Genomic DNA, 144,179 nt, shown 5'->3' on the forward strand with positions numbered 1-144,179 from the left:
TATAAACCTCCGCGCTTCTTTATTTTTTGAAAAGTTACAAAATTATACTCATAAATGTTACTAGGATAGAAATGTTTTTTTATTGATGCTATGATTTTTTTCACTGACGGTCAAAAAAGCACAAACACCATTACAAATCTAAGTATAGGCCCATGGCTATGAACTGTCAGTGGAGATTAAGTTTCCTTGACGGTTATCGTAAGATTACCACAAGTAAAAATATTCACATTTATACTGGTTGTTAACTTAATCTACTACCGTTATAAATGTTATTTTTATTTTTACAGGCGCATGTTAAAGTGAACCACCGATAGAAAAGTTTTCTGAACCCTATTTGCATGGCAAAACAAGAAGGTGGGACACAGCACGATGGATTTTTCCAAGCGTGAGAACCACTCTTCTCTATCTCGTTGCTCTCTCTCTCGCTCTATCTTCTCTCTCTGGAGGAGGCGTGGGCCACACGTGGGCCTATCGGCATAGGCCTGATACACTACAATACACGGGCCACATGCGGGCACAACGACGCAGGCTTCATCGCGGCCACGATATGTGTGGATCGCTTCGGTGCGGGCCGCGCGGCCACAGCATGCTCGGGCCATGGAGGCAGGCCTAGGTGAGTTTGTGTTCATGGTTATGTTATGTTTCTTTGAACATGTATTTGGCAGTCTGTCTCGGCTATTGATTTCCTCCCTGCAATGCAGTTGCACCGTAGGAGAGAGAGGCACGACAGGTGCTCGCCGTTCTATACTAGTGTTTTGTGTATAACATTCTGCGAGACAAAAAAAAACTTATGATCACAACTTCTTCCCATAACATTATTAATATATTTTATTTAATTCTATAGATAACTCACTACCGGAATCCTCAAATTTGCCGAGTGTTTTTATATTTGTCGAGTGTATTCTCTCAGGCACTCGGCGAACAGGTTCTTTGCCGAGTGTCAAAAAAAAAAAACACTCGGCAAAGATAGGGTTTGCCGAGTGTCAAAAGTAAAACGCTCGGCAAAGATAAAGTTTGCCGAGTGTAAAAAAAAATACTCGGCAAAGAAATAAAATATTTTTTCTAAAAAAGAAGGAGAAGAAAAAAAAACTTTACCGAGTGCTCAGATCTAAAACACTCGGCAAAGAAATAAAAAAAATTCTAGAAAAGAATGAGAAAAAAAAAACTTTGCCGAGTGTCCAGATATGGGACACTCGGCAAAAAAAAAATATCTTCTTTAACCCACCCAGCGCCCCACCCTCCCCCAGCGCCCCCTCACCTTCTTCCTCGGGTCGCATGCACCCGGCCCCAGCGCCCCTCCGTTTTCTTCCCCGGCCCCCAGCGCCCCGTCCCCTCTCCGTCGGCGCCCCTCCTCCTCCTTTCCCTCTCTTCCCTGGCGGCGGCCGCCCCCTCTCTCTCCCTCTCTTCCCCGGATCCAGCGAGACTGCCCCCTCCTCTCCCTCTCTTCCCCAGATCTGGCAGCCTCCCCCTCCTCTCCCTCTCTTCACCGGCGCGAACCAGGGGGCGCGTGCGGAGCGGCGCGGCCCCTCTCCACTCCAGCGTGACGCGGGGGGCACGGCCCCTCTCCACTCCGGCATGCTCCAGCAGCAGGCAGCGGCGGGCGGCCGTCCCCTCCCTCACCCCGGAGCACCTCCATCACCACCCCCCGGGCTGGTTTTAGTGGAGGGCGGCTGGATCCATGGTGGGACCGCCCTCCGGCAGCGGATCTTGGGCCGGCGAGGCCGGATCCAACAGCGGGGAGGCGGATCCGATGGGCGAGGCGGCGCTCCTCCTCCGACGAGCGAGGCGGCGCAGGCGGGCTGTGGCGACGCTCCTCCTTCACCTCTTCGTCAGCTCCAGCGCTGGGGGCCGGATCCGGTGGCGGGGAGGCCGGATCCGGCGGCGGCGAGGCCGGATCTGGCGAGCTACGGCCGAATCTGGCGAGCTACGGCCGCGGCGAGCTACGGAGACCGACGGCGGCCGACGGTGGTGGCTTTTTTTATTTTTTTTTGGCCGGTGGTGGTGGCTTTTTTTTAATTTTTTTGACCGGTGGTGGCTTTTTTTTTTAATTTTTCGAAAAAATGTTTGCCGAGTGTATTTTGGGCACTTGGCAAAGTCTTTGCCGAGTGTCCGACAAAAAACACTCGGCAAACTAGCATTTATCGTTAAAGGGTTTGCCGAGTGTCGTTTGCCGAGTGTAACACTCGGCAAACCCTTTGCCAAGTGTTTTTGGGGCTTCGCCGAGTGCCCCTGGCACTCGGCAAATCTCCTGTATCCGGTAGTGACTTGTCACAATAATTATTTGTACATGACCTCCGCAACCAAATTTTTGTTTATAACTGTTAGCGAACAAATTTATGCCAACAATTTCTCGACATAATCTTTCTAGCAATACTTTTTATATAATAAATTTTACAAACAATGTAACTTATGCACATAACTTTTCTAGCAACACTCATACACATAACTTTTCTAGCAACACTCGTATCGACTGCACGCTTAAACACAGATAAAACTAACAGACTCAGAGCATGCCTACCAAGCACAACTCACGCACACCATACAACTACACATGCTTGATCCCCTCTGGGAAAAAAACCTTTGTGACATCCTAGTTTATCCAAGACAGAATGGAACCAGGGCGGGCTGGCTGCACGACGGCAGGCGCAACCACCGTTTCAATGAAAGGACCAAAGTAGAGTATCACATTACCAATTAGGAGATAGATATTGTATTTCTATGCTTCTAGCCTCCAAATTGGTTGAGCAAAAATATAGCTGGCATATATCCCTGACTCAGAAGAAAGCTTAAATGGAAGGCATGGAGAGCTTAGTGTTAACATGAAAACGGGCATGTAGCTATCTAAGATGATAGAACACTAATAATTACATCTATAAACATTATAAAGGGAGTACAAAGTGACCCAAGTTAACGTGGGAAATCCATGGACATCAAGATCTCCCTTTCCATACTAAACCGCCTGCTGATGTTATTCCCATCAGTACTGTAACTCAGTTGCCCAGCTAAAGGAATGTCCACTACGTGCTCCTCAGCTCTTGGAGTGTTTTTAATGCTGGTTGCTGCGCTTTGCAGCACCTCAAGTCTCATCTCGACTTGCTTCATCGTGGGCCTATCTTTCCCGCTTGAGCTTACACACATTGCTGCGATCTCTGCCACTACTCTGGCTTCTTCCTCCCCTTCCTTGGCCACTTGTGGGTCTAGTATCTCAGAGAGCTTGTCTTGCCTATGTAGTATCAGAAACTGCTCCACAAGACTGTAACCTGCCGCTGTCATGTAAATATGGGGTTTCTCCCTTGTTAAAAGCTCCACAAGCATGACACCAAAGCTGTACACATCACTCTTCTCAGTGAGCCGTCTCGTGTTATAGCATTCTGGATCCAGATATCCAAAAGTTCCTTGAATGGCTGTGGTCATTCTAGTCTCATCAATAGGGATGCCTCGAGAAGCTCCAAAGTCTGACACCTTCGCTGTTAGATTATCATCAAGCAGAATATTGGTAGCCTTGATATCTCTGTGAACTATTGATATCGAAGCAGCAGAGTGTAGATAGGCAAGAGATCGTGCAACTTCAAGGGCAATTCTCAGTCGTTCCCTCCATGGCAATGATTGTGGAGAATTGACATGAAGGTGCTCATAAAGGGTTCCATTTGAAATGAACTCATACACTAACAATGGAACCTCTGTCTCCAGGCAGCATCCGAAGAGTTTTACCACATTTCTGTGGTTTACTTGAGAAAGAATGGCGACCTCATTTATGAAATTGTCAGTTTCACTCTGTATTGCTCGTCTTGACATTTTAATGGCTACAACACGTTGGTCAGACAAAATGCTTTTGTAGACAGTACTATGACCTCCTTTGCCGATCTTCCGATCCACGTCGAATGTATTTGTTGCCTTTTCTAGCTCATCCAAGCTGAAGATCATCTTTTCAGCAATGTCCTTGTCTACTAATTGTTGCAATAACAACCCACGGTTTTTCCTGAAATAAAAATTTCTCAACTTCTTGGCTTTTCGGGCTCTTAGCTTTTGCCTCAAGAGAATAACAGCGAAAATGAGAAGAACAAGGCATCCGCCACAGCCAATTCCTGTAGCAACAGATAATCCTGGAAAATATATGGATTCAATCATTCAAATATGTTTCAAGTAGTGCTTCTGTCAAAAGATAACACTAGCAATTGAAGCTACAGGTTATTGGAAGATCTTGTTACCTGAAAATTTTTCTGTATCTTTGATGCATCCATGAGGTTTCTTGGGGTTCCCAGATGTGCCATGTGGACAGACGCAATTATAGGATCCATCCATGTTAATGCAATCGCCAAAGCATGGGTACTTATCTCCGATTGTGCACTCATGAGTATCAGCTGCAATGCAAACCACAAATGTGAAGCATGATGCTGTGAGAAGAATTGGCACAGCAAAACTGGAACACTTTTTATTTTCTTCTCTTATGTTTCAGCAATGAAGTGAAACTAGAACTTGACCTGTGAATGACAAGTTGCATACCGTGGCATCCATTTGTTATGTAAGGGTTGCCCTCGTAGCCATGTTTGCAGCGGCATATGTACCCTGATGATTCACCATTCCAGTGATCATGGCAGTAACTATTGGAGCTAAGGCACCCATAATCACTTGATCTCCGAGCATCTGCACAAGACAGGTTTCTAAAATTCCACTTGCCACCAGCCTTGATCTGCAGCGGAGGAGCGGAGCCAGGTATGCCCCATGGTGTGACTAGGCCATCTGAGACTGCCTTCTGCAACAACATACCATGGTTGTTTGTGTTCCACCATTCCTTTTCTGCAATGACAAAGGCAGCGTTGAATGACTGCTCCGTCGTGCCATTTTCTGCACCCAAAGGGTCAAGCTTGATCGAATACATGTTGCTTGATCCCGGCAAGGATGCCTCGCAGCAGCCAACACCAGAGCACATGCCATCGGTGGCTACCGCAGGCTGCCCATTCAGGCACGACGAATTACACATAACGATCATGTTTTCTGAATCTGGCAGCATGACTTGAAACTTGAACCCACACCCCATGACGAAGAAGTTGTTCCAGAAAGAGGACAGTGCGAAGATGCTGTCGTCAAGGGGGACCCCCCAGTTCATACTGTATGGATTTCTCCCTGTGAGACTGGCGATACCATTATCAATGTCCAGCCTCCCATGATGCAGAGAAATGTTGAGCACCACAGCGCTAGTATTGCCCAAGAAGAGCTTAGGGGGGCTGTGGGTCTCGTCGCAGGTGAGCATAAACCCCTCGTTGTAACAACCGGCACCAACACCAAATGGGTAAGGTACACTGACCTCGCCGCACTTGCTAAGGCAACCAGGCAGTGCTAAGTTGGTGGCTGCGTGGAGCACTGGTGTGACTGCCAGGAGATGTAGCAGGTGCAGCGCTGCTATGGCTGCCACAGGCATCATATGATTTTGAGGGGTGAAGCAGAGAGCCATGGTTGAACTTGTAAAACTGGAAACATCTCCAGATCCTAAATATGAAGACATGCTCTGTGACCTTTAAAAAAAAAAAGACATGCTCTGTGCAATCCTGTGGATGCAGTAAAATAAGGTAGTACTTTGACCCCAGAACTTAGGTAATTCTGGATTATGCTGAAAGGATGAAGAATCTAGTCAAATGGTGAGTGCAAACTTTCAACCTCGTTCTGCCATTGTCAAATGACCGCACCTCGTAACACACGACGGTATGTCTATGTCAGAGAAGTCACCTTCGGACTGAAAATTGATGAAATGTAAGGCGGCAAGGTTGAAGAGTAAACAATAGCAACTTAGTTGACCACCACGAAATACCCTGTTAAAGACAAAATCGGAGTTATTAGAGAACCCTGGGAGACAAAACGACAAACGGGTAACAGGCAACATCATCAATCAAATATTTGAAAGAGAGTAACCCCAGGACAACAGCGAGATGCAGTGCGGCGGACAAGTCGCTGAACTTCACTTCTGAGGTGTGGCGGCTCCGCGCGCACGCCTTCCACACCTGGACGTGGTGGGGCCTCGCCGGCGGCATCGAGCATTTCGGGACCTCGGACAGGACGCCCATCAAGGAAGTTCTTGGTCAGCCTAACAGCCGGCAAACCCAGGGCATTTCTGTCCTCCCCTCCACGGGGGGTGGGGGGGCATGGCATCGCCGGTGCCCGGTACGCAGAGCCATGCAGGCGCCTCCGGCCGCCGCTAGCCCGCTACGGCGCCACGAGCAAAAGGAATCCTCTGCGCCGCCTCTTTCAGGCCCGTGGAGCGCACACGGTGGGTGGACTGGGCCGTTTTCTTTTTTTGAACGCACTGGGCCGTTTTCTTTCTTCTGCTAATTCCTTTTTTCTTCTTCTTCTTCTATATACAAGAAAAGGTCCATATATACCATATTCGTCAGCACCGAGCAAGGTGCCAACAATTTTTTTCGTCCGCGTGATGCAGTGAGTTTGCATGGGAAGATCAGTGAGTTTGCACCCACATTACATACCATATACAAATATTTTTTTTGCTGCTGATGGATGCTATGTTTGCAATTTGATTTGAGACAACGAACGCAAAGGTATGTGTTGGGAAGAGGCAAACCGTGCCAATCTATCTGATCCAAGGCCATTCCAAAGCGCTTAGGAATTACTAACTAATTAACCAACCTGGGTGGCAGGGGATCAAGAGTGATAGACCTAGCTAGTCCACTTGTGCTTTGACTCTCCATTGGTTTCTGCTCTTACTGTTGCCAAACGAGGCCTAAATGAGTTTGTTGCTCGTGAAATTATCTTTGGAAGCTTTCAAAAATTGGATGTAGCTCTAGGAAAATGGAAAAATATGAAAAAATAAAAAAAATATTTCATGTCATTCTTATTGATGTATTAACATATTTTGAAATCTTTTAACAACAAAACACATGAGATGCAATCATCATAAATGCAACAAAAAGTAATTCTAGTTGTATTTGTGTTGGTTACATCATGCAAGACGCATCTCATTTTTTTTGTTGGGAAAAGTTTCCAAAATGTGTTTAGACATCGATTATAGTGTTTAGAGGATTTTCTACATCTTTTTGGATATTTTCTTATTTTACTAGAGCTCAATCCAATTTTTGGAAGCTTCCATAGATAATTTCACGAGCTCCAATATTTTATTTGGATGTCTCTTGTCCTCATATATCTATTAGAATTCCTTGGATGTTGATATTTTCTATGGTTTAGATTCTTATGTAGTATTTACCTGATTTGTTTTTAATCTAATAAAAACAATGTGTGCCTGAAAACCGCTTTTGGATTCTCAACTGAATATTTCTTATTTTTAAGTTGAGATGGGGGGAGGGAGGAGGAGGAGGTTTAGTCATTCGTTTAAGAGGATCAAATGGACTTCACTCAAAAGAAATTATCTAAGGAGGGATGTCGGGACAAGATTTAGGGTGCATTTAGATGCTAGAAACGTTTTGGATTCTCAAGTGAATCTCCAAAACCCCTACCAAATAGTCTATTTAATGAAGCAATTCTCCATGGAACACACAAAAACGTTTCTCTGTTTTGAACTAGGAATAAGAATCACTCAAATACGAGTTTTACAGTGATTTTAGTTCATTTCAAGGAGAATCTGAATCAATAGCCTAATGGTTTCACAGATTCTTGCCAAGTGATTTTATTTCAGCAGAGAAACTTCTCTAGAGAGAATCTAGATCTAGAAATTTTCTAGGAGAATCTGTATCTCTTCAAAGACACCCAATTCGATTCGGACACCTCTTGAAAGTTCAAAACTTGCTAGTTAACTCCAAATGGACTATCTCAGCGTATTCAAATACCAGCGCAATTTCAAAAATTGCCAGTTAAAATTTCTCATCCCTCTCATACTTACCCCAAGCAGCAGTGCCAGTAGATCAGGAAACTAAAACACATTTTTGTATAACACTTATACAGCAACCAGTTACCAGTCCAAGGAAAGACGTGACTGAGTTGAGGTAAAGGCTCACTAGAAGTATTATTGCATACGGAGTAAATTTCAAATGAGTCATTTGATCCCAGTAAGAAAACGGATATATATGTTACTAATGGACAAGCTCAAAGGAAGCTCTAACATTCCGCTTCTGGCCTCTAAAATCAAAATTAGTTGAGCAAAAATATAGCTTACATACAGCTCAAAGGAAGCTCTACTGAAGACATGTAAAGCGTGGTATGAAGCGTAGACTAAAAATGGCATCCATATATATGTTACTAATGGACAAGTTACCGTGGGAGATCCGTGGACAGCAACATCTCACTTTCCATACTAAACCTCCTGCTGATGTTGTTCCCGTCATTACTGCAACTTCTTTGCCCAGATGAAGGAATGTTAACTACGTGCAGTGACGGACCTAGGTTTTTACCTCTGGGTATGCGCAGCAAAAAAATTTCTTATGCAATTCGGTGAAAATTTCCTTTTTATATTTTTTTTACATTGAAAATTTCTACCTATCTCTATGACTGGCGGACCCCAGGGTATGCGGTGGCCCACCTTGCATACCCTGTGGGTCCGTCCCTGACTACGTGTCCCACAATTCTTGGAGTGCTTTCAATGTTGGTCGCCACGCTTTGCAGTACCTCAAGTCTCATCTCGACTTGCTTCGTTGTGGGCCTATCTTCTCCGCTTGAGCTTAAGCACATAGCTGCGACCTCTGCCACGTCTCTGGCTTCTTCCTCTCCTTCCTTGGCAACTCGTGGATCTAGTATCTCAGAGAGCTTGTCTTGCTTCTTTTTTTTCACGATCGGGCCATTCACCCGTATTTCATTAAGAGGTACAACTTTCAAGGAACAATTTAATCGAATCTCGATGGCGAGTAGCCATCAAGGTTGACTAGAACCCGCACTCCTATCTACTAGATACATCGTTAGGGATTACATAGCAGCTAAGTTTTGTGACCAAAGCGGGCAAACCACCGAAAGTGTCTTAAATCCTGCCTGCACCCAATCATCCGCCTCGCGAACCACCTTCAGGTATAGCTCCTGCCCCCCGGATGCCGTCCTTGAGAACGTCATGTTGTTCCTCTCCTTCTAGAGGATCCAAGAGGTGAGCAACACTAGGGAGTCGAAGGCCGGTCGCAACGCAACCTCCAGCTGTAGCCGCTGACGAAGCCACCACGATGCTAGTTCCTCCGTGGTCATCGGAACAAGCGTCATCAGCCCAACAGGTGCCAACAGGGAGAACCAAAGCTGACTAGCAAGAACGCACCCAACGAACAGATGATCACCAGTCTCTGGTTCTTGGTCGCAAAGGATGCAAGCATCATCATCCTGCAGCCCATGTCTTTTGCGTCGTTCCGCGGTCCATAGGCAGTGATGCAGCGCCAACTAGAAGAAGAACTTCACACGCGGCGGTGCTTTGGTCTTCCATAGTTCGTTGGCTCCCAACAACGACGATGAGTCAGCGAAGAAGGCTTGGTACGCGGACGATGCGGAGTACCTTCCATCCGCAGTCCAACGCCAAACAAAACGATCCTCCTGCAATGGATCAAGAATGAAAGTGCAATCAAGCCCTAATTGTGGGTTTTAGTGATAATGACCACGCAATTAGAGAACTAATAAGATTTATCGAGATGACAAGCAGGGAATTTATATTCGAGGATGCTACACGAAACGGAGGAGCCCCCAATTACAAATGTAGATGATTTCGAACTCAAAGGAGATTTAAATTCTTTTATATTTTGAATTTGAGTATAGAAAAGGTCGTACTATAAAGGGGGACACAATGCTTAAGCTAATATGTGCTACCAAGTGCTCAAACAACCACATGCATCCTCAGATTCACAGCCAAGACAGTCTACACTTCACTATTACTCTTGCTGTCTTGTGTGGTGCGGCACTGCCGCACTTGAAGAGAGGCACTGCCACACTTGAGTAGCGGCACAAGGAAGTTAGCACCCACGCTGACTCCCCCGGATGGATCGAGACGTATTAAAAGGTCTCGCCCGACCCTAAGGTCATGGGCTCTGTCTCGCCCGACCTCGAGGTCGCGGGCTCCATCTCGCTCGACCTCGAGGCCACGGGCTCCGTCTCGCTTGACCCCTTGGGTACAGGCTCCGTCTCGCCTGACCCAAAGGACACGGGCTTCGTCTTGCCCAACTTAGAAGCCTCGGGCTCTGTCTCGCCCGACCCCTTGGGTTCGGTGACCGTTGGGGGCTGGGGGTATATATACCTTTCCTCTTCCTCCCCAATGGCTCTCTGTATCTTCTTCCTCACTTCAGCACGTCCAAAACAGAGCAGGTTCTCTTTCTCTCTCCCTCCATTGTTGACCTCAGGCCCCCAAGCAAATCCAATGATTTCCTCATCAATCCTTGAGGGAAAAGGGTCCAAAACTCGATTAGAAAGCAGCTCCATTGATTCCCCCACTCTAAAGAGCACTTGGTTCATGTTTTGGCCAGTGGCTGTGTTTGTTACTCTTGGAGCTTGGCTCCTAGCCGGCTAGAGCGTCGCCCGAGGAGCTTACCAACTTGTGTGGCAGCCCTGGGACGTTTGTAATCATCTCTTGAAGTTAGTAAATTTACCCCTCATCTCAAGAGTTAAGTCTCTTGATTTAAGAACAAGGAAGGGTTGGAAAGCCCTAAGCCTTAGTGGCTAACCTCAACAACATGGAGGTAGGCAAGCCTTGGTGGCGAGCTGAACCACAGGATAACTCATTGTGTCACTTGTGCTTGATTTACATTACTTGCATGACATATTGTGGTTGAGGTGATTACTAGGGTTTCTAGTAGATCTACTTGTGTGTGGTGTTCCTACCACTTCTAGCTCTTGTTCTGTGATTGTCATACTTGGAGTAAGCTAGAAAATTTCTCCAATCTAAGTTTTTGTTCATGGATTTTGAACTGTGATTCGAAGTTTTCTATAGGTGCGGCAGTGTCGTTGTTCTAGCCCGGCAGTGCCACTGGGTGAATTTGATAAAAGTTTAAGTGTTTGTTTTGACAGTCCTATTCACCCCCTCTAGGCCAACTAGAGATCCTACAAGTGGTATCGGAGCAGGTTACCTCATATACGCTTCACCGCGTGAGGTATGGAGCCCGGAGGAGGAACTAGTGGCGTGAAGCGGGTGGATGTCGACACGGATAGCAGCGAGCTGAGCGTGTCGACAGCAAGCAACACCACGCTACCACATCTTGAGGCTACCAATGTCTACGGAGCTCTCAATGAGAATGAGAGAAGAAGGAAAGAAGAAAGAAAGCTAAAAAGAGAAGCAAGAGAGAAGAAGAAGGAGCAGTTAGAGGAGAAGACACAAAGGAAAGAAGAAAGAAGGCTCAAGAGAGAAGCAAGAAGAAAAAGAAGAGAAGCTAGGAAGAAGAAGGAAGAAGAAGAGAAGGCAACAAGTGCATCATCAAGCATATCAAGTAGTTTCGATGATGGAGATGATGATGAGTCATACCAATTGTCGAAGGGGGACAAGAAGGAGAAGAAAGAAAAGGGCAAGACCGACAACAACAAATATGCCACCGTATCCTTTAACTATTCTTCTATTCCTATGACTAACTATGATCGGAGGTCTTTCATCAATGTGCCCACATGCAAGTTACCTCATTTCAATGGGACTAACTTTGCCAAGTGGAAGTACTTAATGAGAGCCTATCTTATAGGTCTTCACCCCGGCAATTGAGAGATTGTTTGCAATGGATTTGAGCCACCGGTTGATCCCAAGAACCCAACACTAGAAGAGATGAGAATCATTCACCTAAATGGTCAAGCCACAAGTGTGTTGCTTAGTGCCTTGGATGGTGATGAGTACAATAGAGTGATTGGAGTTGATCTTGCCAAGCAAATATGGGACACTTTGCACCTAGCACATGAAGGGGTTGACAAAGTGAGAAAGGCAAGAATTGACTTGTCGATGTCAAAGCTCAACCGGTTTGTAATCTTGGATGGAGAGGGGCCACAAGAGATGTTTGATAGGTTGATGATAATGGTGGGCAAGATTAGAGGCTATGGTTGTGATGAGCTAGATGATCATAAAGTTGTCAAGATTATATTGGAGGCTTATTCACCTAGAAATGAGACCGTAGTGACTCTAATTAGAGACAAGAAGAAGTTTGAGTACTTCACACCAAATGATGTACGTGGGAGGATCTTGACCTTTGACATGCAAAGAGAAGAAGCAAATGAGAGGAAGAAACTTGGAGAATTGCAAGCAAACCTAGAGGGCATCAACATCAAATATGTAGCTCTCAAGGCCAACAAATCAAGCAAGCAAGGCTCTACAAGCAAGTCCAAGATCAACCAACAAGCTTCAACTAGCAAGCCCAAAGCAAGCAAACAAGTTCAAGAAATAGTAGAGACCACATCATCTTCAAGTGAAAGTGAAAATGATGATGATCAATATGAGAAAGTTGATGATGTTGCTCTCTTTATGAAGAGGTATCACAAGGGGCTAAAGAAGCAAGGCTACAAGGTAGTGAAGAGAAGCTTCCCAAACAAGAAAAGAGAACATGCTCCAATTGTGGAAGCACCGATCACTTCATTGCCAAGTGTCCATATGAGAACAAGGACAACAAATATAAGAAGGACAAGATAGAGGACAAGGCCGAACATAGGAAGAGCAAGAAAAACATGGGAGATGATCATATTGGGCACGAATGGGACTCAACTAGAGAGAGCACAAGTGAGGAAGATGAGAAGGTTGCAACCATTGCTATTCACAAGTCATCCCCTACACCAAGGCTCTTCAATAACATGTCCGATGATGACTACTACTCCCCTCACACTTGTCTCATGGCAATGGGTGAGAAGGTAAAATCCAAATCGAATGCCAAATCTCCTCCACCTCCTAGTGATATCTCTAGTAGTGATATTAGTGATAGCTCTAGTGATGATGAATCTAATGATGAAGAAATAAACATGATAACTAAAAATTTGGATGGAAAGACCAAATTATTCATCGCTAAGCTAATGGAGAATTTAGAGAGTGTCCAAGCCGAGCTAGAATCTAGAGAAGAGACTCTTATCGAATAAGAGGATCTCTACATTGCTAGCAAAGAAGCTCTTGCATTAGAGAGAAGTGAGGTGGAATCCTTGTGCAAGGCTTTGGCCAAAGAGCAAGAGGACCATGCTATTACAAAGAAAGCAAATAAAGCTCTCAAGAAAAAAATATTATGACTTGGATGAAAAGCACAAAGAACTTGAGATGAAATATGGCATTCTTTGGGATAGCAACTCACATCTCCCTAAGGCAAAGGAAACCTCTACTCCCTCCATTAGTCAAGGTTGTGGAAAATGTTTTAATCTTGATTTGAATGCCTATTCCACTAACCTTGCAAACTTGGAGGCTATGAGAAAGGAGATTGCTAGGCTCAATAAAATCATTGGAAAAGGGTGGATGGGTGAGACCCAATGCAATGACAAGAAGAATGATGAATCCAAAGGGCCACAATTCAAGCAAGGAAGGCATCCCTCAATCAAGCATGGGCTTGGACACACAAAAGGAGCCAAGACAAATGGAAGAAGGATAGTGAATGGCTATGAGTGTGTGTAGTTTGAGAGGAAGGGCAAAATCGGTATAGATCAGCCTGCACAGACCATGGTAGTATAGCGTCCTCGAGCGGCAGTGCCATAGTGAAGAGCGGCAGTGCCACGCCCCACAAAAATGGGAAGGCTACCAATTCTTCTCCTGATCAAACTAAGCCCAAGAAGAAGGTGTACAAGGAGAAACATGCTTTCCAGAAGCCTAAGGAATCAGTGTGGGCCACCAAAAATAAGTATGCCTATCAACCGAAGACTTATGCACCTCGACAAAGCTTGACATCATGTTTTGTTTTGAGGAACAACAATAGTAGGAAAGTGGTTGCAAAATATGTTGGAAAGGAAACCAACATATATAGGAATACTTCTATTTGGGTTCCTAAGATTCTTGTGACTAACATGTGAAAGGACCGTGACGCCTAAGAGGGGGGGGGGGTGAATTAGGCAACTTAAAAATCTTACTCTTAACTATGGCCTCTTTTGCTAACCCTAGCAAAACCTATGCAATAGATAAACTATCTAGATGTGCAACTATGGTTTTGCTAGTGTGTTGCTATCTCTACCGCAAATGTAGTAAAGTAATCAATGTAAATGCGGAAGCTAAAGAGTAAGGTAGAGATATGCAAACTCTCGTCGACGACTCTGGTATTTTTACCGAGGTATCGAGAAGCGCGCAAGCTTCCCCCTAGTCCTTGTTGGAGCCCCTCGCAAGGAATCCCTCGCAAGGGCCAAGCTTCCGGTCGGGTAACTCCGTGGATAGCCCCGGGCCTTCCCCACGCACAAGTGGGTCTCCGATGTGCCTCTCGGCAAGCCTCTCTCGGATGCTCCCCGTCGTCTTCACTATCAAGCTTCCGGCCGAAACGCCACGGGCCTTGTTCCCTCCGGTACACGGTGGCGGCCACACCACAAACGCGGTTGGTGTGATCTTGCAAGACTTCAAGCCCCTCTGATGTACAACACTTGTGCTCGCAAGCACGGGGTGGCAAGAGGTATGCAAACTTCACTAAACACTAGGCAAACACCTAGAGCAAGCGCATAAGCGGTGGTCTAATCAACCTAAGCACTTCGCAAAGCACTTATGCTAATCACCTAATAAAACACTAAGCACTATGCATGTGGAGATCACTAAAATGATGTATCAACACCCTTGGTATGTTTCCTCAGCTCCACACTTCTCAAATGGCCGGTTGGGGGTTGTATTTATAAGCCCCACTGAGAAAGTAGCCGTTGGGGTCGAACTCCCGCAATTCTGCTACTGACCAAACGCTGAATCATCCTGACTGGACGCGTCCGGTCGTCTCGACCGTTGCAGCCGCGAACCACCGATCGGACGCTGCCAGCGTCCGGTCGCCTGCCACCGGACACGTCCGGTCGCAGTTTCGTGCGCCTGGAACCTCTCTGTACTCGATCGGACGCTGATGCCCTACGTCTGGTCGGTTGCCGCCAGCGTTCGGTCCAGCGTCCGGTCGCCTCTGCGAGCTCGTTTCTTCACGATCTTGCGTACGGCTTGGTTCCAATCTTCATGCTTGGACTTGGCTTGATCTTTTGGGTCTTCTCTTGTTCTTCAAAGGTCTTGCTTGAGGTGTTGATCATCGAATCATCACGTCGCCTTCGTCCAAGTTATGTTTTGCACCCTATTGAACTACAACACAAACACTTGCAAATTCATTAGTCCAATTTGGTTGTGTTGGTCATCAAGCACCAAAATCCAAAGTAAATGGGCCAACGGTCCATTTTCCTTACAACATGTAAGGTCCCAAGTCAAATTGGGGACCTAAATCTAGCAACTAAACTTGTTTTGTAGGCATACTCCTCTGGTGGATCAAGTTGGGTGCTTGATAGTGGATGTACAAATCATATGACCGGAGAAAGGAGTATGTTCTCATCATATTCTCCGATGACGCACTCAAATGAAAATATTGTCTTTGGAGACAATTCAAAGGGGATGTGATTGGTCTCGGTAAAGTTACTATAACCCTTGAGCATTCAATTACAAGTGTATTTCATGTTGATTCGTTGAGTTACAATTTGTTGTCCGTTTCTCAATTGTGTGAGATGGGCTATAATTGTCTCTTTTCGGATAAGGGCGTGGAAGTCTTTAGAAGGGAGGATTCCTCTATTGTCTTTATGGGTCAATTAAAGAACACGCTTTACTTAGTTGATTTCAACAAAAGTAAAGCTAAGCTTGAGACTTGTTTAGTGACAAAATCTAGCATGGGTTGGCTTTGGCATCGCCGACTAGTCCATGTAGGGATGAGAAACTTGGCCAAACTTCTAAAAGATGAACACATCCTTGGACTAACAAATGTCCACTTTGAGAAAGATAGGATTTGTAGCGCTTGTCAAGCCGGAAAGCAAGTTGGAGCACCTCACCCACCAAAGAGCATCATGACCACCAAGCAACCATTGGAGCTAATACATATGGATCTCTTTAGACCAGTCGCCTACCTAAGTATCGGGGGTAACAAATATGGTCTTGTTATTGTTGATGACTATTCCCATTTTACTTGGGTATTTTTTTGCATGACAAGTGCCAAATTCAAGAGAAGGTGAAGATATTTGTTAGAGGAGCTCAAAAGGAGTTCGGTCTTCCCATCAAGAAAGTGAGAAGCGACAATGGGACTGAATTCAAGAATACTCTAGTTGAGGAGTTTCTTGATGAAGAGGGCATCAAGCATGAGTTTTCAACTCCTTACACCCCTCAACAAAATGGTGTAGTAGAGAGAAAGAACCGTACACTCATTGGCATGGCAAGGACAATGCTAGATGAGTACAAGACACCGAACATCTTTTGGTGTGACGCCGTCAACACCGCTTGCCATGCCATCAACCGCCTCTACCTACATAAGAAGTTGAAGAAAACTGCATATGAGCTTCTAACCGCTAACAAGCCTAAGGTGTCCTACTTTAGAGTGTTTGGGTGCAAATATTTCATACTTAACAAGAAACCTAAAATCTCTAAGTTTGCACCTAAAGTTGAGGAAGGTTTTCTTCTTAGTTATGGATCAAATGAGCATGCCTACCATGTCTTCAACAAAACCTCCAGGAGAGTTGAGATTGTGGTAGACGTGACATTTGATGAATCTAATGGCTCTTAAGTGGAGCAAGTTGATTCAAGTGTTGTAGGAAAGGAGGATCCACCATGTGAAGCAATCAAGCAATTGATAATTGGTGATACTAGACCACAAGAAGATGAAGCCACTGAAGTGGAGGTTCCTCAAGTTGCTGCTGCACCTATTTTCGCTGACATACCTGATGCTACACTGCAGCAAACACCTGCTGCAACTCCAGAGCATGGCAGTGCCACACCTACATAGGCAGTAGCAACTGATTCGACTCCAGCTCATGGACAAAACCTACAACCCATATTTGAGCAAGATGATGATGAAGATCTAGAAGATGAACAAGAGGCCATTGAGCATCCAAGGCTAAGGAAAACAATACAACGGGATCATCCTGTTGATAACATCCTTAGGAGTCTTCGAAAGGGGATAACAACTCATTCACATTTACCAAACTTTTATCAATATTACTCGTTTGTTTTCTCTTTGGAGCCTCTTAAGGTAGAACAAGCACTTGGAGACCTGGATTAGGTGATGGCCATGTAAGAAGAGCTCAATAACTTCAAAAGAAACCAAGTGTGGACTTTGGTGGAACGACCCAATACCAATGTCATTGGCACCAAGTGGGTCTTTTGCAACAAGCAAGATGAGAATGGAGTGGTGACAAGGAACAAGGCAATGTTGGTTGCTCATGGTTTCACTCAAGTAGAGGGCTTGGACTTTGAAGAAACATATGCACCGGTGGCAAGACTTGAAGCAATTCGAATGCTTCTAGCCTATGCCGCTCATCACAACTTCAAGCTATATCAAATGGATGTGAAGAGTGCATTTCTCAACGGCCCTATTCAAGAACTTGTCTATGTTGAGCAACCATCGGGCTTTGAAGATCACAAGTTTCCCAACCATGTCTACAAACTCCAAAAGGTGCTCTATGGGCTTAAGCAAGCACCAAGAGCATAGTATGAATGCCTTAAGGAATTCTTGCTTAAACAAGGCTTTGAAATAGGCAAAGCTAATCCTACCCTTTTCACTCACAAAGTTGGCAAAGATATATTTGTGTGCCAAATATATGTCGATGACATAATATTTGGTAGTACTAATCATTCTTTTTGTGAGTAATTTAGTAGGATCATGACCAAGAGATTTGAGATGTCCATGATGGGTGAATTGAAGTTCTTCCTTGGATTTCAAATCAAGCAAGTGAAGGATGGAACTTTCATTAGCCAAACAAAGTACACCCATGATATGCTCAAAAAGTTTGACATGGTGAATACCAAGCCTATCAAAACTCCCATGCCAACTAATGGACATCTAGATCTCAATGATGAAGGGAAAGCCATGGATACTAAGGTATATCGCTCCATGATCGGCTCCCTACTTTATTTGTGCACATCTAGGCCCAATATTATGCTTAGTGTGTGCATGTGTACTAGATTTCAAGCTAACCCGAAAGAGTATCACTTAGTGGCCGTTAAGAGAATCTTGAGATATTTAGTACACACTCCTAACCTTGGCTTATGGTATCCTAAGGGCTCTAGGTTTGATCTACTTGGGTATTCGGATTCTGATTACGCCAGTTGCAAAGTAGATTGAAAAAGCACTTCGGGGATATGTTAATTCCTTGGATGGTACCTAGTGTCTTGGAGTTCTAAAAAGTAAAATTATGTAGCCCTTTCCACCGCCAAGGCCAAGTATGTTGCAGCCGGTGCATGTTGTGCTCAACTACTTTGGATGAGGCAAACCCTTCAAGATTTTGGATGTTGCTTCACTAAAATCCCACTCTTGTGTGACAACGAAAGTGCCATAAAGTTAGCCAACAATCCCGTAAGCCACTCAAGAACTAAGCATATAGACATCCGACATCATTTTTGAGAGACCACGAAGCCAAAGGAGATATCAAAATTTGCTATGTGAGCACCGAAATGCAACTAGCCAATATCTTCACTAAACCTCTTGATGAATCAAGGTTTTATGCTTTGCGTAGTGAGCTAAATATACTTGATTCTCGTAACGTGGTTTGAACTATAGCACACCTTGATTGATGAACTATCATGGATAGGAGAAATGAATTGCATAAGTATAAATATTGTGCTTACAATGTTTTATCATAAGAAACAAGTGCATTATGATCATTGTTTGTATTGATTATTTGTTGCTGATCATAGTGTACTTGAGATATGTGTCCATATCCTATATATATATAGAGGTATTTAGTTAGTAGCTAAATTTGTTGTACTAGGGAGTATGGTTGTGCCGTGCCTGCACTGCGGCAGCGCCGCACGAGGCGAGCGGCAGTGCCTCACTTTGAATTTTAACTGAAATTCGGCCCATATCAGCTGTTATCGTGGGGGCCCATCTTTTCTACCTATTTTACCTAGCCCCAGGTAACCCTCTCCTCTCTTATCTCCCTGCCACCGCCTCTTTTCTCCTCCACGCACGCACAGCCGCCACTGGCGCTCTATCTAGCCATGCTGCCACCTTCGGCATTGCCGCGGCCTGCTGCTGTTCTTCTACATCATCATCAGCAGCAGCCCTAGCTTATGAACGGAGCCAATTCATCTCTTTCCTCCTCAATTCACATGAACCAAGATGGCCTCCGGAGGTGATGATGACCGGAGGGGGAAGAGGAAGATGATAGAGCATTGGGACAAGCAAATGCCTCGTCGTGGTCATGGTAGGACCATAGGGGGCAGCAGCAGTGTAGCAAGCAGAGATGTTGCCAGAGATAGAGGGAGGAGAGATCAGATGATCTAGGAGGAGGAGAATCTGGAGAGGGCTGGCCACACCATTCCTCCAGGTGCTTGCCCAATTACTCCACCCCATCTTGAGGAGTTTGACAGGAGCTACATCAGAGAGTATTCTGAGGATGTAGTCATGAGGCGTCTAATTGACACACGTGCTCATCCCGTGCTCAACTATGCGAGAAAGCTAAAGATGGTGGAGGAAGCATGTGAGAACAATCCCTATGAGCAGTCAAAGGATTTGGAGATAGACTACAGGTTTTGGAATGAGTTTCATTCCAACTTCTATGCATCTGTGAACTTCAACTCCAAAAAATCCAAAGTTGCCAAGATACAGTATGTTGATTGGGAGGAGATGAAGGCAAAGAATGAGCCAAAATTCAATAAGGTGATCAAGGCTTGTGAGTTGTTTGACCTCACTAATATTATGAGCTTCAGATATAATTGGAATGAGGAAGTGCGAGCCCAGTTTCATGCCACTTTCTTTTATAGCATCTACACTGATGAGGTTCACTAGATGACTGAGGGACGGCATTATAGAGTTGATTTTGTGACTTTCAGCTGGATCCTTGGTTTTGGAGAGGAGGAGCGGGGCTTCACTTATATTCATGATGAGGCTAGAGCTGAGATCCATGATATTGCCTATATGTGGATTGACAGGAGAAGTGCAAATGGGAAAGTCAGTGGCCTAAAGAGCTATTATTACATTCTGAATAATTTGATCAGTCATACTATCAATCCTAAGGATGGAGCAGCTTCTGATCTTAATGGATATGTGAGGAATGTGCTTGCTAGATTTGCTCCTGGAGGTGACAGGTTTAATGTCCCTCGCTTCATGTGGCATGAGCTGAGGAATGCCATGGAGGATGGGAGAAAGGGGATACCCTATGCCCCCTATCTCATGTTTATGATTGAGAGGGTCACTTGCTATAGATTTGAGAAAGATGGTCTTCACAGCGTCTACAAGATTGAGATGACCCGAGGAGCAGGTGCTAGCAGGGTAGTGAGACACTCTCCATCAGTTGAGGACGTGCCTGAGTCATCCTGCTATAGGCCTCGCAAGGAAAAGAAGATGGATAAAATTGGGAAGTGGATCAGGGCCATCTTCACCAATGCTCTTATGTAGCGAGGACCGCATATTAGGACCGGTTGGAGAACCGTGAAGCCAACCGGGAGGCTAGAGAGCGTGCAGGGCTGCCACCTCTTTCTCCAGTTTTGTCACCGCCGAGTTTTGATGACCTCCCTAGCCTTTTTGAGATAGATTCAGAGGATGAGGAGGAGGAGGAGCAGCAGCAGCCAGAGCTTGACCCACACACCAGTTTGAGATCCACCTTGCAGTCCATGAGGAGGAGCACCAGGCGTGAGCACCACATTTTGACCACTCATCGCCAAGGGAGGGTGGTGGTGTCTTCTTCTTCCTCCTCCTCTGACGATGATGATGATGGTGGAGAGGAGGACGTCGCAGGTTCTAGTGGAGCTGCTGGTGGCGATGATGTTGATTGGGACATGATCCAAAAGGATGAGGAGTGAGTGTTGGTCTTTCTTCTTTTCTTCTCTTTTTGGTGCTTTATGCCAAAGGGGGAGAAAATTAGAGGGGTCAACAACTTTTTCGACGCCATGGAGAGGAGGTTGCTGTAGCTAGAGTCATGTTCATATCCGTTTAGAATAGTCTTTATTAGGTGAGAGTTTGAGAGTCCATTAGAAACTCTATTTATGTAATAATGCTACTTAAGTACTTTATATATGTGTGGGATATGGACATATATTAATCTATGCCGTCGCTTATGATACAATTGTGCTAGAATGTATATATTTATATGTATCACATGATGTGTGGTGTCTGTTCTGATCTGTGCTATTACAGCAAGTGCGGCAGTGCCGCACCTAGCTGCAACAGTAAACCATGTTGTACATAAACTGTCAATTGCATCACATTTTACATACCTGACACAGTATGCAGCACTCCACAGGAGCATGGATGTAGGAGGAGCCCCATCACTTTCACTAAAATATGAATCTTGGCTTCTTATGCCAATTTAAGAATTTAATTCTCTATTCATATACTTAGGGGAGGCTCTACACTCATGGCTCGAAAATCTCAGTATTTATTTCATATTTTTGTAAGCTCTAATTGGGTTGTCATCAATCACTAAAAGAGGGAGATTGAAAGTGCAATCAAGCCCTAATTATGGGTTTTAGTGATAATGACCATGCAATTAGAGAACTAATGAGATTTATCGAGATGACAAGCAGGGAATTTATATTCGAGGATGCTACACGAAACGGAGGAGCCCTCAATTACAAATGTAGATGGCTTCAAACTCAAAGGAGGTTTAAATTCTTTTATATTTTGAATTTGAGTATAGAAAAAGCCATGCTATAAAGGGGACACAATGCTTAAGCTAATATGTGCTACCAAGTACTCAAACAACCACATGTATCCTCAGATTCACAGCCAAGACAGTCTACACTTCACTATTACTCTTGCTATCTTGTGTGGTGTGGTACTGCCGCAATTGAAGAGAGGCACTGCCGCACTTGAGTCATGGCACAAGGAAGTTAGCGCCCACGCTGATTTCACCGGATGGCTCAAGATGTATTAAAAGGTCTCACCTGACCCCAAGGCCATGGGCTCCTTTTTCGCCCGACCTCGAAGCCGCGGGCTCCGTCTTGCCTGACCTCGAGGCCACGGGCTCCGTCTCGCCCAACCTCGAGGCCGTGGGCTTCGTCTCGCCTGACCCCTTGGGTGCGGGCTCCGTCTCACCCGACCCTAAGGACGCGGGCTCTGTCTCGCCTGACTTCGAGGCCGTGGGCTCTGTCTCGCCCGGCCCCTTGGGTACGGTGACCGTTGGGGGCTGGGGGGTATATATACCTTTCTCCTTCCTCCCCAACATCTCTATGTCTCTTCTTCCTTACTTCAACACGTCCAAAACAGAGTAGGAGCTCTCTCTCTCTCCCTCCATTGTTGACCTCAAGCCCCCTAGCAAATTCATTGATTCCCTATCAATCCTTGAGGGAAAAGGGTCCAAAACTCAATTAGAGAGCAGCTTCATTGATTCTCCAACTCTAAAGAGCACTTGGTTCACGTTTTGGCCGGTGGCTGTGTTTGTTACTCTTGGAGCGTGGCTCCTAGTCGGCTACCCGTGGAGCTTGCCAACTTGTGTGGCAGCCCCGGGAGGTTTGTAACCATCTCTTGAAGTTAGTAAATTCACCCCTCATCTCAAGAGTTAAATCTCTTGATTTGAGAACGAGGAAGGGTTGGAAAGCCCTAAACCTTAGTGGCTAACCTCAACAACATGGAGGTAGGTAAGCCTTGGTGGCGAGCCAAATCACGGGATAAATGATTATGTCACTTGTGCTTGATTTACATTACTTGCATGACATATTGTGGTTGAGGTTATTATTAGGGTTTTTAGTTGATCTACTTGTGTATGGTGTTCCTAACACTTCTAGCTCTTGTTCTGTGATTGTCATACCTGCAGTAAGCTAGAAAATTTCTCCGATCTAAGTTTTCGTTTAGGGATTTTGAATTGTGATTCGAAGTTGTCTGCAGGTGCGGCAGTGCCGTTGTTCTGGCCCGGCAATGCCGCAGTCGGCAGTGCCGCTTTCTAGAACGGCAGTGCCACTGGGTAAATTTGTTAAAAGTTTGAGTGTTTATTTTGACAGACCTATTCACCCTCTCTAGGTCAACCAGAGATCATACAGAGAACGACGTCGCGAAGAATGCCCCACACCCGTAGGTTTTTTTTTGAACACTTCAACGGGGGGATTGGTCCCCACCTGATTTATTGAGTAAAGCTCAAGTTACACGATTACATGGACTTTGTATAGGGGGTTTAGGATTTCAGAGCATCTAGACAGATTCTATAAGACATATTACATAGGGACCGAGTTGATTGCCATTTGGAGAACCGTGCTCCAATCCTCAGCAACTCGCTTGCTTCTCTTTGGTATACGAGCTTTCCAGTTTGCTGATTCAGATTTGTATTGTAGAAAAATGGTATTGACAGAGTGCCTGGGTGGTTGGGGCGCCGACAATGTCCTGCGCCCAACGGTTCTGGAAGATGCCATCTCTAAGCGATCTTTTCTTACCCGCTCTCGAAATGGCCGCGTACAGGTTAGGGGCATAGTGACACAGGGCTCCCACAGAAGCCCAACTGTCAGTCCAAAGCCTGGCACTTGCCCCGTCGCCGATGTTCACCGTCATGCTGACTGCCGCTATCTCAGCAATGGACTTCTCCGACCTGAACAGCAACCTGGCCCAGCAAGAATCATGAGCAGTCCTGCCGAGCCACTCCCACCTTAGTCTTAGCGCGAAGCCAAAGAAGCGCAAATCCCGCACGCTGAGTCCTCCTAGATGTGTTGGCCTACAAACCACCGGCCATGCCAATTTGCATTTCCCACCGACCGAGTTGTAGCGGTGCCCGACCAAAGGAACGCGCGGCGGCGCTTGTCTATCTGGTCCAGGGCCTAATTGGACAAGCAACATGCAATACTCATGTGGATCGGGATAGCCGATAGGGTCACCTTCGTGAGCATGACACGTCCAGCGTGTGTCAGCATACCTGCCTTCCATGTCGGGATCTTAGATGCGACCGAGTCGACGAGCGACTGCTCATCAGCACGCTTCAAACGACTGAGCGATAGTGGTACGCCGAGGTACCTGCATGGGAATGGTGCAACCACACATGGGAAGGCCTGCTGGATAGCCGCCATCACTTCGTCAGAACACCTAATTGGCGTAGCGACACACTTGTTGACGTTGGTGACTAGGCCTGATGCCCCGGCAAAGAGCTGGAGGATCTGGATCACGCTCTGCAGATCATTGTCATTCGGGGCAACCAACAGCACTAGATCATCAGCGTACAGGGACGCACGATGAGCAATAGCATGTCCAGGCAGTGGTGACAGCGCCGGCGATCGGCCTCTCTGATGAGTGAATTCAGTGCCTCCATGACGATCACGAACAACATCGGAGAAATGGGTCACCTTGTCTGAGCCCCCTCGCATGACTGATCCTTCTTCCAGCTGTGCTGTTGACGAGCACACGAGCACCTTGGTACTTGCAGTGGACAGTAGGATGCAGATCCAGTTGATCCATCGCCGCGGGAAGCCGATATGCTGCATCACCTCGATCAGGAACGGCCACGCAACGGAGTCAAAAGCCTTGGCGATATCAATTTTCAGCAGTACAGCCGGGAACTTCCTGCAGTGCAGCCAACGGCACGCCAATTGCACGGCTCTGAAATTGTCATGGATGGACCGATCTCTGATGAAGGCACTTTGGTTTGGCGCGACGATGTCCTTTAGCCTTGGTGCCAGCCGCCTAGCCAGGCACTTAGTGAACAGCTTGCTGAAGCTGTGCATCAAACTGATTGGCCTGTAGTCCTTGAGGCGTGTGGGGGCGTTGTTCTTCCGTAGCAGGACCATGAGCGCGTCGTTGAGGAGGTAGAAACTCCTGGCGTCGAGCGACCAAAGTGCGTTGAACGCATTGAGCACGTCATGCTTGATGATCGGCCAGGCCGCCTTGTAGAACATCCCGGGGAAGCCATCAGGCCCCAATGCACGATCGGACGGCAACTCTTTGGTGGTAGCCCATATTTCCTCCTCAGAGAAACAGGCATCGATACCTGTGAGGTCGAGTTGTGGTAGTAGATCATCCAGGTGCAAAGAGTGCTCCCGTTGGAACGGGACGCCTAGGATGCCGTTGTAGTAGCTGAAGATGAGGTCGTGCTTTGCCTCTTCAGCAGAGAACTAGGTACCCTCATGTTGGACCGCGCCAATTTAGTTTTTACGACTTCGATGGCAAGCTTGAAGGTGGAGAATTTTTGTATTGGCATCTCCTTCAACAAGGAATCTAATCCGGGAGCGGTGCCGCGCGATCGTGCGGGTGAGAGAGGCGAGGCCAAGACAGCGACATTTGAGTTCGGCCCGGAACGCGCGCTCTTCATCAGTAAGCAACCTGGACTCCTGGGCCTTGTCCAGCTGTGCGATCAGCTCTCTCGCCATGAAGAGCTGCTGGCAAGCACTCCCGACGTTGCGCATACTCCAGCTCTTTAAAGCTTTCGCTGTGCGTCTCAGCTTGATGTCGATTAAGCGGCAAGCGTCGACATTCATGGGGGGTGTAATCCCAGGCTTGCTGGACCGCTTCCTCGAACCCGTCGAGCCGTACCCAGAACGGTTCGAAACGGAATCGCGGCGTGGCCCATGTCTCCGTTCGAAGCTCGAGGAGTAACGGTGCATGGTCTGAGCTATCCGAAGACAACGTCCGTAGCCGATGGTCCGGGAACGCCTCCAGCCACATCACGGTAGCGAAGGCACGGTCGATCTGCTTCAAGGTTGGTCGGCGTCGCTCGTTGCTCCAGGTGTAGAGCCTACCATGGAGATAGAGCTTATCAACGGCCATGGCGTCCAAAGTCCGACGGAAGCAACGCATTGCCGAAAGGTTCAGACGGCTGTTATTTTTGTCTTGCGCCTGATAAATCATATTGAAGTCTCCACAGAGCAGCAGCTCTCCAGGGCAGCTCCACAGGCTTAGGCGGCGCTAACGGACCCCAAGGCCCGCTGGTTCCTACCCGGGAACAGAACCTGCATGGCTTCCCTCGTGGACTCGGACAACGGCGTGGTGAAGGCGGTCTGGAACTCATCAAACGATGCTTCATCGGGGAGCTCCGTGTTGACCTGAACGCCGAGACGCTTCATCATCACCTTGCGTGCTTGCGCTTCCGGCCTTGGTTCCTGTGCTTACTCTTCGCCGCAAGCCTTGCGCTCCTCTTGGGGATCAGCTCTTCATCGCTGGGTTCCCGTGCCGCCGCCTTGTTGGACCGAGTCTGCCGCAGGCGCGGTGGCGACAGGATCACCGTAGGCTCCAGGTTCTTCTTGAAGCTGGAGATGAAGTCAGCAACCGGCATGGAGGCCAGCACAGCATCCCTAGTGTGGACATCATCGTGCAACCCCATGTAGACGCTGGCCGGAGCGTCCGCAAGCAGAACCACCCGCGGCACCGTAGCAGCCTCGTGGAGCAAAGAAGGGGTCATGGCAGCAGTATTGTCCGGCACAAAGTCGTTGTCGTCCGTGGAACAGTTCCTACAGTGCGTTAGCTGGGCCGGCCCAGGCATGGGCGGACCTGGTGTTGTGCCCGGGTATTCCCGGGCATACCCAACATTTTTGCCGCAAAAAACTAGTATATATATAGGTGTAGGGACCGTGACGCCTAAGAGGGGGAGGAGTGAATTAGGCAACTTAAAAATCTAACTCTAAACTATGGCCTCTTGTTCTAACCCTAGCAAAACCTATGCAATAGATAAGTTATCTTGATGTGCAACTATGGTTTTGCTAGTGTGTTGCTATCTCTACCGTAAACGTAGTAAAGTAATCAATGTAAATGCGGAAGCTAAAGAGCAAGGTAGAGATATGCAAACTCCTGTCGACGACTCCGGTATTTTTACCGAGGTATCGAGAAGCGCGCAAGCTTCCCCCTAGTCCTCGTTGGAGCCCCTCGCAAGGAATCCCTCGCAAGGGCCAAGCTTCCGGTCGGGTGACTCCGTGGATAGCCTCAGGCCTTCCCCACCGCAAGTGGGTCTCCGATGTGCCTCACGGCAAGCCTCTCCCGGATGCTCCCCGCCGTCTTCACTATCAAGCTTCCGGCCGAAACGCCGCGGGCCTTGTTCCCTCCGGTACACGGTGGCGGCCACACCACAACCGCGGTTGGTGTGATCTCGCAAGACTTCAAGCCCCTCCAATGTACAACACTTGTGCTCGCAAGCACATGGTGGCAAGAGATATGGAAACCTCACTAAACACTAGGCAAACACCTAGAGCAAGCACATAAGCGGTGGTCTAATCAACCTAAGCACTTCGCAAAGCACTTATGCTAATCACCTAATAAAACACTAAGCACTATGCATGTGGAGATCACTAAAATGGTGTATCAACACCCTTGGTATGTTTCCTCAGCTCCACACATCTCAAATGGCCGGTTGGGGGTTGTATTTATAAGCCCCACTGAGAAAGTAGCCGTTGGGGTCGAACTCCCGCAATTCTGCTACTGACCGGACGCTGAATCGTCCTGACCGGACGCGTCTGGTCGTCCCGACCGTTGCAGCCGCGAACCACCGATCGGACGCTGCCAGCGTCTGGTCGCCTGCCACCGGACGCGTCTGGTCGCAGTTTCGCACGCCTAGAACCTCTCTGTACTCGATCGGACGCTGATGCCCTGCGTCCGGTCGGTTGCCGCCAGCGTCCGGTCTAGCGTCCGGTCGCCTCTGCGAGCTCGTTTCTTTGCGATCTTGCGTACGGCTTGGTTCCAATCTTCATGCTTGGACTTGGCTTGATCTTTTGGGTCTTCTCTTGTGCTTCAAAGGTCTTGCTTGAGGTGTTGATCATCGAATCATCACGTCGTCTTCGTCCAAGTTATGTTTTGCACCCTATTGAACTACAACACAAACACTTGCAAATTCATTAGTCCAATTAGGTTGTGTTGGTCATCAACCACCAAAATCCAAAGTAAATGGGCCAAGGGTCCATTTTCCTTACAATCTCCCCCTTTTTGGTGATTGATGCCGACACGACCAAAGCAAGCAAATAATAAGAATTTGGAAGTTAAAAACTACCTACTTGCTAGGATGCAATGCAAAGGGCAAGGTTATATGATACTAATTGATAGATACCAATTGAAACTTTACTTAAAAGCTTGTCTTGCCCTTGCAAATGTCCCCATGTGATATTATGGATTAAAGCCTAGCTTTCTAAAAAAAATCTCCCATTACTTAGACTGACCCATAATTTTACTTCCCTCCCTTTCTCGGACCATTACTCCTTATAACTAAATGCTTGTCTTTGGTCCTTTAAATTCTCCCCCTTTGGCATCAAACACCGAAAAGGAAGACATTAGTAGCACAAGGGAGGGTCAAATTTCGTTATCCTTTGTATATAGAGTGAAATGGATCACAAAATTTGACTCTCACATTATATAGAATAAGCTCCCCCTAAATATATGCATACATATGGTAGAAAGCAAATCATATGCATAATTAGCAATTTATTTTACAAGAGAGTTTAATCTATATAAAGCATGGAGAAAGCATATAAATATGAAATGAAATCAACATGATGAAGCTAAATGAAGAATGATGCTTAACTCCGGGGACTTCAATTTTCTTACAATGAGACTACTACATATGTGATAGGTTTAAAAAATAATTGATATCATTTGAACAAGTGTTAGTCTCAAGGCATCCAACTTGTAGATTAAGCTCCCCCTAAATTTGTGCACACAAGTGTTGAATACTTGTGACATTTGTGCACATTGATTTAAGTATCAAAATACCACTTGAAAGATGATATTTGGGAGAGATTATCTACAATTTGAACTTTGGCACATATTAGATAAATAATTGTAAAACATGCTATGTGCCGTGCTTCTAAGCAATTTTAAACCATGTAGGTTTGCTCCAAGGGTTGATAATGAAACCGAGCAAGCCTACCATATAATATACCTATTGAATGCATGACAAAATATTTAAGCATGTAAATGCAAACATTAGGCATGAGAGATAACTAGATGCTTTAAGAGTATATCAATTGAAAAACAATACCTATTTGAAATGAATACTAATTGAAATTAATAACATCTAGTTACCTAACATGGGAAGGGGAATTTGGGTCCATAGTATCCACTAACCCACTTGGCAATAACTTTGTCCATCATGATGCACCCCATGAAATGCACCCATACTTTGCCAAGTCTCCAAATTCCCCGTTGTCCGACGGACTTCTCACTTCCCTTTCGGGATCCAAACCTTCTTGGTGCTCTTCATGTTTGAAATGATTTTCTTTGGCACCCAAAAGCGTTTGACCCCATTGTTAGCTTGCTTGTTCACCTTGATGGCCACCACCTTGTCATTTTTCTTCTTCTTCAAGAGATAAGGTGTGGAGGCCTTCTTGTCCACCTTGTTGGTGTAGGTGTTGGAGAGCTTGCTTGTTTGCTTTTTCTCCTTCTTCTTTGCTCCTCCCCCATTCTTCACCTTGCACTCATAGGACTTGTGACCTTCCTTGTGGCACACGTAACAAACCACAGTTTGTCCTTCATCAAGCTTCTTCACTCCCTTGACGGTGTTATCTTGATGAAGTTGGGTTTGCTTCGCCTTGCCTTTCACTTGAGTCAAGTCCTTGGTGAGGCGAGCTACTTTTTGCTTGAGTTGCTCATTCTCTTTTGCAACCTCTTGTGTGCATGTATCTACAATCACTTTCTCAACACAAGCTTGGTTGCACAAAGGTGAGTCTAAACATAAATCATTGCAAGAGGTAGTTGCATCCTTTTTAATTATGTCATTTCTTTTAGATGCCTTTGTGGGGGTATTTTTAATGGCCTCAAGATTAGCAACTTTATTTGTTAGCTCATCACAATGTTTGCACATGATTTCCATTTTAGCAAGCAAACTTTGATAATCATTTTGTGAGCTAGCTAACTTTTCTTTTAATTTTTCATTTTTCCTTTCAAGTTGCTTATCATTAATTGTGCATACACTTGTTGTTGCACTAGCCTCAAGTTGCTCAATTTTAGTAGATAGTTCAACATTGAGATTTGCAAAGTTTTCATATTGTTCAAGCAAATTTTTGTATGCTTCTTGTGAACTACCTAGCTCTTCTTTTAAATTTTTGAGCTTCTTTTGTTGACTAGTGCAAACTTTAGCATATTTAAGATTTTGTTGCACAATTGTATTATAAGAAGGCAAATCATCATCACTCTCGCTCTCACTAGAGGATGTGCTTTCATTACCTCGTGCCATAAGGCACACACGAGAAGAGCTTGATGATGAGTGCTTGCGCCCTCGCCTCTTGTGATGATCTTCTTCACTTGAGGAATCATCCCATGACCTTATTGATGTGAGGGCTTTGTTCTTGCACGCCTTCTTCTTTGCCTTGGGTGTGGGCTTGTTTGGACAAACTTCCACAAAGTGCCCCAACTCGCCGCATCCATAGCATCCTTTCTTTCTTTGCTCGTTTCTTTGATTAGTGAAAATGAGGTCTTGAATTTGGATGGGCACACCCTTGACATTGAGCCTTACGATCATCTTCTCCACCTTTTTGATAAGTTTGATTGATTCTTCATCAAGGTCGGAGGTGGAGGAGGAAGATTGATCATCATTACTTGATTCTTGTTCGTCATCATCATCCTCAACTGCTTCTTCTTCACTTGAGGAGCTTGAGCTTGAGCTTGACTCAACTTTCTTGCCCTTCATCTTTTTCTTCTCGCTACAAGCGAGAGCTTTGCCTTTGCTTGATGAAGATGCTTCTCCTTGACCCATCTTACATGACATTTCAAATGCCACTAGCTTCCCAATGACAATCCCCGGGGTCATGGTGCTCAAGTTCTCCATGTTGTGAAGGATGGTGATGATGCTTGCATATTTCTTTTGTGGTAGAATGGTGATGATCTTCCTCATGATGTCCGCATCATCTAGCTTTAATAATCCTATTGAATGGAGCTCATTGATGATTAGATTCAATCGAGAATACATATCACGAACAAGCTCATCATCATTCATAGCAAAGGAATCATAATTTTGCTTGGCTAGACAATGTTTTTGCTCACGGACATTACTTGTGCCGTCATGGAGCTCTTGGAGTTTTAACCAAATTTCATGTGCCATATTTAAGGTGAACACTTGGTTAAACACATCCATGCTAAAAGATTCAGACAAGCAATTCTTAGCTCTAGCATTAAAGTGCATTTCTTTTTCGTCACTCTTTGTAGGTTTTTCGGGATTCTTGATGGGTTTCATCCCGTCATGAGTGACTCTCCATACACCTAAATCAACTGCCTCAAGATGGCAAGCCATTCTAGCTTTATAGTATGGGAAATTAGTGCCGTCAAATTGTGGAGGCCTAGTGGTATCCATCCCAACCACTCTACAATAGCATCGGCTCAACGGCGGTTAAGCCAAAGGTCCAAATATGAGCCAACCGGCTCTGATACCAATTGTAGGGACCGTGACGCCTAAGAGGGGGGGGGGGTGAATTAGGCAACTTAAAAATCTAACTCTAAACTATGGCCTCTTGTTCTAACCCTAGCAAAACCTATGCAATAGATAAGCTATCTTGATGTGCAACTATGGTTTTGCTAGTGTGTTGCTATCTCTACCGCAAACGTAGTAAAGTAATCAATGTAAATGCGGAAGCTAAAGAGCAAGGTAGAGATATGCAAACTCCCGTCGACGACTCTGGTATTTTTACCGAGGTATCGAGAAGCACGCAAGCTTCCCCCTAGTCTTTGTTGGAGCCCCTCGCAAGGAATCCCTCACAAGGGCCAAGCTCCCGGTCGGGTGACTCCGTGGATAGCCTCGGGCCTTCCCCACCGCAAGTGGGTCTCCGATGTGCCTCACGGCAAGACTCTCCCGGATGCTCCCCGCCGTCTTCACTATCAAGCTTCTGGCCGAAACGCCATGGGCCTTGTTTCCTCCGGTACACGGTGGCGGCCACACCACAACCGCGGTTGGTGTGATCTCGCAAGACTTCAAGCCCCTCCGATGTACAACACTTGTGCTCGCAAGCACGGGGTGGCAAGAGGTATGCAAACCTCACTAAACACTAGGCAAACACCTAGAGCAAGCGCATAAGGGGTGGTCTAATCAACCTAAGCACTTCGCAAAGCACTTATGCTAATCACCTAATAAAACACTGAGCACTATGCATGTGGAGATCACTAAAATGGTGTATCAACACCCTTGGTATGTTTCCTCAGCTCCACACATCTCAAATGGCCGGTTGGGGGTTGTATTTATAAGCCCCACTGAGAAAGTAGCCGTTGGGGTCGAACTCCCGCAATTCTGCTACTGACCGGACGCTGAATCATCCTGACCGGACGCGTCTGGTCGTCCCGACCGTTGCAGCCGCGAACCATCGATCGGACGCTGCCAGCATCCGGTCGCCTGCCACCGGACACGTCCGGTCGCAGTTTTGCACGCCTAGAACCTCTCTGTACTCGATCGGACGCTGATGCCCTGCGTCTGGTCGGTTGCCGCCAGCGTCCGGTCTAGCGTCCGATCGCCTCTACGAGCTCGTTTCTTTGCGATCTTGCGTACGGCTTGGTTCCAATCTTCATGCTTGGACTTGGCTTGATCTTTTGGGTCTTCTCTTGTGCTTCAAAGGTCTTGCTTGAGGTGTTGATCATCGAATCATCACGTTGCCTTCGTCCAAGTTATGTTTTGCACCCTATTGAACTACAACACAAACACTTGCAAATTCATTAGTCCAATTTGGTTGTGTTGGTCATCAACCACCAAAATCCAAAGTAAATGGGCCAAGGGTCCATTTTCCTTACAATAGGTATATATATGCATGATATAGTTAAGCTTTAGTATCGTAGTTCTATTTATCTTGTTCATCCAAAAAACAGCCCACGAAACCACGTTGCAGCCCATTACCTATCTGCTCACCCGGCCATCAAGGCTGATTCTAGTCCATTCTCCTCCCTTAGTCAAGAAACTCGTGAGGCAAAGCGCAAGAGCCGCGAGCCCGACGGATGCTCCCGCGAGATGAAATCCTAGCGCCTGCCTAGCGAAGACGTTGGCCACACCGCCCGGCAACCTTAAAAATAACCTGAGTGCGGTGTCGCCCTAAAACGCAGTGTTGTAGCTGATCTACCACTATTGTGGCTCGAGCACTCGGGAAGCAGGCAGGTGTAGTTCAACCGTGGGTCACCTCACACCCCACTAGATACCAGCGGCTAGGATGGCACGTTGGTCGCCATCACAGACGCACACCATTAGAGCCATCTGGAAGCACATACAGATCTTGTTTTGGTATCTTTCTTAACCAAATTCAGAGGCAACAACTCAAGTTCTCCTTTGATCTTTGCTCAATTTATAATATATTTTCTTTAGCTTGGGGCTTGGGCATACCCAACTTTGAAATCCTGGGTCTGCCACTGGGCCTAGGCAAGGAATGCCCAGACACACAGTCTTCCGTGCCCGAGAGGCAGAGGTCGATAGCGAGGTCCGCCATTGATAGCTAGGCCGGTGGCTCGTGGACATGTCGATCACCGAACAACAGGTCCAGCCCATCGATGGCCCAAGATAGCCCATGAGGCAGGCATGTGTGGAACAGCTCATCGTTAGCCGCAAGGGCGGAGCCTACCAAGCCGCGGCGCGGGGCGTAGGCAGAGCGATCGCGGTATGGGCACAGGTCGAAGGAGTGGTAGATGTCGCTATCATAGCTCCTAGCGTCCTGACATGGCATGCGCAGCATGGCCTCGTCCACCGTTGGGTCAACCGCTGGAGCCTTGACAGAAGAGGGTGAGCCCCGAGACAAGTGTTCGAAATCAAAGACTGCCTCCATGTGCAGCTGGACAATCATCCTAGGCGTGGCGCAAAACGCGTTGCTTTCCCCGTAGCAGGGCATGGCATCACGCATCGACATGACAGGGCAAGTGAACGCTCCAACGTGAACAACCTGCCTCATTTCCTGCGCCGGGAAGCCTGGCCCAGAACCCCTCCCGAGGCATGGCTCATTCGGCCCAGTGAACCTGGTTGTCCGTGGCCGCGAACCACCGCCGCCGCCGCCGCCGCTGAAGCCTGGATGAAAGCCATTGTAGTTACTATCGTCACTGTCCTCGTCATCGTCGGCGCCGTAGAGCTTGTCGTTGGAGGACAGCGGCGGCGTGTGCCAGTCCTGAAACTCCACGATCCGGATGCGGACTGTCAGTGACCTGGTCTTCATGCGCACGATGGATAGGCTAGTTAGAGTGTCGGTGTAGAAAGTGATCAAGTAAATATTTGTAGTTTTGTCGTACGTTGCGATCGGAGGTGGCCTAGCACTCAATGAAACAGGGTTTTACTGGTTCAGGCAACGTGCCCTACATTCAGTTTGAGTCGGTTGGTGACTTTATTCCTGAGCCCAGGTGCTCGAAGTTTGCAGTGGGGTTACAAACGAGAAGGAGAAAGATGGGGGGTACAAGAGGTCCGGTCGAACTTCGGTCAGAGGGACCGAGAGTGACGGGAGCCCCGCTATGAGATAAGTGTTCAAGCGTGTGCTTGAGGTTTGAACCTGGCGGTTCTATGGTTGTGTACTAGTGAACTTGATCGATCTAGTGAAAATAGAATGACTTGGATGTTGGGAGAGAGCACATCCCCTTTTATAGATGAAGGGGATGGCCTTACAAGTGTGAGGGAGAGAGTACGTATGCTTCTAAGCCTTGTTGCACACGCCGGTGGGTATAGGATGATGGTAGGTGCCCACAACACTATTGGATGTCGGATGCACATGGGAGGTTCCGTCGTCCTGTTCGAGTATGGCATATGTCGGTACTTGCTATACTGTTGATGTCTAGAGGTATGTGAGGAGTTTCACCATGTTCGCTCAGTACGGTAAATACCAGCGCCCACAACACTATCAATGCCCAGAGGCATGTGGGGGGGGGGGCTTACCGTATGGGAGTTAATGACACCCACAATACTGTAGGGGAAGTGCCGGCGCCTACAACACTGTTTGTGTAAAGGAGGTTGTAGAGTACTGTTTCTGTAGGTGTACAGGGTACGTTTCCTGGTATCATGGTTTGACTTATGCGCCTTGCCTTGTTTTCTCCATTCGTTCCCTGGTTCTTTCCGAGCAGGTGTCCCTGGTCGGTTGGTCCTAGCCGACTCTAATTGCGCCAGTCGGAGAAGAGCAGTGAGCAGTTTTTTTGCGTGCTCCGGTCGGAGACGTGGAGTCGGAGTCAGAAGTAGTGCTTTGGCCAGGCCTTCCGGTTGGAGATGCCGCCCGAAGGCGGGCTGGAGACCAAAGTGAGCCCTCTGGTCGGAGAGGTGGGCCGAAGTCAGAAAACGAGCGTCGCTCCTCCTTGGCCAGACCTTCCGGTCGGTGATTGGATCGCCCTTCTAGCCTGTTGTTTAGATACTTAGGGCGGCCCATAAGTTGCGCGTTTGTCTATTTGGGCCAAGCCTTTGTTGGGAAGCCAGTCCGCGAGAGACCCTAGGTTTATGAACCCGACAGGAGCCCCCGAGCCCCCGGGCGATTCGGGTAGAATCGTCTAGAGGATTTTTTGTCTTGACGGTGGGTGCGCGTGAGCGCACCTGCGGGTGTAGCCCTCAAGCCCCTGGGCGATTCGGGCAGAATCGTCTGGTTTTTTTTTCGTGTTGCCAGTGGGGGAGGTTTTCGTTTTGTCAGTGGGTGCGCGCGAGCGCACCCACGGGTGTAGCCCGTGAGCCCCCAGGCGATTTAGGCATAATCGTTTGGGGGGTGTTTGTTTAGCGGGCGTGTGTGTGTTTTTTAGTCGAGATGAAGTCGTTTAACCAAGGCATCATTGAGCAGGCAAGACGGTTAATTTTTTAGGGATTTGGGTGAGCCGGAGCTCGTGGATCCTGGCATCGGTGCGTGCCGTGGGATCGGGCGAGGCAGTTAGTTTTTAGGGATCGGACGAGACAGAACTCATGGGTCCTGGTGTCGATGCGCGCCGTGGGATCAGGTGAGTCAGAGTCTTGGATTCTGGCCTTAGTGCAGCCTGCGCAGCCAAGATAGTTAGTTTAGGGATCGGGTGAGCCGGAGCTCGTGGATCCTGATGGGGCGAGTTCGGGGTTGCAGACCCAGGCGTTTGGTGTGCAGTCATAGCATAGACGGATGGGGCGAGTTCAAGGTCATAGACCCAGGCGTTGTATCTTGAGCCCCCGAGCCCCATTGGGCTTTGGTAGGGGTCGGTTTCAGTTGTGTGCGTTACCCCGTCCTTGGTTTCTCACAACCGGAGGGGCTGCGTTTTGTCCCTTGTCCCGATCGTTCGGGCTCGAGTGACATGCTCGGTGAGTTCGCTAATGGGTATGATCGAGTGGAATCTGGGTCCATCATTCATGACGGGGTCGGCATAGCCCTCTTCTGATATTCTACTGCTCCTTTACCTGCAACTCGGCAGATGCCTGGGTCGTTCCGGAGACTGACCCAGGTGGCCTAATGGCCTCTCCTCGATGGAGATTCTGTGGGCTTGGAAGAGGCTTAGGATCGAACGAGAAGGTTGAGATGACCCTGTCTACCAGACTGGGTGAGGGCCACATGGGGCTCATCTGCGTTTTTCTCTCCTGGCTCTGTTTAACGTGGCGCGGCCTTGAGCCCTTCGTGGCCCGGCCTTCGAACCCCGATCGGTCGTTGCTCATGTCAAATGAGGCAACTGCCGCTTCGTGACGCAACACAGAGCATTTGTGATGCATCTCGCTGCATGTGCGATGCTTAGTTCCCAAACCCCTAGGCGGTTTAGGGCCCGAATCATCCGGAGGGCGCGGGCGTATGGAATGGTTGCGCGTATGGATGTATGAAATGATTATAAAGAAATAGAGGGGGTTGGTAGTGTTACCTTGATGACTCGAGCAACGGGTTTTGAAGAGCTTCAGTTGGAAATGTCCGATCGGGACCCGCACTCGTCGTTTGTGATGGAGTCAGCATGGCCTACATGGGGCGTCCCTTCGCTTCCTACCTATCTCTCGGTGTGCTTTTCTGAGCCGTTCGATCGACTTTGGAAACCCGATGGTCTGTCGTGGTAGAGATCCTGTTTTGTGTTTTTCCAAGTCCTACCTAGGGATGCAGAGAGCTGCCTACATGTGGTGACGCTTTGGTTTTCGCACCTAGTCGTGTGATAGTGGTGGGCCATACCCAGGCCATGTCTCGCCTCACTAGGCGGCGTTCCGTCTGACCAGGCATCGTTCCACTGGTCAGCGTGCGTCCCATCGGTCAGGGTGTGTCCCATCGTTTTCCATCCACATTGAATGGGGGAAGGGAGAGAGTTTTTCACTCTGATCTTTTGCCCCTCTTTGGCTGTCGTGTTTCTTCCTTAAATAGGTGGAGGGAGAGGGCTCTCCATCGTAGTCCTTTGCCAGTTCTTCAACTATTGTCTCTCCTCTTTCTTCACTGAGAGTGCCTATATGCCATGGCGGTTCCTAAGTGAGAGAGAGGGTGAGCGAGGGGAGGACTTACAGATCCTTTCGTGAATCTGGAGCATGATGTCGAGCTGGAGGCTGCCCAGGGCGGTGCTGGATTCATCTATGAGGCCTTGTTTGGGATGGAGCCATGTGTGGACTTTCTCTGGTGGATCTTCGCCGGGCGAGCCTTGTCGGAGGGGAAGTTGCTCAGGATCATGTCGGTGGAGGGTTTTGCGCCTGCAACTGCTCAGGTTGTCCAGTTCATAAAGTTTGATGAGACCTCTTCTAGCATGGCGGCTGTACCTCAGGAGCAGCGTCCCTGCCCAGGAGCTGCCTCGACTGCATGAGAAGGTCAGGAGCTCCATGCTCTTCTGCTGAGCATCTATGGGTACGACGCCCTTGAGGTACCCATTGCGCTCGCCGAAGTCAAGGGAGCAGAACCGGGCGGATCCCTTGAGGTACCCGTTGCGCTCGCCGAAGTCGAGGGAGTAGAACTGGGTGGGGCCCCAGCAGAGGTGGTTATGTCCGGCGGCGTGTGCCGTGGTTTCTCCTTTGGCATTCAGGCGATGTCGTAGAGCGGCCGTAGTAGTATTTGGAGTAGTAGTAGAAAATGTAATAGTTGAGTTCGTGGGTGAGTCCCCGTGTGAACAATTTTTTTGTATCAATGAATACATCAGTACTGTTTTTGTGATAGAAACACGATATCCGTTCCTTGTTTTTTTTATCCTAGCGTAACTTTTGTTTTTATCCTTTTCTTTTTCGCACCTACCCATTAGTTCCATAGGCTGCAGCTGTTAAGAGCCTAGGCATGGCCTGTGGGGCTCGGCTCTTGTAACGTAGGTCGTGGCGGGGTGCGTTCAGTTGGGAGTAAGAACAGAGTCACGTAGGGCAATCAAAGGAATGGAAAGTGCTCCTGTTCGGGGACAAAGTTGTTTATCAGGTGATAGTAAAAAAGGGAGGTAATATTCATTATTGTACCCTTATGGAGCCCCTGAGTGACCCGGGCTAAAAAATTTTGGGCTGGGGTGCTTTTATAGGAGCAAGTGTTGACTAAAAAGCGGTAAGACCAATTTTAGGGAAAAAACAATATAGCTGTTCAATGTTCCAAGTGTTGGTGAGAACGTTGCCATTGTTGTCCTTCAGTCGGTAGGTGCCCGGTCGGATTACTTCGGTTACCGTATAGGGCCCTTCCCATGGTGGAGAGAGTTTGTGTTTTTCCTTCGTTGATTGGGTCCTCCGGAGTACGAGATCGCCGACTTTGAGTATCCTCCCCCTGATCTTCCTTTCGTGGTACCTACGCAGGGTTTGCTGGTAGCGAGCAGAGTGGGTGATGGTTGTCTCGCAGGCCTCTTTGAGCAGGTCGACTGTGTCTTGTTGAGCCTCCATGGCTCGGTCGTAGTCGAAAGCCTTCACTCTTGGGGCACCATGGTCGAGGTCAAAGGGCAGCATTGCCTCAGCTCTGTAGGCCAGGAAGAAGGGTGTGAACCCTGTGGATTGGTTTGGGGTTGTTCTTAGGCTCTAGAGGATCGCTGGGACCTCTACAACCCATCGCCCAGCGTACTTGTTGAGTCAGTCGAAGATGTGTGACTCAAGTCCTTGGAGGACCATGCCATTGGCACGCTCGACCTGACCGTTAGTTCGTGGATGTCCGACCGAGGCCCAGTCGATCCTGATGCCGTATCCATCACTGAAGTCTAGGAACTTCTTTTCGATGAAGTTAGTCCCGTGGTCAGTGATGATACAGTTAGGAACGCCGAACCGGTAGATGATGTCAAGGAAAAATTTGACTGCCTCTTCTGAGTGGATGTTGGTGATGGGCTTGACCTCTATCCACTTGGTGAACTTGTCGACTGCTACGAGTAGGTGAGTGAAACCGCCTGGGCCCTTTTTGAGGGGTCCCACCATGTCGAGGCCCCAGACCGCGAATGACCATGTGATGGGGATGGTTCGGAGCTCCTGTGCCGGCAAATGGGTTTGCTGAGCGTAGAACTGACATCCTTCACACCTATGGATGACCTCCTCTACATCTCGTAGCACGGTGGGCTAGTAAAAATCTTGGCGAAAGGCTTTTCCGACCAGCGACCTTGGGGCCGCGTGATGTCCACAAATCCCAACATGGACCTCGAGGAGGAGCTGCTTCCCCTGGTTGGTGGGGATGCACTTCATGATCACCCCTGATGGACTCCGTTTGTAGAGCTCATCACCGAGCGTGATGAAGGTCTTAGCATGTTGAGCGATCCATCGGGCTTCAGTCCTTTCAGGAAGGAGAACCTCCTCGAGGAGGTAGGTGAGTAGCGGCGCTCGCTAGTCGGTTTGATTGAGTGCCAATATGGTGATGTTTGTGGGTGACGTCGTCATGGAGGTATTGGGATCAAAGCCCCCTAGCGCTAGCTTGGCGTTGGGGTCAGAGCCCCCGGGTGCTGACTTGGCGTCGGGGTTGGAGCCCCTGAGTGCTGGCTGGGCATCGGTGTGTGTCTGGATCAGACCTTCTAGGATGCGGGCGAATGACTCATGGACATCGTTGATGAAGATCCCGCTTGGGGATGGATCCCGCCTGGTGGCCAATTTCACAAGAAAATCGGTGGCATCGTTGTCCCTTCGAGGGACATGATGTAGCTCGATCTCCTGGAATTTGTCCTCGAGCTTGCGCACCTCTTGGCAGTATGCTGCCATGAGGGGGGTTTTGTAGGAGGACTCCTTCATGACCTGATCAACGACTAGCTCCGAGTCACTGTGAATGTAGAGTCACGTAGCACCAAGCTCGATGGTGATGCGTAGTCCGTTGATGAGGGCCTCGTAATCCACGGCATTGTTTGAGGCTGAAAAGTGGAGGCACATGGCGTAGTGGTGCCTACTCCCATCTGGGGAGATTAGAACCACTCCAGCCCCTGAGCCAGGCGCCATTATGGACCCATCGAAGTACATCATCTAGTACTCGTGGGTGACGTCCGGGGTCGGTAGCTGTACCACTATCCATTCGACGACAAAATCCATGAGAGCCTGAGATTTAATGGCGATACGGGGGATGTACCTCATGTCGTGGCCTATGAGTTTGAGTGCCCACTTAGAGATCTGCCCCGCGGCATCGCGGTTGCAGATGATGTCCCCGAGTGGGTATGAAGTGACAACCGCGACTTCGTGATCGGTGAAGTAGTACAAGAGCTTTCGGGTCACCATCAGCACATGACATATAGGAGTTTTTGCACCTAGGAGTACCAGACCTTGGGGTCGGTGAGTTCTTCACCAACGAAGTATACGGGCCGCTGGACCTTAAGTTGGTTTCCCGGCTCCTCCCTTTCGACGACCAGCGCAGCGCTTACCACGTTGTTGCTGGCCGCGATGTAGAGGAGAAGGGGTTCTCCCTGTTCAGGAGCGACGAGGATCAGTGCTGACATTAGGGACGCTTTGAGGCTCTCCAGGGCCTACTGAGCTTCCTCAGTCCAGACAAAAGTGTCCATCTTTTTGAGGAGCTTGTAGAGTGGCATCCCCCGCTCACCAAGCTGGGAGATGAATCAGCTTAGGGCAGCCAGACAGCCGGTGAGCCTTTGCACGCCCTTGATGTTTCATATGGGACCCATGTTGGAGATGTCCATGATTTTTTTGGGGTTGGCCTTGATGCCACGCTCGGACACAATGTATCCTAGCAGCTTCCCCTTCGAAACCCTAAAAACACATTTTTTGGGATTTAGCCTGATGTTGAATCTTCGGAGGTTCACGAATGTTGCGGCCAAGTTAGTGATTAGGTCACAAGCTTGAGTTGTTTTGACCACTATGTCATCAACATAGACGGCGATCGTTGGTCTTGGCTGCTCGGTTTGATCAGGCTGATCGAGCGGGTCGATTTGGTTAGTGAAGCATTGCTGCATGCACCTTTGGTTGGTGGCGCCAATGTTCTTCAAGCCAAATGGCATGGTTACATAGTAGTACGAACCATATGGGGTGATGAATGAGGTTGCGAACTGATCAGACTCTTTCATTGTGATCTGGTGATAGCCTGAGTAGGCATCCAGAAAGGAGAGGATCTCACAACCCGAAGTGGAGTCGACTATCTGGTCTATGCACGACAAAGGAAAGTGATCCTTTGGACACGGTTTGTTGAGGCCAGTATAATCAACGCACATTCTCCACTTCCCGGTCTTCTTTTTAACAAGAACGGGATTGGCAAGCCAGTCAGAGTGGAATACCTCTCTGATGAATCCGGTTGCTAGGAGTTTGGAGATCTCTTCGCTTATGGCCCTGTGCCTCTCATCGTCGAAGCAACGTAGGCGTTGGTTGGTGGGCTTCGAGCCCAGGATGAGGCACAGTGCATGCTCGGCGACCTCCCGTGGTATGCTCGGCATGTCAAAAGGCTACCATGCAAAGACATCGTGGTTGTCACGTAGGAAGTCGACGAGCTCGTGTTCCTATTTGGCCGGGAGTTGGGTCTCTATCCGAACCGTCTTGGTTGGGTCGGTGGGGTCGATTCCCACCGCCTTGGTTTCCTCGAGCGGATGGAAGGCTATCGAGGAGGTTGGTTTGTTGTAGTATGGGACTGCCAGGATTGATGATTCCCTGAGCCGCGGGAGTTCAGACGAGTTGATGACCACAGTGGCGAGCTCGTAGAGCTCGCAGTCGCACGCGAAGGCATGCGAAAAGGCGCTACTCATGGTGATGACGCCGTTCGGTCCTAGAATCTTTAGCTTGAGGTAGGTGTAGTTGGGGATTGCCATGAATTTGGCGTAGCATGGCCGCCCCAAGATGGCGTGGTAGGACCCTGGAAAGTCCACCACTTCGAAGGTGAGGACCTCCGATCGGAAGTTGGCCCGGTTGTCGAACGTGAAGGGCAGGTCGATCTGCCTGAGCGGGTATGCCTGCGCTCCCAGGATCACCCCATGGAAGGGAGAGCCCATCAGATGGAGCTCCGACCGGGGGATGCGTATGGCATCGAGGGTGTCGACGTAGAGAATGTTGAGGCCGCTACCTCCGTCCATCGGCACCTTGGTGAGGCGCTTCTTGTAGACGATGGGGTCAACAACGAGCGGGTAGTATCCCGGTCTTGCGACGTGGGAGGGATGGTCCCTCTGATCGAAGGTGATCGAAGATTCTGACTAGCTGAGGATGGAGGGGATGGCCGTCTCGATGGCGCAGGCCTCCCTATAGCGTACCTTGTGCTGGCGCTTGGACCAGATGGCGTCGGATCCACCAAAGATCATGATGCATTCCTCAGCATCGGGGAAACCATCTCCGTCCTTGCCTGCCGCACCTCCTTTCTTGGCTACCGCCTCTTTGCCATCCCCTTCTTTTGGCCCACCAGCCTATCATAGGAAACATTTGAGGAGCTCGTAGTCCTTATAGAGGTGTTTGATGGGGTAGGCGTCGTTGGTGCATGGACTATCCATGAGCTTGTCGAAGTGGTTAGGCAGTCCCTGTTGGGGCTGCTTGCCCGTGCGATCAGCCGTGGCGACCAACGCGGTGCTTTCTGACCAGCACTGATCCTTTTTGTTCTTCTTGCCCCTCTATGTGGAGGGGCCCTCGTCTTGGTCCATGTGCTTCGCTTTGCCTTTGTCCTAGCCCTCATTGAAGACTGCTCCGACTGTCTCCTCGCCGGAGGCATGGTTAGTGGCTACGTCGAGCATGTTGTGGGTGGTACAGGGCTTCAGGCATCCAAGCTTGTGGATCAGGGACTCGTAGGTCATCCCAGAGAGGAATGCACTGATGATGTCTGTGTCGACGACATCAGGGAGGGAGTTGTATTGTTGGGAGAACCTATGGATGTAATCCTATAGGGACTCGCTGAGCTCCTGCTGGCAACTCTTGAGGTCCCAGGAGTTTCTAGGGCAGACGTACGTCCCCTAGAAATTTCTGATGAAGACCCTCTTGAGGTCCACCCAGTCGCGGATGCTGTCATGCGGGAGGAATTCAATCCATGCTCGAACATGTTCCCCCATGTAGATTGGGAGATACTAAATGATGAAATAGTCATTATCCACCCCTCCGGCTCGATAGGCGAGCCGGAAATCTTTGAGCCAAATGCCGGGGTTTGTCTCCCCGGTGTACTTGGTGATGTTGGCAGGTGGTCGAAAGCACTATGGGAACAGTGCTCTCTGGATATGCCGGTCAAAGGCCCATGGTCTCGGGCCCTTAGGGCTAGGACTCCAATCATTCGGTTGGCGACCATGCCTGGGGCGCGTTTCGCTGCTCCCCTCGATGGTTCGGCCAGGATCTGTGTCGCCTATTCTTGCCACCGCCCGGTGGACATCATCATCATGCCAGGCCTAATGCTGGTTGCTGACGATGCTGTGAGTGTCCTGGTGCAGATCGGGCTGCTCATGTACTGGTGGTCGGTGCGGAGCAGGCACCAGGTCGGACCGAGTTGCAGCAGCTACCTCCCAAGCCGCACATGGTAGCTGTAGCGGCGAGTGGATGGAGCGATTCGTCTGGTGCATCACTGCTCCCCCAGTGGGGAGAGAGGGCACGTGTCGGAGTTGTGCTGCGGAGCTTTCCACCTGTTGAACGGCGGTGGCTTCTCCTAGAACCTGAAGGTTCTGGTAGACCGCCCACTCCTAGGGGTCGACGGGCTCGGGAACGCCGCGCAGCAGCATTGCTGCAATAGCGATGTTCTGGCTAGCCCGAGCGAACTGTGGGAGATCATTCCCCTCATTCATGATGTCATGTTGGACCTAACTGGCACAGCCATAGGCGCCGCCCGCCGGGTTATGCGCATGGGGCGCAACGTGCTGCACCGAGCTTGCTGGCGCAGGCGACGACTGGTTCCACCGCCATTGTCGTAGTTCCTTGTCGTGCCCCTGTGCAAACATGAGGGCCCCCGCACATGGGTCCGAAGGGGTGTGAGTTTGTGCAGACTCCACAATGACCGATGGCTGTCCTAGGACATCCGCCATAGCGCACTCCCAGGACGGACGGTGGCTAGGTGCCACGTCGCCGATGCTGGAGCCATTGCTCTCACCCTCGTCATCCGAGAGCCCATGGAAAGTGGTAGGAGCATAGTTTGCCATTCCCATGAATTCGGATGTGAGGGGGGAAGGTGACAGCGTCCCTCGGAGCCCCCGAGTGTATGCGTCCATGGAGGACGCGAGCCCGTAGGGGAACTAATCATACGGTGTCTAAGATGCGGTCAATATGATCCCTCTAGACAATCGGCGGGAGATAGTAAATAGAGAGTAAATTACAGTATGCATATTACTCATAGTGGTGTTTGAGCAGAGAGTTTGCTCAGAATGAAGCGCAGATGCTGTGTCGTTGAAGTCGTCGTGCGTCCTAGAGCCGATGGAGGGCGCCCCTTCGATGGGTGCCGGAACGAGTGCATCCTCGTGGAGGTGTAGTACGTCGAGCCAGTCAGCGATGAAGTCTAGGCTTCTGAAGAGGAAGGCCTAGGATGGCTCGAAGATGGGTGGAACCCACATCCCCATAGGTGGGAGTGCGGGAAATTCTAGTGAGCCAAAGCGAATCGTATCGCCTGAGCCCGTCATGGCGAAGGTGGTAGAAAAGTGGTCCATCTGATGACCAAAAAGTGTTGAACGTACAACGTCTTCCCCACGGATGACGTCAACTGTCGGTGCAGAAAGTGACCAACAAGTAAATATTTGTAGTTTTGCCATACGTTGCGATCGGAGGTGGCCTAGCACTCAATGACACATGATTTATACTGGTTCAGGCAACATGCCCTACATCCAGTTTGAGTCGATTGGTGACTTTATTCCTGAGCCTAGGTTCTTGAAGTTTGCAGTGGGGTTACAAACGAGAAGGAGAAAGATGGGGGGTACAAGAGGTCCGGTCGGACTCCGGTCAGAGGAGCCAAGAGTGACAGGAGCCCCGCTATGAGCTAAGTGTTCAAGCGTGTGCTTAAGGTTTGAGCCTGATGGTTCTATGGTTATGTACTAGTGAACTTGATCAATCTAGTGAAAATAAAATGACCTGAATGTTGGGAGAGAGCGCGTCCCCTTTCATAGATGAAGGGGATGGCCTTACAAGTGAGAGGGAGAGAGTACGTATGCTTCTAAGCCTTGTTGCCGACGTCGGCGGATACGGGATGATGGTAGGCGCCCACAACACTGTTGGATGTCGGATGCACGTGGGAGGTTCCATTGTCCTGTTCAGATATGGCAGATGTCGGTACTTGCTATACTATTGATGTCCAGAGGTATGTGAGGAGTTTCACCATGTTCGCTCAGTACGGAAAATACCAGCGCCCACAACACTGTCGATGCCTAGAGGCATGTGGGGGGGGGGGGCTTACCGTATGGGAGTTAATGACGCCCACAATACTGTAGGGAAAGTGTCAGCGCCTACAACACTTTTTGTGTCTAGGAGGTTGCAGAGTACTGTTTCTGCAGGTGTACAGGGTACAGTTCCTGGTATCGTGGTTTGACATGTGTGCCTTGCCTTGCTTTCTCCGTTCGTTCCCTGGTCCTTTCTGAGCGGGTGTCCCCGGTCGGTTGGTCCCAGCCGGCTCTGATTGCGCCAGTCGGAGAAGAGCAGTGAACATGTTTTTTGTGTGCTCTGGTTGGAGACGTGGGGTCAGAGTCAGAAGTAGTGCTTTGGTCAGGCCTTCTGGTTGGAGAGGCCGTCCAGAGGTGGGCTAGAGACCGAAGTGAGCCCTCCAGTTGGAGAGGTGGTCCGGAGTCAGAAAACAGGCGTCGCTCCTCCTTGGCCAGACCTTCTGGTCGGTGATTGGATCGCCCTTCTAGCCTGTTGTTTAGATACTTGGGCCAGCCCATGAGTTGCGCGTTTGTCTATTTGGGCTGAGCCTTTGTTGGGAAGCTGGTCCGCAAGGGACCCCGTATTTATGAACCCGACATAGTTCCTGAGCCACCGGCTCCTAACTGTAATGTCTATTCTTCTGTACATTACTCCTAGCATGTAGGCATGAGGGATGACCACGATCTCTGGATCGTCGTCTAGTGCTTTGGCACCTCTATATGTAACAACATACGGTGATGAATGGAACTTGAGCAATGTCCCCAATTTCCCACTCTTACATCTCTTACATGGTATCAGCTTTCTTCTTGATCCACCTCCCCTCCCGCCTGCCTCTGGTGGCGGCAGTGGTGACCACCGCAAGAAGCGCAAGGCGTTCGACAACAACCATGACTGTTCACCTGCATCCGGCGGCAATACTTCCTTGACCAGCGTCAATCTCGCGCCACCTCCTGCTGGACCACAGTGGGCGACCTCCTACAACCCTTGGCAAGGGGTCGTTCAGGCGTGGCTGCTGCACACATGGTGCCCCAGTGTTCTCGGCTCTCATCCTGGAGTTCAACTGCCTCAGGCGCTAGCCGCCCTTGCTACGCCCCCGCCTCCACAGGATGCGTCCTCAATTCCACCAGGACTCTACTCGGCACTCAACAACATGTCCCTCCACAACTCTGTAGGCGGTGGAGGTGACTGGTTCCTAGACACCGGCACGACGTCACACATGGCCGCCAATCCTGGTATTCTTGCCACTCACTCTGTGTCGACGAAATATGGTCGGCAGTCTACCTAGGGGTATGCCCAAGGTAGTAGATTATCGGTAGACAGATGCGCAAGCTACAAACAAGATGGTGACGCAAGACAGACACGAGGTTTTATCCAGGTTCGGCCACCGTCAAGGCGTAATACCTACGTCCTGCATCTGGTTGTATTGCTGTATGTCAATGAGAGATGTTTTTTAGAGGGGTCCCCTGCCCGCCTTATATAGTCTGGGGGGAAGGGTTATAGATCTGGAAACTAATCCTAACCAGTTACAATTGCCATAGGTGGCCGGATAAGGATTCCTATTCTAACCGACCAGGATCTTGCTTGATCTTCAAGTCTGTCTTGATTCCTTGCGCGGGACTCTGAGTAGATTGGTCGGGCCACGCGTCGTCTTCTAGTGGGCCAGATCCCCTGATCCGGGCTGGCCCAAGCCTAGCCGTAAGGGTATAGGGGTTAATACCCCCACAGCTAGTCCCCGAGCACCATGTATAGGGGCTAATACCCCCACACTTTGCCTCTACTATTCCCCACCAGATTGTTGTCGACAATGGGCACACTCTCTCTGCCCAGCGCACTGGACGCGCCATCATTCCTACAAATTCCTCTCCTTTACAATTGCACAACATCCTGATTTCTCCTCAGTAAAGAACTTGATTTCTGTTCGCGCACTAACTCATGATAACTCTGTCTCTGTTGAATTTGATCCTTGGGGTTTCTCCATTAAGGATCTTCAAACAAGGATGGCTATCCTCCGATGTGATTCTTCGGGCTAGCTCTACCCTCTGCGTACTCAGCCTGGTGCTCCTTCGTCATCGTAGGTGCTCCTCGCTTCCGCAGACACCGCTCTGGCACGCCCGGTTCGGTCACCCTGGCCATGCCACGCTTCAGCAACTTTCTCGCCATGTTGGTTTTTCCTGTTCCAAGTCCAGCGACCATACATGCCATGCTTGTCGTCTAGGCAAGCATGTACGGCTGCCATTTAGAGAGTCCAATAATGTATCTAGTGTTCCTTTTCAGCTATTGCACTGTGATGTCTGGACCTCACCGGTTGTGAGCAATTCAGGCTTCAAAGACTATCTCACTGTTCTTGATGATTATTCCCATTTTGTATGGACCTTTCCTCTCAGAAATAAATCAGATGTTCTGCCTACTCTCATTGCTTTTCATGCTTTTGTTCAGACTTAGTTTCAATTAAAGATCATGTGTTTCCAAACTAACAATGGCAAGGAGTTCAATAACTCAGCTTCTCGCGCGTTCTTTGCTGCTAATGGCATTGCTCTTCGCCTGACATGCCCATACACGTCCCAGCAAAATTGGTGCGCTAAATGTGTTCTTCGCACGCTCAATGATGGCACTCGAGCACTTCTCTTTCAGGCTTCTCTTCCCTCCTCCTTTTGGCCTGATGCACTTCTCACGTCCTCCTATCTTCTCAATCGGCGACCGTGCCGTCCCCGTGGCAACTCCACACCGTTTGCATTGCTGTTTGGAACGCCGCCAGACTACGCACACCTGTGGGTTTTTGGCTGCCTGTGTTACCCAAACACTGCTGTCACTGCTTCACACAAGCTTGCTCCCCGCTCTGTCCGATGCGTTTTGCTGGGATATCTAGCAGATCAGCGCGGATACAAGTGCTATGATCCCGAGAGCAAGCATGTCATTATTTCATGGCACGTCTACTTCGACGAGCACAGCTTCCCTTTTGTGTAGGTTGTGACGACTCAGATGTCGGAACATCCAAATTGCCCACCGTGCCACACCGAATTCTTGCTGGTGTAGTCTGCACGTCGACAGCGCACTCCACGGGCTCCCCAGCGCAACACAACTCTGGCAACAACAGTGCTGGGCCCTTCCACACCGGCTGCTCCAGCAGTGCCGGGCTCTTCCACACCGGCTGCTCCAACACCGGAGTCACTTACGCCCGCGACCACAACGTCGGCCCCGCCTACCGCTACCCCGACATCGACCGCACCTGCTGATGCCACGACGTCGAGCACTTCTTCCCCGAACACACCAGCGGTGGCACGCCACCCCATGGTGACATGTGCGCGCGATGGCATTCACCTGCCGAATCTGAAGTACGCGAACATCGCCACCACTGCTTCACCGCCATCTTCGCCAACCACCGTTCGTGCTGCTCTCCGCGACCCCGACTGGCGAATGGCAATGCAGGAGGAGTTCGACATCCTACAGTCCAATGGAACGTGGACTCTAGTGCCGCGGCCACAACATGCCAACGTGATCACCGGCAAGTGGATTTTCAAGAACAAATTGCAACCAGACGGCTCATTGGAACGCTGCAAAGCCTGATGGGTTGTGCGGGGTTTCTCCCAGCGTGCTGGCGTCGACTTCAACCAGACATTCTCCTCGGTGGTCAAACCGGCAACCATCCGCACGGTTCTCCATCTGGCTACGTCACGTCGGTGGCCGGTGCACCAGCTCGACGTTAAGAACGCATTCCTCCATGGCGATTTGGCGGAGCATGTCTACTGCCACCAGCCTACAGGTTTCGTCGACAATACTCACCCAGATCACGTGTGCCTGCTGATCAAGTCGCTTTACGGCTTGAGACAGGCGCCATGTGCGTGGTTCTAGCGCCTCGGTACACATCTTCGCTCCATTGGCTTCACCGCAGCGAGTGCCGACTCGTCCCTCTTCATCTACCAGTGGGGTGTGGACATTGCCTATGCCCTTATCTACTTCGACGACATCATACTCACCGCGTCTTCCACAACGCTGCTGCAACATGTCGTCGACTAGTTGCGTAGCGCCTTCGCCATCAAGGGCCTCGGTGCTCTACGGTTCTTCCTTGGTGTTCAGGTTTGCCGTGACGACCGTGGCTTCTTTCTGTCACAGGCATAGTACACGGAGGACATTCTGGAGCGCGCGGGCATGGCCAACTGCAAACTGGCCTCAACACCCGTCGACACCAAGTCCAAACTGTCGATGCACGGCGGTGAGCCGGCAACTGATGGTACATTCTACCGAAGCATCACAGGAGCTCTCCGGTATTTGACACTCACGAGACCTGACATTGCATATGCGGTAAATCAAGCATGTCTACATATGCATTCGCCGACTGATGCCCACTGGAACCTTGTCAAAAGGATTATGCATTATCTCCGGGGAACCATTGACCACGGCGTCACCATCTCGACGTCCTCCTCCACTAAGCTCAAGGCCTACTCCGAAGCGGACTAGGCTAGATGCCCGGACACGCGGCGATCCACGTCAGCCTATCGTGTGTTCCTGGGTGATTCACTAGTATCCTGGCTGTCCAAGCGACAGACAACTGTGTCCGGATCAAGTGCTGAAGCAGAATATAGAGCAGTCGTCAATGCTGCTGCTGAATGTTGCTGGCTCCTCAATCTTCTTCAGGAACATCATGTCAAAATTGAGAAGGCCACAATCATCTATTGCGACAACATCTCAGCGGTGTACCTGACCGAGAACCCAGTTCATCATCGTCGTACCAAACATGTGGAGCTTGATGTTCACTTTGTACGTGAGAAGGTAGCTCTTGGTCAGTTTCGAGTTCTGCAGGTATCAATTTGCAGATATTATGACAAAGGGCTTGCCAGCGCCATTGTTCCACGAATTCAAGGACAGTCTGTGCATTCGATTGACCGAAGCTCACACTAGGGGGGGGGGGGGGGGGGGGTGGTGGTCAGGTACCCTGGTCTTCAGGCGCATGATAGATAGGCTAGTTAGTTCCTGAGCCACCGGCTCCTAACTGTAATTCCTATTCTTCTGTACATGACTCCTGGCATGTAGGCATGAGGGATGACCACGGTCTCCGGATCGGCCTCCAGTGCTTCGGCACCTCTAAGTGTAACAGCATACGGTGATGAATGGAACTTGAGCATTCTCCCCAATTTCCCACTCTTACATCTCTTACACGGACCAGATACCTTAGCGCTGGAACTTCGTCGTGGATGATCTCGTGCGACCTGAGGAAGAGCGGAGGCTCGCCGTCGTGCTCCTCCTCTGGCTCCGGCACCGCCATGATGATCTCATCTGGGACCCGGTCGGGGTGGGCGCACCAGCATGCCACGAACAACTCGCGCTCATCGTTCGGATCCACCAGGGCCTCCGGGTTCGCGATCTCCACCTTCGCACCCGCCAAACCAAGGATGTTCTGTGCAACACTGCAACCTCCGACGAGCGCGCGTGCGACGGGATTCCTTTCATGCCGACAACGACGCGATAGCGGAACGGCCCGGCCGAGCCCATGATCAAGCGGGTCCACCGACGCCAACGCACTACGAATGGTGCACCCTCCGGCGTCTGGTTGTCCAGGACGAGCTCAAGGTCCGCCTGGCGACTGAAGCGCACCAGGAAGTCGTCAGGCCTGGTTCGCCGCACGGTCACGCGCTCTTCAGTAATGCCGTATTGCTCGTGGAGGTAATGGAGCATGGCGGTCGGAGTCACCGCCGGCCTTGTGCCGAGGAACAGGGCCACCAGTGCAAGCGACAGCTCGTCCTCCACCGCCTGCAGGGCCGAAGTGCGTGGGACGACGACCAGCTGTAGCAGAGGCGTCTTGGCCCTCGTCCTAGGCGACGCCGATGGTTCCTCCACCCGCCGTAGCAGCGAGCGGGGATATCCCCTCTGACGGTTCGGTGCGTGGGAGCATCTCGCCTCCCCCACAGCGCCCGGCACGGCCCCAAGGCCCAGGTTGAGGCCCACACCGGGACCGAAGCTCGCCGTGGGCTCACCATTGCCGGTAGGCGCATCCTCGGCAGCAGGCAGGTGCTCGCTCCCCACGCCCGGCTGCTCAGGCGCGTCATCGACAGGACAGTGGGTGCCCACGACGCCGTCACCCGCGACGTCGCCCAGCTGTTCCGACGCCGCACCATGAGGCTCCGGAGTTGGAGGCTCGCAAATAGGCAGCACAGATGGCGACCGGCCCGTAGAAGCCGAGCGCGCCGAGACGGTGTCCTCAGGTGACCCGTGGCTAGGGCGAGAATGGCGCCGACGAGGGCCCCCACGATGACCGAAACCATGACCAGGAGAACGGCCCCGCTTCCCCCCGCCGCGACCGAGGAGGGGGCTACCATGCTCCTGATGCCCCTCATCCATGCAGTTGAAGCACCTGGAAGGGAACATGCACTCAGCTTTGACGTGGTTACCTACGAGACAATTGATGGCTGGCACCAGACGCCGTTGTACCACGACGCGCCGCCAACGCCTGCGGCTCTGCACGGCCCTAAAGCCCTCGTTGTCCGGCTCCACCGACATGCGTTGTGGATGAACAACCACGGACGCAAGACGGCCCGCCGGCACAGGGGACGGAGTCCGACGTGCATCCCGCATGAAACTACCACGACGAGCACGACGACGGTGGTGACGACACTGCTGCCGCGGTAGCATGGCTACCTTGCCATGGCCTAACGAGGGCGGCGCATCAGAGTCACCGAATGAAGCCTCTAAGTTGGTGAAGTGAAGTCTCTCCACGTACCCGCCCGGGGAGGAAGGCTCCACCTCCGGGTCCAGAGAGCTCACCCGGAGCACGAAGGAGGCATGCGCGGCCGCTGCTAGAGGAGGCTGTTAGGTTAATCTCCATCAAGTTGGCCCAACGGTTAATTAGGCCCTTGATCCGTGTTCTGATCGGGGACGCCGAGACGTTCTTTTAGCTGATGAGCCCCATCGCGCAGCGCAATAAATAGGAGGTGGGGGCATGTGGGGGTTGCGACCCCGGATACCCACGGCAGGCCACATGGGCTACGCCTCCAGGGGCGGCCCAGCCCACGAGAAGGAGCCTTGTGGGGCACGATTCTGCGCGGCGCCTCCCGCAAGACATGGGGAGGATATCCTGAAGATGTTACGAGATCTGTTAGGATACGTATGATCCCATGATTCTTGTAATCTATTATTACTTTTCGGTTATCTCTCAGATCTAACCGACTTGTAACCTTGCCCCCCGGACTATATAAGGCGGGCAGGGACCCCCTACAAAATCACGGCAAATCATACGATAGCTAATACAAACCAACAGACCACAGGAGTAAGGTATTACGTCATACAGACGGCCTGAACCTGTATAACTCATGTGTCTCTGTTGCCTTCTTGTTCTTGATTACACGCTCCTCTGCCGATCAATCTACCATCGCGGGATACCCCTCGGTGGACTGTCGACGATATTCTGTCAACAGTTGGCGCGCCAGGTAGGGGTGTGCGTGCTGTTTCCTTGTCGAACAAGATGGCTTTTTCCACAGGCTCTTCGTCCCTCCCGCAGCCCGACCAGATCTTTACGGTCGGATCCATCACGTGGGTCATCAACGCCGACGGAGTTGGAGAGCTTCTCGAGCCGGTGCAGATCCGTTCTGCGCCGACCACCCTCGCACCTGCAACTGTAGATCCAATCTCGGAACCACTTCCAAGGTCGACTTCATTAGTTACTCACCGCCCGCTTCCTCGCTACTAGAGGAGGCATGTCAACAATGACGATCTGATCGAGTCTATCGATCGGGTCGGCTTGAAACTCGCCGATTGCCTCTCCATTGCTGAGTCGGCTCTGGACACCCGCGTTTAGCACCGACCACCTTCCGATCCCGATCTGTCGGTGCTCAGTGCTCGGCAAACTTCGGGGTTCGCCGCCCTGCCCTTTGGGCTCGCCAACGCCGCCGCTACACATCAGGATGCCCTGAGGGGCAAATTCGCCGACCAGATCGCTGACCAGCTCCCGCCAACCGTCAACATGCTGCACGCCAGTCGGGGTCCTGGAACATCCCTCCAAACTATCCTGGAGGAAAATCCGGACTCCGAGTCTCAAGGCTCCACGGAACCCCTCGCCGAGACCTTCACCGAGCAACCCCCTCTCCTGCCTTTCCGGGGTGGCGCAATCTTCAACGTCAGCATCGACAGCCCCCCTCGGAACAGCGAAACAGACGAGGAACGCGTCGCCCGTGAAAACAGGAACGTCAACCGCGCGCAACGCCGTGATAACAAACGCGCCCTTGCGATGGCCGAGGCCGCTCGTGATAACCAGTTCGACTCGCAAGGAAGGCCCCTCCATCGCAACCTCAACGAAGAATTCCTCCGCGTTGACGGCCACAACGTCTTCAAGACTCCGAGCGCCAATCTGGCGGTGGCCGCCAACAAGCTTGCACAGCTCCTGCAGACGCCCGAGCTCTCCAAGGTCGCCGCTATGCTTAAAGCGGCACACTGTCAAGTTAATGAGACCCGAGGGGTTCAGAGACCTTCATGCTCCACAAGCGCGATTCGTCGATCAGCCGATCCTAGATCCAATCGCCGCCCCAGTCAAAGCCATTTCACCGACTAGTCACTACCTCCCTAGGGGGGAGTTGGAGGCCACCACGCCAAGCATCATCGCCAGCACAACCAAGAGGTCGAACAGGATGCCCGAGTGCACCTCAGTAACCTTCGAGATGCACGACGGCATATCGATCAACGTCGCTTCGGGCGCCATGAAGATGAAGTACGACGCCGCCAGGAGTACGAGCAAGAGTATGGTAATCCAGACGCAGCTCTAGAGCCGATCGTCGCCGGCAATACTGCTGATATCGGCCCCGACAACCCGGAAGGGCCCCCAGCATTCACCAGGGCGCTCCGAACACTCCAGTGGCCCCGTGGTTTCAAAATCACCGAAGTCGAGCCCTATGAAGGAAGGATGAACCCAACACAGTGGCTGCAGGCTTACGCCACCGCCGTCCGCACCGCCGGAGGAGACACCAACGTCATTGCGAATTATCTCCCCGTCATGCTCACGCTAGCCGCCATGAGCTAGTTCACAAGCCTTGCCCTGGACTCAATCGGATCTTGGGAAGAGCTGAAGAAAGTCTTCACCGACAACTACATGGCCACATGTAGACGGCCGGGCACCAAGCACGATCTCAACCGCATCACCCAAAAGCCGTCCGAACTACTCCGTAGCTACATCAGACGTTTCTCCGAGATGAGGAATTCTATCCCCAACATCACGGAAGCCAAAGTCATCACAGCCTTTGTCCGAGGACTTCATCACCGCGAACTCCGTTCTAAGTTCAACAAAAAGCCACCTACCGGCATCGGCGAGATGATCGCAACCGCCAACCAGTACGCCGACGCCGAGGAAGCGGAGGTGCGTTTTAATGAAGATATAGGCACTAATCGCCTACCTCACCACCACGACGACCGCACTGATGACCAACAGCACAACGATCGCCGCTACGACGACCGCAGTTTCCATCGGGATAGCGGACGTGATCGGCCAGATGGATTCAAACCTGGTCAGAATCGCCGCCGCCGACCAGACCACTTTGTTGCCAACGTCAATGAGCCGCGCACCAAGCGTAACTACGATGAGCAGTACAAGAAGATCCTCGACGGACCGTGCCCCCTGCACAAGAACGCCAAACACAAGATGAAAGACTACCTTGGTTTGGCTAAGGAGTTCCAGGAGAAAAAGTACAATGACGACAATGGTGGGAACGAAGGACGCCGACCACCTGGGGATAATAATAATGCCTTCCAGGACCATGACAAGGTGGTCGCCACCATCTTTGGGGGTTTCGCCTCCAACGAGAGCAGAAGGGAACGGAAGCTCACCGCCCGACGAGTGCTCACCGTCGCTTCAGAGGAAACTACCGCCAACCCCAGCTATCGCCCGTGGTCCGAAGTCCCCATCACTTTCAGCAGGGCCGACCAGTGGGCGAACATACCCTACACAGGGGTTTTCCCCTCGTCCTTGATGCGAGTGTCCAGAAGGTGCTCTTCAGAAAAGTCCTTGTCGACGGTGGGAGCACTTTGAATCTACTCTTCGCCGAGGCCCTAAGGGAGCTCGGCCTTGGTACAACAGATCTCATGCCCTCAGACTCCTCCTTCTGGGGCATGGTACCTAGCAGGGCATCCAGACCGCTCGGGGAAATTACCCTACCAGTACAGTTCGGCACGACAACCAACTACCGAGTGGAGCATATCAACTTCTACGTCGCCGACTTCGACACCGCCTACCATGCCATACTGGGGCATCCGGCTCTGGCCAAGTTCATGGCCATTCCGCACTACGCGTATTTGGTGTTGAAGATGCCTTCGCCCGCAGGAGTCCTGTCTCTGCGGGCCAACCTCTCCGTCGCCTACGCCTGCGAGTCAGAAAGTCTCGCCCTCGCCGAAGCCACCGACCTCTCCATCCAGATGGCCAGCGTGGTCGCCGAAGCCAAGATGGCGTCTACTGATGACATGGAGATCCCAGAGCCTTCTCGTGCCTCTGCCAAGTCCAAGGAAGTCAAGGAGATCGGCCTTGGCCTCGACGACCCTTCTAAGACAGTGAAAATTGGGGCTCACCTTGACCCCAAATAGGAAAGCGCGCTCGTCTCCTTCCTACGTGCCAACACTGATGTGTTTGCTTGGAAACCTGCAGACATGCCGGGGGTACCACGGGAGAAGATCGAGCACTCCTTGAATGTCTCGCCGACTGCTAAACCGATCAAGCAAAAACTTCGCCGATTCGCACTGGACAAAAAGGAGGCCATTAGGGTAGAAATAAAACGGCTCTTAGCTGCCGGATTTATAAAAGAAGTGTATCATCTAGATTGGTTAGCTAATCCTGTTCTTGTTAAGAAAAAGAATAAAGAATGGAGAATGTGTGTTGATTATACTGATCTTAACAAACACTGCCCTAAAGACCCCTTCGGCCTGCCTCGGATAGACGAGGTTGGAGACTCCACCGCCGGCTGCGAGTTGCTCTCCTTTCTTGACTGTTACTCCGGCCATCATCAGATCTCCCTCAAGAAAGAAGACCAGGTCAAGACGTCGTTCATCACGCCTTTCGGTGCATACTGCTACACCACTATGTCCTTCGGACTAAAGAACGCTGGAGTGACCTACCAAAGGGCTATCTAGACTTCAGAAGTAGACTGACCGTTAAGTCACAGGCGCTTGCTGATTTCATCGCTGAGTGGACCGAGATCCAAGAGCCCATTGCCGCCACTTGCCCCGAGCACTGGGTGATGTACTTCGACGGCGCCCTTAACATCAATGGTGCTGGTGCGGGCATTCTGTTCATCACGCCGACAAAGGATAAACTCTGATATGTTCTTCGCATACATTTTTCGGCCTCCAACAACGCTGTGGAATACGAAGCATGTCTCCATGGTCTCCGTATAGCTATCGAGCTTGGCGTCAAACGCCTCATGGTGTATGGGGATTCCGCGCTGGTTATCAACCAGCTCAATAAAGACTGGTCTTGTTCCAGTGAGAAAATGGACGCATACTGCGCCGAAATCAGGAAGCTTGAAGGGAAATTCTACGGTATCGAGTACCACCACGTGGTACGGGATCAAAACCAACCAGCCGACCAGCTATCAAAGATAGGATCTTCTCGCGCCGCGGTTCCGCCGGGGGTTTTCGTTCAAGACCTCCTGGCGCCATCCATTAAAGAAGAGAAGGAAGTTGTAGAAGTACCCCCTGCCGAGCAGTTGGTACTTGTGGTACCTTCGCCGGTCGCCGATTGAAGGGAACAGTTCATCAAATACCTCTCTAGCGACGAAGTACCCGCTGACAAAATCGAAACCGAACGTCTAATTCGCCGAAGTAAGCATTACGTGCTAGTAGACGGTAACCTGATGAGGAAAAGTGCCAAGGAAGGGATACTGTAGAAGTGCATCATCCAAGACGACGGTGTGAAGCTACTTTCCGAAATTCACTTTGGTTCTTGTGGCAATCACGCGGCTTTGAGAACACTGGTCGGCAAAGCATTCCGAGCAGGTTTTTACTGGCCCACAACCATCTCCAATGCAGAAGATCTCGTTCGACGATGTGAGGTTTGTCAGTTTTTTGCCAAGCAAATATATGTACCGGCACAAGAACTGCAGACCATTCTAGCTTCCTGGCCATTCGCATGCTGGGGACTGGATATGATCGGGCCTTTCAAACCAGCGCCAGGAGGTTTCCGGTATGTGTACGTCGCCATTGATAAGTTCTCCAAGTGGATTGAGTACAAACCACTCATCTCAGCTACTGCAAAGAAAGCAGTCGAGCTCTTTGAAGACATCATACACAGATTCGGTCTCCCGAACAGCATCATCATCGACCTCGGGACGACTTTTACCGGCCATCATTTTTGGGACTTCTGTGAAGACCGGTGCATCTCTGTTAAATACGTTTCCATTGCTCATCCTAGAGCTAATGGCCAGGTCGAGCGGGCTAATGGTATGATCCTCGACGCCCTCAAAAAAAGGCTCTATCAGAAAGAAGAAAAGCATCCGGGCAGATGGCTCAAAGAACTACCAGCTGTGGTCTGGAGACTGTGCACTCAAGCTAGTCGTAGTACTGGCGTATCTCCATATTTTATGGTCTACGGCTCAGAGGCCATACTCCCAGCGGATATTGCTTTCTGAGCACCTAGAGTAGAAAATTATGATGAAGAGCAAGCCTCAGCTGTTCGGACAGAAGACATTGATCGGGCTGAGGAAGAATGTCTGATTACTTGCGTTCGCACAGCCAAATACCTCGAAGGTCTGCGGAGGTATTACAACCGCAACGTCAAAGGTCGTTCGTTCGCGATCAGCGACCTCGTTTTACGTAGGAAACAAAAAACCAAAGGGCTTCACAAGCTGTCTTCCCTCTGGGAGGGCCCTTACGTCGTCAAAGGTGTTACTCGACCAGGGTCGCTTATGTGATTTAGATGGACTCGATGTTCCTAACTCCTGGCACATAGAGCACCTTATACGTTTCTATCCTTGAAACAACACAGATATGTATTCTTTACTTTCATATTAATAAAGTTCTGGTCTCCATAATTTCCTCCATTTTTTCCTCCATTATAAGTTTCACTTACCATTATCGGGCTATACGCCACTCCATGACGATCTCCAATACGCTCGCTAAGCACACCAAAATCGCCGCACGCGTTAACTCCAAAAATCGCCGACCACGATTTCTCCAAATCGCCGAACACGTTAACTCCAAAAATCGTGAAACACGATTTCTCCAAATCGCCGAACACGTTAACTCCAAAAATCGCCAAACACGATTTCTCCAAATCGCCGAACACGTTAACTCCAAAAAATCGCCAAACACGATTTCTCCAAAAAACACCGAACATGTTAACTCCACAAATCGCCGAACACGGTTTCTCCAAAAATCGCCGACTATGTTTTCCCCGGATCACATAAGGTTTTCTCCTAAAAACGACGATGATTTTGCCCTCCAAATCTCGTAACATAGCTCGCCGATCGTCGAGCAGCACACGTTTTCTTTTCTGTTTTCTATGGAGAAAACCCAGTCTCCGATCCCTTCCTACACGTGCTTGGGGCTCCACGCTCTACGCTATGGTTGGTCGGCTGTAGTTCCTTGGTAATGCCTGTTCATCCTACACGTGTCAGGGTCTCTGCGCTCGACGTTATGGACTATGGGCTAGTCAAGGCCTAGATTTCAGGGATGAACTAACTGCTCGGACGCCACTTCAACTACTTTTTCTCGCCAAGATACTCAAATTGGCCGCTGGGCAGCATGTGTTTTGCTCTAATCTTTATGGAGAACACTAAGGCTCTAATATCCCCCTACACGTCCTATGGGCTCTGTGCTCTGCATATTGGGCGGTAGGCTACGGTCCTTTGGTAACGCTTGTTTTCCCAACATGTGTATGGGCTCCGCGCTCTGCGTTACGGATTACGGGCTTATATTATGCATAATTGCATCAGGTTGTTAATACAACGATTCTTCAACGCCAAATAAAACAAGTGGTACAGGTGATAATATTCGAGCAGTTTGTTAAGCTTCGCCAACACCTTCTGTTTTGCCAAACAGGTCTATATCGCCGACAATCATTTTTGCTGCATCTTCAATGTCATCCTCCAGCTGCTGGGTTTCCGCGTCGCTCAGCCCATCGGCGAACCCGCCCCCTATCGACTGCATATCAACAGTCGGGTAGTGGGACCGAACCACCGCAAGGGCATGAGTAGCGGCGGTCATAACGGCGTCGCGGTTGAAGTTTTTGAAATTCTCCCACGCTGCCTTGCATCTCTGGATGATGGTATCTAGCCCTTGCTGCCTGCCGTCAGGACGAGGCGCCGGTTCCATATCGACGCAGTCGAGCACCGGTTTTATCACGGCGGTTACAGTGTTGAAGTTGTCTTTTTGGACTTTGGCTTCCTGCACCAGCACATCGAACTGTGCCTTGGCTTTATGGCGGTAATCTACAAGAATTACAATGGTTCGTCATGCTAGAAAAGTACTACAACATTACTTCCGATCAGGAGGTATCTACCTTTAGTTCTTTGGCCAGTTTATCTGCTTGCTCCGACTCTTTCGCTTTCTCTTGTTGGATTTGCTCGATGGTCTGGCGAAGCTAGCTGAGTTCTGCATCTTGCTCTACAAGCACAACAGTTATCAAAAAAACAGATGGCCAACTATTGCAAAGTACATTAAGTGATAAAGAATACCAGATTTCTACTTGGATACATTCTCAAGCTGTTTGCACTTCTGATCGAGCTGCTCGGATTTACTTTTGAGCTCTCCGGTTTTCTTGCCCAATTGCTCGGACATATTTTTTAGCTCCTCGGATGCAGCCGTTAGTTGCTCGGATTTCTTCTTTAGCTGCTCGGATGCAGCCGTTAGTTGCTCGGACAGAACCCCATTATGATGTTCAAGGTCCTGTGAGTTAGACTCCGCAAGGTCCCGCTCGAGCTGGGTCCTCTTAATACTCTTTTCTGAAAGATTTAACGCCTCCTGGAGTTTCTTGTTTTCCTCGGCGAGGGGCTCCATCCTCTTCATCAGTTGGTGCCGTTGCTTGGCTGTTCGAGCTATCCCCTGTGGATGAACAATGCTAGTGATAAACCTTGGTCTCCAACAATATATATCAGTATTTCAGGTGTGGTACTCACCTCGATTTGAGTCATAACTCCAGCAACGGTGGATTTCAACCTCTTTATTTCCCTGGTAGTGTTTTCTTCCTCAACAACTACTACCTCTTCCCTGCGTTTTTGGAGAATCCAGACGGACTGGGGTTTAGGTGCGGCACGCTCGATCTCCACAACCTCGTCCTCCTCCGCTGGCGCTTGAGGCACCACTGGGGGACTCTGTGGTCGGACAGCTGCTCCGACCACTCCTGGCATCGCTGTGGGTGGTGACGGTTGCTCCTCGGCCATCGACGGAGTTGCACCCTTAGCCTCTAGCGCATCAACAACAGCCGCAGTGTCTGCTTCCAAAGTATTGACTTTTTTGGTCATGGTCACCGATGTGCCTGTTGTGTGCGCCAATGATTTACCGTCGCCAGGACCGCTGGCAGCGGTGTCTGGCCCGTCCTCTGTTTGTCAAGCACTCGGGGACTCCCGGACAGGAGCAGTCGGCATTGTCCCTACCGAGGCTCCGGGCCTTGGTGTTGCCCTGTGTAATGTCGGCCTGTTAGTACCCAAAAGAAATCAAGGAACAATATTATTACTCCAAGACCAAGATACATACGGTTTGGTCTTTCGATTCAATTTCTTGAACCGGCGATGCCTGCCTGATCCCCCAGGCACTGCTGCTTGGTCTACCTGATGGGAGAGTTCGTGTTCTTCTACAGCAGGCCACTGCTCTACTTGATGCCCTGGAGACTCCTCTGTGCGCTGCTCTGCGGTTTTTCCCCCTTGTTGCTCGGGGACTCCGGTCGTCTGCACCGCCAGGACTTCTGTCATCGCCTGCATGTGACTCTCCCTTGCTTGCTGCTCGGGGACTTCAGCAATCTTCAATGGCTCCTTCATGCTCGGCGGATGCGCTGTCTGGTTTTCATCATCGTCAGACCACTCCAGCACTGTGGTCCTTCACGGACGAGCGGTTCGGTCATCACCAAGCGAGATGCCGCCCGATTTGTGTGCAGTTGAGCCTATGGTTTTTCTCCTTTTTTGGACTGGCTCATCTATCGCTGGTCTTTTCCCACGGATCTTCTCTAACACCGTTGATGGATTATCCAACGAGGTGCTCGACTCCTCCTCTTCAGGCCGAAGCGGCCGCCGGATGTCTACACCTTTCGGCCAATCAGCTCTCGGCACGCTCGAAAAGTATATTGCCCTATCCTGAGAATGGATCTTTATATAAGTAAGTCAGTCCTTTGCTCGGCAATCGATGCCTGATCAATGCAAAATGAAATAGTTAGCTCAGGAGGCGGATTGGTGCAGTTAAAGGCCTTCGTTCCTTGTGGCCAACTGAATGAGACGTTGGCAGTGAATAGGTCCATGGCCCGGTCTATTACTTCTTTCTTCGATAGCCGGTCTGTACTTTCCCGGGTACCGTCGTTGTCACCTTTGTAGTCGAACGCCGGGTGGGCCCTCTCTTTGCAGGGCTGGATGTGGCGCACTATGAAGCTAGCTGCAACCAGTTCACCCCTAAGCTCCACGCCCTTAATCAAGTCAAGAACCTCCATTACTTGCTCCATGTCAGCACTGTTGGGTCTCTCCGACCAGCTACTGTGGTTGACCGGGATGTGGTGGATGTCACATCGAATCATTGGGTGACTTTGTTTGATATAGAACCATCTGGCGTTCCAACCTTTCAGGGAGGTATTTAGCGGCACGTTGATGTATTCGCTGGCCATCCCATCCCTGAGCTGCAGGTACACACCGCCGACCACCTTGGAACTGCTGCCCCCCTTCTTCTTCAGACAGAACAGGTGCCTAAAGAGGTTGAAGTGTGGAAGAACACCGAGAAATGCCTTGCAGAAATGGATAAAGATCGACACGTGCAGTATGGTGTTGGGGTGTAGATTACAGAGGCTAATCGCCCAAAACTCCATAAGATCCCTCAGAAAGGGGTGGACAGGAAACCCTAATCCTCGCCAGAAATAATCTTCAAATACTACAGCCTCATCAGTATGAGGTGTTGGAAAGGGCTCACCACTAGCCGGCCGCCATCCGGCAGTGAGGTGGTCTGGGAGAACGTCCGCCGCCACCATTCTGTTGAGATCCGCCGCCCTCGTCTTCGACGGCACCCACTCCTCGTCACGGCTGGCTCCGGTGGCCGCCTTCCTCGGCTTTGCGGCTCCTTTTTTCGGCGCCATTCTCTCCGGATTGGTCCTGGATTGGAGGCGAGTGCTCGTGTTGGTGCGGAATGTGGAGCGCAGGGATTGCGAAGGAAGGAAGCAGGGCAGATTGACAGAGGTAGGAGGCGATGTATGCGGCGGCGCGGTTATAAAGCACTTTCCCCACTTTTCCTTGCATCTGAGGGTTTTTGGGAAACCGTTCCCACGATCAGCGCCACTTCGACTCCTCCAACGTGGTTTAATGGGCCGCAACTTGGGCTATCACGTATCAGTAGCCCACGTCGCTCATTTATCGCCGCCAAATATTCACCGATTTCTCTACAATTTAATGAGGCTCAGTAACCGATACTGTACAGCCATTACTCCGATTTTTTTCTCCACGGTTTGATTTATCTGATATCAACGACCTAAACACAGGGACTGGCTACCTGCTCGGCTGGTTTACTATTTTCTATGCCTGACACCACATGACTACGTCACCTACTGTCAGGCTCGGGGACTAAGTGGGCACACTTCACCTTGCGGTGAATGTGTTTGTTTTTCATCTCGAGGCTACGCTCGGGGACTGGTTACCTGCTCGGCTGGTTTACTATTTTCTGAGCCTGGCACCACGTGACTACGTCACCTACTATCAGGCTCGAGGACTAAGTGGGCACACTTCTCCTTGCGGTAAATGTGTTTGTTTCTTCTAAAAGACTCTAAGCCTCTAAAAGCTAAAACAAGGTATCTTTACCCACGTGGTCAGACTCTAAGTGGGCACACTTCATTTTACCGCGCAGGAATTTTCAATTCTGGACTTGAGCTCCTTACACCCTTATGTCAAGCCGTGCTCGGAACATACTGCTTGGCGATGTTGCACGCTGCTCGGCAGCTGCTCACAACTGCTCGGCGATTCATTATGGTGGTCGGACCATGATTTGGACAACTCGGTTTTGGTTCACACCTTCTCGGAAAAGCTCAAGACGGCGTTGCACAATGGGTACAAGGCGCTCAGGGACTAGCTGTGGGGGGTACGACCCTAGATACCCATGGCAGGCCACATGGGCTATGCCTCCAGGGGCGGCCCAGCCCACGAGAAGGAGCCTTGCGGGGCATGATTCTGCTCGACGCCTCCCGCAAGACATGGGGAGGATATCCTGAAGATGTTACGAGATCTGTTAGGATACGTACGATCCCATGATTCTTGTAATCTGTTATTACTTTCTGGTTATCTCTCAGATCTAACCGACTTGTAACCTTGCCCCCCGGACTATATAAGGCGGGCAGGGACCCCCTACAAAATCACGGCAAATCATATGATAGCTAATACAAACCAACAGACCACAGGAGTAAGGTATTACGTCATACAGATGGCCTGAACCTGTATAACTCGTGTGTCTCTGTTGCCTTCTTGTTCTTGATTACACGCTCCTCTGCCGATCAATCTACCATCGCGGGATACCCCTCGGTGGACTGCCGACGATATTCTGTCGACAAGGCAGGAGCTTGAGGCATTAGGTTCACCGCAGCCGCTAGCCCCACCATGATTCCTAGCCCCAGTTGGATCTAGAAGGGCATGCTGTGAGTGACGGGAAGTACCATCGCCTTCGCCGCTGCCCCCAGACTGGGTCTACACTGCTGCTATTTCGTCGCTGGTGCCATGGGTGTGATTGGAGACTCAAGGCGAGGTATATATCAGCAAGTCCCCTCATCTAAGCTAAGTATTACCCATTGATCTACAACTAGAAGTACTTTCAGTTCTATCAATGGTACTAGAGCCAAGGTTCTAGTGGGTAGATCTAGTTTGGGGTAGAAAACAGAAAAGAAATCAAGAAAGAAGTGATCCAAAATCGGATCAGAAACCCCAACCCTAATCCTAACCCTAACAGAGATGTCGGCGAGGGGAGGGACTACCTAGGATCTTCCTCACCGTCGGCGGTACCGTTGTCGTGCGGGAAGACTGCGCGCGCTGGAAGAGAGCTGCCGGCTCGCTGGCACTCTACGGCGTCACGTACAAGAGCGCAGGGCACAAAGAGCACCACCACGGTGCCGCTCAACGGCGCCGCGCGCAGCTCTAGCCACATACGTGCACCGGCGAAGGGCGCCACGACGGCGCCACCACCTCCTGCGTCGACCTCGGGTACGACGGCTGTGGTGTGCGGCAAAGAGAGGGAAAGCTAGGGTTTTAGGGCGAGCAAGGGCACCATCGCCCAAATCGCTCGACGGCGGCGCACTCAGCCTTGGGCGAGTGCGCGCGTCGGTGAGGGGACTAGTGGCGACGCCGCTACCACTGTTCTTCTTCTTTTGCTTGGCTGTGTGTGCGGCGAAGAGAGAGAAGGCGAAGGAAGAAATGGTTAGGCTTTTGGGAAGCGGAGCCACGTGGGGTCAAGGGCAATGGTGCAAGGCCGCTCTACGGCGGCGTGCTCCACCTCGAGCGAGCGCGCTCACCGGCAAGGGGCCCCGGGGCGATGCCACCATCTCTGATTGCCGAGGTTCTAGAGAGAGAAGGGAGACAGAGCCAGCTGTCACGGCGAAGAGAGAGAAGAGAGCGAACTCAAATGAGTTAGGGTTAGGGTTCACGGCCGCCGCGTGGAGTTTTGATCTCGCGAGACGCGCGGACGACCGTCGGATTGGATCCAACGGCTGACGACGGATGGGCTAGATTTGGCCTAGACGGGGCAGCGGATTCTTGGCCCCGGCCTAGGTTGCGGCCTATGCACGGGGGAGCGGGCGCGTGCGCCGGGTGAAGCAGGCCACTGGGCCATACTTTCATGCGCTGGGCCACGAGTGCGCGCGTGCTGGCGAGATGGGCAGCGGGCCAAATTTTCTCTGTTGGGCCAAAATGAATAGAGTAAATAGTTTTTTGTTTTATTATTTTTTAGACACAGTTTTGATGAATTTTATCGAGTTTTGATGTTAAATCTCTATCAAAATTTGAACCAACGGGATAATTTTTCCAGAGAGTAGATGAGTGCAGTGAAATGCTTCTAAAAAGTAGATAAATTATATTTTTCATGTTTTCACTATAAAGTTTAATGTTGATTATCTTCCAATTAAATTCGAACCAGCGGCAGAATTTAATTCGAAGAGCAGTTACATTTAGTAAATTATGATTATGCTTATCCTCTAATTAAATTTGAACCAATGGGAAAATTTAAATTAGAGGAGTAGTCAGATTTGTTTATGTTAGATTATGGTATTGTTGTTTTCTGACCAACATTGATGATAACAATATTATAATGAATTTAAGTTTGAAATTTAAATCTCTGATAAATTTTACACCAATGTGGTCAAATTTTCAGAGAATTGATAAGGACCAAGAAATGCTCCTGAACGAAAAAATATATTTTATTATCAAGTTTCCGCTGCAATGATGATTATTTTCTAATTAAATTTGAACCAATTGGAGAATTTAATTTTAAAGAGTAGTTATATGTATTTCAAGTTGATTTATGAGTTTTATGCATTAATTCTATTTTTTGCCCAACGGTGATGTAGAATTGATGTAGAAGCACCTTGTTTATTTAACCGATGAAATCACTCGGCTGCATGCCAACGGGCTGCAATGCTGGGCTATGTGAATGAAAAGGCTTGAGTGAAGCTAGTTAAGGACTGTTTTTATTAGTTTATTAATTTTATGATTAAATTGAAACCAACGGGAAGATTTAATTGAAAAATAAAGTATAAGTGAATGTTTTTATGATAAGAGTTGCAATAAGTAACATGCATCTCTAATTTGACCAACGTTGGATTAAGCATGCATGTTTGTATATTGATTTATCCTGCATGGGAGAAGTTTAGCATAGTACTTATGCTAGTCCATCATACATGGCGGGAGAAGTTTTGTGATGACTCATATGTTTTTGTATCCCGCATAGCGAGAGAAGTTTGGGTAGCTCTTATGTTGTCTTAGTATTGACCGTGGCACAATAGAAATGCATAGTCATGGTCAATACTAACTAAAAGATAAGAAAAGATGCAAGCGTGACTTGCAAAAGTACTGCTAATGAAAGATCTCGTTGAGTTCTTGACATAATCATGTGAATGAAGTAAGTTATAAGTATCTCCTCGTTCACAGGTTTTCTAAATAGTTCTCGAAATTATGGCAGTAAAGTTCATGCCATATTTTGAGGGGGAGAATATTAAGATCAATTAAGAAAAATACTCTTCATTAAGAGTGAGATAAAGATCAATTAAGAAAGATACTCTTCATTAAGAGTGAGATGCAGATTAATTAAGATGAATGCGACCGTTGGAGGAGTACAACGGTCACAACAATAATACCCCTAAGCAGAGAAATAGCTAAATTCCTGGACCTTTTAAAGTTCCGACAGAAAAATAGCGTAGTCGGCCTTAAAGATGTTGAGGTAGTGCTTAAAGCGCCATATGAGGTTTTAACAGATTAAAGCCAAAATAAGATATTTGAAGATAGACCATCTTTAGAAAAGATGGGAAGATCTGGGGGGGAATGGTATATAGAGGTACGTAGAGACCTAAGACTTGAAGAGAAGAGGGACTGCGTGCCCACTCTAGTGACTCAGGAGCAACAAGTTTCTGAATACCTATTGATGTTGTATAACTTATACAACACCTGTTGTTGGCTCTTCGAAGATGAATAATGCAAACAAAGATCTTGTAATACAGGAGCCTGTAGGATCAATTGCCTCTTGGCAAAGAAGAGCAACAACAGCCCCATATGAAAGTGCCAGTAGCTGAGCCCCCTAGAAGGTCTTAAAGAATTAGTAAACCAGTTTTCTGATGACTATGAAGTCTATGTTAGTGAAAAAATTCAAATGGAGGATGATCCCACGTCATTTGAAGAAGCCATGAGAAGCGTTTACTCGTTTAAATGGCAAGAAGCTATGGAAGTTGAAATAAATTCGATGAATATCAACAATGTTTGGGACTTAGAAGAAATTCCTAATGAAGCCAAAACAGTAGGCTATAAATGGGTCTACAAGACAAAATGTGACTCCAAAGGGAATGTAGAAAGGTATAAAGCACGGCTTGTAGCAAAATGCTTTACGCAAAGAGAATGAATAGATTACAATGAGAGTTTTCTCTCCAGTCTCATGCAAGGATTCTTTTGGAATCAAAATGGTATTATTGGCACATTACGATTTAAAGTTACATCAGATGGATGTAAAGACGGCATTCCTCAACGGGGATTTGTATGAAAATGTTTACATGGCACAACCCAAAGGTTTTATCGTGGAAGCAAAAGAACGTATGGGATGCTGCCTGCAGAAATCCATTTATGGGTTAAAACAAGCCTCTAGACAGTAGTATTTGAAAGTTGATAAAACAATAAGAAAGTTTGGGTTTAAAGAGAATGAGAAGGACAATAGCTTTTATGCAAAGTTCAAGAATGGAAAATTTATTTTCCATATCCTGTGTATAGATGACATCCTACTCACTAGTAGTGATGTTAATTTGCCATTGGAGAAGAAGAAATTCTTGTCCTCAAGTTTCAATGTGAATGATCTTGGTGAAGCGTCATTGGTTCTAGGAATCAAAATTCATCGAGATAGAAGAAAAATGGGGTATTAGGACCATCGCAAAGGCATACTTAAAAAAGATTATAAAGAAATAAAGTATGCATGCGAGTAAACCTACGTCTGCTCCTATAGTCAAGGGTAATAGTTTTGGGAATTTTAAGTGTTCTAGGAACCAATATGAGATCGATCAAATGAATATGGTTCCATATGCTTCAGCTGTTGGAAGCTTGATGAGTGTACAAGTACAAGTAAGAACTTACCCTAATGTAGTTTACTTATCCGGGATATTTTGGCAGAAGTCCAGTACAGATATAGATCACTGGAATGGAGTTGAGAATGTCTTGCAATTTTGAAAAGTATCATATGCCTCATGCTGAGTAAGAAAGAACAAGTACTCTCAAATAGTTGAGGATACAAATATTAAGTCTTGGCGAGATATGTAGTGAAATCCACAGTAGTTGCTAACACTCGCAGTTGAAGTATTATTGTGGAAAAGCTCCAAAGAAACAATTGTAGTGTCATCAGTGATGCATACCATAGTATAGCTTGACATGAGGCTTAAGGAACATGCAAAAGGAGGTTAAGTGAATTTGCACCCGGATTTAACAATGGTAGACAATAGCAATAACCATTTAAAGTAAGTTAACTCCTAAGATAACAGGTCAAGTGTGCTGCCAAACACATTGACACTAAGTTATATGTTGTAAAGGAGAAAATCTACATTTTAAAAGCATTGAGCATATAAGTACCAAACAAGTACTTGTGGGTCCGTTTACCAAAGGCTAACCATCTGGTGCGTTCAGAGAACACACAGTCGACATGGGTTTATGAGAAAGCCTATGATTTCTGGATACTTTAGGCCTAGTCGAGAATCTGTTTCAAAACAGATAGGTGCATTGTAGCTGTTTAATCCAATGGAAACTGACCATCACGATGAGGAACGCTCTATGCACTGATCTGTGATCGAATGAGAAAAAGATAAAGTAAGTTAAGTTTAAGTTATAAGGTGAGATTAAGGGAGAGAATATTAGGTTGATCTCCACCAAGTTGGCCCAACGACCAATTGAGCCATTGATCCACGCCCTAATCGGGGGCGCCCAGCCGTTCTTCTGGCTGATGGCCCCCCGTCACGCAACGCAATAAATAGGAGGTGGGGGCTAGGGCTCGAGGCACAAGGGTCACCGTAGCCGCTAGCCCCACCGTGATTTCTAGCCCTAGTCCGATCTAGAAAGGGCGTGCTGTGAGTGATGGGAAGTACCATCGCCTTCGCCGCCGCCACCAAACCGGGTCTGCACTACTGCTATTTCATCGCCGGCGCCATGGGTGCGGCTAGAGACTCGAGGCGAGGTATATATCAGCAAGTCCCCTCATCTAAGCTAAGTATTACCCACTGATCTATGCCTAGAAGTACTTTCAGTTCTGTCAGAGGCAGCTAGGGGAAAGCAGATCTGGCGGGGTCCCGGGCATACTCTTCCTCCTCGACCTCGTCTTCCCAGGAGCGGTGGGAGCAGGAGCCAGGATCCATGGTGATGTGGTCAGCGGCGGCCGAGTGGCTAGCGGCGATTGCTGGGGTGGACGCCGGGGCCGGAGTGGCCACCGGTGGGCGGGAGGTGGGAGCCTAGGCGCTCAGCTCAGCTCTCCCCACAACACAAGAAGTCCCTTGTCTTGCTTCCATAGCAATAAAAACTGTTCCACTAGACTGTCACCTACCGCTGACACATAAATATGTGGTTTCTTCCTTGTTAAAAGCTCCACAAGTATGACACCAAAGCTGTACACATCGCTCTTCTCAGTGAGCTGTCTCGTTTTGTAGCACTCTGGATCCATATATCCGAAAGTTCCTTGAATGGCAGTGGTTATTCTAGTCTCATCAATCGGGATGCCTCGAGAAGCTCCAAAATCTGACACCTTCGCTGTTAGATTATCATCAAGCAGAATGTTGGATGCCTTGATATCTCTATGAATTAATGATAACGAAGCAGCAGAGTGCAGATAGGCAAGAGATCTCGCAACTTCAATGGCAATTCTCAGTCGTTCCCTCCATGGCAATGATTGTGAAGAATTGACATGAAGATGCTCATAAAGCGTTCCATTTGAGATGAACTCATAGACTAACAATGGAACTTCTGTCTCCAGACAGCATCCAAAGAGCTTTACCACAATCCTGTGGTTTACTTGAGAAAGAATGGCGACGTCATTTATGAAATTGTCAGTTTCACTCTGGATTGCTTGTCTGTTCTTAATGGCAACAACACGTTGGTCAGACAAAATGCCTTTATATACCGTACCATGGCCTCCTTTGCCGATCTTCCAATCCCCATCGAATGTATTTGTTGCCTTTTCAAGGTCTTTCAAGCTGAAGATCATTCTTTCACCAATGTCCTTGTCTACTAATTGTTGCAACAACAATCCACGGTTTTCCTGAAGAAAAAAGTTCTCAAATGCTTTGCTTTTCGGGCTCTTATCTTTCGCCTCAAGAGAATTGCAGAGAAAATAAGATGCACAAGGCCTCCACAACTGAGAACTCCTGCAGCAACAGCTAATCCTAGAAAATATATGGATTTTCATATATACTTTGAGCAATGTTTCGATCAAAAGGTGACATTACAACAGTTAAAGCTACAGTTTATTGGATGATCTTGTTACCTGAAAAATTTTCTGTGTCTTGGATGCATCCATGTTTTTTCTGGGGGTTGCCAGAGGTGCCAATTGGACAAACGCAATCATAGGATCCTTCCATGTTAATACATTGACCAAAGCACTGGTATATATCTGGGTGTGCGCACTCATCAATATCTGTTGCAATACAAACCACAGATGTGAAGCACACTACGGTGACAAGAGTTGGAATGGTGAAATTTGAACCCTTCTTTTTTGGTGACAAATGAAACTAGAACTTAACCTGCAAATGACAAGTTGCATACCTTGGCATCCATTTACTATGTAAGGGTTGCCCTCATATCCATAGCTGCAACGACAAAAGGACCCATATGATTCGCCAGTCCAGTGATCATGGAAGTAACTATTGTAGCTGTGGCAACCATAATCACTTGAACTCTGAGCATCTGCACAAGACAGGTTGCTGAAACTCCATTTGACAGCAGTCTTTATCTGCATTGACTGGGCGGAGCCATCTGAGACCGCCTTCTGTAACAGCACAGAGTGGTCGTTCTTGTCCCACCATTGTTTCTCCACTAAGACCACAGTAGCATTGAATGGTTGCTCTTCCATGATCATGTGGTTTCTTGCTTGGAAAGAGGCAAGCTCGATGGAATATAAACTGCCTGCTCCTGGCATGGATGCCTCATAGCAGCCAACCCCAGAGCACGAACCATTAGCGGCTACTGCAGGATGCTCACTGAGGCACGACGAAGAACACCTAACAACTGTGCTTTCTGCATCTGGTAGACTGACAAGAAAGTCGAACCCACACCCCATGACAACGAAGTTGTTCCACACCGAGGACACCGTGAAGATGGTGTTGTGAAGATGGATCTCCTGGTTAGATTGATCTCTACCAATTGGCCTATGATTCCTAGATAATAAGGACCTAGTTGAGAATTTGTTTCAAAACAGAGAGGTGTATTGTAGCTGTTTAATCTAATGGCAACTGACCGTGATGATGAGGCATGCTCTATGCACTGATCTGTGATGGAATGGGAACAAGACAAAGTAAGTAAGTTAAGTTTAAGTCATAAGGTGAGATCAAGACATAGAATGTTAGATTGATCTCCACCACGGCCAATTGGGCTCTTGGATCTGCACCCTGATCGGGGGCGCCCAACTGCTCTATGGTTGGTGGGCTCCTGTCGCACAGCACCATAAAAAGGGAGGTGGGGACGGGGCACAAGGCACGAGAATCACCTGAGCTGCCAGACGCCCCCACCTACAGACCCTAAGCCGATCTAGTGAGGGGGCGTTGCCAGTGACGGGAAGACCGCCACCGGCCACCGCCGCCACTACGTCCACGACTCAACCGCCGGACCTCACCGTGTCACCGACAAGGACGCCATGGCAAGCTCGTCTTCTACGAAGGCGGCCGATGGTTTGCACCTCCGCAACCCTCTCTCTCTCTCACTCTATCTGTAAATTCTATACTAGTTTATGTTCTAGGACTTGCTATTTATCCCAAATGTCAGTATACATGCTAGATCTATGGCTAGATGATCCTGTCAAGTACATCAATGGTATTAGTCTCCTAACTAGGTGTAGATCTAGTCTTTGGGGGTAGAAATCACGAAGAAAACATGAGGGGACTCGATTCGAATCGGATTGAAACCTCACCCGACTTGACCCAAACCCTAACCCTAGATCGGACTTGCTCTGGGAAGAAGAGAAAATAAGATCCAAACAGAGAGAAGAAGAAGGGGAAAAGGGAAGGGCTAGGGAGGCGGCTTACCTCGCCGGCCTCCACTCACCAAAGCACTCTAGGAAGGACCTCCGTGCCTCTGCACCACAGCCGTGCTAGGGTGCCGTCGCTAGGCCGCTCAATGGCGGCGCGCTCACCCACAGAGGAGCGCGCGCGCCGGCGAGGGGCCCGATGATGGTGCCACCATCTCTCTGCCATCTCCGGTGGCTCTCTGCGCTCACTTGCTCAGTGGCTGCCGCTGAGAGAGTGAATGGAAGAGAGAGGAGTGAGCTAGGGTTCGGGGGAGCGTCGCCGATGCCGGGTTTTTGATCCGACGAGATCAACGCGCTGCCGTCGATCTCCATCCAACGGCTCAGAGCAATCGGACTAGATTGAGCCCAGCCGGGAGCATGCAGAGGGCCACTTTGCCGGCCTAGGCCTAGGTTGCGGCCTGGGCACGGGGGAGCGGGCGCGCGCGTGATGTTGGGCCGATGTTGGGCTGAGCACTGTTTCAACGGGTTGGGCCAAATGAACAGTAGAAACTGAGTTATTGTTTTATTAATTTTCAGAAGCAAATTTTGATGATTTTTTGTCCAGTTTTAATCTCTGTCAAAATTTAAACCAACAGGGTAATTTTTTAGAGAGTAGATTAGTACAGTAAAATGCTTCTAAAAAGTACATAACTAATTTTTTATGTTTCCACTGCAATGTTAAAGTTTATTATCTTCTAATTAAATTCGAACCAATGGGAGAATTTAATTTGAAGAGCAGTTGAATTTTATTCAGTAAATTATAATATTGTTATTTTTCTGACCAACATTGATAATAGCAATATTATAATGATTATTCATAAGTTTTTCCATGCATTAATTCTATTTCTGCCCAACGGTGATGTAGAATTAGTGTATAAGAATGTTGTATGTTTTAATTTTGACCAACGTTAAATTAAAGCATGCAATTATAATGTCATATTTTCTCACTATCTCTGACGGTGTTTTTTAGGACTCAACCCAATGGCTTTTATCTCGCACATACTGCCTCTTGAAGGGGGCAACTACAGGGTATGGCGAGAGAAGTATGAACTAGCACTTGCGCTGTCTGAAAATGACCTAGCGCTTACCTCCCCGTGTCTGACTGAGCCAATGGACCCGGTGAGGGAAGATAATGAGACTGATGCTAATTTCACTGCTCGGCAGCAAGATCATGCAGAAGTGCGGATGAAATATGATCTCGAACGTAAGAAATGGGACATTTCAAACCGCAAGTGCTTGATGGTGGCTAAGTCCAAAATTTCAGATGCGATAAGAGGGTCTATCCCAGATTGTGATACTGCCACAGAGTATCTTAAGAAAGTGGAGAGTCAGTTCACTGGCTCTTTAAAGGCTTATGCCAGTACTTTGATCAAGAAATTATTCAATGAGAAATATACTAGTGGTGGTATTAGAGAGCACATACTAAAGATGAGCAACACGGCTTCGAAGCTGAAGCCAATGGATTTAAGGTTCAAGGATGAGTTTCTTATTCATTTGGTTTTTGCTTCCTTGCCTAAGGAATATAAAACTTTTGTTGTAAATTACAACATGCAGTCCGATAAGTGGGATATAGAGAAGCTCATCACAATGTATGTTCAAGAAGAGGAGAGGCTTAAAAGCTCACATGGTGACTCTGCTAACCTTGTGAAGGACAACAAAAAGAAGAATTTCAATAAGAATGCCCAACCTCAAGGAAAAGCCCCTCAGAATGACCACTATCAGAAGAACAACAATGCTCAAGTTGAGAATAATTAGTGTAAATGGTGCAAGAAGCATTGACATTACCAGAGGGACTGTCTAGACTTCCTGAAGAGCCTTTTGAAGAGAGGGATTCCGTACAAGGAGGACCCTTCAAAGAGGAGAAAGAAGAATTAAAGTTGCAAATGGAGTTGAAGCTGAAGTTGAGGCCATTAGAGATCTCTCTCTAGAATTAGATGATGGTTTTAGACTTCAGCTTTCAGATATTCTTTATGTACCCTCTTTGCGTAGAAACTTGACAAGTGTCCACAACTTGACGATGATGGTTATGATTGCCATTTTGGTAATGGCAAATGTCAGATTGTGTATAATAATAAGTGTGTTGGTCTTGCCTTCCGATAAGACAAGCTTTATTTATTATCACTTTCTGAGAATGTGAATGATGTGAGCACTGAGCATGAGAATGTCTCCTTGTCTATGAATGCAATCAATAAGCGGAAGAGAGTTCATGATACATCATCGAAATTATGGCACTGTCGTTTAGGCCATATTTCGAGGGGGAGAATGGAGCAATTGATTAAGAAATCAATTCTTCCACCTTTAAAATTTTTAGATTTAGAACAATGCATATATTGCATAAAAGGAAAGTACGTTAAGAAAATAAAGAAAGATGCCAAATGAAGCGCAGGAATTTTAGAAATAGTTCACACAGACATCTGTAGTCCTTTTCCTGTGAAAAGTGTGGATGGTTATGATTTATTTATAACATTCACAGATGATTATTCTCGTTTTGGCTATATTTATCCAATTAAGGAAAGATCGGAAGCGTTGGATAAATTTAAGATATTTAAGGCTGAAGTAGAAAATCAGCACAACTTAAAGATTAAGGTGGTAAGGTCCGACCGTGGGGGAGAGTACTACGGTCGACACACCCCATATGGCCAAGTTCCTAGACCCTTTGTAAGGTTCTTATAGAAAAATAGCATAGTAGCCCAGTATTCAACACCGGGCGAGCCTCGGCAGAATGGAGTAGCCGAAAGACGCAACTGTACCTTAATGGATATGGTGAGAAGCATGATAAGTTACTCTACCCTACCGATAAGTTTATGGATGGAGGTGTTAAAAACTGCCATTCATATTCTTAATTGAGTGCCAAGCAAGTCGGTGCCTAAAACACCGTATGAGTTGTGGACAAGAAAGGAACCCTCACTTAACTATTTACGTGTGTGGGGTTGTCCAGCTGAGGCAAAAGTTTTTAACCCAAACATAGGGAAGCTAGACTACAAGACAGTCAGTTGCCATTTCATTGGCTATCCAAAAAAGTCAAAAGGTTATCGCTTCTATTGTCCTGACAGACAAATGAAGTTTATAGAAACAAGACACGCTATCTTCTTGGAGGATGATATGATCAGGGGGGAGCATGGTAGCACGAGAAATTATTTTTGAAGAGAAGCGGGTATACGTGCCCACTCCTATAGTTCAGGAGCCATTCTTCACGCTACTTGTTGTTGCTGTACCAACAGTGCAAGACACTATAGTAACAACACCTGTTGTTAGTTCTCATGTGGCAACAATGAATGAATATGAGGAACCTATCCTTCAGGATCCCCTAGAACCTATTGTCACATGAGGGAGAGCAACAACAGCCTCATATAGAACAAGCGTCATCTAATGAGGCCCCTAGAAGGTCTCAAAGAGTTAGGAGATCAGCCATTCTTGATAACTACAAAGTTTATGAATGTGAGGAATTTCAAATGGAGGGTGATCCCACCTCATTTGAAGAAGCCATGAGAAGCGCTCACTCATCCAAGTGGCTTGAAGCCATGGAAGATGAAATGAAATCAATGAAAACCAATGGTGTTTGGGACTTAGAAACCATTCCTAAAGGAGCTAAGATAGTAGGCTATAAATGGGTCTACAAAACCAAACATGACTCCAAAGGGAATATAGAAAGATTCAAAGCACTGCTTGTGGTGAAAGGCTTCACGCAAAGAGAAGGTATAGGTTATAATGAGACATTTTTCTCCAGTCTCATGTAAGGATTCTTTTAGAATCATAATGGCGCTTGTAGCACATTATGATTTAGAATTACATCAGATGGATGTAAAGACGGCGTTCCTAAACAGGGATCTAGAGGAAAATGTTTACATGGCACAATCGAAAGGTTTTATTGTGGAAGGAAAAGAACATATGGGATGCCGCCTGAAGAAATCCATTTACGAATTAAAACAAGCTTCAAGACAGTGGTATTTGAAGTTTGATAGTACAATAAGAAAGTTTGGGTTTCAAGAAAACATGGAGGACAATTGCATTTATGTAAAGTTCAAGAATGGAAAATACATTTTCCTAGTCTTGTATGTGGATGGCATCTTGCTCGCTAGTAGTGATATTAATCTACTACTAGAAACCAAGAAGTTCTTGTCCTCGAAGTTTGATATGAAGGATCTCAGTGAAGCTTCGTTCGTCCTAGAAATAGAGATTCACCGAGATAAAGAAAAGGGGGTTTTAGGATTATCACAAAAGGCATACTTAGAAAAAGTTCTAAAGGAATACAGTATGTAAAAATGTAAGTCTTTACCTGCTCCCATAGTTAAGGGAGATAGATATGGGGAATTTTAATGTTCTAGGAACCAATATGAGATCGATCAAATGAAAGCTGTTCCATATAGTTCAACTGTCAGAAGTTTATAGTATGCTCAAGTGTGTACTCGCCCTGACTTAGCTTTTGTTACCGGTTACTTGGTAGATATCAGAGTAATCTAGGAATAGAACACTGGAAATTAGTAAAGAAAGTTTTGCGTTACCTGCAAGGTACGAAGCGTCTCATGCTAACGTACAGAAGATCTGATTCCCTGCATATAGAGGGGTATACAGATTCTGATTATGCGGAAGATGACAGAAAGTCCACGTCATGATACATATTCACTCTCGCAGGAGGAGCTATATTGTGGAAAAGCTTAAAGCAAACCGTCACTACATCGTCCACAATGTATGCCGAGTTTGTAGCATGTTATGAGGCCACAGGACAGGTGAATTGGCTGAAGAAATTCATGCTCGGGTTGAAAGTGGTAGACGACATACATAAGCCACTCAAGTTATACTGCGATAATAATCCAGCGGTATGTTATGCTCACAACAATAAGTCAAGTGGTGCTGCCAAACACATTGACATAAAGTATTATGCTGTGAAAGATAAAGTCCGGGAACATATAATTAGTCTTGAGCATATAAGAATAGAAAAGATTCTCACAGATCCGCTTACAAAAGGCTTACCACCCAGCGTGTTCAAAGAACACTTAACCGGCATAGGTTTAAGGGAAAGCCTATGATTTCTGGACAATAAGGGCCTAGTTGAGAATCTGTTTCAAAACAGAGAGGTGTATTATAGCTGTTTAATCTAATGGCAACTGACCGTGATGATGAGGCACGCTCTATGCACTGATCTATGATAGAATGGGAATAAGATAAAGTAAGTAAGTTAAGTTTAAGTCGTAAGGTGAGATCAAGGGGGAGAATGTTAGATTGATCTCCACCACGGTCAATTGGGCCCTTGGATCCGCGCCCTGATCTAGGGCGCCCAACCGCTTCATGGTTGGTGGGCCCCCGTTGCACAGCGCCATAAAAAGAGAGGTGCGGGCCAGGGCACAAGGCACGAAAATCATCTGAGCCGCTAGATGCCCCACGTACAGTCCCTAAACCCTAAGCCGATCTAGTGAGGGAGCGTTGCCAGCGACGGGAAGACCGCCTTGGGCCACCGCTGCCTCTGCACCGCCGGACCTCACCGCGTCACCGACAAAGATGCCATAGCAAGCTCGTCTTCTACGAAGGCGGCCGATGGTTTGCACCTCCGCAACCCCTCTCTCTCTAACTCTATCTGTAAATCCCATACTAGTTCATGTTCTAGGATTTGCTATTTATTTCAAATATCAGTATACATGCTAAATCTATGGCTAGATGATCCTGTCAAGTATATCACTCCCATGTCATGTTGTACTTATTGCTTCCTGTCACACTGACGACACCATTATTAATGTACAGCTTCCCATCATGCAGAGATATGTCGAGCACCTCAGCTCTGGTATTGCCCACAAAGAGCTTAGGGACGTTGTAGGTCTCGTTGCAGGTGAGCTGAAACCCCTCACGGTAGCAACCAGCGCCAATACCGAACGGGTAAGGTACACTGACCTCGCCGCACTTGCTAATGCAACCAGGCAATGCTATGTTGGTGGCTGCGTGGAGCACTGGTGTGACAGCCATGAGCTGTAGCAGGTGCAGCACTGCTATGGCTACCACACGCATCATATGATTTTGAGGAGTGAAGCAGAGAGCCATGGTTCAACTTGTAAAACTGGTGACGTCTCCTAAATATGAAGGGTGTGATCGTGCAATTCTGTGGATGCAGTAAAATAAGGTAATTCATGACTTGGTAGAAGGGGCGAAGAATCTAGTCAAATGGTATGTGCACAGATTTTCAACCTTGTTCTGCCATTGCTAAATGCACATACACGACTGGTAAGATACGACCGTATGTCTATGTCAGAGAAGTCACCTTCGGACTGAAAATTGATGAAAATGTAAGGCGGCAAGTTTGAAGAGCAAATAAGAACAGTGGTGGTCTCATGGTCACTCTCACGCCCTCCTTCCAGTATTTTGACATTTATATAGCTGCATCTTAAGTCGACCACCTCGGAATACCCTGTCAAAGTCTCAAAGACAAGCTCAGATTCCTCGGAGGCATAACGACAAGCAGGTGAGAGGCCAGCGGCGTCAAAGATTCAGAAGAGCGCCCAAGGTCAGCAGCGCGATACAGTGCAGCGAACAAATTACTGAACTGAACTCCTGAGGTGCGGCAGTCGGCAGACCACTCGGTGGTGGATCCGGCACCCACGCCTTGTCCTGGACATCGCCGGGGCCTCGCCGCCGGCAGCAAGCATGTCGGGACTGGATGCCTATCAAAGGAGAGACCGGCCTGCGAAACATGGACAGAAAACCCGACGACGTCGCGGGCTCGGCGCACCCAGGCCATTTCAAGGGATAGCTCAGGGGCAGGGCCCCGAGCTGGGAATGGCAGGCCACGTGGCACCCGCGACGGCCTCTGACACGACACGAGTAAACTCGTCTGCGCCGCCTTGTGTTAGGAGAGACGGAAGAAGATGGGCTGCGCTGCCAATATTTCAGGACCCTGTCAAACTATATAAACAAGTCTATTTTCACCTCCTCAAAAAATTTTAAGTTTGATTTACATTTTTCGATAGGCAAACCAGATTTTTAGACTCATTCATACCCTCTAATTTACTTGGATGAAGAAGGTAAATCAGACTTTCGTGACGGTTCATGAAAGCCAACTGTACTTTAAAAATTATGTAAATATTTTTCTTCAAATTATCCAAATATTCTTTTTGAATAAATATACATTCGAAAATACTAAAATCTAATTAGTATTAAAAAATCCATAGAAAATTGGTTTGAACTCATAAAAATATGAATCTAGATTCATATTTTTATAAAGTCATGCTCTAATCTTTTTGTTCCTTGCTTAGAATTATTTGAATTTTATAGTCTCCAGAAATTTAAAACTGGGCTAAAATATGAAACAGAGGTTGCAAATCAATACCAATCCTTTTAGACCATGGCATGAATCACCGTGCGCCCCGTTGTGGAAATTGCAAACAAGTTTCCTCGGAGCAATATCTTGCTTAACCATTAAAACATGCATAGGAAATTCCAAATAAAAATATAATTCAAACTCTGATTGTGTATTAATAACATGTATAATGTGGTTTAACCTTGTAGCAGCATAGTCTTATTCAGGGGATGTGAGACATCATTATGATGAAGTGTGCAGACTTATTGGACCATCAGCGGAAATCGACGTGTGATCTCTTAGACTCTCGAACCATGGTCTACCACTTGGGCAACAACATGCAAATGGACGTGAACACTTCGTTGTTCATCGTTGTTGTCATAGGTCTATGCACACGTTGGGAGTACATGATCGAGCATGAAGGTAGTTTGGATGGGTTCAAGAGACCGGACTTCATGTGTTTCAAAAAATCATGCTCTATATGTTGCATAGCTCAAAGAAAACATAGAGCATTATTTTAGAAAAAAATATATAATTGGTTTCATTTTTTACTAAGTTAAAACAAAAAAATTTCTATGGAATTTCTAATACTAAATTAGATTTTAGTATTTTTAAATACATATTTATTCCATAAAAATGTTTGATAATTTTTTAAAAAATATTTCTATAATTTTTTTAATGAAGTCTAATTGACCATTTGAACTATCGTGAAAGTTCGATTTACATCCCTTGTTGATAATGTGGCGTTATGTAAACACTTTCAAAGCCGCTCCAAGAGGTAAATTGGATGGTTTTAAGAGTTGAGGAGTCTAACAATCTGATTGGGAGGAAATTGGACGATACAATAGTTGAGGGAGGAAATCGGACTATACAATAGTTGAGGGAGGTCAAATTAGACTTTTTTCCCTAGAAACTACCCTTAGTATCTACAAGAGTTCTCCTATTCATCCCATATAACCAAAATGAACGTTTATATATATATATATATATATATATATATATATATATATATATATATATATATATATATATATATATATATATATATATATATATATATATATATATATATATATATATATATATATATATATATATAACAAAAATCATCCTTCAACAGTTCCCCTGTTCGACGTCCTAAGTCCCCTTTTTAAACGTCCTATATTCAACATCTACCGGAGACAGCTCTTGGCCTCTTGGGTCACTGCCTCACTGGCTCTCTGCTCTGTGAATATTCCTACGTTCCATTTTCCAACAAAAAGCTGTCAGGGGCACATGTGACCAGCAAAGCGAAGGCACGTTAAATTAGATAATGTTGGTTGATGCTGCTCGAAATCCAGCGAAGCAACCACGCAGGGGCGGATCCAAAATTGGGCGGGGGGGGGGGGGGGGGGGGGGGGGGGGGGGGGGTTCACCTAGCCCCCCTGGATCCGCCCCTGCATCCACGGAAGTTGACACTGTCACACAGTAACCTCGTTCTTAAACTTAATTAAGCTGGGCAAGAAAGGGTAAAAGAGCGGGCTTTTATGCCAGCTACAGTATCACTTATATGACTACTGCTTTGGGCTGGAAATATGACATTCCCACTTGTGGGGTTGCCTGCAGTATTTGGTTCCTAAACGTTGGGTATTGGATTTTCAGTTATTGTTTTCCTACTAAACACGTTGTTGAGTGTCAAACATAGCGGTAGATCAGACCCATGGAATAGCGTCATGACAGTTCGATTAACCCTCTTACACCCTGTTCGCTTGTTGGTTTTAGCCAGGCTTATTCAACCAGCCAACAGTATTTTTCTCTCACAACAAATCAGCACCAGCCAGCCCAAACCAGTCCAGAAACCAACCAGCGAACACGCCGGATATGGTTACCATCATTTAATTCGAATGTTCCCGAACTCAGAAAAAAATTTTGTTTACACTCACGAGACTCATCCACAAATTCATGACATCTTTCCTAGCCAGTCCCACCATTACCACCCCCTCACTAACACCACAAAGTGGATCTCCTCACTACCCATCTAGTGGTCACTCGCCACACCACTGCCCCGCGTTTGCCTCCTCTCGCGGCTTCCTTGTTGCCGTCATATCGTACTCCTTCTGTCTCTGAATAAATAGATTCTTAGAGTTGTCTTAAGTCAAACTTTTTAAACTTTAACCGAATTTCTAGAAAAAAAACATTAAGATATATGATATCAAATTAGTATAATTAGATTTATCATACAATATATTTTCATAATGTACTTATTTTATATCATAGATGTTGTTATTTTTTTTCTTTATAGTTAGTGAAAGTTAAAAAAATTGATCGGCACAGATTTTAGGAATTGATTTATTTAGGGACGGAGGAAGTAATTTCAAAGTTCTCATATCCCAAAATCCCTGCTCCTGTAACCTTGATATTAAAGAAGCTCACGATGGCTAGCACATTTGTATCGATCAAACAGACAGCGGGATGGAGTGCAATGTGTTTTTACTCCCTATTTTTTTTTAAAAAGTCCTCGTCACATTTAACTTTACATGGTCCTTGATTCATACCTTGGACCACTAGTTTATTTTAGAATATTAGAACATCTCCAAAACCTCTTTAAAACAACTCCTAATCTGCTTTTGTTTTGGCATAAAGGGATCCAAACAGTTTTTTTGAAACAACTCTCTAAAAATAAGCAATTGATAACACCCCTCCCTGTTTTTTGAATTGTACTATTGGAATTGATAACAACTCTCTAAAGGAGGCTAACTATTGGAATTTGGAAAGTATAGATGAAAGAGAAAAATAGAGCTCCCTATTTATTTTGTTTACTTGGGACAATTATTGGTTTAGTAGGTGATTTTTAGGAAACTTTTGGAGATGCTCCTACTATTACTTATTGGAGAGCTCCAATAGAGCTTATGTAAATTTTCATAAGACATGCTAGAAAAAAATAAATTCTAAAAATGCTCAGGAAAATCAGAAAATTATATATGTTGCTTTCTATTTGATAAACTCTGGTCATCGTTAATAATAATAGTCATCAGACTTTTTCTATTTTCTAACTAGAAGGAGACACAATCGAAAAAATGATATATTCAAATAAAAAACAAAATCATTTGGCAATCTATTTAATAGACTCTAATATTAGATATAATCTATGTTCTATTTTCTAAAACATTAGCCACATCTACCATATTAATCTCCAAAAAGTTAGATCCAAAGTAGCCACCATTGTCACTGTAAAAAAAATAAAGTAACCCCTGTCGGGGACCGAATACTGGGGTACCCAAAGAGAAGGAGCTAATAACCATCAAACGTTGATGCTTCCGAACAGACAAGAACGCAACTACACTTCTTGCCCAACGATCGAAGGTTGGCTCCGCCTCGCCCGACCCCTGAGGGCTGGCTCCGCCTCGCCCGACCCCCAAGGGTTGGGCTCCGCCTCGTCCGACGTCTGAGGGCAGGCTCCCCCTCGCCCGACGTCTGAGGGCTGGCTCCGCCTCGCCCGATGTCTGAGGGCAGGCTCCGCCTTGCCTGGCGTCTGAGGACAGGCTCCGCCTTGCCCAACGTCCGGGGGCTGGCTCCGCCTCGCCCGACGTCCGGGGGCAGGCTTCACCTTGCCCGACGTCCGAGGGCTGGCTCTGCCTCGCCTGACATCTATGCACTACTCCTTCATAACTACGCGTGCAGATAAGGTGGGGCACTCAAGTCAACTGCAATACCAAGGACCATACCCTGCACGCCTGTAGGATAGTACCATCAGGATATGACCAGACGGGCGCTTTAAGCCCTTCCAGGCATGTCAGAGCCCAAAAGTGTTGTGGGCGCCAACATTTATCCTACAGTGTTATGGGCGCCGGTATTTGCCCTCGAACACGAATCCTGACGGAAACATACGACAACCACTACGGTCTAGGAGAAAACTCATGTCATCGACAGTAACGAACGTGGGGCCTCTACGCCATCTACTCCCCGTAGGGTCACGGCTCGGCACCCTGGCGCATCGCGCTGCCTGCCGGGGCAGGATGGGATGTGACCACTTGCTGAACGAAGCCAGAGCATGACCCTATTAGGATCACCGAACGTGCTATCCCTGGCACCATCTATCGTGTCAGCAGGGCAGGCTCAAAGGAAAAGGAAGACCCGACACCTTCGAGGGACCTTCTCTGCTTCTAGTTTTTCCTCTTTCTCCCATCTGTAATCCCTGCTCCCCCTTGATCTATAAAAGGGAGGGCAGGTGAAAGTGCATCTAGCCCTTTAGTGGGTTTTGGTTGATTGAATGACAACGTGATTAAAGGACTAACCCGTTTGCTAAGTGTGGACAGGTAATAGGTTATCTCAAAGGCACTTAATGAAAGCCAAAATGATGTGTTGTTGTATAAACAATCTAGTTCAAGCACAAGACAACAATGCAAATGAAATTCATGTGAAGGCTTATTTATTGTGGGATTTCCATGTACTATGTGAAAGCAAGCTTGTGATTATTAGTTAATGAGACATGAGGGATTGCATATGGAATGGTCTCATATTTGAAGCTTGCTAAATTAAAATGAAAAAGGTAACAATACATATGAATGATGATTCAACACAAGATGTGACTTGATGGCTTGAGATGGTGAAGATAGCAAGGAAAGGCTTCGAGGGTACTAAGCAAGGGTGAAGGGCAAGCGACGGCTTGGCGGCCGAAGAACCTAGCTAGGGTGAAGAAGAAAGTACTTGCATTTAGTTGAGGTACTAATCAAGCTTAGATGGTCATATTGATGTGAAGGATCAAATCTATAATGAAGTATTTGATGGAAGTGACTTGATACATTTGGGATTATTCAAACTTGATGAATGGAATCAAGTCACATGCTCAAGATGGCTATGCTCAAGTGAAAAGATCAACATCAACATGTTAGCACCCTTACTTGATGAAGATTGGAAGGGACGGCATCAATTCAAAAGAACAACTCAAGTGGTACAAATTCATATTTCCGTTTGTCTTGAGTTTAATAGGTATGCCGTACTATTAAGAGGGATGCATCATGTTGATAGATAATGTTTCATAAGTGCTCAAGCCAACCCATGTGAGTTTTGAGTATTTGAGAGACAAATGAGCTAACTGATTTCTTGCTGGTCTGGCAATACCGGACGTGTCCGGTATTCATACCGGACGTGTCCGGTATTTGTCCAGCAGCTGTAAAATTGTCGTTCTCGGGTTGGTTCGTCGGGAGTTCCGAGATAGGTCGGGAGTTCCGACGGTCGGGAGTCCCGGCATGGGTCGGGAGTTCCGACGTGTCGCACTTCGACCGACTTGGAGGGTTCACTGTCCTGGTCATACCGGACGTGTCCGGTATTCATACCGGACGTGTCCGGTATGGATGACCAGATGCCAACGGCTAGTTTTCAAAAGCCGTGAGGGTCGGGAGTTCCGACGTGAGTCGGGAGTTCCGACGGTCGGGAGTTCCGACATGTGTCGGGAGTTCCGACACCTCACTAACTTTAACTCAGTTACATGTTTTTCAAAATTACTGAGGGTCGGGGGTTCCGACTTGAGTCGGGAGTTCCGACAGTCGGAAGTCCCGGCATTCTTCGGGAGTTCCGACGCCTCACAACATCACTGTAACTTAGTTACCGTTGGCGCAGTGTGAGTCATATCGGACGTGTCCGGTATGCATACCGGACGTGTCCGGTATTGCAACGGCTATAAAACGGCTAGTTTTTTCAAGGGGGCTATAAATACCCCCAAGCCTCCACCTTTGGAGGCTGCTGATTCTGCTGAGATAGACACACGTTTTTGAGCCTTGCCAACTCTCCTAAACCCTCTCTTAGTGAGTGTGTGATCCAAATTGCAAAATCAATTTGTGGGTTAAGAGAGAATTTGAAAAAGAGAGCAAGCCACCACTTGAGCACTTGTGCATATTGTCAATCTCATGATTCGCATTTGTTACTCTTGGACTCTTCGGTCCTAGACGGCTAGGCGTCGCCGGAGAGCAACCGAGAGATTGTGGTTGCTTCGGAAAGTTTGTAACGGTCGATTCCGCCGCCTCGGAATCATTTAGTGGAAGGAGGAAAAGGAGTTGGAAAAGACTCCGGCTAGAGTGACCTTCGTGGTACCCTCTAGGGCTGACCTTCGTTGGGTCGCCCGCAGCCCCCTCAACGGAGAGTAGGACTCGAACGAGTCCGAACTTCGGTAAAACAAATATCGTGTCTTAATTCGCATTTCATTTGATATTTGCGTTGCTCTAGCTGTTCTGCAGGTTCTCTGTGTATATTGTCATCTCCATTAGGTGCCTGCAGTTTGGTTTGAAGATAGAAACCGAAAGGAGCAAGTTCGGGGCCGATCTGCAGAAATCGTGTATACCGGACACGTCCGGTATTCATACCGGACACGTCCGGTATTTCCTGCCTGCACTGAAAATATTTATTCTCTGTTCTAACTTGGTGTTGCAGAGTTGTAGCCTCTAGATATATTCTTTATACCTTGTTTACTTTGTGGCTAACTTGTGAGGGGTGGTAATACTATTAATTTGGAGTTTCCATTTTGGAAACTCCCCTTTCTAATTGTTTCCGCATTCAAAGGTGTTAATTTTCAGAAACGCCTATTCACCCCCCCTCTAGGCGGCATCCTAGGTCCTTTCAATTGGTATCAGAGCAAGGTTCTCACCTAAAGCTTCACCGCCGTGAGAAAAGGATGTCGACGCCTATCGAGTTGGAGCCGGTGCTTCTCCAAAATGATGGTTCAAACTTTCTATCTTGGTCAATTCATGTACTCAATGCTTTTAGAGATATTAGTCCTCTTGTTGAGCATATTGTGTTTGCAAGCATACCTCTTGCTATAGTTGATTGGAGCAACTATAAGAATTTATCAAAAGAGGAAGAGATATGCGTGCAACTCAATGCTCAAGCTATTAATGTCATTTTGAGTACATTGAGTGCAGAGGTTCAAGATGAGGCAATATTCAATGGACAACCACCTCCGGAGAGTGCTCATCTCATTTGGACCAAACTCGTTGAGTTATATGGAGAATCCAAATGCGATGATGCACTTGAGGTCGAGTCAATGGAAAGTATGTCTATTGCGTCTTCATGCAGCAAAGAAGCCTCACAAGACCTCAAGAGCGCCGAGCCGGAGCAAGAAGTGCAAGCAGCACATGACTTGCTGTCTGCCTGCACATACCGGACGTGTCCGGTATGTCTACCGGACGTGTCCGGTATGGCCGAGGCAGCAGACCAGCAAGCAGCTGTTTGTAGCGATGCTCAAGCCCGATGGCGACCAAGTGATGAGTCAACCTCAGTATCTCATGATACTCATCACTTGTGTCTCATGGCCAAGAAAAGCAAGAAGAAGAATAACAAGAAAGATCAAGGTAAGGAGAAAGCACAAGTAGATGATCAAGATAAGAGTGATGTTGAAATTGAAGACAACTACAACCTTGATCATCTCAACCATAAAGACAAGTTCATCATCATGAAGATAGTTGAAAAGAATGATGAGCTTGAAGAAGAGATTGAGAAGCAAGAGCAATCGCTTCAAAATCAAGAAAAATTTCTCATCTCCAAATTGCAAGAGCTAAAGGCAATAAATGAGAGGTATGAAAAATTGTCAATCGAGCATGCTTTAGTTACTAATTCCTCTTCTAGTGTTTCACAACTAGAGAAGGAAAACTTCGAGCTCAAGGCAAGGCTAGATGAACTATCAAGCAAGTATAATGAGCTACAAGCAAATTATGTTAATCTAAAGTGCTCTCATGAGGAAGTAGTAGAATCAAGCATCATGCTTGAGGTGGCTCATGAGGTTGTGATTACATCGGTAAAATTCTCTCAATCTCTCACACATCCGCTCACTAGTACACCATCTCAAATAAATATTTCTTATACTAATGAGTGTGCTCCTCAAGCAAGCCAATCTTCGATTGAGCTAAATCTTATAGAAAACATATAGCTCAAAGAAGAAGTGCAAAGATTAAAGAAAGATGTGATTCGGTTGAAGGGTAAGGAGAAAGCACAACCTTCTCAAGATAACCGTGATAACATGGTGAAGAAGCTTGAGAAGGGTTCAAACCTTGCTTCCTCGAAAGCCCAACAAATGAATCACATCTCAAGCAAGGCCAACACAACCAAGAGCAAGAAACATAAAAAAAGGATGTGCTATGGTTGTGGATTGTATGGACATGAGTGGGCTATGTGTCCACACAAGAGTTGGGCCGACAAAGTTGAAGCCGCCAATCAAAAGGCTTCTACCAAGAAATGCCCAATGTACAAAGAAGCAAGAAAGGAAGCCCAAGTTGCAACTAGAAGATGCTATGGGTGCAATGAGAAGGGCCACAAGGTTGATAGATGTCCATACAAGCAAATCAAGCATAGAGCACACAAAGGTCGCATATGCTATGCTTGTAGAAGAAAGGGGCATCTAAGCTATGAATGCCCAAATGGTAAAACTCCTAAGCCAAACACATTTGTTTATAATGATATGCTTAGGAAGACCACAAATGGAGTTAGCACTAGTAAGGTGATGTGTTCACCACAAACTAATGCTAAAGCCATTTGGGTACCTAAGCACTTGTTGACTAACTCAAAAGGACCCAACAAGAGTTGGGTACCAAAGTGTGCTTAGGTTAATGAAATAGGTACTTGGTGATGAGATGAAGCTATCGGGGTGGTTGAGCAAGCAAATTGACAATATTCACTCAATCTATCAACCAATTCTAATCATAATCTCTTATATGGTTGACCCGAAGATAATTCAATGAACATATCATAGATTTCATCCTCACCATTGGTAACAAGTAGCTAAACCTTGTAGGATAGCCACTTTGTTTGTTTCGTGTTCTATAGTTCACAAATAAGTACATTTGTGAAATAATGAAAGTGGCTAATTAATTTCACTTGAGATTTATCATGTTTGCCATATGATGCTTTTGATCGTTCTCTAGTAGAGTAATTTATCTGTTGAGATGCTAGTATACAATAAATAATAAAGCTAAACAAAAAAATTACATGCAGTAAATTAATTGGTTCTGTCCTGAACCTATCGGACGTGTCCGGTATTACTTCCGGACGTGTCCGGTATGACCAGAGACAGAAAGTCTGTGTTTCTGTTCTATGTATTCCGGACGTGTCCGGTATACTACCGGACATGTCCGGTATTGCATGGACCAGAACACTAATTGTGTTGCAACTGAGTATTCGATCCATACATTTTCATATATCCCTAACATACTCAGAAGCTTGTGTTTTATCAAATCTAAGTGGATTGTGAGCATCTCTTAAGCTCACTTTTAAATATGGCAATCTTATTTGGTTCATGGTCAAAATGAAAATTGGCTCTCAATTTCTTATCAGAATAAAAGTGCTCGTTGAAAGTCATTCAAAATACTTGAAGCACTTATTTAGGGGGAGCTAAATTTCTATTTTGCACCATTGTGGACTAACAAATTTATCTAGCACTCTTTGTAGTCCTTTGGATGAAAAATTGAATTTGTATCAAGCATGATTACTTGGCAATCAAGGTCAACATAAAGATTATCATGCCATGTGTCTTCTTAGTGGTATTCTTGTGGGCTCAAGGCAAAGGTATGTTTTTACATACATGTATTGTAAGTGCATCTAAGGCCCTTTACATGTTAGAATGTGCATTTGTGTGACATAGGAGAGATGTTTTTCAAAACCCACAACTAGCATGTGTAGGTGGTGTGAATTTGAAAAACTATTTGAATCTTGGTCTTTGTGACCTAGCCTTGCCATGTGATGATTATAGCTCTCCTTGATTGTTTGATTGGCTAATCACACATGACATGGCTTTCTTAAGTCCACAATCTACTTTGTCTCACTTTATCTCTCTCAAGCAAGCAAATTATTGTTTATGCCATTTATTTGGAAAAGAGAAAATAAATTGATGGCATTCGATAAGAAAAGTGATAGTACTCGGTTTGGATCAAGATCATACACCTTTTTGGACTGAGCAACAACAGAGAAAGGGTTTGGAAGAGTGAGAACACATTTTGGAATTATTTGGGCCAGCCCGCGTATACCGGACGTGTCCGGTATTCATACCGGACGTGTCCGGTATGAGCCGGACTATAAAAACAGACCATACCCCTTCGGCCCAAACAGACTTGCCTCTTCCAAATCCACCCAGCCGGCGCCTCTCTTCCTCACCTAGGGCAACCGACGATTTCACCAAGAAAAGAGAGAGAGGGAGATCGCATTGGAGAAGGCTTGCATCAAGATTGAAGGCCCGGGGACTTGGATTTCATATCGCATTCTCGTCTCTTCTCCAAAGGTACCCTAATCGCGGACCTCGTCCGATCTACATGGTTGAAGACTTGTTTTGAAATTCCTTCGGTCAATATGCTACATTAGTGATATAGAAGCAATGCCCAAAGTTTGGAATGGATCCGTGATGGTTAGAATCAAGGAACCCCGGTTAGGGTTGCTGGTCGCCCATACCGGACGTGTCCGGTATGCTACCGGACGTGTCCGGTATGGCCCAGCAGAGCAGACTCCCTGCTGTTCTCTGATTCAATCCTACCTAGAATTGTTTGTTAGGCTTAGTATCTTTTGTATCTACGTTTTGCAAACTTTTTGACAGTTGTTTGTCAAGATGATTGTAAAATCATGGATAAAAGATTCTTTGTCTAATTGCAATTCGAGATTAATTTTGGTCATTTATCTGAAATTTCTTGCAAATCTTTGGATACAGGACAGCAGTCATGAGTGGACGACAGGAGCCTAGGTCCAAGCACAGGCATGATCCAGCACTTGAAAAGTATAAGAAGGCAAGACAGGAGATGCATCCTGGATTCCAGCCAAGCAGCAGGAGGCCTACCAGGGCTGCCTCTAGTGCAGCTCCTCAGTATGTAGAGGGGTCAGGGAGCTCTTCTTCTGACACTAGTTCTGATGCGTTCAGAGTGGAGCCTAGAGAAGATAAAAAGAGGAAGAGCACTCATAGAGGATCAGATGGTGACAGCTCAGATGAGGAGCAGGAGATTGAGGAGGAGGAGTCAGTTCCTCCAGTTCAGCACCAGCCTGGTCAGGGGATGCATTATGGTCTTCTTGAGACACGTCTGCCCAATGTGCCCTCCTATGTTCCCAGAGTTGACTACAGGGGAAAGGGTATGACCAGGAAGGCTAGAGATGAGCGAAGGGTTGATCCGAGGAGCTTACCTAAGGTTCAGTACGATCATCGCTTCCAGACAGCCTTTCACCTGGACTTCTATTCCAGTGTGATTCTCACCAGGAACCCTGTGATTGCCAGGTCTCAGTGGATTGACTGGCAGTACGTTACAGAGTTGCAGAAGGCCTCAGTTGATCATGCCATTGCCATTTGCCAGCGCACTGGGGTCTATGAGATCATGGAGTTCCAGCATGATTGGAACACAGAGGTAGTAGCTCAGTTCTATGCTACTCTATTTGTTGAGGAGGATGAGCGGCGTATGCACTGGATGCTTGAGGGCCAGTGGTACAGTGTTGACTATGATGTATTTGCCGTCCAGCTTGGTTTCTCTGAGGATGATCTCCAGAGGGACAGGATCCACACCGAGCAGGTGTTACCTCCTGAGCAGCTCGCATATATGTATCCTCCTGGTGGTCAGAGAGGAGCTGTGGGGAAGGTTCTAGGTCTTCACCCTACCTACAGGTACCTGGACAGGATGTTCAGGAAGACTATTGACTGCAAGGGTGGAGACAAGGGCACCATTGCTGATTACTCCAGGAACCTACTCCACAGGATGGCACCTGATGCTCGGCCCTTCGGCGTGTTTGACTTTATTTGGTCCGAGATCAGGAGTGTTGGAGAGAGGCCCCTCAAGGGCTGTGGTTTTGCTCCTTATATCATGCATATGATTGAGCAGGTGACAGGGCACACATTTGAGTATGATAAGATTCACAAGGCCCTGAAGATTATTGCAGATTTGCCTGAGACAGGGTTACCTCCAGCAGGACCAGGAGGAGCAGCAGCAGCACCAGAGGCAGATGCACCTGGGAGTGGTGCACCAGCAGGAGCTTCACCTTCACCACGTGCTCCTTCACGTTCTACTTCACGCCGTGGTAGTCCTCCTTCGCCTATCCGCAGGCTTTTCAGCTCCATATTTGGGATGTGCCGTGACATCCAGACTAGGCAGCAGAAGGAGAGGGAGGCTAGGAGGAAGGACACTTGGACTTTGAAGCAAATTGCTTCTAATCTTGAGCTTGATCCTCCTAGATCTCCTCTATCAGATGAGGCAGCTAGTGAGCAGGAGACTGAGGAGCAGCAGCAGGCCAGATATGATAGAGAGTATGTTGAGTTCATACAGCGACAGCAGCAGCAGCAGGCACCTGAGCACCCTGACACTCTACCACTTCAGGCTCGTGTGCCTACTCACTCTCAGCCACGTCCCAGCACTGCCGACGACTATGCTACAGATTGGTGGAGTGACCTGACAGGTGGTGGTGGCTTCTACGGGTCTGGTAGCTATGACCCGTCTGGTGCGGGTGGTTCTCGTCCAGCCGGTGTTGCACGCTCAGATGATGAGGATGCTGGTCGAGATGATGCTGATGATGAGTGATCTCAGCTTTCCGTGACAGCTTGTAGCCCCTTTGTCCGTAGTATGTCATTGTTGGACCTTTGTGGTGATAGATGACAAAGGGGGAGAGAGACTGATTAAAGCTTCAGGATAGTTTCATTTGCTTATCTTTGTACCTGAAGATATGTACTGCAGGCTGTAGTTTGTTTTTGAGCTTCATTGATGTATCTTGGATTTGAGATAGATTGTATCATGTGAGAGATGAGACTTACTAATGCTTTATTCATGTATCTCTTGAGACATGATCTTTATCTATATATATCAGTGGTTTCTGGACTTGAGAAAATTTGTAATGAGTGCTATGTGTGAATTACATATGTCATATTTATTTTCATAAGTACTGTGCATGCTAGAATGAAAATATTTGATGTGATGCTTTTATATTTATTCTTGTGTGATATATCTTGTCATATGCATCACGGTTTCATTTGTCACACACACATGCACCCCACGGATGCAATGATTTAGGGGGAGTCTCCTATATGTTTTAGTATGTGCAATTGACATTTGAGGTCATTTTGTGAATTCTAATCATAAGCACATATTAAGGGGGAGCCTCTCATAAATCATTGAACCCAAAAGTTTAAATGTTTATATCATTTTGTAAGCTTTAATCAAGTTGTCATCAATCACCAAAAAGGGGGAGATTGAAAGTGCATCTAGCCCTTTAGTGGGTTTTGGTTGATTGAATGACAACGTGATTAAAGGACTAACCCGTTTGCTAAGTGTGGACAGGTAATAGGTTATCTCAAAGGCACTTAATGAAAGCCAAAATGATGTGTTGTTGTATAAACAATCTAGTTCAAGCACAAGACAACAATGCAAATGAAATTCATGTGAAGGCTTATTTATTGTGGGATTTCCATGTACTATGTGAAAGCAAGCTTGTGATTATTAGTTAATGAGACATGAGGGATTGCATATGGAATGGTCTCATATTTGAAGCTTGCTAAATTAAAATGAAAAAGGTAACAATACATATGAATGATGATTCAACACAAGATGTGACTTGATGGCTTGAGATGGTGAAGATAGCAAGGAAAGGCTTCGAGGTACTAAGCAAGGGTGAAGGGCAAGCGACGGCTTGGCGGCCGAAGAACCTAGCTAGGGTGAAGAAGAAAGTACTTGCATTTAGTTGAGGTACTAATCAAGCTTAGATGGTCATATTGATGTGAAGGATCAAATCTATAATGAAGTATTTGATGGAAGTGACTTGATACATTTGGGATTATTCAAACTTGATGAATGGAATCAAGTCACATGCTCAAGATGGCTATGCTCAAGTGAAAAGATCAACATCAACATGTTAGCACCCTTACTTGATGAAGATTGGAAGGGACGGCATCAATTCAAAAGAACAACTCAAGTGGTACAAATTCATATTTCCGTTTGTCTTGAGTTTAATAGGTATGCCGTACTATTAAGAGGGATGCATCATGTTGATAGATAATGTTTCATAAGTGCTCAAGCCAACCCATGTGAGTTTTGAGTATTTGAGAGACAAATGAGCTAACTGATTTCTTGCTGGTCTGGCAATACCGGACGTGTCCGGTATTCATACCGGACGTGTCCGGTATTCATACCGGACGTGTCCGGTATTTGTCCAGCAGCTGTAAAATTGTCGTTCTCGGGTTGGTTCGTCGGGAGTTCCGAGATAGGTCGGGAGTTCCGACGGTCGGGAGTCCCGGCATGGGTCGGGAGTTCCGACGTGTCGCACTTCGACCGACTTGGAGGGTTCACTGTCCTGGTCATACCGGACGTGTCCGGTATTCATACCGGACGTGTCCGGTATGGATGACCAGATGCCAACGGCTAGTTTTCAAAAGCCGTGAGGGTCGGGAGTTCCGACGTGAGTCGGGAGTTCCGACGGTCGGGAGTTCCGACATGTGTCGGGAGTTCCGACACCTCACTAACTTTAACTCAGTTACATGTTTTTCAAAATTACTGAGGGTCGGGGGTTCCGACTTGAGTCGGGAGTTCCGACAGTCGGAAGTCCCGGCATTCTTCGGGAGTTCCGACGCCTCACAACATCACTGTAACTTAGTTACCGTTGGCGCAGTGTGAGTCATACCGGACGTGTCCGGTATGCATACCGGACGTGTCCGGTATTGCAACGGCTATAAAACGGCTAGTTTTTTCAAGGGGGCTATAAATACCCCCAAGCCTCCACCTTTGGAGGCTGCTGATTCTGCTGAGATAGACACACGTTTTTGAGCCTTGCCAACTCTCCTAAACCCTCTCTTAGTGAGTGTGTGATCCAAATTGCAAAATCAATTTGTGGGTTAAGAGAGAATTTGAAAAAGAGAGCAAGCCACCACTTGAGCACTTGTGCATATTGTCAATCTCATGATTCGCATTTGTTACTCTTGGACTCTTCGGTCCTAGACGGCTAGGCGTCGCCGGAGAGCAACCGAGAGATTGTGGTTGCTTCGGAAAGTTTGTAACGGTCGATTCCGCCGCCTCGGAATCATTTAGTGGAAGGAGGAAAAGGAGTTGGAAAAGACTCCGGCTAGAGTGACCTTCGTGGTACCCTCTAGGGCTGACCTTCGTTGGGTCGCCCGCAGCCCCCTCAACGGAGAGTAGGACTCGAACGAGTCCGAACTTCGGTAAAACAAATATCGTGTCTTAATTCGCATTTCATTTGATATTTGCGTTGCTCTAGCTGTTCTGCAGGTTCTCTGTGTATATTGTCATCTCCATTAGGTGCCTGCAGTTTGGTTTGAAGATAGAAACCGAAAGGAGCAAGTTCGGGGCCGATCTGCAGAAATCGTGTATACCGGACACGTCCGGTATTCATACCGGACACGTCCGGTATTTCCTGCCTGCACTGAAAATATTTATTCTCTGTTCTAACTTGGTGTTGCAGAGTTGTAGCCTCTAGATATATTCTTTATACCTTGTTTACTTTGTGGCTAACTTGTGAGGGGTGGTAATACTATTAATTTGGAGTTTCCATTTTGGAAACTCCCCTTTCTAATTGTTTCCGCATTCAAAGGTGTTAATTTTCAGAAACGCCTATTCACCCCCCCTCTAGGCGGCATCCTAGGTCCTTTCAGCAGGGCACCCCACTAAGGGGACGGATCAATTCAACACACCACGCACCACATAACACACAGCTGAGCAGCAACCGAGCTCTCTGCACTCGTTCTACCTTTCCATTAGAGACTTCGAACATGTCCCTCTCTCGACTGTTTGTACCCCCTACTATGAACCTTTTAGTGCTAATAATATGAGCAATAGCAGCAGACTGGACGTAGGGACATTCTGCCCGAACCAGTATGAACCTTGTGTCTTTTAGCACACCATCTGGGCCCAACGCGCAACAAATACAAATTTACTAGTTGGTGTTTACTCAAAACACCGACAACCCCCTTCTTCATCTAAATTATCTACATACACCATTACGAAGGATAATTAATTTAAAGTAACCCTGAGATTTGTATCAAGGCTATCCACATCTATTTTTATTAAAAATAGTCTAAAGCAACCTCTAAATCAAAATTACTTATATATGCCATTATCGAAAATATTCCAAAATATTCTACAAAATACTCCATGTTACTCACTTATACCATTATTAATATAAAAAACAACTCATGGTATACATGCATGACATGTATCACTATGCATACCATATATGTATATGCATGAAACAATAGGCATATTGATTTCCAAGCCAAATACATAGTTGAAGCTAATGTTTCAACTAAACATACGTCGAACACACACAAAGATACGATGCAAAGGTGAACAATATGAATGTGGATGAAGAAGCATAAAAAGTAATTGAAAGCTTAACTCTATCACAAGGATGAGAAAACATCTATATGAGTGTTATATTAGAACAAGAACATATGAGAGCATCAATTGAACACACGTCAAATAGACACGGTGCAATGTAAGTGCGAAAATGTGAATAAGGATGGAAAAGTATATAAGTAATTGTCCTAAAGCTTGTTTTTTTTCTAGAATATGCGAAAGTGTCGGGGTTATGATCCCCGAGTGTCTCAAAGCACCGATTAGTTAGCAGGCCGAGAGGCCCACGATACATCAGCTAGCAAAGGCCCGAACAACCGAGGCCTAGCTGAGCCAAGTGAACTAGGTTGGGTGGCTAGGGTTAGCCATGACCCCTCCCTTCTGCCTTAGCTGCATGACACACAAGAGACTCACGACCTCTCTATTGTCCCGACCCCTGGGAGAGGTCAAGCCCAGCCAAGCATGCCCGCTCTGACAAAAGTAGACACGCCGCACTAACCCCACAAGGACCAAGGGGACAGCGGACACCTCGGTCCGGTCAGACGCCATCCCTATGCCATGCAGCATAGACAAGACAACACCGCATGGCGGTGGCTGCCAATACAGCGACCCACAGTCCAAATACGGTCCAACAAGACACATGTACGATTCTACCCACCACGGGATGAGATCCACGATGGAGGACTTGACTTAGAGGCCATCTAAACCAACGGGAGCCATGACCCTGAGGCTCAGGATCGTGGCCTCTCACTCCACAAGCTAACTGGATGCTCGGCGACCTGAGGGCGGCCACCAACTCCTATACAGCGCCCCTAGAACATTAGGAGACGATGACAAAGACCACAACAAAGACCATGTCGCACAGGACAACTTGCTAACCACAACCATGCCAGCAATGCTGCTATGGCCAGTATAGTAGCACCACACCACACCTTACCGCAACATGGGCATAAGACCATGATGACAACCATGCCTGGACGTGCACCACAAGACGACGTAACTTGCAAGCCAAGATAGCTAGGCCCCTCCCTCTGGCTCACGACCCCTCAGTCAGGAGAACCTTCTTCTTTTGTACGTGCCCTGGCCCCGAACTCTATATAAGGGTAGCCAGGGCATCCTTCATATTCATCTTTGACACATTCACAAGTAGTAGGGCTCCTAAGGCTTCCCTTCAGGCAGTCCATCTCCTAGCTCTAGCTCTCCTACCTCTTGCACCCCCCATTGTTAGAACTTCAGAGCATTCAAGCAAGGCACACACACTCAATCACATGTGAGACTAGACGTAGGGCTCCGTCTTGAACCAGTATAAATTCTCGTGTCTTTTGGATGCTACCATCGTCTTCCTAGAGCAGCGCGGCAATCATATAAGTTTACTAGTCTGGTTTACAAAACATCGACAGTTGGCGTGCTAGGTAGGGGACAGTCGTGAACTCTCAATTATTGAGAAGGAAGCGATGGCTCCTCGCACCATCAGTGGACTTGCTCACAAAATGGCCTATGACGGCCACATCTGCCACAAAAACCATGAGTTCATCGGCGTCGAAGGGCTAGCGCCCGTGTCTGCCTTCGGCTACGGCCCGAACCTCTGCTCTAGAGACCCGGACCCCGTGGTTTATGGCAGACACACTCTTGGAACTACCCTCTGTAGCAGCATCCTAGAGCTCACCTACATAGGGGGGCCAATACTCTCTCTTGTCACCAGCCACGTCCATGTCTTCCACCCAGGAAGCCAGAGGCCCATGGCTCATGTTGTACTCACCCTGGGAATGGCATCAACCAGCCACATCCTCTTGGGGAACCGCAAGGTCATCCACACCAATGGGTCAACTCCCATCACTAGCTTCTACCCTATCTAGGCCAACCACGTGGGAAGCTTGGGCCTGGCAGTAGAACCACGCCTCGAGCGGCATCTCCACCATCGGCAAAACGCAACATGTCAGGGCACGCACAAGCGACGAAATCATCCACCGCCACGCATCATTGTCAGTGATCAGGTGGCTACCTAGCGCCACGCCACGCAAGGCTAAGCCTAGAACTAGGGTCCGCCCCCGCATGGCGGACAAACTGTCCACCACGCCCTAGCGAACTATCAACTTTCACCTAGAGCGGGCTCCCTGAGTGCACCACATGCCATGCCAAATAGACCAAAACGTGTTGCCCTCCGAACCTGCTTCCATAGCCACAGGTCACGTTAGCTCTTCATCGAGAGACACAACCGCACCTAGAAGCGGAAACACAACGACCACTATGTCATCGTGCCACAAGGCCTCAAGCACTAGAACGCGCGAGCCTTCTAGGCTAGAAACTACAATAGGCTGGACACGAAGAAGTCATCCCTGGGGGTTTGCAAGCCCATCGAGGACGTCGAGCTAGCAAAGCTCTACCCAAAGTCGGCCGATAGGTCGGCCCACATCAGCTACAACCACTCCAAGCGATAAAGAAGCGCCCTCACCAGCTCACAGCCTAGGGACTGCATCAGCTCCCCCACAAGTAGATGCTCGAGGGCTCACCATGCCCTATGCAACGACAACTAGGTTCACGAGAGCTTCTGGTACATCAGTCAGTCACATCCACCTTGACCTTAGCCTCTCTACCTAAGCACGTCCACATACACATACAAGCCTGCTAATAGTTGTAGAAAGTTAGGGCCAATCCATAGAGCAAACCAGGTAGCATGATGTCCATACACTTCATCCTAGTAATGCTTAGACTCCCGAGTGACTCAATTCGGGTAGCACTCATAGCCGGACATGATTCACTCGTGTGAGTAACATATATAGACACATATACATGATCCATGGCATAGCACTGCTTGTCATCGTCCTAGTGAATGACACATCTTTGAGTTCTCTCCAATCGCGCCTTGAGTCGTGACAGACTGGTGACCCAAGTCCTGATTTCTTGCTTCGCACCAAAAAGGCCACCTTGGCCAAGCCCTAGGTACCAGCTCCTAGGCAAGGCCAGGCACTCGCACATGGGTCCAAAAGGAAATTGGGAACTCATTTGCTCTAGGAAAAGTATGCAAAAGGAAAGAAAGCTCTAGTCGTTCGTTCATTTTCTTCTTGCATCGCACCGGATCTCTTACTTTTTCCCGACGTCTTGCTGCACGATCGAGTCATGCACCTTTCAGCCCCATGGGCTAGCCCCTAGGCTGAAATGCGCACCCACACACATAGGACAAGGGGGATGGTATACATTCCTAGATTGAACTAGAAGAGAATGAGGAAATAGTAAGGTGACTAAGCGAACGCGCCGATCGCGTGCCATAGATACATAAGACACGAACATGTTCATCCAAGCAAGATCACTCGTACAACACCAAACCTCCACATTGAAAACTCTCACACACCGAAAGACAAGAACTGGCGGCGGATGCTCGTAGGTGACATCTTACTCGCAAGGACCTCCACACCTCGAGCGGCAGCACTGCCAATGGCAAGGATATCGCTCTCTGACTTCCCCAGTGCATACCCACATCCAACGGCATCAAAATCCACACCGCCATAATGCGAGCCGACCGACGTCAAGGCGGCATGAGCGCCACAACAAACTCCTTTAGAAATTAGGGGATCCACCTAGAGACGGGCCTCATCAAGATGAGGCACTAGCTGGGCATTCCCTCGATCGATGCCGAGCACGACGTCACAAAGAGCCCACCTAGAGGCAGTCAGTGTTGCCAGCTGGTTATCCATCTCCAGCATCCTCTAGTTCACAGCCACCTTTTCCTACTAATCCAAGAGCGCCCTCGTGCGCAACCCTAAAAAGAGACAGTTGTTTCATGACTAGGCATGATGACATAATAGAGACATAGTGTAGAGTAGAAGAGGACTCACCGCCACAAGCGGAACACAGCTTCTGGCACTCAGCTTCGAGGTACTAACGCCCCTGCTCGACCATATCTCAAGCAGCACCAGCCGAGATGAGCTCTGTCTCTTAGGCAGCCATTATGTCCTTGAGGCCAGCCATCTAGGACGTCAAAGCCTCGATCTGGGACCAAGCCTGTGCCTCTCGGTAGGTCGATTCCTCCTTTGACTTCTAGGAAGCCTCCAACTCCCCGCGCAAGCACTGCACTTCAGCCTCCATCGCCTCTAGATGGCCATGGTCGATGGCACCTCGTATCTGTGTCTGATAGGCTAGGTGCAGGAACCGAGATCTCACCATCGAAGTCCTCATCAACCCCTGCATAAAAGAGTGGCGATTAGACAACTATAGTGAGAATAAGAACAAGCACGATGAAGATGGAAGACAAGAAGGCCCACCTTTGCTTGGGCCACCACCTCATCGGTCATCTAATGCTGGGCCTCCGTGCCTAGCCGAGCAACCACGGTGATTGCATCGCCCATTTTGGACAAGGTCTCCCAGACACCCTCGAGGCCCCGAGAGGCGATTTCCCTCGTGGCTCGCTCGGCCACACCATCCTCCATGAACAGAGCCTCGCCAAAGTTCATGGGGTGCGGCCAAATGAAGAAATCCTTGCCTAGTTCTGAATCCTACTAGCGGAAGGAGGCAGTCACCATGGTCGGCCTATCGGAGGTCACTCCCGCAAACAAGGGGCCAGCTATGGGTGATGAACATGTGCCCCCTCCTGACTTGTGGCCGCTTCAGGCCCTTCGATGATCAGCCTCTTCACCTCAGTCCTGCTTGCCTCTACACCAACGCAAGGGCGGTCCCCCACCAAAGTGAGATCCTCTCTAAGGGGCGAGCGTTGGGAAGCAATAGGGAGAATCCTAGCCAGTGGCCCAGAAACCATGTCGTCGCTCAACTATGACTCTGACCACATAGAAGAGCACGCAGCACCCGACGATGGCCTTAGGGCGGCGAGCCCTGTCAGGGGTTCCCTACACCAAGAGGTCATCAACATTGGATGAGCAAAAAAAATCATTGGCGACCCCAACAGAAAAAGGAATAGTGAGAGCATGGCATACCTGGTGGAGCGTTCCACAAAAGGCAGAGCGATACGCCTTTCTTCATGCGGTGCCACAGGAGGGGCGAAAGCAGGGGCACCACCGATGACATGGGAGTGCTTTGGACTTGACCCCCATGGTGGGGATGAAGCTGGACGCTTCTAGGTGACATCCCCATCAGAAACGCCCACTGAACAGTCAGCACCGCTCTGTCTGTTAGCATTACCAGATCTCTGCGAACCATCAAGGACCGCTAGGTCCTCGTCTTCATTCATGGCATCCTCATCATCGTCATTCACATCATCATCCAATGGTGAAACCCCATGCTTCTAGCAAGCCTCGTGTTTTCTTGCTCTCTCACAGCAGAGCCGCTTCTTCTCCTTAGCAATCGCTTTCTTCCATGTGGCATGCTCGGCACCCCCACGGTGAGAAGGTGAAACCAGGAGACGAATGAAGGCATGGGCTATGAGAGCAAAACCAACAAGATTAAGGGCCTCGAACAAAAGGAATATATGAAGGGGAAAAGAAGACTCACCAGATTCGGCCGATAATTGGCCAAGAACGCCTCCACGACGTTCTCGATCGTGACAGTGGTTGCTGGGGTGACCAACCTAGCAACCCGATTCATGACCTTGCTGGCCTAGAGCATCTTTATGGTCTCCCTATTTGGGTCCCCGACCCTAGCATAGTCGTAGATCAAGCATGTCCGGTAGCTTCAGTGGCTGAACCCATCGCTGAACCATGGTGCATAGAACCGCAATGCCATTCAGGCTAATTGACACTCGGTCTTCAAGGATCCTAAGGATCTCTAGCACCCTCTTCAACCATCTCTGGTTGCACCCCTAACTCCATGAGTCTAGCCTCACCGGTGTGGCAATAGAGAACTAAGGAAAGGGGGTGGCAGCGGCATCGCAAATGTAGAACCAATTCCCATGCCAGCCAGAGTTTGAACTCCTCAATAACAGACATGGGTAGCTATAGGACACACTGTAGCACATCTAGATATTCATTCTGCCCACTGGGGAGCACGCCGCTATCAGAGCCATACGCCTTGTGGGTTTTGACCTCAAACACCCACCGAAACAGATCCTTGTTAGGCTCGATCCCTAAGAAGGCCTCATAGACAACAATGAAGCCTGCTAGCTGCAGCACCATGTTAGGAGGAAGGTGCTCTAGTTAGATGCCATATTCATGGAGGAATCCACAGAAGAAGTCCGACGCTAGGATCACCAACCCACGCTCATGGAAGTCGATGAACGACACCGCCTCGCCAGGCTACCGGATCAGGAAGACGTCTCCATTGGCAGCCCTCCACCTAACAACCTCCTTTGGAGGAAGGAGGCCCTTCTCCACCAATCGCTGTAGCCTCACCTCCGTCACCTCCAAAGGTACTGTCGGTGCAGAAAGTGACCAACACGAAAATATTTGTAGTTTTACTATACGTTGTGATCGGATATGGCCTAGCACTCAATGACACAGGGTTTATACTAGTTCAGGCAATGTACCCTATGTCCAGTTTGAGTTGGTCGGTGACTTTATTCCTGAGCCTAGGTGCTCGAAGTTTATTATGGGGTTACAAACGAAAGGGAGAAAGATGGGGGTACAAGAGGTCCGGTCAGACTCTGGTCTATAGGGCCAAGAGTGACGGGAGCTCTGCTATGTGCTAAGTGTTCGAGCGTGCGCTCTGTCTAGCTTTAGAGTGTCTAAAGTGACAACAGATGAATTGATGTAAGTGAACTAAGGGATCTATCTATTGGGAGAGAGCGCATCCTCTTTTATAGATGAAGGGGATGGCCTTACAAGAGAGAGAGTGTGTACGTATGCTAAGTCTTGTTGCCCACACCGTCGGGTACAAGATGATTGTAGGTGCCCCTAACACTGTTAATGTCACACTATTAATGTCAGATGCATGTGGGAGGTTGTGTCGTCTTCTTCTGGTATGGAAGACGTTGGTGCCTGCCATAATGTTGATGCCCAGAGGCACGCAAGGGGTTTTACCATGTTCATCTAGTATGGGAGTTTACGGGAGCCCACAACACTATAGGGCAAATGTCGGCGCCCACAACATTGCTTGGGTTCTAACACGCCTAGAAGGTTGCAAGGCACTATTCTGTCATGTCCTTTTGGTACTGTACTACTGGTGTGCAGGGTTCGGTCCTCGGTATTGCTGTTGACTTTGAGCATCCCGCCTTACTTACTCCGCTCGTTTCCTAGTCCTCACCGAGAGGGCGTCTCCGGTCGGTTGGCCCCAGTCGGCTCTGACTGTGCTAGTCAGAGAAGAGCGGTAAGTAGAGGTTCGGTGTATCCTCGGTCGGTGACCCAGGTTAGAGTCAGAAGCAGTCTTTGGCCATGCCTTCTGGTCGGAGAGGCGGGCCAGAGTCAGAAGCGAGCGTTGTTCCTCTTTAGCGTGGCCTTCTAATCGGAGATTTGGATCACCCTTCTATCCTATCGTTTTAGGTGTTTGGGTCGACCTAAGAGTTGTGCATCATCCACAATGTTGTCTGTCGGGCCGAACCTTTGATGGGAAGCCGGTCCATGAGGTACACCGGGTTTATGAACCTGACAGGAACCCCTGAGCCCCCGGGTGATTCAGGTAGAATCATTTGGGGTATTTTTGTGTACACGGTGGGTGCACGTGAGCGCACCCATGGGTGTAACACCCGAGCCCCGAGCGATTCGGGTAGAATCATCTATGGGGTTCTTTGTGTTGCCAGCGGGGAAAGTTTTGTTTCATCAGCGAGAATCGCTTGGGGGTTTTGTCAGCGGGAGTGAGTGTCTGCACTTTGGTGGGCGTAGCCTCCTTTTTCCAGTTTTTGGCCTATTGTTTCCAGGAGCGTGGTCCTAGGTGCTTGGTTGTGGCCGAGGGATTGGGTGAGACGGAGTTTCATCTGCTAGGGCATCAGGTGTGCCGAGGGTTTGGGCGAATCAGAGCCATGGATCCAAGGATTAGGTGAGTTGGAGTCGCTTAACCAAGGCATCGGGTGTGCCAAGGGATCGAACGAGACAGACTCGTGGATCCAGGCATCGAGCGCACTGAGGGATCAGGCAAATCGGAGTCATGGATCTAGACATCAGGTGTGTTGAGGGATCGGGTGAGTCGGAGTCACGGATCTAGGTGTCGGGCGCGCCGAGGGATCGAGCGAATCAGAGTCGCAGATCCTGGCGTCCGGCGTGTTGAGGGATCAGGTGAGTCAAAGTCATAGATCCAGGCGTCGGGTGTCTTGAGCCCCTAAGCCCTATTGGGCTTGGGTAGGGGTCGGTACTGTTTGCCTAAATGGTCGTTTAGCCCGTTTAAACACCATATAAATGCTACACGGTGGTGCGCCGTTTCCGTTTAATCACCTGTTTACCCCATTTAATTGGTCATTTAGCCCGTTTAATGGGACGTTTTGCCCGAATAATGGCTAAATGGTAGGTGACCGACTGTTTACCGTTTAGCGTTTAGGAAAACACTGGGGGTCGGTTGAGTTTTGTGCGTTACCCCATCTATGGTTTCTCACAACTAGAGGGGCTGAGCTAATGTCGCTTGCCTCGATGGCTCGAGTGATGCGCTCCATGAGCTCACTAACGGGCACGTTCGAGTGAAGTCCGGGTCTGTCATTCATGATGGGGTAGGCATAGCCCTCATGTGGCACTCCACTGCTCCTTAACCTACAACCCGGTAGATGCTTAGGTCATTCCAGAGACCGACCCAGGTGGCCCGCTGGCGCCCCCTCGATGGAGATTCTATGGGTTTGGCTGGAGGTTAGGATCGAAAGAGAAGGTTGAGATGACCTTGTCTGCTTTGGGGCAGACTAGGCGAGGACCACTCAGGGCTCATCTGCGTTTTCTCCCCTAGCTCCATTTGACACAAGGTGGCCTCGAGCCCTTTGTGGGCCAGCCTTCGAACCCCGGTCGGTCATTGCTCATGTTTGAATGAGGCAACTGCTGCTTCGTGACGCAACATGGAGCGTTGTGATGCATTTAACTACACATGTGATGTTGTATGGAATGAATGAATGCGTGCATGGATGAATGAATGTTTATATAAAGAAATAGTGGGGGTTGGTAATGTTATCTTGATGACTCGAGTGCTGGGGTTTTAGGAAGCTCCTATCGGATATGTCCGAACAGGATCCGCGCTCGTCATTTGTGATGGAGTCGGCGTGGCCCACATGGTGCATCCCTCTGCTCCTTACCTGTCTCTCGGCGTTTGCCTGAGCCATCCGATCGACTTAGGAAGCCTATTGGTCTCTCCTAGTGGAGATCCCATTGTTTAGGCCTTTCCATGTCTTGCCTGGGAAGGCAGAGGGCCGCCTACGTGTAGTGGCACCTTGTTTCTTGCGCCTGGCGTGCGGTAGTGGTGGGCCATACCCTGGCCACATCCTGTCTGACCAGGCACCGTTTTGTCAGGCTGGGTGCGTCCCATCCGTATTGAATGGGGGAAGGGAGAGGGTTTTTCACCCCCATCATTTCACCTTTCCCCAATCCCTGTGCCTTTCCCAACCACTTTGCCTCTTTCTTTAAGTAGGGGAAGGGTGAGGGCTTCTGTTCCGTTCCTTCGCCTATTCCTCATCTGCCGTCTCTTCTTCTTCTTCCTTCTTGCAAAGAGCATTTGAGTGCCATGGTGGTTCCTAGGAGAGAAAAGGGGAGAGCGAGGGAGAGGAGAAAACTCATAGATCCATTCATGAACCCAGAGCATAATGTCGAGCTAGAGGTCATTCGTCATGAGGGAGTCGGTGCTGGCTGCCTTCGCTGAGAAGGGGTTTCTACCACCGAAGGAGGTGGCGCACTGGAGGGCCTCGGGGTGAGGATTTCCCACAACCTCGGGCCGACGAGGTTATTTCCTTCCTCACCTTTCATGAGCGTGGGTTAGGATACCCTGCACACTAGTTCCTACGTGGGCTCCTCAATGAGTGGGGCCTAGAGCTACAGCACCTCAATCTGACTAGGGTGCTGCATATTGCAGGCTTCATCACTATGTGCGAGGCTTTCCTTAGGATGGAGCCACAAGTGGACTTCTTCTAGTGGATGTTCTTCGGGTGAGCTTTATCGGAGGGGAAGCCACACATGATCGTGCCGGTGGGGGTTTTTGCATTGCAGAAGAAATCTAACACGTCAGGCTTGTAGTCCATGTACATCATCTACGATTCTAATCGGGGGTGGCACGGGGAAAGGTTCTACATCAGGAACCTGACGGAGGCACCGTTCCCGCCTTTCACCGGTAGGAGGCTAAAGAGGTAGGAGAGCTAGTCGTGGGGCCTCGCTAGCCGGTAGAAGAAGAAGGTGGAGATTATCGAGGTGGAGCTCTAGAAGCTCATGTGGCATGGCCTTAATAGGGTGTGGGTGTTCCACACCCTCTTCCACCATCGGGTCGCTCTGCTGGCGGAGAGGATGCGGCCGATGTGGAAGTACAATGGCCCATCGGATCCCGATCGTGCATTGTCGGACGAGCTACAGAACGACAAGGTCTAGAGTCGCATTGACTGAGTGCTGTAGCTGAGGCCTAAAGAGACCCTCGATGGAAAGCCTAGACCCCTCAATGCCATGACGGTGTCCAAACTGGTATGCTCCCCTCTCCTTACTCCATGTTCTTTTCCCCTCTGCTCTCCTGTTTTTTTTATTTTGAGTCGCCTATTTCATAGGGACTTGGAGTTTACAAGTCCCGACCGCACCTTTCGAAGGGGTCGGAGGACGTGGTGCGGCAAGCCACCTAGAAGGAGGCAGTGGTTGAGAGGAAGAGGAAGAAAGCCGAGGAGGCTCGGTGGAAGCATGAGAAGGAGATGGAGATAGCCCAGCGTGTGCGGTCTAGGGAAAATAGGAGCGACATCGAGCCAGAGCTCAAGTCAGAGGACCCCACAGAGGTGGGGGATGACATGATCTTCTCCGAGTAGGAGGAAAGCTGGGAGGTCGTTGTGACCTCGGTGGAGCGTTGTGATCCTACAGCCACATCCACTGGCAGTGAGCAGGAGGCAGAGAGGCACGGCAATGTTCCCACGCTGAGGAAGTGTGCTGTGAGTGCGGACACCGTCGGTTAATGGGAGGCGAAGCGAATGCGGTCACCGCGCCCTTCTGAGGTGCCACCGTCCTTGTACCCACCTGCCTTGGGTGCAACAGGATAGGCCAGGTGGATGGAAGAGAGGGCTTGCACCCGTGCATCATCGGGGCCGGTGACAGCATGCGACCCACAATGGGAGAATGCCCTGCTAGCTACTTCGATTGGCGTGCCCCAAGCTAGAGGTCATGGTGATTCATGGGCTAAGCAGGAGCCGGTTGGGTCAATTTTCCCTCCCCTGGCTAAAGTGAGGGGGCGTGGGTCACGGCGTAGGAGCGGTCCTTGCCTAGCAGGCCTGTTGATGGTGGATCGGGGCTTCAGAGTCCTACTGCTTGCGTCTCGGTATGCTTTCTTTGTTTCTTCTCGCTGTTGAGTTTTTTGGAGTGCGACTGACCTATTCCTTTTTGATAGGGGCTAGATGTTGATGGGGCAGAGCATCGCCCCAACTCCCATGAGGGAGTATTGGAGGTCCACCTTGCAGTGCGCCATGACGAGTGGCGGGGAGAGTAGGGTGGTGGCAGCGGGTTCTTCCCTTCTAGGGGTGGCGCACTGTCGACAAAATATGGTCGGCAGTCTACCTAGGGTTATGCCCAAGGTAGTAGATTGTCGGCAGACAGATGCGCAAGCTACAAACAAGACGGTGACGCAAGACGGACACGAGGTTTTATCCAGGTTCGGCCGCCAAGAAGGCGTAATACCTACGTCCTGCGTCTGATTTGTATTGCTGTATGTCAATGAGAGATGTTTTTTAGAGGGATCCCCTGCCCGCCTTATATAGTCCGAGGGGCAGGGTTATAGATCTGGAAACTAATCCTAGTCGGTTACAACTGCCATATGTGGCCGGATAAGGATTCCTATTCTAACCGACTAGGATCCTGCTTGATCGCCAAATCCACCTTGACTCCTTGCGTGGGACTCCAACCAGGTTGGCTGGGCCGCACGTCGTCTTTCGGATGGACTAGACCCATCGATCCGGGCCGGCCCAAGCTTAGCCGTAAGGGTATAGGGGTTAATACCCCCACAGCTAGTCCCCGAGCACCATGTATTATGCTGCGACACGCCATTTTGACCTTCTCCGACAAGTAAGGCTCGAGTCCTTGACATCTCTTGACCACCATCGTCGCCGGAGAAATAGGTTGTCCAAAGAATGTATGGTGCTCTTAAGAAAAAAGAAAAAGATTTCCGTCCCAAAAAGTGTGCCCACTTGTATTTCTGAAAAGAAATGTAAGTGAGTCTTGAAGCGTAGCATCTTTGATCATCAGAGGCATAGTGGTCGAAAAACAAACACATTCACCGCAAGGTGAAGTGTGCCCACTTAGTCCCCGAGCCTAGTAGTAGGTGACGTAGGCACGTGGTGCCAGGGTCTAAAAAGAATTCCCAGTTAAGTTGAGAACCCAATCGTCGTACAGGCGATACGAGATGCACCGGCAGGTGCATCGTACTGATGTAGTCCCCGAGCTTGCTGGAAGGCGAAGTATGAGCCTTGTAGCAAGGTCTAAATAAATGTCTCTCAACTGTATGTGAGTACAAATCACATGTAGCCAAGGAGAACGATTCTCCGAGCAGTGATCGGGATAGTCCCCGAGCACGATAGTAATCCTTACAATCATTCAAAGCATAGGGGTCGATTAAAACACATTCACCTCAAGGTGAAGTGTGCCCACTTAGTCCCCGAGCCTGGTAGTAGGTGACGTAGGCACGTGGTGCCAGGGTCTAAAAAGAATGCCCACCGAAATTAAAAATCCAATCGTTGTACAGGCGATACAAGATGCACCGGCAGGTGCATCGCACCGACGTAGTCCCCGAGCTTGTCGAAAGGCGAAAAGTGAGCCTTGTAACAAGGTCTAAATAAATATCTCTCAACTATATGTGAGTACAAATCACATGTAGCCAAGGAGAACCATTCTCCGAGCAGTAGTCGGGATAGTCCCCGAGCACATCAGTTGTCGGAGCAGTCCCCAAGCACGACAGTGGTCGGAGTAGTCCCCGAGCATGTTAGTGGTCGGAGCAGTCCCCGAGCATGGCAGTGGTCTGGGCAGTCCCCGAGCATGGTAGTGGTCTGGGCAGTCCCCGAGCATGGTAGTGGTCTGGGCAGTCCCCGAGCATGGTAGTGGTCTGGGCGGTCCTAGAGCATTGTAAGAGTCTGATCCATCCTTGAGCGCAAAACAGGCATCGAAAACACGAACGCCATTGATGTATTTATTCGGTGTATTTATTTATCTCCATTCTCTGCCAAGTCCAGTCTGACATGCCTGGTCAAAAAAGCAGATGGGTATAGTACGTCATTCTATCTTCTTACTCTTTTCTGGCAAACAGTCGCTTGGCACCTGTATGGAGGTGCGTCAGTGTGGGCCCTCTTACACTATCAACGAAGAGGCGCGTACACTGGTAACGAAGGAGCATGTTTATTGGCGTAGATCTTGAGGTTGTGTGAACAACCGTCTGCGGCGCGTGTGCACGTCTCCCAATAATCTCGGGCGGACGAAACGACGGAGCTCTTTGTTATATATAATGTAGATCTGGTAAGTTACTCACACCGTTCCCCATTGTCATTTGCCGCCGCAACCTTCTTCTTCCTCTTACCAAACCCTATTCCTCCGAAAATCATTGCCAACCCCCTCGCCACCGCATCCACCCCCTTAGTAAGGACAGGCTAATGGCGAAGAGAGATGCCCAGAAGAAAGGCGGAGTCATGGCAAAGGAGTGGTGGAAGTCGCGGAGCAATGAGCAGACCATCGAAGACCTCATCGCCATGGGAGTGCTCCACAACAAGGCACTCGCGGGATGGCGTGCGCCAGAAGGAGAAAGCTTCCCCGATCCACAACCAGGTGAGATTGTGGTTTTCGAAGACTTCTTCAAATGGGGTTTCGGGATTCTAGTGCACCCTTTCCTTCAGGGTCTCTGCTTGTATTATGAGATTGGGATTTGCAATCTGCATCCCAACTCGATTCTTCTTGTCTCCACCTTCATCCATCTCTGCGAGTCTTATGGTGGCTTCTAGCCCCATTTTGACCTCTTTCGCCACCTGTTCTATCTTTAGAAGAAAGGGAGCGGTGGCTTGAAGATAGCCGGAGGCATCTACCTGAATCTGCGTGATGGCATGAAAGCCCAATACTTGCACTACCCCTGGAACACCTCATTGGACGAGTGGTACAAGAAGTGGTTCTACATCTGTGAAGAGCCGAACACCATCACCCTGTGCGACGTGGGGCTAATTCTGGAGAAGAAGAATAGCTGGACAGAGAAACCCGAGAACCTAGAGCAGATCACCGAACTGCTCGGGATGATCCCGTGGGGAAAGCTAGATGGCCCAAGTGTGGTCGGGAACTTCATCAGCTGAAGGATCCAGCCCTGCCAGAAGAGGGTTCATCCAGGCTTCGAGTACCAGGGGAGCGTAGATCCAACAAGGACTAGGAAAGAGCCGCTCGACAAGATGGAAATCAAAGCTAGGATTGGGGAGCTATTCAACCTGGCCGATCCCAATTATGTCAGGCTGAACGACATCGAGCACACCTTCAAGCTGGCTCGACCTCCCCCAAAGGTAAATGATGCTTCCTTTTAACTGTAGAGTCATGTTGTAACAAGAAAATGACTGTTGTCCCCATTTTGTGTCTCAGTGTAATGGTCATGACCGGGCAACAGTGTTCGTGTCGCCTCCCCCCGGTGTGGATTGGCCGCAAGCTACCAGCCCAGCTGCCCAGACCAGCGCCAGGACCGACGACATCCACTGGGCGGCACTCGAGACTATGGAGGATGCATCGATCAGAGCCGCTGGCAAGCATCCGGCTGCCAGCAAACGACGCCAAGCCATCTTCCCCCTGTTGGATGATGAAGCAGAGGATGTGGACATCTTCCAGCTCGTCCCTCGAAAGAGAAGACAAATGGGGTCGACGGAGCAGGGTGGCTCCTCTATGCCAGCAGTGATCGCATCACCGATCACTGCAACACAGAGGACAAGCGAGGGAAACGTCGAGAATTGAACCCCGACACCTGTATCGGAGGTGGAAAGAGTCCCGGTGGAACCTGTTGAGCATGCGGAGCAGGGGCGGTCGAGGAGACGCTCCTTCGCCACATCATTCCACGCTTTGAAGCTGTAAGTATCTATATCTTTAATGTAAGCTTGTAATTTGCATTGGATACTATTATCTTCTGAACTTGTCTCTGATATATTAGGTCGGCATCCACCGAGAACCCCGACCAGCTAGCCGGGTGCGCCACAACTTTGCTAGCAATGGCGGGACAAACTGCCCAGCAGCCAGCCATAGAGGAGCCTATAGTAGGAACTCCGCTGGGACCTCAGCAGGCAGATGACCAAACATCAGTCCCCGAGCGGCTAGTCGAGAAGACAGCCGAGCAGAGTACAAGTGCTCCGAGCACAGACCCTGCTGAGGCGGATACCTTGGCGCCAAGGGAACCGGATCTAGCTGAGGAGCAGTAGCCAGAAGTGGCATAGAGCACTCTTGCCGACGCGATGGCTCGTGGAAAAGCCATGGTGGTCACGGAGTCTGCAGACTCCAGACCAGCGCCGCCCCCCTGAATAGGAGGCTGAAGAGGAAGAAGTAGAAGAGGTCCTGGGCCATCCGCAAGATAGGCGACAACATGTATATGTGTCGCGCTGGCGGAACGACGAATGGGTTATGCATGAAGAAATCCTAGAGGTTGAAGAGACCCTAAGAGTCGAACGGGCGGCCAAGCGTCTGGTGATAGAAGTCCAGGTATGTTTGGCTTGACCACTTGACCCTGTTATGTAGTCAAACTGTCTGACTTAGCTTGTCTATATGCAGGACTTGATGAAAACCGCAAAATACCGAAAGAGGTGCTTTGACCAGATTGAAGGGATCACGGCGACCAATAAAGAACTGGCAGCCAAAGTGGAACGCTTGTGGTGCCAACTTGAAGCCGCCGACCAGGAGAGGACAGAGCGAGAAGCACAGAACCAAAACCTGGTCGGCCAGCTCAATAACAAAGAGCGGGAGAAAACAAGTAAATTTTCATCTTATCATAGCAAGTGCAGGACTTGTGTTATTGTAATCTTGGCAGTAACAGCTGTAATGCAGGTTTAGAAGCTGAAGTGACCCGCCTCCAAGGGGAAAATAGCCGTGTGACCGTAGAGTGTGGTCGCCTGAAGGGGGACAATGAGAAACTGGCACGCAGCTAGTCTCAACTCCAAGACCACACCGCCAAAATGAAGGAGGAACTGAAAAGTAAGTAATCCAGATCACCTTTCTCATTCTGTTGCCCACCTTGCCTTGTCGTGTCATTACATTTGATGTCTTGTACTGTGTTCAGTTTTGAAAGTCAATGCCAAGAGGCACCTAGAGGCCGTGATCAAAGAGCGTGACGACTGGAAAGCATGATGCCTCAAGGCTACCGAGGAGCGGGACACGTGGAAGAACCGGTGCCAAGAAGTGGCAACTGGCATTGTGCCCGTCCTCGACCTTATCGACCCGGCGCTCACAGAGGAAGAGCCGAGGACGCCCCAGCTCAGACTGGTCGAGAGATGCAGACAAGCGTGGGGATGGTTCCAAGAGTTCGTGAAGGAGGCGGGTGAGTACACGGGTGCCCATGTACTAAGCATGGTGCGTGCCCACTACCCCCTGATCGATCTCAAGCGCCTGGAGGCTAGGTACCTGAAGGAGGTAGACCTAGACAAGGTAGAGGAGCTTCGAACGGCCCAGCTAGACTTGTCGTCAAAGATAATTGGCGATATTAACCTGTGTGGAGGTGGGACAGCACCTGTACAGGGTACGCCATCGACAAGTCAGCTAGAAATGCCATCAGCTGCAAGCCAACCAATGAAGCCTGTGGTCTCGACCAACCAAGCACCGGCGGGGCCATCCCCTTCAGCTCAACTAGCACAAGAGTCCCCGAGACTCGAGTAGGGTATCGGAAGCGGCGAGCAGTAAGTGCCATGCGCCCCGACCAGCCAATGTAATAGGCTTAGAGCTGTAGAAGGAGGACATAGTTGTGTTATTGTGAACTTGAGCCTCTTCAGGCAAGCTTGTAATAATGTAACTGTATATTATTATAAGCTTGTTTGCTTTGTATAAAGCGTATTTAAGCTTGATACTTTATGTTGGTGTAACTAAGTAAGAACATGTTAACGTTCTGTTTAGTTGTACCATCGTGCTCAACACATCATCCCGAAAAGTTTGTGCGGCCCTAGTTTTCCATGTGGTCGGAGTGTGAGGTCCGGTGACCTATGCACACGTAGACGCAGACAAGTTAAACCAAGGGGGACCTGCCGATCACCCATAACGTAGAGAGCAGATCCCATGCACGTATTGGGAGGAACTGGAGACAGGGCCTACTCTGAAAACCGTAGAAGGAGTGGTGGTCGGCTTTTACTGGCTAAGTTACAATAACCATAAAACTCGAAGTGACATGTTAGAGCGGTCGAAGAAATCATAATTGCTTTATTGAATTAAATCGAAAGTACAAGAGGAGTACATATCTCAGTAGTTAAGCATAGAAATGTCTAAGCTTGTCGATGTGCCATGAGTTTGGTACGTCCGTACCATCCAGGTGAGCTAACCTGTAAGACGTTGGTCGTGTGACTTCCTTGATCATGAAGGGTCCTTCCCATGGGGTTGCGAGTTTGTGTACACCAGCCTGGTTCGTCTTCCACTTCAGGACCAAGTCCTCGACCATGAAGAAACGCTCTTTAACGTTCTTGTTGTAGTATCTGCGTAAAACAGCAAGGTATTTGGCCGTGCGTACACAAGAATCGAGCCTTTTCTCTTCGACGCTGTTCACTTCTAGCTCCCGTACTTCATTGACCTTGCCTTCATCGAAGTTCTCTACTCGTGCTGATTGGAAAGCTATATCTGGTGGGAGGACTGCCTCAGCGTCGTAAACCATAAAGTATGGTGAGACGCTGGTGTTACGACTGGGCTACGTCCTGAGGCCCCAGACCACAGCTGGTAACTCTTTGAGCCATCTTCCAGGAGCTTTGTAATTTTCTCTATACATCCTCTTCTTTAATGCGTCCAAGATCATGCCATTTGCCCGCTCGACTTGTCCATTAGCTCTAGGGTGTGCCATCGAGATGTATTTTACTACTATGCTCCTTTCATCGCAGAAGTCCCAAAAAGTGTTCCCGGTGAACTGAGTACCCAGATCGGTGATGATGCTGTTGGGTACGCCGAAATGGTGGATGACCTGGTCGAGGAACATGACAGCCTTCTCTGAGGATGCCTGTACCAGAGGCATGTATTCTATCCACTTAGAAAATTTGTCAATCAGCATGAAGACGCATGTAAATTTCCTAGGAGCCGGTTTAAAAGGCCTGATCATATCTAGTCCCCAACATGCGAAGGGCCAAGAGGCTGGAATCGTCTGGATCTCATGTGCTGGTATGTGGATTCTCTTGGCGAAGAACTGACAACCCTCATAGCGGCGGACTAGCTTCTCTACGTCGGCTACTGCTGACGGCCAATAAAACCCTGCTCGGAAAGCCTTACTAGGTCATCAAGGGTATGTGCTTCCTTGGTTTTGACAACTACATCATCCACATAGGCCTATACTAGGTCATCTTTTATCTCATCTACGAGGCAGGCCTAAATGGCGCATTGGTATGTAGCCCCGGCGTTCTTGAGCCTGAACGACATAGTCGTGTAGCAGTAGGCGCCGAAAGGCGTGATGAAAGACGTCATGATCTGATCGTCCTTTTTAGAGCGATCTGGTGATAACCAGAGTAGCAATCGAGAAAGGAAAGGAGCTCGCAACCGGCGGTTGAATCTACGACCTCATCTATGCGAGGTAAGCCGAAGGGGTCCTTAGGGCAGTGTTTGTTGAGATCAGTGTAATCAACGCACATTCTCCATTCATTATTCTTTTTGCGTATAAGAACCGGGTTGGCTAACCATTCTAGATGATACACTTCTTTGATAAATCTGGCTGCCAAAAGCCGTGTCACTTCTACCCTAATCGCCTCCTTTTTGTCGCGAGCGAACCGTCGTAGCTTCTGCTTGATAGGTTTGGCCTTGCTGTTGACATTTAAGGAGTGCTCGATCAAGTTCCGAGGTACACCGGGCATGTCGGTAGGTTTCCATGCGAACACATCCACGTTGCTCCTCAAGAACTCAACGAGCGCGTCTTCCTATTTGGGATCCAGGTTGGCCCCGATAAGGGCCGTTTTGCTGGAGTCGCCGTCGACCAGCTAGATCACCTTGTGCTCCTTTGACTTGATGTTCTTGCGTGGGGTCTCGAGGTCTGGGATCTCCAGGTGGTCGGCTGAGGTCTTCTTAGCGTCGAGCACGGTCTCGGCCATGCGAATAGAGAGGTCGTGGGCCTCTACTATTTTGAAGCTATCATCCTCGTAGGTATAAGCTGCGTATACGTTGCCCCTGAGGGTTAGAACTCCTTTCTCGGTAGGCATCTTGAGCACCAGATACCTGTAATGAGGTATGGCCATAAACTTGGTGAGCGACGGTCGACCAAGAATAGCATGGTAGGTGCCGTCAAAGTCAGCAACCACGAAGTTGACGTAGTCGGTGCGGAAGTGGTCCGGAGTCCCAAATTGCATAGGTAACGTGATCTGCCCGAGAGGTGTAGAGCTCTGTCCGGGGAGAACGCCCCAGAACTGTGCCTCGTATAGCTTGAGGTTCGCCTAGGCTATTTTTAGGGTAGGCAGGCTGTTCTTGAACAGTATATCGATGGAGCTACCGCCGTCGATCAGTACTCTGTCGAACTAAACCTTGTTGATACAAGGATCGAGGACCAGGGGAAAATGCCCTGGCTCAGGTATGGCGGCCCATTGGTCCTTCCTGCTGAAGTAGATTTCGTGGTGAGACCACGGAGGGAGCCATGGATCGGTGAGAAGGTTGTCGGTGTTTGCCACATTCAAGCAAGCGCGGGTGAGCAGCTTGCATTCTTGTTTGGTCTTAATGGACACCTTGCCGCCAATGATGGTGTGTACGCAATCAGTTGGCTTGACGTATTTATGACGAGGGTCTACGTCGTCGTCGTCGTTATCTTTGTTGCGCTGTTCCCCTGTGTCGTTAGGCTTGTCGGACGTATCCGGAGCCTGTTAACGCGTGTAGATAGTCTTGAGGACGTGGCAATTCTCCATGGTATGGTTCGACTTAGGATGGAGCTGGCAGGGCCCCTTCAATGCTTTGGCATAGTCGTCTTCATAGTTACGACGTCCGCCCCCCTTTTTAATGGTATTGACCTCGCCGTCGTCTTCCCGAGCATGCTTGCTCCTGTAATCGTCACGGCGGTTACGCCGCTGATTACGTTGGTCACGGTGGTCGCGGGAGTCGTTGCGCTGGTTGCGGCGGTCAAAATTGTCATTCTGACCATGACTACCGTGGTAATCGTCGCGGTGTAGGGGGTGGTCGGAACGTGGAACCCTTGCTGCTTCTTCAGCAATTATCTTTTTAGCGTCGTCGGCATCCGCGTATTTCTTGGCGGTGGCCAGGAGCGCTGTGACTGATTCAGGTCTCTTGCGGAGGAGCTTGTCCCTTAGGGCGTCATGGAAGCGGAGGCCAGTGACGAAAGCCTCGATTGCCTCATTGTCGGAGATTGATGGGACCTTAATGCGCATCTCCGAGAAGCGCCGGACGTACTCGCGTAGTGGCTCATCTTTTCGATCTCGAATCCATTGCAGATCGTATTTGTTGCCTGGCTGTTCACAAGTAGCGATGAAGTTGTCGATGAAGGCTTGCTTGAGCTCCTGCCAAGAGTCAAAGTAGTTTGCAGGCAAGCTAACCAGCCATTGGTGACCTACATGGCCAACAGCGACTGGGCAATAGTTAGACATGACGTGTTCGTCCGCCATGGCTGATCTGCACGCGGTCTCATAGAGCATGACCCATAATTCGGGGTTTTCCTTGCCGTCGTACTTTTGAAGTTTTTTGAGTTTGAAATTTTTGGGCCATATGACTTGGTGAAGGTGTGGAGTAAACTGCTTCAAACCCGGTGGGCCATGGGCAGTGTCATATTCCATACGGCGATAGCTTTCATGGGATGCACGATCATTGGCTCTCTGGTTGATGCGAGCGCGCAGATCATGTCCACCGAGGTAATGGCGGAGATCGTTATTGCCATCGCGGCGATCTCGATTGCCATCTGGATTAGCCCTACAACCGTGGTTATCACGGCGATTGTCGCGGTTATCTCGGCGGTTGTCATCTCGAACGTCATGGCAGTTATCCTCCTGGCGGTGGTTGTCGTCCCGACCACCATCATGACCACCGTTTCCGCCTTGATGGTTGTCCGATGGGTCGTTGTTGCATGAGCCACGTTGGTTGAGTGGCTGTGAGCGACTTGAGTATTGGCGGCTGTGGCTTGATTCGACTAAAACGGATGGAGCCCGGGCTTGATTCATCATCTCTGCGGTCTGAGCCATAGCAGCCGTCAGATAAGCTTGTATGTCGTCGCAAACTGCCTGGGTCTCGGGAGTGTTGGGTAGCCATTGTATTGTCGCCATGGCGACGGCTACATTGGCGCTTGGAGTCTTGAAGACTTGTTTGTCCCCCACCCTGTCGAAAGCATTATTGAGGTCACGTGGTTGGACCCTTATGCGTCGTGTCTCCTGGTCTGCTTCAGCTTCGATCTGTCGGCGATTAAACCGGTCAATATTGCGTGCTTTGCGAGTAGTTCTTTCTTGTTCTGTTTCACCAACTGCTGGCAGCTCATCATTACTGACAACATGGATCAAATCCCCTCGTCTTGGCGGGAAAGACGGAAATTGGGGGAAACCCGGAGCGTGGTCTGGGAGATCCAGATCGTATTTGACGCCTTCATCCACGTGATGCTGAAGCTCGATGTGGACAGATGCATTAGATGCGATGCCAAACGAGGAGCTAGAGTCGCCCTCTCGGATTGTGTGGACAGATCCTTCTTGATAATCTTCAATCCAGACCATGTTGACAAAGTTGCGTGGCTTCGGCTGAGGTCGGTGTATAGGACACAGATCCAAGCGGCGTTGTAAGTTATACGCATAGCTAGAGGCAGCGTTTCGCAGGCCATAGGGCTAGGCCTAGTGTCTCTCCATTGAGGCTTCGTACTCAGAGAGTTGAAGACCCGTTGCGAAGACTGGCCGGCGACGAGCGGAGCGCCCCTCAGGAGTAGATATGACCACGAGATCTGTACCAAGTCGTGTAGGACGACTGGCCTGAGCTGGTTGGGTAGATCTATTGTGGGAAGCGGTTACCTGCTCATTAGGTTGACTTTGAATCGTACTTACCAGAGCTAGGGTTTCAGCGAGTTTGATGCCGACCCGATTGATGGAATCGAGCAGGTCGGTGTTGTCGATCTGCTTCCCTTTGTAGCGGGGAAGTGGATGACGGGTTGTCGGCGTGGTTGAAGACAATGTAGGCATGGTTGGAGCCAGATGTACTATGGTTGGAGCCAGATCCATCGTGGTCAGAGCCATATCTGTCATGGTCGGAGCCGTAGCCGATGCAAGGGAAGTAGTGCTCGGCGCAGACTGAATCCATGCCTTCTCCGTGGTCATGGCGACGAAGTCGTCGAAGCCGGTGGTCCATGTGATCTAGCCGACGGTGAACGTGAGGCCGCTCGGTGTAGCCATGGAGCCAGAGGAGATGACCATCTTGTTTGCTTGGAGAGCAGTACGCACACCCCCTACCTGGCGCGCCACTATCGATGAAATATGGTCGACAGTCTACCTAGGGGTATGCCCAAGGTAGTAGATTGTTGGCAGACAGATGCGCAAGCCACAAACAAGACGGTGACGCAAGACGGACACAAGGTTTTATCCAGGTTCGGCCGCCAAGAAGGCATAATACCTACGTCCTGCGTCTGATTTGTATTGTTGTATGTCAATGAGAGATGTTTTTTAGAGGGATCCCCTGCCCGCCTTATATAGTCCGGGGGGCAGGGTTATAGATCTAGAAACTAATCCTAGTCAGTTACAACTGCCATATGTGGCCGGATAAGGATTCCTATTCTAACTGACCATGATCCTGCTTGATCGCCAAATCCGCCTTGACTCCTTGCGCGGGACTCCAACCAGGTTGGCTGGGCCGCACGTCGTCTTTCGGATGGACCGGACCCATCGATCCAGGCCAGCCCAAGCTTAGCCGTAAGGGTATAGGGGTTAATACCCCCACACACACCCTGGGTCGGTCGCCAGTACGGCGATAGCGGTGGCGATGGTGTTGGCGGCAATCCCGGTGGTGATGGCAGAGGCTACATTAGAGGTAACCCTTGCGGCCCCTCCTCTACCGGCTGTGGCAGAAGAGGAGTGGGAGACTAGGCTTCCTGCCTCACCGGGCAGAGGGCTACTCGGCTCACCCTCCCGGTCAGAGCTAGAGGTGCCGGGGGGACATACAATCGAGCCAGAGCCAGAGCATCTACCGATGGCCCATGAAATTAAGGTGGTGGAGATCCCCTCTAACAGTGAAGTAGGTGATGCGGAGGAGCCATCGGTGCCATCATAGGAGCTGGCGGTGGTGGGACCGTTAGCTGGGCCTTCTAGTGGGCTAAAGGCCACTGACCTAGTGTGGCCCTGCCCTGAGGACCTGAGGAAGGTTCAGTTCATCCTTTGGGATGTGCAGAAGTGTCAGCTCTGGGACATGCTTGGGGGAGAGGATTCGCCATGGAGTCCGATCTCGCCCAACTGTCCATGAACCTTGTGGAGGCCTAGGAGCGGGTTAAGTCCATCCAGTGGGTGATCAAGGTCGACCTGCCCCACGCCACAGTGGTGAGTTTCCTACGTTCATCCTTGACCCCTTGGTCTTTCATAGGTTGCCTTAGCATGCTTGCTTCTCATTTTTGCAGGGTCTAGAGGAGATGTTGAGCCACAAGTCCTGTTTTCTCCGGATGGAGGACACTTGGGTTGCCGAGCTTGAGCATGAGCTAGAGTCTGCCTGCCATGAGTCCTAAGACCGGGCGGTAGAGATTACCGGGGCACGGGCGGCGGAGTTGCTCGCGGTGGAGTGGGCGACCGCAGCCAAGCGGGGGCTTGAGGCGATGAAGGTCCGCTAGGCAAAGATCAAGGCGGCGCTAGAGAAGTCCCTAGCGGACACTTAGGCAGTGCTCCAACATTCCCTGGAGACCCTAGAGATGGAGCGGAAGGCCCTGGAGTTGGAGCAGAAGGCCCGGTCAGAGGCCGACCAGAAAGTGCTCGTGCTTCGGGGCCGGGTGATGGAGATGGAGGAGGCGAACGCCCGACTGTGCGAGCAGGTGACTTGGCAGAAGGATGGACTCTCCATCCTCGAGAACACCCGCCTCGGTACATACCTTACCTACTTTTTGGTGTGTTGGTTTCTTCCTTTAGCTTGCTTCTGAGCTTGTCGCCCTTCTTCTAGAGCTTGGTGGAAAGGTGGAGTCGTTGGAGCGGGACCTGGAGACAGCCAAGGTGACAATTGGCCAGAATGCGGAGGCACTAGCCAAGTCCCTTGAAGAGCGACGTGCTCTTGGGGAGGAGCTTGACCAGATACGCAATGCTGCCCAGCTCATCGTCTCGGAGATCTTCGGGTCGGTGCCAAGTACCAGTGCTCCCGCCATCCGACTGGCGGAAGTTCCAGATGAGGTTCGGGCCCTCATCACCAATGGGCTATTTTATGAGATGTCGGGGGTGTTGACTTCAATGGTGACGTACCACTCAGACCTGGACTTCGCCTCCATCTGCAGTGGGTATGCCAATGGCTGGAGCACGGAGGACATCCACTTGATTGGGGAGAGCTTGCTGCCACACGCAAAGTTGGTGGCCGAGCAAGTCTCCGCATAGTGGGTGATGGATGCTTGCCGTACGAACATGGCTAAAGGCATGCGTCAAGAGGATGTTGCCCAACCTACGGATGGCGTGGAGCCTGGGTCGGAAGCGGACGTCGCCCCACCTCCGACCGAGCCGAATGTTGCCCAGTCATAGGACGAGTAGCCCCTACCATCGCCGGTCGAGCCGGTAGTCGATGCTGCCGGGGAGCCGCAGTAGAAGTTTTCAAAGTAGAAATACTTAGTAGATATAAAAGATAATTTCATGGGGGAGACCCAATTGTAAAGTGTTTTTTTGTGTATTCGTGAATACAACAACTTTGTTTTTGTGATGGAACTACTTTGTTTGGGGAAGCTTGTCCCGTCCGTTCCTTATTTTTGTCTTAGCATAACTTTGTTTTTTATTCTTTCCTTTTTCATACCTGCCCATTCGTATTGTAGGCTACAACCATAAGAGCCCGAGCATGGCCCGCGAGGCTTAGCTACTCATAACCGTAGGTAGAGGCGGGGTGCGATCGGTCAGAATATTTAAATCAAAGTTACGTAAGGTAATTATAGGAATGGACTACCCTTTTGTTCGGGAAAAAATGTACTTATCATATGATAATAAAAATAGAGGTGGCTTTACACCCCCATGGAGCCCCCAAGCGACCCGGGCCGAAAGTGTTCGGGTCGGGGCGCTTTATAGAAGCAAGCGTTAAGTAAAAAATGGTAAGGCTGAATTTTAGGGGAAGAAACGACATAGCTGTTCGCCGTTCCAAGTGTTGGTGAGAACATCGCTTTTGTCGTCCTTCAGTCAGTACGCGCCCGGTCAGATCACCTCGGTCGCTATATAGGGACCTTTAGTCATCCGGATCCTTGCCTGCACGCCCCCTTTCTTGGTTGCTACCTCCTTGCCTTTTCCTTCCTTCATAGAAAGCGCTTAAGGGGCTTGTAGTCCTTGTAGAGGTGCTTGACGGGGTAGGCATGATTGGTGCACGGGCTCTCCATGAGCTCGTTGAAGTGGTCCCGAAGGCCCTACTGGGGTTGCTTGCCTATGTGATTAGCCGCGGCGACCAACGCGGAGTTGGCCGGTCAACGTCGATCTTTCTTGTTCTTTTTGCCCCTCTGCGTGGAGGGGCCCTCGTCCTGATCCTCGCGCTTGGCCTTGCCTTTGTCCCGACCTCCGTTGAAGACTACTCCAACCACCTCCTCACTGGCGGTGTGGTTCATGGTGACGTCGAGTAGGTCGCGGGTGGTATTGGGCTTCAGGCAGCCAAGCTTGTGGATTAGGGACTCGCAGGTTGTCCCAAAGAGGAATGCGCTGATGATGTCTACGTTGACGACATCAGGGAGGGAGTTGCATCTTTTGGAGAACCTATGGATGTAATCCCACAGGGGCTCGCTGGGCTCCTGCTAGCAGCTCTTGAGGTTCTAGGAGTTCCCTAGAAGTTCTCGACGAAGACCCTCTTGAGGTCCGCCCAATCACAGATGCTGTCGCATGGGAGGAATTCAAGCCAAGCTCGAACATATTCCCCTACGTAGATAGGGAGGTACTGAATGATGAAGTGGTCATCATCTGCTCCACTGGCTTGGTAGGCGAGCTGGAAGTCTTCAAGCCATATACCGTGGTTTGTCTCCCTGGTATACTTGGTGATGTTGGTAGGTGGTCAAAAGCGCTATGGGAACAATGCTCTCTAGATGCATCGGCCAAAGGCCTGTGGTCCCAAGCCATCTAGGCTAGGACTCTGGTCGTTTGGCCAGCGACCATGCCTAGGGCATGTTTCACCACTCCCCGTGATGGTTCTGTTAGGGTCTATGTCAACTGCCCTCACTGCCGCTCGATGGATGTCATCATCATGCCAGGACTGACACTGGTTGCTGAGCATCTTGGTTTGGCCCGAGCCACTCACGCATAGGTGGTTGGTGTGGAGCGAGTGCCAGGTCAGACCATGTCACGACTATGGCATCCTATGCCATGCTCGGTGGCTGTAGTGGTGAGTGGATGGAGCGATTCATCTGGTGCATCCCCACTCCCCTAGTGGGGAGAGAGGTCGTGAGTCGGTGTTGCGATACAGAGCTCTCCGCCTATTGAACGGCAACGGTTTCCACCAGTGCCCGGAGGTTCTAGTGGATCGCCTATTCCTGGGGGTCCTTCAGCTTGGGAAGACCGTGCAGAAGCATTGTGTGGAAGAACCTCCTAAATTATAGGGCCCACATGCACCTATCACTGTCCAATGACCTCTGACAACTATGCATATGTTCCCGGTAACTTAAGAAGACTGTCGGGTGTCCCTAGGGAACCCCAAATCATCCACAATTTTCCAAGCAGGATCCCATTATAGAGTCATTGCAGTATTACAATAGTTTATTCATTAGTATATATTAGAGTGAAATAGCAGAAGTCTTATAATAACTTAGTTTATAAACCAGTTGTTTCAAACCTTACAAACTAAGTTCGATAAATATTACAAACCATAGTAGTGGAGTGGTATTATAACATAATACAAACACACAAATAGATTGCCCTGCCCAAGGGCCACACATTTACTTATCGTCATCGCATTGAACAATAGTCATGCAGCACGGTCCAAAATAGACCTGCTCATGAGGCTCACCTGCAACAAGGATCAACGAACCCTGAGTACAAAAGTACTCAACAAGACTTAACCGAAATAGAAACTGATAGAACTCAGGAATGTAGGCTCAGGGATTCAAGGTATGGCTTTAGCAATAATCAAAGTTCTTTTGCGTAAAAGCTCTTTAACAAAATTCTTTACTTCAACATATAAAACTTTATAAGAACCACATATGAATCTGTCATGATCCGTAATGAGATCATGAACTTCATATCAAACTCTTTCTCAAATCTAGCTCAAGTTTCATTTATTAACTACGATGATGAACAGAGAGTTGAGTCTCCATAACCGAGGAGCAACGATGATTCAAACCGATTATAACCCAGCTGGGAATTCCAGATCACACGACATATGCAGGTCCCCGACCTACATATACCAACCTACCCTCAGATCCTCTAAAACAAGAACGGGTCCGCGCCACCCGAGAATACAGTACACCACCAATCCAGCCCATTGCCACGTGGGTACACGCTATTCCTGCCATCTCTCCACTCCCAGTGCACGAGTAGCCATTCTCGTAATAGAATCACCAAGTTAAGGCTTACTGGAATATGTGGTTAGTACTACAAAGTCTCATCTCACACAGTTCAACAACGGGCGGGCCTTAATCGACACATGTGGAAAGGACCCGCTCACAAGACATCCATGTCTTGTGGCTCTCACACACCGAGTCCACCTGGTCTAGATTTATTACTCCACATGCTCATATTTCATGATCACATAAGTAACCAAGCATAACCAAAGATCCATTTAAATCTCGTAGGTGATAGGTAATCACCCGACTTTTATCGGTCTAAGCATGGCTAAGCATACTAGACATTTATGAAGTAAAACTGGTAACAAGGTAGATATGAAAAAACAAGGTTGGTAATGCACCAATTAGGTTTTCACTTAACTCCTAATCACTTAATGCAGTAAAGAAAAGCAAAAGCGAAATCAATTTGTAAACCACAAGGTAGGTTTAAATGCATCCGGGGCTTGCCTTGATTTGTGGAAAAGTCAGGTTCTGGAGTCATTCCACAATTAACAAATCCGACCTCAACAGGCAGATCAACCTCCTCCACAACTTGATTAACTACCACGTGCTCACCTTCGTTCACTACACGTAGTAACAATTCCATGTTTAACATGATGCAAGATATAAAATATGATGCTCGATGATGGATGCAAAATTAACAACTTGAATACAACTTTCCTTCGCGGTACAGTTACAAGTCAAACTAACTAAACCTTTTTCGTAACACCTACTTCAATTGCCAAGGATCATTACCAATTAGTGACCCAAGGTCATCACTCAATCCAAAAATTCAAACAAAAACCTAAGTCATTAAAGGTTACTATTTGCTTTTATGAATTAATTATTTAATTCAAAATTATGAAATAAATCAACTTGTTCCAATTGAGCTCAAAATTTTTTTAAAGGCTCATCACATGATAACTAAGTGGCAAAACAATTTTCATAGTTTTTGGATAATTATTTAAGTCTAGAAAAATCATGGAAACTCATTTATTAATTAATTGAGCAATTTTTATCACATTCAAAAAGTACTTAAAACAACATTTTATATTTTTCCTATATAATATACTTCACAGAGAGGTCACACAAAAATTTTCATAATTTTTGGAGCTCTAAATAAATCTACACAAAAATAACAAAAACATACACTATTCATCCATTTCTGAAAAATAGAAAATTCATTTTCAAACACAGAGTCGCTGACAACGTGACCCCACCTGTCATCCCCTTCCTCACGCGCTGACCACAGCAACAGCGGCTTTGACCGGTGATTTCTCGCCGACGACGAGGTCACCGGCGACGGCCAAGGTACTAACATGATCACAACACCACGGCGCATCGATTTGTGACACTAACTAGACCAACTACGGACTGGACTGAGCACGACGCCGGCCATGGTGGCCACGACGCCGCGGTAGCACAACGCCGGTGAAACAGAGCTGGTAACAGTTAAACAAACAACTCGGGAAGAACCAGGAGCTCACCCCGAACACGCTGGAGCAGAAAACTGGGCCGGAGGAGCAACGGAGGAGCGGTTCGACTGTCATAGCAATCACGGCGGCGCAAGCAACGTCGGCGGCGATGCTCCGGTGGCTGTGGTGGACAAAAGGGTCAATCAACCAAGCACAAAGCATCATGGCATCAAGGTGAAGATGAAACAAGGCCTCGCAAGAGCAGAGGCAGACCGTGGAGCGCTGGCCACAGTGGTGCGCACAACACGACGTTGTTGCCGGCTGCGAGGAAGAAAGGCGGCGAACGGCGTTCCCTAGTGAAATCAAGCGATCAAGGTTGGTTGGCTAGGATCGCACAGAGAATACAGAGCTGGGACAGGCTTTGCCGAGACGGTGGAGGCACTACGGCGACAGCAAAAGCTCAACAGAGCTATGGCGGTGGCGACGGGAAAAAGCAGAGGAAGAAACAGCGAAGAACGACGGCGACGCAGGCCCTATAACGTGGCTCAGAAGCAAGAAGAAGCCATGCCACAGCCTTCACCGTGCTAGCGCGACACCGAAAACGGCCACGGCTGCGACTGGAAGCCAGAGGAAGATCGTCGGCGGTGACAGCTGCCCGTTGGTACTGTTCATCAAAATTACAGAATTGCCACTCGTTTCAAATCACAAATTACTCCCAAATTTATGTGGCAACTCAAAAATCTCCAAAAACAAAAGTTGTTCCAAATTCAAAGTTCTACAACTTTGCTTTTATAACCATACCCAAATTCGGTCTACATTTTGAAATGCAAGTTTAAAATCAAAAGGGGACACTTTAAGTATATTTTGCCTTTTCAAATTACTTCAATTTTTTCATAACAACTTTGAAAACTCCAAAAACAAACTTTGTACAACTTGACAACCTCTACACTTTTAATTTTAGGATCAACCCCAAAATATGCTTAGATTTTGAATTAGGTTTTTAGGGTAGGATTTAAATACTGAAAATCAGGGTTTTCGGAAATTCAATACAATACAAAGATTTTTAACTCGATTCAAAGCATACAAGTCAACACATATAACATAAAGGTAAACTTGTTTTAGTGTATGCATATCAAAATTTTCACTAACACATGAATGATGTGCAATGCATATGATGACATGGCAGGTTTTAGTATTTAAAACACCCGGGGTGTTACACATTGTCACGGCATCGATGTTTTGGCCAGCCTAGGCGAACTATGGGGGATTGTTCCCCCCATCCATGATGTTGTGCTGGACCTAGTGGGTGCGACCCCAGGTGCCGCTCACCGGGTTACGTGCATGGGGCGCAGCGTGGTGCACCGAGTGCGCCGACGCAAGTGGCAGCTGGTTCTACCGTCATTATCGTAGCTCCTCGCCGTGCCTTTGTGCAGGCGCGAGGGCCCCCGCACGAGGGTCCAGAGGGGTGTGAGTCTATAAGGTCTCTGTTACCACCAACGGCTGTCCCGGAGTGTCCGCCATAGCGCACTCCTAGGACGGACAGTGGCTAGGTGCCACATCGCCGATGCTGGAGCCGTCGCTCTCGACATCGTCATCCATGAGGTAGAGGAAACAGGTAGGAGCATAGCTCGCCATCCCCATGAATTCAGACATGAGAGGGGGCGGCGTTAGCATCCTTTGGAGCCCCTGGGTACATGCATCCATGGGGGATGCAAGGCCGTAGGGGAACCGGTCGCTTGGCGGTCGCGACAGGGACAACAGGGTCCCTCTAGAGAATCGGGGAAAGAAAGTAAAGAGCGAGTAAATAACAGTATGTACATTACTCATAGTGGGGTTTGAGCAGAGTGTTTGCTTGGAAAGAAGCGTAGGTGCCTCGTCATTGAAGTCATTGGGTGACCCAAAGCTGACAGAGGGTGCCCCCCCGATGGGCACCGGGATGGATGCCTCGTCGTAGAGGTGTTGTACGCCGAGCTGGTCAGCGATGAAGTCTAGGCTTCTGAAGAGGAAGGCCTAGGATGGCTCGAAGATGGGTGGAACCCACATCCCAACAGGTGGGAGTGTGGGAAACTCCAGCGAGCCAAAGCGAGTTGTATCGCTTGAGCCCGCCATGGCAAAGGTGGCGGAAAAGTGGGCCATCCAATGACCTAAAGTGTGAACGTACAACGTCTTCCCCATGGACAATGCCAACTGTTGGTGCAAAAAGTGACAAACACGTAAATATTTGTAGTTTTGCTGTATGTTGTGATCGGATGTGGCCTAGCACTCAGTGACATAGGGTTTATACTAGTTTAGGCAACATGCCCTATGTCCAGTTTGAGTTGGGAGGTGACTTTATTCCTGAGCTCAGGTGCTCAAAGTTTGTTGTGGGGTTACAAACGGAAGGGAGAAAGATGGGGGTACAAGAGGTCTGATCGGACTCTGGTCTGAAGGGCCAAGAGTGACGGGAGCTCCACTATGTGGTAAGTGTTCGAGCGTGCGCACTGTGTAGCTTTAGAGTGTCTAAAGCTACAATAGATGAATCGATGTAAGTGAACTAAGGGATCTATCTGTTGGGAGAGAGCGCATCCTCTTTTATAGATGAAGGGGATAGCCTTATAAGAGAGAGAGTGTGTGTACGTATGCTAAGTCTTGTTTCCCACGCCATCAGGTAGAAGATGATTGTAGGAGCCCCTAACACTGTTAATGTCAGATGCATGTGGGAGGTTGCATCATCTTCTTCTAGTATGGTAGACGTTGGTGCATGCCATAGTGTTGATGTCCAGAGGCATGTAGGGGGTTTTACCGTGTTCGTCTGGTATGGGAGTTTGCGGGTGCCAACAACACTATAGGGCAAATGTCGGCGCCCACAATATTGCTTAGGTTCTGACACACCTAGAAGGTTGCAGGGCACTATTCTGACATGTCCTATTGGTACTGTCCTATAGGTGCGCAGGGTTCGGTCCTCAGTATTGCTATTGACTTTGAGCGTCCTGCCTTACTTGCTCCGCCCGTTTCCTGGTCCTCACTGAGTGGGCATCCCCGGTCGGTTGGCCCCAGTCAGCTCCAACTGTGCCAGTCAAAGAAGAGCAGTAAGCAGAGGTTTGGTGTATCCCCAGTCGAAGACCCAGGTCGAAGTCGGAAGCGGTGTTTGACTAGGCCTTCTGGTCGAAGAGGCGGGCCAGAGTCGGAAGCGAGCGTTGTTCCTCTTTAGCGAGGCCTTTCAGTCGAAGATTTGGATCTCCCTTCTGGCCTATTGTTTTAGGTGTTTGGGCCAGCCTAGGAGTTGCATGTCATCCGTAATGTTGTCTACCAGGCCAAACCATTGATGGGAAGCCGGTCCAAGAGGTACCTCAGGTTTATGAACCCGACAGGTACCCACTCACCAATTTCACCATGTAGGAGAAAAGCGGGGCGATGATAGCGAAACTAGCAGAGGGCGGCGACTACACCGTACGACAGGGGGCAGCAATGCACAACCTAGGTAAAACTCTTAGGCCCGACCTCCCAATTCTCTTTCACTCTTTCATTTGCAATAGATGGCAATGGAAAGCGAGTGCAAAGGTAAGGAACAGGCCTAGTCAAAAGGGGCTATTTAAGTGGCGGTGCCTCAAGACACGAACCACGCCCGTGCAGAGTCTACCCTAGGGCAGGCCCCATGGGCCCTCAAGAAATAAGGCAGCACACCATAACTGATGACCACACGCGAGGGCACCATTACATCACGAAGAAACCGAGGAGGTCGATCGCCCCTCGGATTCACGCCGTGTGACCCTTTGTCATCATGACTTGGCAGTGTGGTGTCCATTCACACGTAAGTGGCCACCATTTAAGCCATGCAGCGACCAGGGAGGCAATGATCCCTTAAGTACACACGTAGAGCGACCACCGCGCTCACAACCCCATGTCGTGTCTAGGAAAAATTCTCTCCGGCTAGCCCTTAGAAGGGCTCGAGGCCACTAAGAGATAGGGGCAGGATGAGATGGCCCTAGTGGCTCTAATTGGTGGTACAGAGCCTCGCGACCATCTCTTCCTATGCTTGAGTCATTCACTTCAAAGTCACCCAGGTTAACCCCCTCTAGAGGGAGGCATCTTGCCCTCTGTCCACTGTGGATGTGGTTGGGGACTGACAGGATTGACGACCAATGATTTGTGGGATGTCTCTTGATGAGGCACAACCGAACTCCACATCGATTGGAGAGGATATCGGGTCCCACTCGAATTACCCATTGACCTCGACAAGGCGCACCGCTCCGACCATGTGGTTACGGTGGACGAGCCTCTCCCCAAGTGGGGCAAAAACTAGACTAGCCAGTTATTAGGCCTCATGACCCCCAGGGTCAAAAAAAGATCACTGGGAAAAAAGGAGTAGGGACCTCGTGATCCCATCAAAGGATGAGGCCAAGTCCTGACCAGACTCCTCCCCGTGGCATGTGCCTATGACCCACGACCTGCTCCATGACCTCACAAACCAATAGGAGTCATTGACCCCTTTGGAGAGAGGTCAACGGAGCAAAACGTCCAAACACTCATGGTGACACCTTCCTTTATAAAGGCAATACCTACCCTAAAAAAAGTGACCCTGCCACACGTAGTCAAGGGCGCACAATTATCCCAGGATGGGGGGAGCCACCCTGTGATCACAATCAATGACCACGGATAGGGTCGTGGCCTAACAACTAATAGAAACAACATGATCACATGGGCTAAGGCACACTCAAGGCAAGGACACTCGAGCTAGGGCCAATTGATGACACACCGCTTTGAGTGGCGACAAATCATCAACTTTCTCGGAAGTCACGACCTTGAACTCTAAGTGCCCATGCCCAAGCAAGCTCGAGGGCTCACTGTGATATTTCATATAACATCGTGACTTTGAACAAAGAACCATCCCTTGTTCAAGGTCGGCAATCACAAGTACGGCCAAGCCGTGCACCACATCAAAATCCTAATGACACCAACACGGTGGAAAGGTCGCAAGCTCCTAAGGCCCAATGCTAGAAGGAGACTTGCGGGATGTCCCCCTCCATTGTTGGCCAAAAGGCCTAGCAGGAAGGGACATCTCACAAACCCCTTTACAGCATCATGACCTACGAAGGTGAAGAGGCTAGGCGAAAAGCCGATAATGCTGTTCTTGCTAGGATGAGGATAGGGTGGCAAAACCATCCAAACCACAGGACCACCTCGCACATCTAGGCCAAAAAGCCATGGAGGGTAGGGAGGCCACAAGGCTACAGATTCAGGGGCCATGCCAACTCATCCCCTCTCACCCATAAGCCTCCTTCTGTCACCAGTCGTTGGAAGGGGCGGAAGCGGGTCGCTTACTTGGAACGTCACAATTCTCTCCAAATTTCTCTCCTTTTTCCTCTCAAACCGGGCTTCATAAAGGGGCCACAAGCTATCGACAAAAGATGCTCGACAATCGTCCGAGGGGTATCCCATGAAGCTAGATTGATCGGTAGAGATGTGTGTAATCGAGAATAAGAAGGCAACGGAGGCACACGAGTTAGACAGGTTCAGGCCGTTAGTATGACGTAATACCCTACTCCTATGGTCTGTTAGATTGTATTGGCTATCATATGATATTGCGTGTGTTTGGAGGGGGTCCTTGCCCGCCTTATATAGTTTGGGGGCAGGGTTACAAGTCGGTTAGATCTAGGAGATAACCAGAAAGTAATGACATATTACAGGAATCATGGGATCATACGTATCCTAATAGATCTCATAGTATCTTCAGGATATCTTCTCGGTGTCTTGCGGGAGGTGTCGAGCAGCATCGTGCCCCGCAAGGCTTCATCTGGTGGGCTAGGATGCCCCTGGGGGGTAGCCCATGTGGTCTGCCATGGGTATCTAGGGTAGTACCCCCACAGCTAGTCCCCAAGCGCCTTGTACCCATTGTGCAATGCTGTCTTGAGGTTGTCCGAGCAGGTACAAACAAAGCCGAGCAGCCAAACTCATGGTCCGACCACCATGATGAGTTGCTAAGCAGTTGTGAGCAGTTGTCGAGCAACATGAACCGTTGCCGAGCAGTGTGAACCATCACCGAGCATTGTGAACCATCGCCAAGCACTGTGAACCATCGCCGAGTAGCGTGAGCCATTGCCGAGCAGTGTGAACCATCTCTGAGCCATGTAACCCAAGTACGGCCTACCATAAGGGTGTAAGGAGCTTAAGTTCAGAATCGAAAATTTCTTCACAGTAGACCAAGTGTGCCCACTTAGAGTCTGATCACGAGAAAGAGAGATAGTCTTCTTTAGCTTCAAGATGCGTGGAGTCTTCCAGAATAAAGCAAACACATTCACCGCGACCTAAAAGTGTGCCCACTTAGTCCCCAAGCCTGACAGTAGATGACATAGTCATGTGGTGCCAGGGTCCAAAGTAGAAGAAAAGTAGAAGACCAGTCGAGTAGGTAGCCAGTCCCTAGGTGTAGCCCTGAAATGAGAAAAAGTACATTCACTGCGAGGTGAAGTGTGCCCACTTAGTACCTAAGCCTGACAGTAGGTGACGTGGTCACGTGGTGCCAGGGTCAGAAATAGCACTCAACAGAAGAAGATCCCCAATGCGGTGAGGAACCAAGACGTAATGCTGACACAGTCCCTGAGCCATAAGAGGAAATCTTGGAGAAAACAAATCATAGAGAAAATACCAGAGTAATGGTTGTACAGTAGTAATTACTAAGCCGTAACGGTTGGCGGAGAAGTCGGTGAATATTCGGCGAGCCGTAACAAATTGCGGAGATAAATGGGTGATACGAGCCATGGTTGCATGAAGGCCCAGATAATGGCCCACCTTGCTATTGTGGAGAATTTGGAGAGGCGCCAGTCGTGGGAGCGGTTTCCCAAAAACCCTCGAATGGGAAAGGGTGGGGGAGTGCTTTATAACTATGCCATTGTACCCTGTGCTCCCACCTTTACCACTTTGCCACTTCATCTTGCTCCTCAACCCTCGTGCTTCTAGATTCGTAGCCGCACATGCTTCCGCCACTAGCCCCAATCTAGATCTGAGAGATGGCGCCGAAGATGGGAAGGCGAGCCTAAAGAAGGCGAGCACCGAAGCCAAGCGTGACGAAAAGTGGGTGCCGTCGCTCATGGGGGAGGCGGAGCTCAATAGATTGTTGGAGGCGGGCATTCTTCCTAACCACATCACCGCTGGATGGCAGCCGGCCCTCGGTGAGCCCTACCCAATGCCTCATACCGATGAAGCTGTAGTATTTGAGGACTACTTTTGGCGCGGATTAGGTTTTCCTATTCATCCATTCTTGAGGGATTTGTTGGAGTTCTGGAGAGTCAGTTTGTGCAACCTCCACCCAAACAACATATTGCACATATCTATCTTCATCCACTTCTGTGAGGTGTATCTCAGAATCCGTCCCCACTTCAACCACTTCCGTTACTTGTTCTGGCTGAAGAAGAAGGGCGGCAATGGTTCCAAGGTGGTCGGTGGCGTGTATCATCAGCTGCACGATGGAATGGTGGGCGAGTACCTTACTATGCCACTAAACATGTTGCTGAAGGGGTGGAATGATAGGTGGTTCTACATGAAGCAGAGCCACCCCGTCATTCGCTACGATGCCGACCACATCCCAGAGAGCTAGAAAAACTAGTCGAAGAGGCCAAGCAGTGCTGATATGGAGCAGGTGAGGGAGCTCCTTGACCTAATAAAGGGCATGAAGACCAATGGTGGACTGGTGGTGAGCTTCATAGTGTGCCGCATCCAGCCCTGCAAGGAGAGGGCCCATGTGGGCTTTGACTTTAAGGGCAACACCGATGGCACCCGGGAGAGGATCGAAATGTTGTCAAGGGACGATGTGCAAGAGCGAGCTACAGAGCTGTTCGCTCTATTTGCCTCATTCAACGTGTCAGAGATTACGAGACCCTTTAACTGCAAGAATCCGCCTCCTTACATAACCATCCCAATTGTTTTGTTCATGATGCTTTTTATCCATGATTGTTGTCGAGGAGTGAACTGATTCACTTATGCAAAGATCCATTTGTAGAAAAGAGCAGTGTACTTCTTGGGCATGCCAAGAGGCGATTGGCCATAGGCAGTGGATGCTCGGCCACCAATGTAGCCTGAGGGAGGTGCCATCAGTGTCTCATCGGAGTCTAGAGGTGCGGACGCTGGTCGGACGCAGAGTCCATCCCTAGTGTTGGAGAAAGTCCTAGGGAAGAGGGCAGCGACAGACGAGCTAGCCTGGAAGAAGAGAAAGATGGCGGGTATCGCTCCCCACAAGCCGAGTGACATCTTGCTTGGTGTCGATGAGACCACTCATACGCGGAGCGCCATGATGTCCAAGTGGTCAAATGATGATGAAGTGCTAGTGGCTCCTCCACCGAGCACTAAGGCGCCTTCGCGCAACACGCGCGCGGAGGAGCAATCGAAGGGAGGGGAGGGAGTCCCCGAGAAGCAGGCGATGGGAGTCCCCACACAGTAGGCGAAGGGAGTCCCTGAGCAGTAGGCAGACGAGAGGCCGACAGCGGAGACCGTGAGACCTCCACCCCAAGGCGTTCGAATCAACCCCAAGGCCACGGCTGGGGGCTCAAGTAAAAGTGTACCAGTAGGCCGACATGTAAGTATCCTTGCCTTGGAGTTATTTTGTTGTCATATCCTTATCTCTTTTGGTGACTAACAAGCTGATCTAACGCAGCGTGAGGCGTGCGGAGGATCTAACCCTACCCGTCCAAACTAACGAGCAGTCGAGGGCCGGTCCCGGGGTGAAGGCGATGCTGGCGGATCCTGTCCTAGAGTCCCCAGGTGCTCGGTAGCCGGTGGAGGAGTCAACCGCTCCTGCTGGTGGACTTGATGGTGTTGAACGGTTGGCGTCAATGGTGGACGGGTCGGCGACAGTGCCCGACGCAACGGCGAGAATAGCCTAGTCCTCGGAAGCAGAGGCTGGAGTTGCCGGCGTGGTGTTGGAGTCTAAAGCGGAGAAACCTGCGGTGCCGGAGGGGTAGACGGTGCTCTCCGAAGCATCCAAGGGCATGGTCGGACACGCTATCCGGCTACGGTGCCCCCCTAGTGGTGCCTCCAGCTGTGGAGGAAGAGGACGAGGTAGAAGAAATTGAGCGCGAGAAATCATGACCTCAAGCGGTCTGAATCCTCTGCAAACAGGGCAACAAAGTGGTGGGTGTTGAGGAGGAGGACACCACTCGAGAGCTTAGGAGGCTAGAGTCTACCGTGTCCACTGCGATGAACTAGATCAAGGTCAGTACTGCATCTGTAATGTTCATCTTTGATGTTGGAGATTGTTCTTCATAATCTTGGTGTTTTTGCAAGGGATAACTTGGACCGCCGAGCTGCAGCACTAGCTGATAAAGAGGATGGAGCCCCATGCTGAGGAGAATGAAAAACTTAAGGAGGCGGTGAAGAAAATGGAGAAAACATCTAGAGGGCCTAGCATGAGCGTGGTCTTGCTGAATCCAACGCTCGGGACCTAGAGTACCAGAAGGGCGTCCTATCCGAGCAGCTAGCGACCATGTCCGAGTAGTTACATGGTAGGTCTGAGTAGCTAGAATGGAGCTCCAAGTAGGTGATGAGTCTTTGCGATCAGCTAGAATGCAAGTCCGAGCAGCTCAAAAGTGTCTTTGAGCAGAGAAAAGGTATGGCGTATCGGCGAACTTGTTTGCATTGCTGCACAGTTATATTGTTGGTGACAACTATTGTGCTTGTAGAGCAAGATGCAGAGCTCAGCCAACTATGCCAAAATGTCAAGCAACTCTGAGAGGAGAAGGCGAAGGAATCAGGGCAAGTGGAGAAGCTAATCGAGGAGCTGAAAGGTGAGTACTCCGTGGTCGAAGTTACTATTGGAGTAAATTCCCTGCTTGATGGAACCTTGTAATGCCTACAGACTACCATCAAAGGGTCAAGGCCTAGTTTGATGTGCTAGATCAGGAGGCTAGAACCTAGTGGAACAAGCTTGATGCCGTTGTTGCTGGAATCAAGCCGTTGCTTGATTGCGTCGACCTGGAGGCCGCTCCTCAACCTGATGGCAGACCACCACGTCCGGACACCATCATCGAGAGGTGCAAGGTGGTGTGGGAGAACTTCAAGAACTTCAACCATGACGACAGTGTTACTGTCGTTACGCATTCCCTTACGGTGGTCCAGTTCCATTACCCAGCCATTGACCTTCAGGCGATAGGGCCCAGATTTACCAGAGGGATGGATGAGACAGAGCATCAGCAGCTGGAAGATGAGGTGGAAGACGTGGCAAAGAAGCTGGCTGGCGACATCGACCTGTTCAGCGAGATGGACAGCGATGGCGAAGCTCGGTGATCTACTCAGAGAGTTATGCTGTATTAACTGGAGAGAGTAGTTAGAATGTGTAAGGTCGCAAACAGACATTTATGTATATGTATAAATGTTGTAAAGTGACAAGTGCATGTTTATGCAGTTTGCTAGTAGCGCGATGAAAAAATCATTGTAGTGTTAACCCTAACGCAATTATACATAGTATAAGTAGCGTCCGAGCAGTTAGTTCATTACTGAACTCTTTGACCTTAGCTAGCCCATAGTCCATAATGTCAAGCGTGGAGCCCATGCACGTGTAGGAGGAACAGGCGTGACCAAGGAACCACAGCTGACCACCCATAACATAGAGCACAGAGCCCACAGCACGTGTAGGAAGAGATCAAAGACTAGGTCTTCTCCATAGAGAATAGAGTGGATCGTATGCTGCTCAGCGGTTGATGAATTAACTTGGAGATATACGTAGTATAAGTGGCATCTAAGCAGTTAGTTCTTTCACTGAGCTCTCAGCCTTGGCTAGCCCATAGTCCATAACGTCGAGCACGGAGCCCGTGCATGTGTAGGTGGAACAGGCATGACCAAGGAACCATAGCTGATCACCCATAACATAGAGCGTGGAGCCCATAGCATGTGTAGGGAGAGATCGAAGACTAGGTCTTCTCCATAGAGCACAGAACAGAACATGTGCTACTCGGTGGTCGGCAAAATATTTTGGAGATATAGAGAAACACGGTGGAGTGTTTATGGCAATCACATGTTGGAGATATGGAGAAACATGGTGGAGCAGTTATGGCGATCATATGTTGGAGATATGGAGAAATGTGGTGGAGCAGTTATGATGATCACATGTTGAAGATATGGAGAAACGTGGTGGAGCAGTTATGGCGATCTCATATTAGAGTTCGTTAAGAAGTAGCTTAGAGCTCGGCGAACGTACGTGGTGATTAAGTCGTAATGGAGAAAAAATGGAGACAAATTATGGCGACCAAAACTTTATTCATCATGGAGTGGAGAATACATATCTAGAGCATTTCAAGGATAGAAACGTATAAGGTGCTCGATGTGCCATGAATTGGGGATATCGATTCCGTCCAAGTCACATAGCCAATAAGACCTTGGTCAGGTAACCTCTTTGACTATGTAAGGCCCTTCCCAGGGGGAGGAGAGCTTGTGCACCCCTTTGGTTTTTTGCTTTCTATGGAGAACGAGGTCGCCGATAGCAAATGAACGACCTTTGATGTTGCGGTTGTAGTATTTCCGCAAGCCTTCTAGATATTTGGCTGTGCGGACGTAGGTGATCAAACATTCCTCCTCGGCCATGTTGACGTCCTCTGTCCGAACAGCTACGGCTTGCTCTTCATCATAATTTTCCACCCTAGGTGTTCGGAAGGCAACGTCCACTGGTAGTATGGCTTCTGAGCCGTAGACCAAGAAATACAGAGACACACTGGTGCTGCGACTAGCTTGAGTGTGCAGTCCCTAGACTACAGCTGGTAGCTCTTTGAGAGATCTGCCTAGATGCTTTTCTTCTTTTTGATATAGCCTCTTTTTAAGGGCATCAAGGATCATGCCGTTCGCCCGTTCGACCTGGCCATTGGCTCTGGGATGGGCAACAGAGACGTATTTAATGGAGATGCATCGGTCTTCACTGAAGTCCCAAAAATAATGACCAGTGAATGTGGTTCCAAGGTCGGTGATAATGCTGTTCGGGAGACCAAATCTGTGGATGATATCTTCAAAGAGCTCGACTGCTTTCTTTGTAGTGGCCGAAACAAGCGGTTTGTACTCGATCCACTTGGAGAACTTATCAATGGTGATGTACATGTTCCGAAAATCACCTAGCGCTGGTTTGAAAGGCCCGATCATATCCAGTCCCCAGCATGCGAAGGGCCCAGAAGCTGGAATGGTCTACAGTTCTTGTGCCGGTACATGTATTTGCTTGGTGAAAAATTGGCATCCTTCACAACATTGGATGAGGTCTTCAACATCGGTGATGGCCGTGGGCTAGTAAAAACTAGCTCGGAAAGCATTGCTGACCAGGTTTCTCGAGGCCACGTGGTTGCCGTAGGAACTAGAGTGAATTTTGAGAAGTAGTTTCACTCTCTCTTCTTGGGTGATGCATTTCTGCAGTATCCCTTCCTTGGCACTTTTTCTCATCAAGTTGCCGTCCACCAGCACATAATGCTTGCTTCGACGGATTAGGCATTTGGTTTTAGTCTTGTTGGTGGTACTTTGGCGCTGGTGAGGTACTTGATGAATTGTTCCCTCCAATTGGTAGCCGACGAAGGTACTACAAGTACTAGCTGCTCAGTGGGGGGAATTTCTTGAACTTCCTTCTCTTCCTTAATGGATGGCGCCAAAAGATCTTGAATGAAGACCCTAGGCAAAATCATGGCACGAGAAGAGCCCAATTTGGATTGGTGGTCGGCGAGCTGGTTTTGATCTCGTACCACGTGGTGGTACTCAATACCATAGAATTTCCCTTCAAGCTTCCTGATTTCGGAGTAGTATGCATCCATCTTCTCACTAGAGTAGGACATGTCTTTATTGAGCTGGTTGATGACTAGCGTGGAGTCCCCATATACCATGAGGCATTTGACGCCAAGCTCAATAGCTATACGGAGTTCATGGAGACATGCTTTGTATTCAGCGGCGTTGTTGGAGGCTAGAAAATGTATTCGGAGAACGTATTGGAGCTTATCCTTGGTTGGCATAATAAACAGAATGCCCACCCTAGCACCATTGATGTTGAGTGCACCATCAAAGTACATCATCCAGTGCTCGGGGCAAGTAGCGGCGATGGGCTCTTGGATCTCGGTCCACTCAGCGATGAAATCAGCGAGCGTCTGTGACTTGATGGTAGGCCTGCTTCTGAATTCGATGGAGTAAGTGCCGAGCTTGACAGCCCACTTGATGATGTGGCCGTTGGCCTCTTTGTTGCGGAGAATGTCCCCCAGAGGGAACTCAGTGACCATTACAATCTTGTAATACTCGAAGTAATGGCAGAGCTTGTGTGATGTGATCAAAATAGCATATAGCAGTTTTTGAACTTGAGGATAATGAGTTTTGGGCTTGTTAAGGACCTCGCTGATGAAGTAGACCAGATGTTGCACCTTATAGGCATGCCCGGCCTCCTTGCATTCGATGATGATAGCCATGCTAATGATGCGAGAAGTGGCTGTGATGTAGATCAGTAGAGTTTCATCTGGTCAAGGCGCCGTCATGATCGGAGGCTTCGTTAGAAACAACTTGAGCTACTCGAAAGCTGTATCTGCCTCCTTTGACCAGGAAAAGTGCTCGGAGGCCTTGAGGAGTTTGAAGAATGGTAGTCCCTTTTTGCCGAGGCGTGATATGAAGCGGCTTAGAGCAGCCATGCAGCCCATAAGCTTCTGTGTGTCCTTTACGCAGGTCAGACATTTCATGTTGGTGATGGCGGAGACCTTGTCGGGATTGGGTTCGATGCCAGGGGCGCTGACGATGTAGCCTAGGAGTATACCGAATGGAACTCCAAAGATGCATTTTGAAGGGTTCAACTTCCATTGGTACCTTTTTAGGTTGGTGAACATTTCCTCGAGGTCAGCGATAAGATTGTTGGCGGTCTTGGACTTGACGACCACATCATCGATGTAAGCTTTGACATTGCGGCTGATCTGTTGATCGAGGCACATCTGGATGGCCCTTTGATAGGTTGCCCCGGCGTTCTTGAGTCCAATGGACATGGTGGTGTAGCAGTACGCACCGAAGGGCGTGATGAATGACTTCTTGATCTGGTCTTCTTCCTTGAGGGAGATCTGGTGATAGCCGGAGTAACAGTCGAGGAAGGAGAGCAGTTCGCAGCTGGCGGTGGAGTCTACAACCTCATCTATTTGAGGCAGACCGAAGGGGTCTTTAGGGCAGTGTTTATTAAGATCAGTGTAATCAGCGTACATTCTCCATTCTTTATTCTTTTTTTGAACGAGAACAACGTTTGCTAACCACTCAGGATGATACACTTTTTTATGAATCTAGCAGCTAGGAACCATTTTATTTCTACCCTAATAGCCTCCTTCTTGTCTGGCAAGAATCATCGAAGTTTTCGCTTGATTGGTTTGGCGATCGGGGATACATTCAAGGAGTGCTCGATCTTCTCATGTGGTACCCCTGGCCTGTCTATAGGTTTCCAAGCAAACACATTAGCATTAGCATGTAGGAAGGAGACTAGCATGCTTTCCTATTTGGGGTTGAGGTGAGCCCTAATCTTCACTGTCTTGGAGGGGTCGTCGAGGCCGAGGCCGAGTTCCTTGGTTTCCTTGGACTTGGCGGAAGCGCGACGAGGCTCTAGCAATGGGATCTCTAGGTCATCGGCGGGCATCGTCTTGGCGTTAGTGACCACACTAGCCATCTAGATGGAGAGGTCGATGGCTTCAGCAAGGGTGAGACTCTCTGTCTCGTAGGAGTAGATGATGGAGAGGTTGGCCCATAGGCCTAGGACTCCTACAGGCGAAGGCATCTTTAGCACTAGATAAGCGTAGTGTGGTATAGCTCTGAACTTGGCCAGAGCTGGCCAACCAAGTATGGCATGGTAGGCGGTGTTGAAGTCGGCGACATAGAAGTTGATATGCTCAATGCGGTAGTTGCTTGTCATGCCAAACTGTACTGGTAGGGTGATCTCTCCAAGCCATTTGGATACCCTGCCAGGTACCACACCCCAGAAGGAGGAGTCAGAGGGTGTGAGATCTGTTATCCCAAGGCCCAGCACCTTTAGGGCTCCAGCGAAGAGGAGGTTCAAAGCGCTCCCACCGTCGATGAGCACTTTTCTGAAAAGCACTTTTTGGACGGTTGCATCAAGGACGAGTGGGAAACGCCCTATGTGGGGGGATGTCCGCCCACTGGTCGGCCCCGCTGAAGGTGATAGGGAACTTGGACCAAGGGCGATAGCTGGGGTTGGCGGCGGCATCTTCCGTAGTGATGGCGAGCACCCGGCGGGCGGTGAGCTCCCATTCTCTTCTGCTCTTGGTGGAGGCGAGTCCCCCAAATATGGTGGTGACCACCTTGTCGTGATCCTAGAAGGCATTATTGTTGCCCCCAGGTGGTCGGCGGCCTCTAGCTCTGTCGTTGTTGTCATCATCCAACTTTTTGGCCTGCCGAGGTAGTCCTTCATCTTATGCTTGGAGTTCTTATGGAGAGGGCACGGGCCATCGAGGATCTTCTTGTACTGCTCGTCGTAGTTGTGCTTAGCACAAGGTTCATCAATGGCGGCGACGATGTGGTCTGGCCAGCGGCGGTGATATTGACCAGACTTGGATCCTTCTAGCCAATCATGGCCACTGTCCCGATGATGACTGCAGTTGTCATAGCAGTAGTCACTATGGTGCCGGTCATCGAGGCGATCGTCGCTGCGGTGAGTTGGGCGATGAGTTCCTGCATCCTTGTTGAAGCACACCATGGCTTCCTCGGTGTCGGTGTACTGGTTGGTAGTCATGATCATCTCGTCAATCCCCGTGGGTGGCTTGCATTGAACTTGGAGTGGAGTTCGTGGTGATGGAGTCCTCGGACGAAGGCAGTGATGACCTCAGCTTCCGTGATGTTAGAAATAGAGTTCCTCATCTCAGAAAAGTGTCTGATGTAGCTATGAAGAGCTCAGATGGCTTCTGCTATATGCGGATCAGATCATGCTTGGTGCCCGGCCAAGTACACGTAGCCATATAGTTGTTGGTGAAGACTTTTTTCAGCTCTTCCCAGGATCTGATGGAGTCCGAGGTGAGGCTTGTGAACCAGTTCATGGCGGTTGGTGTGAGCATGATGGGAAGATAATTCACCATGACACTGGTATCTCCTCCAGTGTTGCGCACAGCAGAGGCATAAGCCTATAGCCCCTATGTCGGGTTCATCCTTCCCTCGTATGGCTCAACCCCAGTGATTTTGAAACTATGGGGCCACTAGAGTGTTCGAAGTGCCCTTGTGAATGCTGGGGGGCCTTCGGGGTTGTCGGTGCCGTGATCTACATCGTTGCCAGTGTTGAGTGGCTCGAGAGCTGAGTCTAGGTTACCGTACTCTTGCTCGCACTCTTGGCGACGGCGTACTTCTTCTTCATGGCGACTAAAATGGCGTTCATCGATACATCATCGTGCATCTCAAAGATTGTTGAGGTGCACTCGGACGTCCTAGTCAACCTCCTGGTCATGTTGGTGGTGATGTTCAATGCGGTTGCCCGGAGCTCCCCCTAGAGGGGTTGCCTGTCATCATGGTGCTGGTCGGTGAAGCGGCTTGGGCGGCGATCGGATCTTGGCACGGCTGATCGGCGAATCGAGCTTGTGGAGTATGAAGGTCTTTGACCTAGCAGATCTCATTGACCTGGCAGTGCGCCACTTTAAGCATGGCGGTGACCTTGGTGACCTCCGGTGTCTATGAGAGCCGAGCAAGCTCATTGGCGGCCATGGCCAGGTTGGCACTTGGGGTCTTGTAGATGTCATGGCCATCAACACGAACAAACTCGTCGTTGAGGTTGCGTTAGAGTTGGCATGGCCTTCCTTGCGAGTCAAGCTGAGCCTCGGCCATCACAAGGGCAGCCTTGTTTGCTCGGTGCTAAGCACGGTTGATGTTCCTATTGATGTGGGCAGTGCGGTCCTCCTCAGTTTCCCCTTCCCATGGGGGGCTATCGATGCTGACGTTGAATATTGCGCCACCACGGAAAGGAGGGAGAGGAAGTAGTTTGGTGGTGGTCTCAGCGATAGTCTTCATAGAGCCCTAGGACTCGGAGTTTGGATTCTGCTCCAAGATGGTTTGGAGGGATGCTCTGGGGAGTTGGCCAACATGCAGCATGTTGATGGCCGGTGGAGGCTAGTCGGCGATCTGGTCGGCAGGAGGTTGGACATCTCCAACCTAGTCGGCAAACTTGCCCTTAGGGCATCTTGGTAGGTGGCGACGACGTTGGTGATCCCGAAGGGCAGAGCCACAACCCCAGGAGTTTCCTAAGTAGCCTTTGATAGATTTAGATCGGAGGGTGGTTGGCGCTGAACCAGAGTGGTCAGAGCCAATTCGGCGATGGAGAGGCAATCGACGAGCTTCTAGCCAACCTGATCGATGGATGCGATCAGATCATCATTGTTGATTTGCCTCCTCTAGTAGTGGGGAAGCGGGTGGTGAGTTGTTGATGAAGGTGACCTCAGAGGTGGTCCCAATATCGGATCTGTAGTCGTAGGTGTTGGGTTGATCGACGCAGTATCGATCTGCACATGCTCGATGAGCTCTCTGACTCCGTCAGCGTTGATGATCTAGGAGATCGATCCAACCATGAAGATCTGGCTGGGCTACGGGAGGGACGATGAGCCTATAGAAAATATCATATTGTTCGATATAGAAATAGCACGCACACCCCTACCCGGCTTGCCAATTGTTGACAAAAGATGCTCGGTAGTCCTCCGAGGGGTATCCCACGAAGGTAGATTGATCGGTAGAGATGTGTGTAATCGAGAACAAGAAGGCAACAGAGGCACACAAGTTAGATAGGTTTAGGGCATTAGTATGACGTAATACCCTACTCCTATGGTCTGTTGGATTGTATTGGCTATCATATGATATTGTGTGTCTTTGGAGGGGGTCCCTGCTCGCCTTATATAGTCCAAGGGGCAAGGTTACAAGTCGGTTAGATCTGGAAGATAACCAGAAAGTAATAATAGATTACAGGAATCATGGGATCATATGTATCCTAACAGATCTTGTAGTATATTTAGGATATCTTCCCGGTGTCTTGCTGGAGGCGTCGAGTAGCGTCGTGCCCCGTAAGGCTTCATCTGGTGGGCTGGGCCGGCCCAGGGGGCGCAGCCCATGTGGTCTGTCATGGGTATCCGGGGTTGTACCCCCCACAGGAGTAGATACACAGTCATGGCAACGAGTGGTTCAAATGGTATGAAGGCCCCCATTTATAGGCCAAGGGTGGACCAAACAACCAGAGATCCCCGCGCCACGTGGCAAACCACGGGTGGTCACAACCAATATCAAATGCCCGTGTGAGGTGAGGAAAATCGAGACCCTCCCAAAGGCAGGACCGGTATAGCGTTGACAAGACCACTTAGCCCTGCCTAGGTCATGAACCCCGATATGTAGCACACTGATGCACCACTGTGCTAGGGCACAACAGTCGCGTACCGAGCTATCAGGATGTCCTAACAAGGCAAAACATAACGGCCACCTACTGCATTAAACGCACCAGCCTACCAAGGGGTCAAGCAACGAAGCTTGAACAAGCCATGACTATGAACCCGCACTTGACCTACATGCATCTCAGCGCTTTCATGATCCCTTGATGGTTGTAAAAACGCTGAGGGCTATTATCGAGGTTATGATCTCCGAGTGTCTCAAGGCACCGATTTGTTAGTAGGCCGAGTGGCCCATGATACATCAGCTAGCGAAGGCCCGAATGACTGAGGCCTAGCTAAGCCAAGTGAACTAGGGTAGACGCCGAGGCCAGGGTTAGCCGTGACCCCTCCCTTCTACCTTAGCCGCACGACACACAAGAGACTCACGACCTCTCCATCGTCCTGACCCCTAGGAAGAACAGGGAGAGGTCAAGCCCAGCCAAGCATGCCCGCTCTGACAAGAGTAGACACGCCACACTGACCCCGCAAGGATTGAGAGGACAACGATCACCTCAATCCGGTCAGACGCCATCCCTATGCCACGTAGCACACACAAGACAACACCGCATGGCAGTGGCTGCCAGTGCAGCGACCCACCATCCAAATATAGTATAACAAGATACATATACGATTCTACCCACCACAGGATGGAATCCACGATGGGGGCTTTGACTTAGAGGCTATCTAA

At 48.9% G+C, this 144,179-nt stretch overlaps 2 protein-coding genes and 2 pseudogenes across 5 annotated transcripts; 1 reads left to right on the forward strand and 3 right to left on the reverse strand.

The window, feature by feature from the left end:
• Nucleotides 1–2,744: 2,744 nt before the first annotated feature.
• On the reverse strand, nt 2,745–6,180 carry LOC136513789 (wall-associated receptor kinase 5-like). Of its 4 annotated transcripts, none has more exons than XM_066507757.1 (5): nt 5,908–6,180; nt 5,725–5,807; nt 4,504–5,487; nt 4,209–4,361; nt 2,745–4,103 (listed from the first exon to the last, which is right to left on the reverse strand). In XM_066507757.1, the coding sequence occupies exons 1-5, from the start codon at nt 6,057–6,059 to the stop codon at nt 2,908–2,910; spliced, it is 2,568 nt and encodes an 855-aa protein (XP_066363854.1). In that variant the 5' UTR covers nt 6,060–6,180; the 3' UTR covers nt 2,745–2,907. The 4 variants fall into 4 exon arrangements, with proteins under 4 accessions (XP_066363854.1, XP_066363856.1, XP_066363857.1 ...); XM_066507759.1 differs by having other exon boundaries at nt 5,649–5,807; XM_066507760.1 differs by having other exon boundaries at nt 5,685–6,180.
• A 2,031-nt stretch (nt 6,181–8,211) lies between these two features.
• LOC136513560 (wall-associated receptor kinase-like 6) lies at nt 8,212–78,453 on the reverse strand (annotated as a pseudogene).
• Nucleotides 50,523–51,849, reverse strand: LOC136511807 (uncharacterized; annotated as a pseudogene).
• LOC136509896 (uncharacterized) lies at nt 73,405–74,298 on the forward strand. Its single transcript, XM_066504487.1, is given in 1 exon segment — nt 73,405–74,298. A coding segment is annotated over 1 exon segment (894 nt).
• Nucleotides 78,454–144,179: the final 65,726 nt, after the last annotated feature.

The sequence above is a fragment of the Miscanthus floridulus genome, chromosome 16 (genome assembly GCF_019320115.1).
Source record: "Miscanthus floridulus cultivar M001 chromosome 16, ASM1932011v1, whole genome shotgun sequence".
Lineage (NCBI taxonomy): Eukaryota > Viridiplantae > Streptophyta > Magnoliopsida > Poales > Poaceae > Miscanthus > Miscanthus floridulus.

Bases quoted from the DNA above. Each gene is read 5' to 3' on its own strand.
- LOC136513789 (XM_066507757.1), bottom strand. From the start codon at position 6,059: ATGGGCGTCCTGTCCGAGGTCCCGAAATGCTCGATGCCGCCGGCGAGG. The intron at 5,808-5,907 runs GTTACTCTCTTT...TGTCTTTAACAG, and splicing joins CATCTCGCTGTTGTCCTGGG to GGTATTTCGTGGTGGTCAAC. The intron at 4,362-4,503 runs GTATGCAACTTG...TTTGCATTGCAG, and splicing joins CATAACAAATGGATGCCACG to CTGATACTCATGAGTGCACA.